Source organism: Myripristis murdjan, chromosome 13, assembly GCF_902150065.1.
Source record: "Myripristis murdjan chromosome 13, fMyrMur1.1, whole genome shotgun sequence".
Classification (NCBI taxonomy): Eukaryota; Metazoa; Chordata; class Actinopteri; order Holocentriformes; family Holocentridae; genus Myripristis; species Myripristis murdjan.
Window position 1 is genome coordinate 6,343,041 of NC_043992.1, and position 144,179 is coordinate 6,487,219.

Sequence of the window (144,179 nt, forward strand, 5' to 3'; positions counted from 1 at the left end):
TTCTCTCAGAATATGACCTCCCGCCACTCCATAATTTGTTCCCCCTAGAATGGCCCTAATATGCCGTTTTATATTTTAGCTGTGTTTTATGTTGTTGCTATGGTTACACGTTGGGCAGAAGATGACTTCGCAATACATGGATTTAACACTGAGACCTGTGGTGTAAAGAGTGGAGCCTGACATCTGTGACTGTGTGTGTGTGTGTGTGTGTGTGTGTGTGTGTGTCGGTCACATCTTAAAGCTGCTCACTATTTCACGAGAAAACAGAAAAAAGTAACACTTTTTAAAAAAAAAAAATCTCCCTCTGCTTTAACATCCTGCCACCCCCTGATGATCCCCCAAATGATGGGAATCAACATTTTAAAGCAAATAAAAGCTGAACCTGACCTTTAAAATTTCTCATGGAGTCAACCAAGGACTTCAAGTGCCTCCAGTTCTTTGGAAAATCATTGTACCAAATTTAGAGTTTGTGACAACAGAGCAGCATTTTTCTGACAGGAGAAAGTGACTCTTCATCTGACGGGAGCATCGGTGGCTTCGGTGCAGCAGCTGGGCATCACACACCATTCTCTGCAAAAATCAGGATTAAAGATGAGATTTATAATCTAAACCAAGTGGTTCCTCTCAGGGAACACACACACACACACACATGCAGCAATGTAAACAGACACTCCGGGCTGAAACGCGCTCTCGTCCTTTTTTGGCCTGGCTGCTGCGTCTTGGCTCCAGCGACACGCACAGATGTGAAAACAGAAAATGACAAACGGCATAAACAAACAAGCAAGAGGGGAGACGGATTTTTTTTTTACTTGCCCTTTTCACTTTTTCCAAGAATTTTTTAATCCTCCTGTTATAGACACCAGGGTCAGTACGATGCATCAGAGGGGTTATATTCCAGGAAATAAATTCTAAATTTTCCAGATTAAAGGTGTAAATTTGCAAGAAAAAACTTGGATATTCTCTGAGATTAAAGTGGTAAATTTACAAGAACAGACCCTCAAATTCTTAAAATGTAGAGTCACAAATTTATGAGAACAAAAATTCTCAGTAGAAAATTTATGAAAAAAAATATGAGAAAATGACCACTTGTGACAATATAAAGTCACAAATTGAAAACGAGTTTGCTCTCCTCCCAGTGGCGGTTCTGCCTATGTTGCCGCCCTAGGCGAAATTACTGGCTTGCGCCCTTCCATGTTACTACTCCTACTGCGGCGCCAGTCGTCCGCGGCTCAACTGTTAGATCCGGCAGACCTGACCGGGTGGGCGCGGTACAGGCCGGTGCCGCGGCCGGCCCGCCTGATGCCGACCGGTGCCGCGGCCGACCCACCTGATGCATAAAAAGTAGCCTATTTTTCCGAAAAAGGGTCTTGCAAAAGAGGGGTTGTCTTAAAATCAGGGTAGTCTTTTATGCGGGTCATTATGGTAGTCTAGAACACAGTTTCTCAAATGGGGGTCCTCCGTGAATTTTATGGAGCTTAAATTTCTATAGACAGGTTTATGCACCAAATCCCAGGGGGCGCCATTACCCTACACAAATGCACTTCATTTCCGCCGGAAGTGGTTTTCGCAGCATATGCCGGTGTAAACAAACTTCCATGCTAACGCAGCTTCGTCTGGACATGTAGCTCGCTGCTCGTCAGGTTTCAATTTTAATAATTATGTCCTTACAATGGGAACACGGTTCAACCAGCTTGACTGGAGATGCCGTTACTCTCCCATACCCGAATTCAGTGCAGAACTGGGAGGATAACATGACGACGTGGCCCAGCATAACGTACAGCAAGATTTGCGCTTACTTCGTTTATAATCCCACTAATTTACTCATTGACACAGTCGGCGATTTTTTTTTGCCAGCATTCCTTGCAGCTTCAACTGTGTTGGTTTTTGCCTGGATGATGGATTTATATTCCTCGTATTTATTTTCAGATTATTGTCTGCTCCTCCGTTGTAAAGTATGTGGCTCGGGTGGATTTTTCCTTGTCTGCGATTGGTCGCATGCAGCAAACACCGGCCTTTTTATGTGAGCGCGCATAGATCTAGATTGGAAAAGCCTGCGTTCGCTTCGCTTTTCCTTTCGTCGACATGACAGTTAGCTAGCTAAAAACAAACCAGCACGCCAAAACGGAAACGGATTGCATCGATGGGAGGAGTTTAGGATGTAGAGCGGAAACGGCTCATAAAATTGCGTATAATAAAGAGTATGCCTCAGAAGATTCAGAACCACGGACAGCACCTGCCTCAGCAGAGTCAGCAGCACGGACAGTACCAGCCTCAGCAGATTCAGCGCCACGGACAGTACCTGCTGAGGCGGATATTTCACCATGAACAGTACCTGCTGAGGTGGAGTCAGCACCACGGACAGTACCTGTAAGATTTTCTATGGAGATGTGCAGCTATAACTTTGTTCTTGTTATTAATGTGTTAATGTTATCAATTATTAATTAGCCTATTAATCATTATTAATTTGTTAATTCTTTATGAATTGCCTAGGCCATTGATTTAATCAATTTGTCTGTTTGTTTGCATCTGTACATGCATGGCCTTGAGTAGTTGTCATGGCACCTGTTAGATTAAAAACAACTTGGCAGAAGTGTAACTATCAGCCCATGAAAAATATTTTTTCCAGCGGATACTCTAGTTACAACATGATTGAGCTAGCAAAGCAGTTTTGTGTTGCATTTGTATGAGCGCTCTGTGTTGAGGAAAGCCACCCTGATCACAGAGGAACCCTCCCATCCGCTCCATCACTCATTCACCCTCCTCCCATCAGGCAGAAGATACATAGGTCCACGGGCCAGGAAAACGATCTACAAAAAATCATTCATTCCATCTGCAGTCACAGCCTTCAACAGCTCAAAAGCTTAACTTGGAGCCGGTCCTTTCCCTTCTCCCTTCTTTTAAGAAATAGTGTGCTTGTGTGTTTGTGTGTGTCTTTTATTTATGAGTACTGTAGTTGTTGTTTCTGTCGTCTTTGATGCCTACTGTGTGTGTGTGTGTGTGTGTGTGTGTGTGTGTGTATACATGTAAGACTTTTTGAGCCTTGTCAAAGAAAAATTTCTGGCACCTTCTGGGTCAGACAATAAAATTCTATCTATCTATCTATCTATCTATCTATCTATCTATCTATCTATCTATCTATCTATGTGTGGTATTTATTCAGTTTTGGGAAATCATGATGTCTAGAAAACATGATAAGCCCAATTTGGCTGGCTGACAAGGACTAGTTACCGTCAGATCTTAAGTAAACTAGGCAAAAAAAGATCTGCACTGCTTTTTCAGTCTATAATTTCCCCCCTTTATTTATACCCAATAGTGTTGTATCTTATACCGTGGTAAAGCCTGATTCGTCCTCTTTCCAATGAGATACAACTTGCATTTCTGGAATGAGTGACACCGGTAATTGTATGGGAAGGACCAATTTTTTTTTTTTTTTTTTTTGACAAAATCCCCTGCAATATTTTTTTTAGTTGATCATTTCTCCCATTTAACACAACGACGAAGACGACACATGTTTAGCCATGTTGGTCATACCAATCGATTGACATTGAAAAGGGGACTAATCAGGCTTTCTAACGGTATAAAAGACAACACCAATTGGTATTGATAAATGGGAGAAATGATCGACTGAAAAAATATTGCAGGGGATTTTGTAAAAAAAAATTGGTCGCTTCTCACACAATTACCGGTGTCACTCATTCCAGCAATGCAGGATCCTTACAAGTTGTATCTCATTGGAAAGAGAACGAATCAGGCTTTACAACGGTATAAGATACAACACTATTGGGTATAAATAAAGGGGAGAAATTATAGACTGAAAAAGTGGTGCAGAACTTTTTTTTGCCTAGTATATATCCACTGAAACGGAGAGAATACTAGCAAAAAACCTTTATATTTTGAGAGCGAAATGCCAACAGTCTAAATACATTTTGATTATACATTTTATTTTGTTGGTAATAGTTGTATAATCGCATTATTAATAATGCTTAAATATATGTTTAAAAATAGCATCCATGCAAGTTTCCTTAAAAATCATTATTTAGCCTAATAAATATTCATTAAAATATAAATGGAAGTTCATAATCGGAATTCTATATTCAGTATTCAATTTCATCATCCTGAAAAACCTTGAGACCGCTCGTGCGCCCCCAAGTAGATTGCGCCCTGGGCGGTTGCCCACATTGCCCATAGCAAAAACCGTCCCTGTCTCCTCCTGTGGGATCCAGTCAGAAGGAAATCCTGCTGGTTTGAGTCCAGAATCACAATCTCCTCCTCAGCATCTGGACTCTGAAGAGACGTTGCTGTGACTTGGGCTGATTCAGAAGAAAACAATCTGGTGATTCTGGGCTCAAATCAGCAGGATCTCCTTGTTCCTGAATCCCATGTCAAAGTAGAATTTGCTGAGGTGACCAGCTGCAGGCCTGAGACACGGCCAGCAGCAGCAGAGGCAGCACATGTGGAAAAGAAAAATGCAAGAAAAAGGTTTTCCCTCAGAAAGTTTTTTTTTTCTTGTAAATTTACAGCTTTAACAAGTGAAATTCTGAGTTACTTTCTCTGAATAATTTTAGGCTTTCAGTATTTCAGCATTACCTCATGTAGGTTTTGTTCTTCCATGCATTATGATGTTTTTGTGCTACTGTGGCTGCTGCACTGACATAATTTACCCTTCAGAGGCTCAACAATGTTCTCTCTCTCTCTCTGACACCAGTTACTTTGTTGAAGATGTTCAGTCGTCTTAATGTAAAATATCACATCTTCTCCTTTGCATTACACAGCAAAGCCAGTTAGCTAAACGTTACTGTCACTAAACATTGTAACGCTGTGGTGGTTTCAGTATTTTTCGTGATGCTGGGCTGTTCTCCTTCGTGTCTGCTCAGGACGTTGGACCATACAGTGATAAGCATCATGCTCCATGACTAAAATTAGAGCAGATTTTATAATTTTACTCTTTCAAACGAGTCACTTCCCACTTTCTCTGCAGAGACTTTCCTCTCACTCCAATCTAGATGAGCAACAGAGCACAACGGTGGAATGACACCTGGGCAGCGCCGTGTTTACAGCAGCTGCCATCACCCAGGGGTGCTGGCTGAGCCGGCCTGGCGTGTATCAGCGTCACCCAGGACAGAACAGAACAGGACAGAGCAGAGCAGGACAGGACAGGACAGGACAGGACAGGACAGGACAGGACAGGACAGGACAGGACAGAACAGAACAGAACAGGACAGGACAGAGCAGAGCAGGACAGGACAGGACAGGACGAAAGGGCAGGACAGAGCAGGACAGGACAGGACAGGACTGCTGGTCAGAGAGGTTCAGGTTCTCCGCTGATGTGGATAAATGAGGTTGAACCTGAAGTTGAACTGGTACATTTGAATGCGCAGGTGGGTGGGGCCTCTTCCAGTGTTGTTGCTTATGTGAGTCAGAAATGACAGACCAGATTTAAAAAAAACAAAACAAACAAACAAAAAAAAAAAAACTAAACTCAGATGATGATGAAATGAACACACATTCACATTGTAGCCTGTGATATTTCTGTAATATCCCTCTACCAGTATCAGAATCTGAAATACTTTATTGATCGCAGAGGGGAAATTGGGTGGTAGCTCAAGTGCGTCTGGGGTGAGAGGGAATGTGTTTAATCAGAATTTAAGAAAGTCGGCAGCTTCTGGATTTTATATGGAGGAAAAAAGCACCTGCACATTCTCAAAACATATTTTAGACCGCCCCACCCCCCCTCCACCCCTCCTTTAGGGGAGCTCCTGTCTTATTAAGGGCAGCTGAGCTCCTCCTGCTCCCCTGTAGCGCCCCCTGTAGGTAGACAGTTTGTGTTTTTCTTCATGAAGCAGCTGCTTTATAGCCGAGCTGCACTTCACTTTGATTTGATCCATCAGCTGACAGTTCAGCTGCTGGCCAGAGTCACACAGGAGAGGCTTTCTGCTGGAAAAGTGACGGTCTGGCTGGTGTCGGGGTGTCAGGAGGACGGCAGGTGAGTGGGCGGGGCTTCAGTCTGTCCTGGGTCACCTGTCTGTTTACACATCTGATGCCATGTGGACAAAAGCATCCCAGGCCTCTGAATGTGTCCTGAACGATCAGATCTGAAGACACTTTGAGGACAGGGCCTGGTAGTGATGCTCTGCTGAAGCATGTAATCTGAGTATTCAAACACAGGCTTCTTGTTATTTCTAGTAATTTCTTCATTTCAGGTCCAAGAAGAGAAGCTGAGCAGTAAACTGAAACCTGTTTGGCAGTTCAGGGACACGCTTCTTCTGTGTTTGTGTGGATGTGTGTTTATGCCTGGGTGAAATGTGTACATCTACAGGCAGATGCATGTACAGTAGCACTCCACTTCCTGTTCTTCTGCCTGCCCTACTCAAACTCTCACCAGAGCCTCGTGCACGTTATAAAAATCTGCATTTATTGCTGATTTGTACAAATTCACAACATGCAGTGTTACAAAAGTATTTTCCTGTGTTTGGAAAATACAAAATAAATGTATTTGACATTTCCCGGCATCAGTATTTTGTATTTTATTTTGATACTGTCGTTTGTATTTTGTATTTTGCAACAAGATGGGCTTTTATGCATCTTCCTTCCACACTGCAGAGAGGCTGCAATGGACTCTTCACTCTTCTCTTGGTGTTTACTGAGTAACAAAGGACAGAATTTAAAAAGAGGGAAAAAAAAACCTGACGGTGCTTTTCAAATGTGATTCTTGGGCCTGAGGTTCACCCCGATCACACCAGCAAACTCTCAGCACAAGAGTCAGTCTTTACGTTACACACCTAATGGTTAAATGTATTGATAAAACGTGGTAATAAAACGCATTACAAAATCGGAGTCTTACCACATGTTGGACGGACTTTAATTAACACAAGGTGCTTTCACACCCCCAGAATCACACCTGTGACCTTCGCCTCGCAGGGCAGATGTGAGACCCACTAAGTCGGTGAGGTTTTTATTTCCCAGAATTTAATTTAACAAAAGCAAAGTTTGAAAAGACAGCGGTCTTTACATGACAATGGATTACTGAATTCTTTTTTTTGTGTTATAATTCCACTTAAAACACCCACCAGTAATTTTGAATATTTTGACCATTTACTACAGCTTTACATTTCAACAAACTGTTTTTGCAAATCATGCAGGATTATTAAAGATTTCAACACTTTTAATTAAAATGCCTTGATTTTCAGATAGAGTGAATAAATGGAAACCAGCTGGATAAAAGGTAAGAAAAATGGTATCAGAGTTCTAAAATACGACTGCTTGATTTAAAAAAAAAGATTAGCAGAAACATTTTGTAGATATTATGCTAAACCTGCAGCATCACTGGCAGAGGCCTTTAAATTCTTGGTTGTTGTGGAAGCCAGGCAACCTGTCTGGACGGGAGAAGAGCTCCTTGGAGATCCTCAGGGCTGCTGCCTCCTCTCCGGCTCAGGGTTCTGTGCTCGCTTCTGCCCCCTGCTGACCTGCAGAGACATGGCAGCAACCAGCTTTACATGACTGTAACACACCTCTCTTCTAGATAAAAAAAATATATATATATTTGTTGACTATCTGCCTCATTTAAAGCTACAATCCTAGACTGATATCACAGTGTGTCCCGCTGACATCACTCCACCCCGGCTTGGTGCTTTTTTCATAAAGGTTGTTTTACATTAATGTATAATAAGATGTTAGTTAGACTTCATGTTCGGAAGTTAAATAGTTCATAATTCTCTCTCTAATATCTATTTTACTGTGCTGTGAAGACATGAACAAATTTCTCCTTCATTTATCATTGTCCTTCCATTGATCCTTCCTGCATTCATTCAAGTTTCTCACCAAAAACTTAATTAATTTATGATTCTGCCTCTGGTCGAGGCAGATGACCGGGTTCTGCTCGGGTTCTGGTGCCCTGTGTTGCGTTGGGGGAGATTTTTGGTTCATGGGATTGGCCAAAATCTGTTGGCTCTCCGTAAAGTGTCTTGAGATAACTTCTGTTATGATATGATGCAAAACAAATTGAACTGAACTGAATTGGATTGGATCGGATTAGATCGGAACGGATCGGATTGAATGGATCCCAAAAGTTCCTGTCAAGGACTGGAAATACGGTGTGGAACAGCAGTGAACTGGCTCTAATCAACCCTCAGCAGTCAGCCAATATTTTTAGCAGTAACTCCTGACCACTGCAAAAAAAAAAATGGTTTGATATTTTGTACTTAAAAAACTGACTAAACTAAAACAAAAAAAAACATATAAAGACTGTCTTTAGTTTTAGTCTTGCCAGTTTGGTCAAATGTATCAGCTTATTAGCAATTTACTATTTAGACTGGGACGTTTACATGACTGTGAATAAACTGCTTTCATAAAGTGTTGCGGTTTTATTCTAATACCTATTCTGAGTTTCTTGAATGTAGACCCTAGACCCCGACAAACGTCCACATCTTATAATAATAATAAAAAAAAAAAAAAAAAAAAATGTAAAACTTATACTGAAACTAATAAAAACCAAACTAAAAGTAAACATTTTTAAACAACAGAAACTAAACTGAAATGAGCAAACCCACTCTGGAAAACAAACTGAACTGAAAACAAAAAATAAAAATGATATAAAAAATAAAAACTAATGAAAAATCAAAACTATAGACTAATAACTCCGGTGTGTCATTGATTGTGTTATCTGAGCAGATCCAGGTTGAACTGAGGGCAACTGGACTTGTGTGTAGATGCTTGAAGATGTTTCATCTCCCATCCAAGAGACTTCCTCAGCTCTGACTGACTGGCGGGGATTTGAACCTCTGCAGGGACGTTATCCAGACCATCAGCACCATGGCCAGGTTGGTGCTCCTGGCTGTTGTTGGGATCACAAGAGGGGTCAACAACCACAGTCTTTAGTTTTACTGATGTGTAGCCTCAGGATGTTATGGAAAATAAGACGGGACAGCCAGAAAACTGCACCGCTTATCTAGACAACCATCAGGTCAAGACTCCGCAGTTTACCTGCACCTGAAGGAAAAGGTACAGTCTTTCAAGGACAATGACATTCATATCTTGGATAGAGAGGAAAAACAGTTGAAAAGAGGAGTGAAGGAAGTGATCTATGTTAAGACAGAAAAAACATCTCCCAACAGAGGAGGAGGTCTCAGACATCATCGATCTCCAGCCTACAACACTGTCCAGTCATTCCTTCACAGGAGGTTCAACCATTCGCCCTTGGCCTCTTGTGACACCAACAACTGTCGTTCACTCCCGGACCCTGGATGATGATGAAATACCTGGGACTCCCCACCAGTCTGTCAGAACTGAAGAAATCTCTTGGATGAGAGGTGAAACATCTTCAAGGATCTACACAAACGTCCAGTGGCCTGACCTGGATGACTGAGAACCTTCACACATACCTGAGCAGGTGATCTCCAGGTTGTAACGAGTCTCCAAATGTGGTGAGTAGACACACTCCCTCAGTGTAGATCCAGACAAAAAACAGGAAGAGCTGAGATACCACTTATATTCATGCAAGGGATCTATTCTCCTTTCTGCTGAGACAGCAGAGCCACAGCCCAGCTGTCTGCACACTGCAGTGGTTGACTTCAGGTTCAAGTCGAAACCTAATTCATCCACTGGTCTCCAGACTCCCAGGTGTTTCATCTCCAGTCTACCATTACAGCGGCTGTCTCCTCCCACCAACCTAATATCATCAGGCTCTGAACAGAGACAAGACAATAATTAGTAAAAGCCTTAAAGTTCCTTTGATGTGAACATGAATGAAGTCAGATGGGAGCTGCAGCTCCTCTTCTACCTGAGCAGGTGAGTCCAACAGCTTTGCCAGGTGAGCAGGTGTTTCTAGCTGAGCCTGAGCTTCCACAGTCCAGGAGAGAGGACTCATTGCCTTCACACTGGAACTCTTTGGTCCACATTGGAGCCTCCGCTTCTCCATAGAGCGCCCCCTGGAGGACTGAAGGAGGCCCACAGCCAAGCTCCCTACAGACCACCTCTGCATCCTGCTGGTCAAAGTCAGCTTCACACACTGAGGACCATGACTGGTCAGACTTCACCTCCACTCTGCCTGAGCACAGACTATTCCCATTCACCAGCCTCACAGACTCTGGAGAGAGAGAGAATACCATGTTAGAGAGAGATTGGCGCCCTTAACCATAGTTACAGTGTCAAAAGGCTTCACAGACCCACAGTTTATAGAAATAACCCCCTCACACACACACATTACTCTCATTTGCAGGTGGTCACTAACATCAGATCTAATTCAGCTAATTTTATCTGGTTGTAACATCAGCTGGCATGCACCACACATTCTGTGACATTACTGTATGTCTGTGGTTTTGGTCTCTGGAAGGATTTTGGTCATTTGTGGAACATTTTTGCCGTCATGAGTGAGAAGATCCTGAAGGTGTGAAGCTGCTATTGAGCCTGTAGCTTTTAGCATGGAGCTACTGCAGGCATCTATTAGCTTAGGAACTATTTATTTCGATGGTGATAGATTTGCTGAGATTCTCAGCAAATCACACCCCTCTGCCTTCTCATTTTTTTTTTACACAAGGTGGGTTTCCATCCACCTCTCTTTATTTGCATTTTCAGTTTGCGTATTAAAAACCCAAATGGAAACACTGAAAATACAAAAAAATCTCCAAATGTCACGAAAAAGGTTTCTACGCTTGGGGGAGGTGGAAAAGTGGATGTATGGATAAAAGGAAAATGTGAATAAGTTGCTATGGAAACAGATTTAGCAAATAGACAGTGACTTCTGCTCCACTGGACAAAGGAAAAACAGATGACAACAACAGCCGGTCGGTTTGGACCAAAGAAAAGACTTTAACTTTTCTTGAACTAATTAAAGAAAACAATATTAATGCTGTACTGGACAGCAAACAGCAAAGTTTTGATTTTTGACTGACGTGCTGGTAATACACCGTCACGCTGCGCCCTCTTCTTCTGCAGTGGTATAATGTCACCCGGCTGGAGAATTAGCGCCATCTATTGCTCACCTCGATGAACCAACTCCATATATTCGCATAACAGAAATGGGTGGAAATGTGCATAAATTTGCATTTTGTTTAGCTGATTTTCTGAAAATTTGGTTAAAATTTGCGATATATGTGGATGGAAAACCAACTACAGACAGTTTTTTGATACCACTGTTTTTTTTTTTCTGTTTCATTTTTTTTCTTCAATGCCAATATCTTGGTTTCCTAGATCTGATTCCCTGTTTGTTTTCCTCTGTTTGTTTCAGCTCTCTGAAGCTCAAAGTGTCCTCTCAGGGTTTGACCGGGACAGAAGAGCCTTGGCCTTCCTCACCACAGGCTTCTTCATGATTCCAGTTAGTTGTATCTGCTTTACACCAGTAACCTCACTGGTTGGTTTCACCAAGTTGCCCAGTCTGCTGTTATTCTGCCAGACCAGGTTCAATATAAAATGTCACAACAGATTCAGTGTAACTGGGGAGAAAGTAAATCAGAATTTCAATGTAAACCCAAAAAACGCCAAAGCAAAGTTTGTGGACCACAACAGCTTTCAGATATTTTTAGTTGAAACCAGTTCAGTTTGATTGTGTTTTATTACAGCAGGTTTGTAAATGAGTTGGAACCTCCTGAAGTCTCTTCCCATGTCCTGAGATCTGACAACATTCAGCTGCAGGAAGAGTCCATCACACCCTGACACAAAGTCATCAACAACATGGCTGTCTGTTTCCCCGCTGGAAACATTTCCACTGGATTTTACTGGGAGCTGACCAGTACAACACAGTCTCTACTACAGCCAGGGGTGTAAACTAACTTTTTAGCTCACTGGCCAAGGGGACCGGTAGATGAAAAAATCTACCGGCCAAGCAATTTTTTACCGGCCAAAATAACAAATTGCCTTTTGTTGTCCCATATGCATCTGTTTTAGTACTTTTAATTGAGACAAAAGTATTATACTGAAATACATGTTTAGAGAAGAGGCCAAAGTAAGATTTACAATACATTTTAATATTTTGTTGTTGTGAACAATTATTTTCATTTACATTAACTCTGTAAATATTACTAACTAAGGCAGTCATATTTCCTCTCAGGCATCCCTTAATATGCCTAGGTAACCTAAAACATGGCATCTCTAGTCGTCAGGTCCATTCATGAGGTCAGGCCGCCTGCCTCTGACAGAGTCCTGGTGCCACAGCATCATAGCTTAGCCTAGGCTAACCCTGGGCTAACCTCACAACATGTGACGCGACGTCGGGGGAGCTATTTAAGTGTGACACACAACAAACAGATCACTAGCCCTGCGTTCCAATACTCATACTACCATACTATTTAGTAGGAGAAAAATAGATTTAGTATGTCCCAATACATAGTATGTCAGATGCAGTATGCCAAGAGTACCAGGATGTTCTACTACATCCGGTCAGATTTCGCAGTATGGATTTCAGCATGCTGCTCTGGCCATTCTGGCCCACAATCCTTTGCGCAGCGGACGTTACGTCGCACTGACTGAGTTGCGTGTACAGGCCACGCCCACATACGGACGACAACAAAACACACATATCGCCCTAACCCTAACCCTAACCAATATTTTAGGTGCATTTGGCGAGTGGCGACCGCTAGTTTACATCACTGACTACAGCAGTTAGACTGCTCACTAAAGGACACATCAGTAGAAGACTGTGTGTGTGTGTGTGTGTGTGTGTGTGTGTGTGTGTGTGACGCCACTGATGATATTACCTGAGCAGGTGATGTCAAAGGTGTCAGTGGAGTGAGATGGTTTTTCTAAACACTCCTTCAGTGAGGATCCAGACTGATAACAGAAATATCCGATCTCCCACACAGATCTTAATAAGGAACCCCTTCTCCTCTCTGCTGACACAGCAGAGCCACAGTCCAGCTCTCTGCACATGGCAGCTGCTGTCTTCAGATTCAACTCAGACTGCATCGCCACTGGTCTCCACTCTCCCAGGTGTTTCATCTCTAGTGTGCCATTACAGCGGCTGCCTCCTCCCACCAGCCTGACAGGCTCTGAACAAAGACAAGACAGTAGTTAGTAAAGCATTAAAGTTCCTTTCTTTGATGTGAACATGAATGAAGTCAGATGGGAGCTGCAGCTCCTCTTCTACCTGAGCAGGTGAGTCCAACAGCTTTGCCAGATGAGCAGGTGTTTCTAGCTGAGCCTGAGCTTCCACAGTCCTGGAGAGAGGACTCATTGCCTTCACACTGAAACTCTTTGGTCCACATTGGAGCCTCCACTTCTCCATAGAGCGCCCCTTGGAGGACTGAAGGAGCCCCACAGCCAAGCTCCCTACAGACCACCTCTGCATCCTGCTGGTCAAATTCAGCTTCACACACTGAGGACCACGACTGGTCAGACTTCACCTCCACTCTGCCTGAGCACAGACTATTCCCATTCACCAGCCTCACAGACTCTGGAGAGAGATTGGCATCCTTAATCATAGTTACAGTGTCAAAAGGCTTCACAGACCCACAGTTTACAGAAATACCACCTGATACACACACGTTACTCTGATTTGCAGTGGGACACTAACGTCAGCTCTAGCTCAGCTAAGTTTATCTGGTTATAAGATCAGCTAGGCTTTCTGTTCCCTCCTGGGGGCCATGGTCTGCCTCTCCTCCGCTTATCGTCCCCAGTCTTTTTTTCAGTGTTTTTGGTTGCCAGCCCTGTCATGGGATTACTCCATGCCTTCTAATAAGTAGGTTGCACCCAGATCCTCAGCTCACAGCAAAGGAACACACAATTCTGTGTTAATCCCATCTTGCTGGCAGATATTGCTACCGCTTGTGTTGTGCAAGGCTAACATCATCGTTGCACTACTTCCCCAGAGTTTGGTTTGGTATCATGGCTAGTCTTTAAGGCTAGCATTAGCATTGGCATTAGCTTGCTAAGCTAACAGCCACAAACAGTTATATCATTTCAGCTTGCTGTGCTATGCATGTTATTAGTAATCACAACCCACTGGAAGAAACATCATACAGAATCACACAGTTTAAGTCCACAGTCATTTACTGAAGTATTTCTGAGGTTACCAAGATAAATATATTTCTGTACCAGGATACATGCAGTGATATGTTAATGTGCACAGAAATGTTTTTATTTGGAAATTTGATATATTTTGGTTGATTGGTTTCAATTAACTATGGTTTGTCTTGTAGGAGGGGCTTCAAATATAAAGCCAGGGGGTAGAACCTCCTCTCGGCAGTGCAGCATGGGCTTGGAAGTGGTGGTTGTTGGGGTCACCAGAGGTCAAAGGTGAATGTCAGAGATAGATGGTGTCTGAGATCTCCTCGTCTGTTGAGAGATGGTTTCATCACCTTCGCTCATGAAGTCAGGAGACTCCACAAACACTGAGCATGCTCGTCACAGCAGTGAGGAGCACGAACGATCCAGTGGTTTCAACCACCTGGAGAATGTCCCCGCAGGTTAAACAGCTGGGACTCCCTACCTGTCTGTCAGAGCTGGAGAAGCTTCTTTGATGAGAAGGGAAACGACTTAAAGAATCTACAACGAATCCAGTTGATCTCGATTCCACCCTACATGGGTTAGGGTTAGGGTTACTAACTAATTATATGAGAAAAATCTGAACACCAGAGTTTGCAATTCTCAGCCCAAACCCTGTCAGACTCAACCCGATCACATCGGTTCAGGCTCAGTTTATTCTATTATTCCTGCAGAGTTGAGAGGGCTGGGTTCTCTGCTGCAATGGATAAATAAGTTGAAGTTGAAGTTGAATGTACAGTTTGGGTAGGGAGGGGCTCTTCCACAGTTGTGGGTCTGGTGATGTGTGTCAGAAAATAGAGCATGTGGGGAAAAAAAGACTTCCACCAAGGAAGCACCTGTGCCTCCAGATGCACCTCAGGAATTGAGGAATCCTCAAAGATGGTGATTAAGATCAATTTGGGTCACAGGCAGGAGGACAGAGGAGAGAGGGGGTGAGGAACAGCCTCTCGGCTGTTTTCAGTCAGCTGTGCGTGTAGAAAATAAACCAACTAGCCAACAAGGCAGGGGTAGGGATGCATTCACAAAGGAAAAGCCAGGATTTCTGGTTGGACGGAGAAACACACCTGCTTTTAAACAATATGAAAGACTCAGGTGTCAACAGGTTTTCGGATCTGTGCAAATATTGCAACGCTGACATTTTCAATAACGTGGTTGAAGGAATGAAGGAGGGAGGCTATGTTCACACCATCAAGCAAATCGTTTGCTTGATGGTTTGCATGGCTGCATGTAAACGGGGACATTAGTGGACTATTCTCCTTCATTAGCCATGTAGACAGCTTGGAAGGAATATTGTGTTTTTCACAATAAGGGTAAAAGCCAGAATATTTTGCACATGTATACATAGTCATTGACGATATTACCTGAGCAGGTGATCTCCAGTCTGGCATAAGCAGCCGCAGTCCTGATCTCTATACATTCCCTCAGTCTAGATCCAGACTGAAGACAGGAGAGTCTGACCTCCGACACAGGTATATATAACATTTCTGATGCTTGTTTTGCTGAAACAACACCACCACAGTTCAGATCTCTGCACACTGCAGCTGCTTCCTGCATGCTCTGCTCTAAGCCCGTAAACAACACTGGTTCCCACTCTCCCAGGTGTTTCACCTCCAGTCTACCAGAACAGCGGCTGGCTTCTCCCACCAACCTGACAACATCAGGTTCTGATCAGAGACAAGACAGTAATTAGTAAAAGCATTAAAGTTCCTTTGATGTGAACATGAATGAAGTCAGATGGGAGCTGCAGCTCCTCTTCTACCTGAGCAGGTGAGTCCAACAGCTTTGCCAGGTGAGCAGGTGTTTCTAGCTGAGCCTGAGCTTCCACAGTCCAGGAGAGAGGACTCATTGCCTTCACACTGGTACTCTTTGGTCCACATTGGAGCCTCCGCTTCTCCATAGAGTGCCCCCTGGAGGACTGAAGGAGGCCCACAGCCAAGCTCCCTACAGACCACCTCTGCATCCTGCTGGTCAAAGTCAGCTTCACACACTGAGGACCACGACTGGTCAGACTTCACCTCCACTCTGCCTGAGCACAGACTATTCCCATTCACCAGCCTCACAGACTCTGGAGAGAGAGAGAATACCATGTTAGGACACCAAGACCTTGAGGAACACCACAGAAAAATTCATGCTTTGATTTGGTCTGAAAAACTTTCATTTTTCAGCAGTTGGGTGGCATGCATTTTGTCCTGGAAATGTGTCAGAAACAACTGGCTCTTATTGTCAGTCTAGCTGGAGAAGCAGATCTCCTCTGAACGGCCTTGCTCTTTAGTTTGTGTCTGTAAAGTTTGATGAGGCTGTGATTCTCCTAGAGGTCACTAGAGGTCATTTTATACTACGACATCCAATTTGACAAAATGCTCTGCCTGCACTGAAATGACTGCTATGGGGGCGAACATCATCACACATGAATCAGATGTGGCTCATTGAGTCTCAGCTTTCCAGTCAAAGCCAATTGATGCAACTCCAAGACTGTTTAGGCCCCAGTCTGCACAAACACACATGTGGACTGCATGCAAACAACTTCATGTAGTAACCCCCCCACTTTTTTTTCTTTTTTCTTTTCTTTTTTTTTTTTTTTACTGTCTGCTCCCTCTTACCGGCTGATTTCTGATATAAAGTAAGTTGGAAAACTTTGCTCATACCAGACGCGGTGCAGAGTCACAGTCTTCACATACACACATCACTTACACACATACATTAGCTCAATAACACACAAAATATATTAATATTTTGATTTTATTTTATTTTGGCTGACAGTCTGACACTTACTGTAGTTCATAAAAATAAATATAGTAGTAGTATAAATATTACAAATTAAGCTATATATCTATATATCTATATAAATATAAATCTATCTATCTATCTATCTATAGATAGATATAGATATATTGATATATATACACTCTCTCTCGAGTACTTCATAATTGCCTACTGCATGTGTTGTATTCAATGATGCACTTAAGAATATTCATGTTCTGTGTTTATAAAAAGCTTGTTCTGTAAATAGTTTGTTTACTATTGTGATCAAAAACATTGATCTGAAGCTTCTGAGGCTGTTCTGTAAATAGTTTTCCAATAAACAAGAAATTTAGCAACTTCTGATCAACCCGTATCAATTTCAGGCTTAAAATAACCTACCGGTTAAATCCCACCATTTCTGGTCAAACTCAGCCAATTTCCGGGTTAAGCCCCATCCCACTTCCGGTTTCGGCCCCGCCCACTCCGAGTACGGATACGGATACAGATAATGTAGATGGTTAAACAGATACAGATACAGATACTACCTATCTATCTATCTAAATTATGAGGCAATGTCCATATCCATGTTTTTAAGTTTCCCCTCTATTTTTCGAGCACACCCTCCCAGTTTTTCCTGACCATTAACTCACAACCAACAAAGACTCACAGATAGTTAACACCATTTCTTTTCTGTGATAAATTCCCTGTCAAGCTTTAAAAAAAAAAAAAAAAAAACACCACTCCTATTTCCAACCGCTAATGCTTCACAATGCTTTTCCAAGTGACCTTTTGTGGTGGCAACTAGGGATGGGCGGGGTTAACCGGGTACCCGACTATCCGAGGGGAGAATTTGCTACTCGGTTACAAATTACTACTCGGTTATCCGCGGCATACAAAAGTGCCCAGTCCAGCTTAGGATCAAACTACATTTATACAACACGTAGATCCGACCGAGCAATCTGATTGGTCAATCAGACGTTTAGAATGTGCTCAAATGAGCAATTGAGTACGGCTAGCCGTGCTTAAATGAAAAAAAAAAAAACTCATCACTGAATATATTACTCCTCCCGCAATATTAGCTATTTCCTGAGTCTGTGTGGTTTCCATGGCAACGCAAAACGTTTCACTGAAACCCGCATCAAAAGCCGCTGTCAGCTTTGTTCGCCTGCATAATGGACCGTTTGGTTGTCAATTTTGATTTGTTTGGCGACCTAAGTTTGGATAAACGGCTGAACGAGGAAGACAAGACAGAAGAGAAAAAGGAGAGATACGCGAGAGTGACGAGTGAAGAGCTGGATCAGCTGGAGAGGTCAGGAAATGAAGCCGGTACGGCCCGGTCAACGTCTTGGGCCGTCAAATGTCTACAAGACAACCTGACAAACACCTGGCAAACAGCTGATTTCACACCTGTAAGGAAAGAAGAGCTAAACAAGATCCTCCGTGAATTTTATGGAGCTTTAATTTCTAGGCTATAATAGAGAATGAAATGCGGAGTCAGCACCACGGACAGTAGGCTACCTGTAAGATTTTCCACGGAGATGTGCGGATAACGTTTTTCTTGTTATTAATGTGTTAATGTTATCAGTTATTAATCAGCCTATTAATCGTTATTAATTTGTTTAGTCTTTATGAGTTGCCAAGACCATTGATTTAATTAATTTGTCAATTTGTTTGCATCTGTACATTGAAATGAACATTTAATAAATCGACACATCTGAGAAAACTGTCGTCTTTATTTCAGAGGTAAATTTATAATAGCCTGAAAAGGTAATTAGCAAAAGCCCCCGAAAGGTGGGGTTGAAATTATATAACTCTGTTCAGCCTTAATGTGACTGCTTACTGTTACTTTTGCTGCTTAGCCACATTAATCAGAGCTGACGTTAAATTGGAGTAACGCAGCCCCAGCTGAAATAAAACATCGGCCGGTGAGTTTATGAAAAGACAGATGTTTGTTGTGGTGCTGACACTGGAAAGCAGTAGCCTGTATTTAAATATAACTGTTCATATAAGTTGGTTGTAGATAAAGATCAGCTGTGTCGCTGTCACGGCACCTGTTAGATTAAAAATGACTGAGAAGTCGGCAGAAGTAGGCTATAACTATCGGTCCATGAAAAAAAAAATTCCAGCGGATATTCTATAGTGACAACATGATTGAGCTAGCAAATAAATAATTTAGTCTAACATCTAGATAGATATACATTTTCAATTTTCAGAGAGAGGGTACCTACTTAGCTATGCGCATCCACACCGAAGACTGCTTATTCCGTCAGCTTCGTGAACACTGGTTGAGACCGATTTATTTAATAAATGGATTCAACCACACACACCAGGGAGCATTTATACATGTTTAGCCTATTTTATTTAGCCTACTGGTACATGGATAAAACATGAAAGCAGTCTACCACCAAGATAACGATGACTGTGAAAAAAGTTTTCTCCTCGATTAAACAGGGGTATATTGATGCGCTGTATATGAACGATTTTATGTGTCCCCATTTAACCTAATTACTCGGGTACTCGAGTAGGCCCAGGCTAGGTTACTCGGTTATAAAATTAATCTAAATGCGCATCCCTAGTGGCAACGTCTGCAATGAAAGAAAGCTCAGAAGAGACAAGGTGTCTTGCTGCAATTTGTTTGTTCATGAATTGGCCGTATACCCATCAGAGCTGTTGGAGGCAGTGAATGACATTCCATTTCAGAAGTTTTTTTTATATTCATCTGCAGCTTTTGATAAATGATTACGTGTTGTTTCAGTTTGGTAACCGCTGCTTACACAATGTTTGTCTAACTTGTACTTTGTACCTCTTCAGTGACATTTCAGAGTACTCCCTAAAGTTTTCCCCTGTATTTGTATTTTACACCTTTGCAGAAATCACACCGAATTCGTTCTACTTAATTTTTTTTTGACAAGTACAGGTAAATCATCTGCATAAGCTTTCAAATAAGTTTTGCCTCACAGTTTGGTCAAAGCAATCCCTCGATACAATTCCTAATTTGGTTAAATTGTTTGTTGTATTAACACTGCTTCAATAGAGATTACATATAACATTTCTGAGAAAGAGCAGCGCTGTGAAATGCCTCTATTTACTTTGCAAAGGGCACTCAGATCTCTGTTAATCTTCAGGACACTCAATGTTCTGGTTACAAAACCATGATCATGGCAATAAAACCTTTGCCTGAAGCCAAACAAACAAACAAACAAACAAAAAAAAAAACTCCAGAGTCTTCCAGCAGTAGAGGTCTTCAATCCAATCAAATACCCTTTCTTGGTCCAATGAAATGAGACCAATATCTGTCTTGATAATCTGTCAATATCAGTCAGTACCATTACTGTCTTGATAATGAGCTTCAAATAGCAGAAAAAAACTGCAGCACTGACTTCAGAGCTGCTGTTTGTTGCTCAGCCACTTTCAACTGCCTCAAGACAGCAACGCAGCAACACTGCAGCTGAGCACAGCTCATTTTAAGAGCAACACGCCCATGGAGCTTAGATGGACTCTGCTGTTTCCACAAGGGGGCGCTGGACGGCGAAATGACAACTGAGCCGCTTGGAAACAAGAAAAGACACTTCTGTCTCACTTGTTTCAGTCTGTTGGCCAGATGTTTGGACAGGAGCTTGTAATCAAAGCACAGGAGCGAAACAGGATGCCAGTTCTTAATATCATGTAGATCATCCTTCTATGGTAGTAATGTTATAAAAATGGATGGGCTGAAAGTTGCGTTTGAGAAACAGCTAAACTCCAGGGTGGACTATTTGCGTGACTTGATGGACAAGGTAGTCATAGAAAAAGAGACTGCCTGAAAGCTGAACTCGCCAAAAAACTAAGGAAATCCAAGACAACTTGGATCTGGAGATCAGCCACCTAGTGGCAAGAATTGAACAAATGGACGCTAAGATCGATCGGGTGAACGCTAAAGTGAACACACGTTTTGACGCGGAAGTATCTGTGGTTATCTCCTGTATACATTACGAGGACGGGGAAAACGTTGCAGGTTTGGTGAACGACCTGTTTGCTGAGAGATTACAATGGGAGAGTTCCCGCAGTGTTAGCAGCAGAAAGACTGAGAGAAAGAGAAGGATGGCCCGGTGTGATCAAGCAGGAAGTTGGAATTTGGCTCTGTACAGGCCAAGGTGAATACATTAGAACAAAGGTTGAAAAATTATGTGAAGTATCGTAAAGTTTATATCCAATCTGCCAAGTCTCACACTAAAAGGCTGCTCAAGTTGAATTTCAGGACTTTGTCTCTGGGTGTCAGTTTTACATCACAGGGAACAGAAGAATCTGAAGATGCCCAACAGGTGATAACATTAACTGAGACGGGGAACAGAGATGGATGGAAAGTCCTGAACAATTTACTCCTGTTCACTGGAACAGAAATGGATGGAGAAATACAAACTATGGACTCTGGTTCTTGATATTACTGAGCTTCAATGCGGACTTCACTCCCCACAAAGAAACACATTTAACTAGACTAAATACATGAATATATTTGGTTTGGCTGTAAAAGAAAAACTCACATCAAGGCCCCTGATGGGTCGGGGGGAGTGGGTATCTTGGTAAAAAAATTAATTTTCAGATCATACAAGGTCAATTTAATTCAAACTCTGTTTGACTGATTTAAATTGCTCTGCGCTGTAATATGGAGTGGTGTTTGAATCGTCAAACTATGCTTCTTGAATGTTTTTTGATTGCAATTTTTGAATTTTGCTTTTTAGAAAATTGCTTTTTAGAAAACTGTAAATACAAGCAATAGATATACTTTCCATACTTGCTCTCCTTTTTCCATAACTGTCACGACCTGAACATAATCAAAATCACTTTCCATACTTTCATGCTTTTCCAGACACCATTGGAGGGAACCCTGTATGAATGTCCAGTGGGCCAGATCCTCCTGGGTCTGACACCAGTGCCAACTGTATGTACATGCGGATGCTTCAATCACTGAACGCCGCTCTGCTAAAGGAATAATGGTCAGCATGAATTCTTCCCAAAATATGGAGATTCTATGAAAATCATGCCCCCCCCTCCCATTTTTTCCACAGTTATTCCATGTCACTGTCACTAAGCCATTTTTGTTGTCAATGCCAATATCTATCTATCTATCTATCTATCTATCTATCTATCTATCTATCTATCTATCTATCTATCTTTCTATCTATCTCCTTAAATGCTGTTTTTTTTTTTTTTTTTTTTGCCTGTTACACCTGTTTTTTTCAGGTGACAGGGCCTTTACACCAGTAACCTCACTGGTTGATGACATTCAATATAAAATGTTCAAAGAAGACTCAGTGTAACTCACTTGTGTTTTATTACAGCAGGTTTGTAAATGAGTTGGAACCTCCTGAAGTCTCTTCCCATGTCCTGAGATCAGACAACATTCAGCTGCAGGAAGAGTTCATCACACCCTGACACAAAGTCATCAACAACATGGCTGACGCCATTGATGATATTACCTGAGCAGGTGATGTCTAGGCTGTTACGAGTATCTTGAAGTTGAAGCTTCAAACATTCCCTCAGAGCGGATCCAGACTGCAAACAAGAAGCTATGATCATCCATGCAGGTCTATATGAGGACTCCTGTCTTCTTACTGCAGAGACAGCAGAGCCACAGTCCAGCTCTCTGCACACTGCACCTGCTGTCTTCAGGTTCCACTGAACGTGTGAGACATCCACTGGTTTCCAATCTCCTAGGTGTTTCACCTCCAGTGTACCATTACAGCGGCTGGCTCCTCCCACCAACCTGATATCATGAGGCTCTGTTCAGAGACAAGACAGTAATTAGTAAAAGCATTAAAGTTCCTTTGATGTGAACATGAATGAAGTCAGATGGGAGCTGCAGCTCCTCTTCTACCTGAGCAGGTGAGTCCAACAGCTTTGCCAGGTGAGCAGGTGTTTCTAGCTGAGCCTGAGCTTCCACAGTCCAGGAGAGAGGACTCACTGCCTTTACACTGGAACTCTTTGGTCCACATTGGAGCCTCCACTTCTCCATAGAGCGCCCCCTGGAGGACTGAAGGAGCCCCACAGCCAAGCTCCCTACAGACCACCTCTGCATCCTGCTGGTCAAAGTCAGCTTCACACACTGAGGACCACGACTGGTCAGACTTCACCTCCACTCTGCCTGAGCACAGACTATTCCCATTCACCAGCCTCACAGACTCTGGAGAGAGAGAGAGAGAGGGGGGGACTCACAGTTTATAGAAAACAAAATGACCCCGCTCCCCTTGCCTGAACCCTCACCGCAAGAAAGAAAATCCCATAAAATCCCAGGAGACAAATGGGCACAAGATGGAAGAAGTTAACTGTTCACCTCTTCTGGGATACAATGTGCTGATGTTACTCTGATTTTCAGTTGGACACTAAGGTCAGGTCAAGTTCAGCTAAACTCATCTTGTTATAATATCAGCTGGCATATACAACAGATTCAGAGACATTGTTGTATGTCTGTAAATGATGTCATTACCGGAGCAGTTGATCTGCACACTGGTCCGAGAGGGCTTAGACAACGAGCTTGAACACTCCCTCATATTTGATAGAGACTGCATACAGATGGGATCAGATGTGATCTGATACACAAGTTGGTCAGAGGGATCCTTTCTCTCTTCTGTTGAAACAACAGAGCCACAGTCCAGCAGTCTGCATACTGCAGCTGCTGTCTTCAGGCTCCATTCACTGTTCCACTCATCTGCTGGTAGCCAGTGACCATTTTGTTTCACCTCCAGTCCCCCAGTACAGCGGCTGGCTCCTCCCGCCAACCTGACATCATCAGACTCTGAACAGACGCAAGACAGTAATTAGTACAAAAATAAATATTTTTCTAATTTGGAAAAGACTACTATTTCTCCTTTTTAATTATCTCAGTCAGTTTGTTTTCTGTGTTTACCTGCTGAACTATGTTCTCCTTCAGTGTGGAGTCCTGAGGAGAACAAGCAGAAAGTAAAGCAGTGGTAATCGCCCCCACAGATATGGGTTACTATAGTGGTTCTCAAATGTTTTTCAGTAATGTAACCCCTTTGAAATATGTTTTTCAGCCAATTACCCCCAACACACACACATATATAGAATATTTAAATTTCCCACTGGCCCCATTGGGAGGTCTTGTGCCTGTGTCTCCTTCAAGCTCAGGTCCTGGAAGCCTGAGGGTTCTGTGCAGTATCTCAGCTGTTCTGAGGACTGTGCTCTTCTGGACAGAGATCTCAGATGTTGTTCCTGGAATCCTTAAAAGGTCTGACTCCTTCTGTGTCAAACCATTGCTAAAGTGTTTACATGAACTTAAAGCGTGGATGTCATTCAATTTTCTGAATTTTAATGAAGAAAAGACAGAAGTCATGGTCTTTGGAGGCACTTCTTTGACCCCCTTAGTTGATCTGGGTTCTCTGGCACAGTATCTCAAGCCAATTGTAAAAAATCTGGGGTAAAAGTGGACACAGAGCTTAATTTTGACAGCCAGATTAAAGCAGTGGTGAGGTCAAGCTTTTTCCAGTTAAGGCAGCTGGCAAAAATTAAACCTGTCCTTCAGAGACAGCAATTTGAAACTGTAATCCATGCCTTTGTGACCACTCGGCTGGATTATTGTAATTCGCTTTACATGGGGGTTAGTGGATCCTCCATTGCCCGTCTTCAACTAGTACAAAATGCTGCTGCATGTCTTTTAACCGGCACAAGCAAGTATGAGCACATTTCACCTATTTTAGCTTCACTCCACTGGCAGCCCGTCCATTTTAGGATTCATTTTAAAATTCTTTTATTTGCTTTTAAAGCCTTGAATGGCCTTGCCCCACCCTACCTTTCAGAGCTGCTGCTCCCCTACACTCCCAGCCGCTCTCTCAGGTCAGCTGACCAGCTGCTCCTGACCGTGCCTAAAGTTAGGTTAAAGCTCTGAGGGGAACGAGCTTTTGCTGTAGCGGCTCCAAAGCTTTGGAATGGATTGCCGCTGCATATTAGGCAGGCATCCTCACTATCTCATTTTAAAACCCTTCTTAAAACCCACTTCTTTTCTTTAGCTTTTGATACCATGTAGGATTTTTGATTTTATGATTTTTGATTTTATGTGTGGATGTTTTTTCTTTTTATGCTGTGCGGGCAGTGCATTTTACATTATTTTATTCTATTTAAATTATAATTTATTTTATTATGTATTATTTTATTTTATTTTATTATTTTATTTTATTTTATCTTATTTTATTTGATCTTATCTTATTTTATCGTGTTATCCTATTGTGTATTTTACTTTTTATTCTGCTTCTATTGTGTTATCTTGTGTTTTATCTTGTTGTGCAGCACTTTGGAAAACCTTGTGTTTGTTAAAATTGTGCTATATAAATAAAGTGGATTGGATTGGATTGGATTGATTACGGTAATCTGCTGTTTATGCATGCCTCTGCTAAATGTTTGCATGGGTTGTGTAGGAGCATGGATGTGTTTCTCACTTTCTCACCTTGGGTAATGTATGTGAGAGGGTGTGTCTTGTGAAGGTGTGTCTTGTGAGTGTGTGGCTGGGTGTATCACTGGAGCTGATTGATTGCCTGAGTAATATCACCTGCACTTCCACCAGTCTGTGAATCAAGTTTGGTACAGAGAGAGGGTGAGGCAGGGTGCCAATATTTTCTGTTGACCGCTGAAGCGTTAAAGTAAAAAAAAAAAAAAAAAAAAAAAAAAAAAAAACGTTTACCATCCAGGTCTACAAGTCCATCTGCAAATGTATGTATGTTTCACTGAAAGGGTTAAAATAAACACCCTCAAACTGCAGTAATAGCTTCATGCTTCCTCTTTCGGCATGTCAGACAGATCCCAGCTATCTCCTCTCAGTGACGGTGGTGAGTCAACCTCAGAGTGCTGTGACATGCCAGAGTTCAGTGGCCCTATCTGGCAAAACACAGACTCATGCATTGGTTAATATTTATCTGTAAGACTGTTTTTGGTCTGATCCCAACTCACACCTATCAGTAAATCTCAATTATAGCCAGTATTTATGGTTTGCGCCACACTGACTCTACCATTGACTGTTATTAAGGTCTGACTGAACTCACTGAACTTGCAAAAAAGCTTTCAAATTCTCTGCCCCTGCTCCCTGGAACCAACTGCAAGCTGATCTGCAGCTCCATCAGCTGATCTCACTTATAAGGCTTTAAAAAAAATATAGTAAAGGCTGTGGACACAGAACCCACTGGAGTTTCCATTTGTCCCACATTGTCACCACACTAGTGGTTAATGGCTAATCAAGCTGCACTGGATCACTGTATGTATTTCTACCTGTGGCCAACTGGGGGGCAGTATGAAGCTCTCTCTCTCTCTCTGTGTGTGTGTGTGTGAGATGTCACTGATGTTATCACCTGAACAGGTGATAGCCAGGTTGTCACTAGAGTACTTTGGCGACGTGTCCACACACTCCCTGAAAGTAGATGCAGTCTGGAGACAGGAAGGTCTGATCTCCCACACAAGGTCAAAGGAAACGTCTTTCCACTGTGTTGCAACAACAGAGCCGCAGCCCAGCTCTCTGCACACCTCAGCTGATGAGGGCAGCTTCCATTCATAGTTTAGGGCATCCACTGGTTTCCATTGTCCTTGTTGTTTTAGTTCCAGTCTCCCAGCACAGCGGTTGGCTCCTCCCACCAACCTGAGGTCACCAGGCTCTGAAAAGACACAAGACTTAGTCACAAGACACAAGAATTAGTACAAAAAGAAATATTTTTCCTCATTTGTAGAAGACTAGTGTTTCTTCTTTTTAATCCTCTGTCAATTTCCTTTCTCTCTTTACCTGCTGAAATGTGTTTTTTTTCAGCCTGGATTCCTGAGGAGAGCAAGCAGAAAATAAGGCAGTGTTATAACCACTTTGAGGGCACTTTGGCAACTCATCTATCTCAATAACCATGCAGTTTCACTAAACTTACTGAGCAATAATATGACTAGTTTACTCTAGGTCACATTAACAATTTGATTAGTAATTAAAATAGAGATTAGATGAATGTGTGCAGAAGAGAACATGCTGCTTAACACAACATTAATACAGTGGTTAACAGGTAATCAGACTGCACTGGATCACAGCATGTTTTTCTACCAGTGGCCAACTGGGAGTCAAGTTTCATTATTTAGCTGACCAAATTTGTACTTCATAAATGTACTAAAAAAATGTACCCAAAAAGCTATTCAGTTACAGTAACATGAATGAATATAAATAGTTTCACCCTTGATTTATATTTCTTTCTCATACTCAATTATATTACTTATACTTACCACCTACTCAGTTGAACTTACTAATTTACTTACTTTCTTAACCTTTCTTGCCTTTTCAGAATTATTTATTTCAGGCTAGCCCCATTAGGGAGGGATGGGTATCGAGAACCAGTTCCACGTTAGAAACATTTCTAAATTTAGAACGTTGACATTGTTAATAAATATGACTTTCGGTTCTGCTTATTGTTCCTGTAACAAATTTGGCTCTATACATTTTGCTGTAGAAGCCAGCAGTCCACTGCACCCACAAAATGTGATCCAGTGTCAAACACACGGTCTTTCCCATGAGCAACCAGAGCTCAAATCCAAGTCCAAGCAAAACCAGAGATTACATATACTATATACAATACAATATTGAGGTATATATACCTCAATATTGCCTCTTGTCTCTTTTATGTGATCACTCGTCTCTTAATGTTGTTTGTTCATTTGTATAGCTTGATGTTTGTATATGGCGCTGTGAAGGCCACCTGCAATTTCATTGTATTACATAATAGCAATAAAGGCTTCTACATCTATACCTTAACCAACCTTACACAATTTTAGAAACCCCAGCTGGGCTCCATGGATGAGCGTGTCTGGTGTGTAAAGGTTGGAAACACTCTGTGATTTCGTGGCGACACTACTGATGAAATGGTCCATACTCAAACTTAATATATAAAATAGGAGCAACCCAAAACCAAAGAACTAAAACAAGCGAGTAATCGCTAAAACTACCTCGGGTAGACCAGAAGATAAAAATAAACGCAGAAGATATTTAAAAACCACCACTGCTTGACTTTCTGTTCAATCCGTCAATTTATGCTTTGTATTAGCCGCCGTTTTGCTCTGAACTAGACCTAAACCAATGCAAACTCTAATCTTTCCCATTTCAAAATAAGATTACAATAATATATTAGGCCCTAACCACAACCTGGCAATAACCTTAACCAAGTCATACCCATACCTAAACCAGACCTAGACCAATTTACGCCCTAACTGTTACTCTTTAGGAATAACATTTAAACAACACATTCTCACCATAACCTGACCCTTTCCTCAACCAAAAGCCGACTTTAAAAATTAAAATTAAAATTACAGGTCTATACGATTTTAGAAACATAATTGGAGTCCCATGCTGTTGTGCTGTACAGAGGACAAAAGGTGGGGTTATGTGTGTCCATAAGACTGTCTTCTTCTTATCCGTTGTCTTCATAATAAATTACTAAAGCCAACAGTCATCAATGTTTGCGATAGCATTGGGGCTGCAGGGGAGGAGTTGGGGCTATGGAGGGTTTTATACGATCCACACAAAACCCTCACTACATGCCCTACCTTCCTAACTAGTAACTACCGGCAACATGTAAACAAATAAATTAGGTAAAATATTCATTTAAGGTAGATTTTAAATAGTAGGCTGTGGTTGAGTATAGTCTTGAAACAAAATAAATTTTGTAGATTTGTGAATATGAAAAATAGGTAACACAATTCTCCAGTCAGTGTTGTAGTTCCAAAACCACCATCCAACAAACCACAAGGGGACAAATAAGAACCCGCAAGGGGTGACAAGCCACTGGACCCTTAAAGGTACAAATATCTGCTTTTTTTGTAGGAGAGTGTGGGTGGGGAACACTCTCATTTTTCTTTTAGCTGGGACTTTAGAGAGCTTGGAATGGTCCCAACCACTGTGAGACTGACACATGCTCATTCTTCAGGAGACATGACTGAGATGAACAAATCCCTCTCTGGTCTTGACCAATGCTCACGTTTGTCTAGGAGATGTAAATGCAACAAAAACAAGATCTCATCTTGATTTTTACGTTGCTATGAGCATGCACTGATATTGTCTGAGTTTTGTTAAAAATAACCATGATATAGTATAGCTCTTTATGTTTATGCAAGTAGAATTTGGATGACATGATGATAGCCATCTAACTGTAGTGAGCTGATTTGTCCATGTAATTTATTTCAGAGAGGACCCCAGCACTGAACTCATTTTGCTTCAGTTAGAGTTTTAGATAAGCAAAACCTGAATCGACAACAATCCACAGGACACCCAGCCCTTCCTTGTTGTTATTGGTGTTGGTATGAGATGAGAGTGGTACCTGAGCTGCAGAGCAGCAGCAGCAGCATCAACATGTGATCCATATCCACTCTGTTTGTCGTCTGAACTCGGTGTCTCTCTGTCTTCTTTATGTTGGACACTCAGCTCTCCTCTGCTGCTCAGACCTGCTGCTTCCTGTCCATCTAGTTCCTCATCAGCTGGGGAGTCATGCTAACATGTTATTATTATCCCAACTGTATAGACTAAGAAATTAAAATCATACAATAATATTAATAACAATGATAAATAACATCTTTTACCTCACTGCCTCTGTCTGTTGCAGGCAAATGACAAAGTTGTACAAGAGAAGAACAATTCCATGCAGCTCTGCTCTCCAGGCTGCTGCCTCCTCACCTGCTCCCCTCAAAGGTTTAAATCATCAGCTAAGTGCTCTGCTCTCCTCTCCCCCTGCTTTCTGCCTCCTGGTGGCCTGAAGAGACATTGCAGCAACCATCTCTTACTGGATCCAACTTGTACTGAGGCTAAAGAGCTGCAATCTAAGTCCTCCATTAAACCCCTCAGTTAAATAAAGATGTGTGCAGGATATAGCAGTGGCATATAGAGGAGTGAAAAGAACATTTATGAAATATATATATGTGTGTGTGTGTGTATGTACACACACACATATATATATATATAGATAGATAGATAGATATAGATATCTATATATCTATATATCTATAGATATAGATATATAGATAGATATACATATATACATACATACATACACAAGGTTAAACTTGACTAATAATAAACTCCATTTTTCCATAACTTGAAACGATTGTTTCTATTTTTAAAAAACAGTCAGCAGGTATAAATACAGGTAAGTTTTGAAATAGATATAAAAATTTTGGTAAAGATACCATCTTTATGGCATTTACTCTACCTATCATGGACAGTGGCAGGGTCCTCCAGTATTCTATGTTGCCTTTTAATTTGTCAATGGTTTCATCTAGATTCAGTCTGAGCAGCAATTTGGGATTTCTTGATATAAGGGGCTCTGTTTTTGCAGACTGGGCAAGGCGGGGGCGCAGCGCACATGCGCTTTGCCAACTGGCAAGTAGTAAAGTAAAGTCTCTCGGCTGTAGGTTATGCAACCTGAGCGTCTAGGTTAAGCAAAACAGTTAAAGACATTCATTCTAGAACAGGGGTGTCCAATCATGTGCCATGGAGGGCCAAGAGGCTGCAGGTTTTCATTCCAACCAAGACTTCCACCAGGTGACTTCACTAATCACCTCACCTTGTATCAGGAAGGAGGAACTAATCAGAGATTTAAAAAATGGCTGACAACATTGCAAGGGTGTTTTTAATTAAGTCAACGATAAGAGAGTACAAAAGCCTGTGTGGGAGTGATTCTGGCTGGTTCTATAGCTTCACCATGGCTTGTCCTTTTTTGCCGGAGGTCGAAGATGAAGAGGCACTGATCTTGCGTAGGGCACTGAGAAGGGAAAGGGTGTTTAGGGACAGGTATGACCCCTTTGCTTTCGATGATGATTGGTTATAAGAGCGATACAGATTTTCGGGGGACGGTCTACACTACATTTGTAGTCTGCTTGGCCCCTGAATTTCACACCGCAAGGAGCCATGCCTTAACAGTGCCACAAATTGTGTGTACCGTTATGAGATTCTGTGCAAGTGGTATGTTCCTGTACACAGTTGGCGATGCAGAGAATCTCAGCAAAGCCACTGTGTGCAGGACAATCCGCAAAGTATACCTTGCCCTCAAGACTCTTGCGCCGGTATTGCGCAGGTATTCATCAAGTTCCCAGGACACAAGGAACTAAAATATAAAAAGGAGGACTTCTACGAATTTGGCGGTAACATGAATTTAAGTCAAGATAGAATAATAGGCCTACTTATGTGTAACTTTTGAGCAGTAAATTAAACTATTTGATTTATTTTTGCAGGATTCCCAAATGTAATTGGTGCTCTTGCCTGTTGCCACATGAAAATCAAAAAGCCCTCAGGTGACCATGAGGGGGACTTTGTGAATCGGAAGTGGTACCACAGCATCAATGTTCAAGTAAGAATGACTCATCGTTAATATAAAATATATGCCTTAATTGCGTAGGCTACATTAAGGGTGCGTTCGGATATAGGCCTATAGTACTGAGCGCATTGGCCAATAAGCCATTCAGTGAGTGCTCACTGTGCACCCCGTCCCTAATTAACATATCTTAATTTACCGTTTCAGATGATCTATGATGCTGATTTGATACTCACTAAAGTTGTGGCACTGTGGCCAGGTTCGGCACATGACGCCAGGATATTTAGATCCTGCTCGCTGGCCCAGAGGCTCGAACTAGGTAGTCACACCGATTTGTTCATCTAGATAGTTTCCAACAATTTACCCTGCTATGTATTAATGCAGCCCTATCTATTGCATTTTTGTTCTCAGGTGAATTCCCTGGCCTGCTCCTTGGGGACAAGGGGTATCCATGTGAACCCTATCTCCTGACCCCGTTCCCAGAGCCCTAGACCCCTGTTGAAAAGCACTACAACTATGCCCATGCCCGCACCAGGGCAAGAATCGAAATGGCGTTTGGGGTCCTGAAGGCCCGATTTCAGTGCCTACACCACCTCAGGGTCAAACCGGACAGAGCATGCGACAGTGATGCATAACATCACATGCATCAGGAAGGAAAGGGCTCCCACAGTGGAAGTGATGCAGGAGTGGGATGACATCCCACACCGATACCCAGACAACCCTCAGGGGACTGTAGTCAGGGACACAATTTTTTTGCATAATGTTCTTTTTTTTTTCCTTATTTTTTTTATAAGGTTTTTAAAATTAATAACTAAATAAAACCAATGAAAAATGTACAACTAATTGGTCCCAGACTATTTTTGTGGAAGAATAACTATATCGAGCCTACTGTACATTAATGAAAGAGATGACATGCATTTCCAAAAAAATGTATTCAGTCAGCTGTTGAGAGAGGGGAAAATATGATTACTACAGTGTGTTTTTATCATGCTTACAGTTTGCATTGAAATGATGACCATACTTGTTTTTCCAGCACTTGAATTTCCAAGTCCATCTTCCTCATTCTCTTCTCTTCCCTTTGGATGTCCAATTCCAGCATCCTTTTCTCTCTTGTGATCTGCAGTTCTGCCAACTCTTTTTTTTTTATCTTTAACTTTAGCTCTTTGTCTGCTAACTCTATTTGTTTTCAGAGATGTGTGGCACAAAGTGTTCTCACAGTCTCTGAAGTCTGTTAAACACATATAAATTAGCACAGCAGCAGGAATTGTGCAGTGGGGACAAATGACCTTCAGTTAATACTCATTGCTAGCCTGGGTCCCAGCAGGCTGACTGTGGTCAGCTTGTTCCTGTTGGGAAATTAGATTTTCTATGACAACCACATCACTGATGTCTTAGTCAAGATGGTCTAAAAAAGTAGGCCTATTTATTGTACAGGTGATTGACAGGTGATACCTCCATCACCGACACAGTCTCCTTGTCTCCATCTGCCTCAACATCACCTTCGAGGCCCTCCACCTGCACCTCTAATAGAACAGTGGAATTTTTAGTGTATTGACCTATAGTGGTGACAGTGGCGGCAGAGTCTGTAGATGTCTCCCCCTGGATCCCATCCACAACAGGCCTGCCTTTATTTAAGGCCAGGGCCAAGTCTTCTGCAGGTGTGCAGTCCTGTGTCGGAGGGCCACCGCCCGTGCCACACACATATGTTTTCTTCTTAATTGCTAAAACCAGTAAGCACATGAAAATGTGAGCAGGCACAATGTGATTCATCCACCTTCATTTGTACATTGTATTCAATGTAATGAAGCTCTTACCATTCTGCAAGATGTTTTAGTATTTTATCTTGCAATGCTGCCAGGTGCGAATGGTGCCTGTGCTGCTGGCACTTTATGGACATGAATAAGAAATGAATTATTTAACAAATGAAACTAGAACGCATTACAGCAATGTTTCTCAAAGCAGATTCCAGGGACTCTGTGGGTTCCTTTAGGGGGGTCTAAACTGATCCTTACAAGTCTTTAACTCTGACAGTGTACAAATGGAACCAAATGGACCCATTTTGTACATTGTCCGAGTTAAGGGGAGACCTTGAAATGCAAATATTTGAGAAACACTGCATTACAGCCATGTAGGTTGTAGGGGGAGGCAATGTGCCTTCCTCTCAGTCTCTCATAATTATAGAAGAACACATTTAATTTGGATTGCCATGCAATCGTGACATTGCACGGCACTGCAGATAGATAGAGTGATTGATAGAGCGCATATAATAGGCCTATAGCATTGGAGATTAGTAGGTTGACAACTGCTTAGCTTATATATTTATGGACTAAATAATAATAATATAAATAATATATATATATTTTTGGACGACTTACGCATTAAGTTTGTCGGCAACACTTTGCCACGCTTTCTCCCTTGCTTTATTTATAACGCTTGCATTTCCTTTACAATTTATAACCTCCTTTACTTCCTCATATGCTTGCATTAACCTCTGAGTCTCGTCCAGACTGAATGACGCAGTGTTCTGCATCGCTTCCATGATTGGTCACGTTCAAGGAATCTACGATCGACCGGCATGGTCTTTTGAAGGGAGGCGTGATCGCACACCAGCCTGGCTTTCACAATCCGGACTTGCTAAAGTCGCTCCTTCTCAGCCTGACTTGGCTTTAGTGGAACGGAATAAGCCAGGCTGTGGGGGGCAGGCTTTAGCAAACCTAGATTTGGCTTATATCATGGCTTATTTAATCCACCCTTCGTGAAATAGACCCCTGGGGCCTGTTGCACAAAAATAGGATTAAGATATCCGGGATAAGTGATTGAGCTGAGCTCAACAAATCCAAAACACGAGCGACCAGGCTTAATTGGATGCACAAAGACCAAGCCAGGATAAGTAGACAGTGGGTCTGTCTCAATCGAAGGGCTAGATGACTACTAGGTCGCAGCCTACGGTGCCCATGTATGAGGCGTCCAACGTAGGTGCTGATATCAAGTTTACCGGATGACGTAGGAATCCTGCGGAGGATTCCTACGTCATTATTATCGAGGCCTCCCGAAGTGCATTCGAGTGATGCAGCGTAAAATGCCAAAGCAGGTTTCAGAGGTGTGTCAGTGAACACCTGTGCGTGAAACAAAACGATAAGCAGCTTCAACGTTCTCAAGATGGACAACACTGATTCTGTAGTTTTATGTATTTTATTTTATTTTGTCTTCGTGAAGATGCAGAAAATTAAGATAATTGTTACACCTCACAAATTGCAACAGACTATCCCAATTAAAGTAATTGTACACACGGCTACATTGTAATGTACCTGATGCGCTGATGGTTGCTATGGAAACATCATGCAAAATGCCTATCTAACTCATCTAACTAAACTTGCATTTACAGGCGTTGTTCGGATACAGTTAACAGCTAAACCAAATCTATGGTGGGGCTTTTTACCACGGATCTTTTGTAGCACAGAGGAGATACGTTGCTCAAACACTCGGTATGTAGTATTATGAGTTGTATAACATAATAAATTATCTTGAAGGAGTAGATGTTTACTAGTAAGCTTGACTCCAATAATTTAACAATATGTTAAATTATTATTTGTTTTAAAAATGTAAATTACTTATCAAACAGACCTAACAATTCAGCTACCAATGAATGAGCAGTAGTATGCCTGTGATAACACAGATTGAAAAATAAGCCGAAGTGATACTTCTTCTATGAATAGACAAGCTAAGCCAGTGTGCTGCTGTTAGCCAGTGAAAATAGAGCGGAGTGGCAACTCTTCGATTTGTTACACAATCTATGTCAGTGCGCTGCTGTAGCTGGAGAATTTCTCTGAGAGTTTGCTCGTGCGGTGCCGTGCCGACACTGCCGGTGCAGTTGTTATTATGTCAAATTCCGCGTTAAAAATAGATTCTGTTTTATTTGGCTTATTCCGCGATTCCGTGATCGATAAGTCGTGATCAATGAGGTTGTGATGATGAGATTTTGTATTGGCAGGTGAATTCTCTGTTGTGTTGTTGGGGGACAGGGGGTATGCCTGCCAGCCTTTTCTCCTGACACCACAGACCCCCAGGGAGCACAGCAGGCCTACAATCATGCCCATGCCAGGATATGGGCCAGGATTGAAATGACCTTTGACCTCCTGAAGGCATGCTTTCACTGTCTTCAGGACTTAAGGGTCAGTCCTTTGAGGGCATGTGACATCACTGTGGCCTGTGCTGTCCTCCACAATGTGACCTGCCTGATGAAGGAGAGGGCCTCTTATGTCATTTGTGCTGTATACTGTGTGTATACAAACTTGCTACTGCATCCATTCATGTGTCTGTTCATTTGTTGTGTATGGATTTGTCCTGCATTTATTTCAGTGTGCAGACATGCAGGGTGTATTATACACAGACCTTTGAATGTGTTTTCAGTTTTGAAAGGAGCTGATGGTTTACCTGCTTTGATTTATCCTTATTCAATAAAGGAACAGCATGTTACTCTTTGATGTGTATTTATATTTATATGGGATGTGTATTTTATAGTCTATGGGAAACTAAATCATCTAATGATTGCAACATCATCTAAAATCATCATTTATCTACAATGATTGAAATTAATGATCACACATGTTTAAATAATGACAGTGGGTCTAGTTTCGACACCTTCCTAAAATAATCGCCTAAGTTATTTTTTGTCAAAAAATATTATTATTATTATTATTATTATTGCCTAAATCATCTCCTCTTGATGCTGGCCACCTCTGGTAAAATTGCCAGCATCCTCACTTGAACAGATCATGCCATTCTACCCCTGAAGTATAACTGCCTAAATCAAGTGTGTCAAAACTGTGACTTAGGTAGTTTTATTTTGCCTAAGTCAAAAGGCAGTTTTACGTTATTTAGGCTATTTTAGGCTATTTTAAGAGTTTCAAGATGGCAGCGGTATCAAGAAGAAAAAATTTTCCCCGCCAATTTGAATGATCCAGGGCTCATCCTTAATTGGTAAGTGATGAGGTTTAGTATAACATTGACATATAACATATTACAATTGCCTAAGTCAGCAAAGGCATGTTCAGAAATTTGCCTAAGTCATTTATTTCTGCCATGTTACATAATTGACTGACATTGTTTTTAGTATGTCAGCAGTCATCTTTGTTTACGACCTTTTTAAGTGAAATTATCAATAAATTTCATACAGTTAATTTTTGGTGAATTTTTTTTGTGTGTGTGTGTGTCTCCTGAAAAACCTGAAAAAATGACTTAGGCTATTATTTTAGGAAGGTGTCGATGTGATAACAATGTGTAGTGGGCAGTGGAATAACTATTAGTTTCCTTTTGTGGTGACTGCTGACTGAGATAAGGGATGAGATTAAATAGCTCCTGGAACTTAGCCTGGTCTGGAGCAGGCTAGCTCCACAGAATAAATCTCCATGGTAACTTACACTATATTACCAAAAGTATTCGCTCACCTGCCTTTACTCATACTATGAACTGAAGTGCCATCCCATTCCTAACCCATAGAGTTCAATATGATGTCGGTCCACCTTTTGCAGCTATTACAGCTTCAACTCTTCTGGGAAGACTGTCCACAAGGTTGAGGAGAGTGTTTATAGGAATTTTTGACCATTCTTCCAAAAGCGCATTGGTGAGGTCACACACTGATGTTGGTCGAGAAGGCCTGGCTCTCAGTCTCCGCTCTAATTCATCCCAAAGGTGTTCTATCGGGTTCAGGTCAGGACTCTGTGCAGGCCAGTCAAGTTCATCCACACCAGACTCTGTCATCCATGTCTTTATGGACCTTGCTTTGTGCACTGGTGCACAGTCATGTTGGAAGAGGAAGGGGCCCACTCCAAACTGTTCCCACAAGGTTGGGAGCATGGAATTGTCCAAAATGTTTTGGTATCCTGAAGCATTCAAAGTTCCTTTCACTGGAACTAAGGGGCCAAGCCCAGCTCCTGAAAAACAACCCCACACCATAATTCCTCCTCCACCAAATTTCACAGTCGGCACAATGCAGTCTGAAATGTACCGTTCTCCTGGCAACCTCCAAACCCAGACTCGTCCATCAGATTGCCAGATGGAAAAGCGTGATTCATCACTCCAGAGAACGCGTCTCCACTGCTCTAGAGGCCAGTGGTGGCGTGCTTTACACCATTGCATCCGACGCTTTGCATTGCACTTGGTGATGTGTGGCTTGGCTGCAGCTGCTCGGCCATGGAAACCCATTCCATGAAGCTCTCTGCGTACTGTACTTGGGCTAATCTGAAGGTCACATGAAGTTTGTAGCTCTGTAGCAATTGACTGTGCAGAAAGTCGGCGACCTCTTTGCACTATGCGCTTCAGCATCCGCTGACCCCTCTCCGTCACTTTACGTGGCCTACCACTTCATGGCTGAGTTGCTGTTGTTCCCAAACGCTTCCATTTTGTTATAATAGAGCTGACAGTTGACTGTGGAATATTTAGGAGCGAGGAAATTTCACGACTGGATTTGTTGCACAGGTGGCATCCTATGACAGTTCCACGCTGGAATTCACTGAGCTCCTGAGAGCGGCCCATTCTTTCACAAATGTCTTGTTTCACAGTCTGCATGCCTGAGTGCTTGATTTTATACACCTGTGGCCAGGCCAAGTGATTAGGACACCTGATTCTGATCATTTGAATGGGTGAGCGAATACTTTTGGTAATATAGTGTATGTCATAACATATCCCACTATCCACTATCCCACTTTTGTGCAACAGGCCCCAGGCCCGTATCATTTTCTGTTATAGACTGACCCCGGCCCCCCATCACAGAAAGGAAAGTTGATGTGGCTCCCACTGAAAAAAGTTTGGGGTACCCCTGCTTAAGGGGAATGATAAATCATTGCAATCCAGTTCACAAAAGTGTGTCCAAATCCAAACCTCCTCAGAGTTTCTAATAAGTTTTAATATTTTATTTTGATACTGTTGTTTGTATTTTGTATTTTGCAACAAGATGCACTTTGATGCATCTTCCTTCCACACTGCAGAGAGGTTGCAACATAATGGACTCTTCACTCTTCTCTTGGTGTTTACTGAGTAACAAAGGACAAAATTTAAAAAAGAGACAAAAATCCTGACGGTGCTTTTTAAATGTGTTTCTTAGGGCCGACGTTTACCCCGATCACACCAGCAAACTCTCAGCACAAAGTCAGCCTTTATGTCACGCATTTACTGGTTAAATGTATTGATAAAACGTGGTAATAAAACACATTACAAAATCGGAGTCTTACCACATGTTGGACGGAGCTTAATTAACATGAGGTGCTTTCACACTCCCAGAATCACACCTGTGACCTTCGCCTTGCAGGGCAGATTTGAGACCCACTGAGCTGGTGAAGTTTTTATTTCCCAAAAATTTTATTTAATTTAACAATGGATTACTGTTTTTTTTTTTTTTTTATATATAATTCCACTTAAAACACCACACCAGTAATTTTGAATATTTTGACCATTTACTACAGCTTTACATTTCAACAAACTGTTTTTGCAAATCATACAGGATTATTAAAGATTTCAACACTTTTAATTAAAATGCTTTGATTTTCAGATTGTGTGAATAAATGGAAACCAGAAAAATGGTATCAGAGTTCTACAATACGACTGCTTGATTTAAAAAAAAAAAAAGATTAGCAGAAACATTTTGTAGATATTATGCTAAACCTGCAGCATCACTGGCAGAGGCCTTTAAATTCTTGGTTGTTGTGGAAGCCAGGCGGCCTGTCTGGACGGGAGAAGAGCTCCTTGGAGATCCTGAGGGCTGCTGCCTCCTCTCCAGCTCAGGGTTCTGTGCTCGCTTCTGCCCCCTGCTGACCTGCAGAGACATGGCAGCAACCAGCTTTACATGACTGTAACACACCTCTCTTCTAGAGTATATATATATATATATATATATATATAAGGTAATCCACACACTGCTTTCTGACACGGGGCAGGAGATCACGGAACCATGCCAGATACGTGAACGAGCTGTAGACTTCTACAAGGAGCTCTACAAGAGCGAGCTCAAGGAGGAGCAGGAGCTCATTGAGGAGTTCTGCAATGGACTACCTCAGGTCTCAGCAGAGACCAACGCACAGCTCGCAGCCCCGCTTCAGATGCAGGAGCTTCAGGCTGCACTGCAGGGCATGCAAGGCCAACGGGGCACTGGCATCGACGGGCTCACCACAGAGTTCTACAGAGCCTTTTAGGACATCGTAGGACAAGATGTCCTAGATGTTTTTAATGAGTGTCTGGCCTCTGGTTCCATGCCAGTGTCCTGCAGGAGAGCAGTGCTCACCCTGCTGCCAAAAAAGGGGAACCTGCAGGACATCAAGAACTGGTGCCCCGTGTCATTGCTCTGTGTGGATTACAAGATTCTGTCCAAGGTCTTAGCCTCCAGGCTAGGGAGAGCTATGGAGGAGGTCATCCACCGGGATCAGACATACTGTGTGCCTGGCAGGTCAATGGTGGATAATATCCACCTAATTCGGGATGTTTTGGATGTCTCTGGTTCATTGGGGTTAGATACTGGTCTGATTTCCCTGGACCAGGAAAAACCTTTTGACCGCGTTGAATACAACTTCGTCTGGAAAGTAATGGAGAAGTTTGGGTTCAGCACTGGCTTTATAGCTAAGATCAAGGTGTTGTACAGTGAAGTTGAGAGTGTGTTGAAGTGCACTCTCCCTGGAACCTCTCCTCAACAAGATACCCTCCAGTTTACAAGGTTTGTTTTTACCTGGCTTTAGTGGAAACATGGTTTTATCAGCTTATGCAGATGATGTCATTGTTTTTATTAAGAATCAGAGTGATGCAGACCTTTTAACTAACATTGTGAGTGATTTTAGTGCAGCATCAGCAGCAAGGGTAAACTGGCAAAAGAGTGAAGTCCTTGCTGTTGGTGAATGGCATGGTGGTCTCCCACTTTTCTCTCAAAACCTTAAATGGATGAAAGACGGTCTCAAGTACCTTGGTATATACTTCGGAAAGAAAAATGTGGTGGAGAAAAACTGGGAAACTGTCACAAAAAAAATAGAAGGAAGACTCTTCAAATGGAAATGGCTGCTCCCTCAAATGTCCATGAGGGGCAGAGTCCTGGTTTTAAACAACTTGGTAGCATCCCAGCTGTGGCACTGGTTAACCTGTGTAGACCCTCCCTCAAATTTACTAGCGAATATTCAAAGAAAAATTGTTGATTTTTTTTGGGACGGTCTACACTGGGTGCCACAGGGGGTGCTGTTTTTAACCAGAGAGGAGGGGCGACAGGGCCTCATCCACCTGGCCAGCCAGACTGTGACTTTTAGACTCCAGTTCATACAGAAATATCTGATAGGTCCAGCAGATCTGATGTGGAGAGATGTGGCCAGCTGCATCTTTAGGCATGCCAACAACTTGAGGTTGGCGAAAGCTTTCAAGCAACATTTTTTATGAATTATCTTATTTTTACCTGAATGATTTGTGCACAGAAGCACTTTATTTAAAATCAATGTCTTGAAATGAGAAAGATGTAAATAAAGTCTTTTGTAAAAATAAAAAAAATCTCTCTCTCTCTCTCTCTCTCTCTCTCTCTCTCTCTCTCTCTCTCTCTCAGCCCCTCTGGTTGAAGCAGATGACCAGGTTCTGCTCGATGTTGTTGGCCTGTTAAACGGGTTTTTCCTTGGCACTGGTACCCGGTGCTGCTCTAGGGGGGGATTTTTGGTTCATGGGATTGGCCAAAATCTGTTGGCTCTCAGTAAAGTGCCTTGAGATAACTTCTGTTATGATATGATGCAAAACAAACTGAATTGAATTGAACTGGATTGGATTGGATTGGATTGGATCAGATCGGATTGAATGGATCCCAAAAGTTCCTGTCAAGGACTGGAAATACGGTGTGGAACAGCAGTGAACTGGCTCTCATCAACCCTCAGCAGCCAGCCAGTATTTTTAGCAGTACCTCTTGACCAGTGCAAAAAAATGGTTTGATATTTTGTACTTAAAAAACTGACTAAACTAAAACAAAAATATGTAAAGACTGTCTTTAGTTTTAGTCTTTGTCATTTTGGTCAAATGTATCAGCTTATTAGCAATTTATTATTTAGACTGGGGCATTTACATGACTGTGAATAAACTGCTTTCATAAAGTGTTGCATACCTATTCTGAATTTCTTGAATGTAGACCCTAGACCCTGACAAACATCCACATCTTATGATAAAAAAACCCCTAAAACTTATACTGAAACTAATAAAAACTAAACTAAAAGTAAAGATATTTAAACAATAGAAACTAAACTGAAATGAGCAAACCCACTCTGGAAAACAAACTGAACTGAAAACAAAAAAAAAAATAAAAATGACATGAAAAATAAAAACTAATGAAAAATCCAAACTATAGGCTAATAACTCCAGTGTGTCACTGATTGTGTTATCTGAGCAGATCCAGGTTGAACTGAGGGCAAATGGACTTGTGTGTAGATGCTTGAAGATGTTTCATCTCCCATCCAAGAGACTTCCTCAGCTCTGACTGACTAGCGGGGATTGGAACCTCTGCAGGGACGTTATCCAGACCATCAGTCCCATGGCCAGGTTGGTGCTCCTGGCTGTTGCTGGGATCACAAGAGGGGTCAACAACCGCAGTCTTTAGTTTCACTGATGTGTAGCCTCAGGATGGTATGGAGAATAATACAGGACAGCCAGAAAACTGCACCGCTTATCTAGACAACCATCAGGTCAAGACTCCGCAGTTTACCTGCACCTGAAGGAAAAGGTACAGTCTTTCAAGGACAATGACATTCATATCTTGGATAGAGAGGAAAAACAGTTGAAAAGAGGAGTGAAGGAAGTGATCTATGTTAAGAGAGAAAAACCATCTCCCAACAGAGGAGGAGGTCTCAGACATCATCGATCTCCAGCCTACAACACTGTCCTGTCATTCCTTCACAAGAGGTTCAACCATTCGCTCTTGGCCTCTTGTGACACCAACAACTGTCGTTCACCCCCGGACCCTGGATAATGATGAAATACCTGGGACTCCCCACCAGTCTGTCAGAACTGAAGAAATCTCTTGGATGAGAGGTGAAACATCTTCAAGGATCTACACAAACGTCCAGTGGCCTGACCTGGATGACTGAGAACCTTCACAGATACCTGAGCAGATGATCTCCAGGTTGTAAAGAGTCTTCAAATGCGGTGAGTAGACACACTCCCTCAGTGTAAATCCAGACAGAAAACAGGAAGAGCTGAGATACCACTTATATTCATGCAAGGGATCCTGTCTCCTTTCTGCTGAGACAGCAGAGCCACAGCCCAGCTGTCTGCACACTGCAGTGGCTGACTTCAGGTTCAAGTCAAAATCTAATTCATCCACTGGTCTCCAGACTCCAAGGTGTTTCATCTCCAGTCTACCAGCACAGCGGCTGGCTCCTCCCACCAACCTGACATCATCAGGCTCTGAACAGAGACAAGACAGTATTTAGTAAAAGCAAGTTCCTTTGATGTGAACATGAATGAAGTCAGATGGGAGCTGCAGCTCCTCTTCTACCTGAGCAGGTGAGTCCAACAGCTTTGCCAGGTGAGCAGGTGTTTCTAGCTGAGCCTGAGCTTCCACAGTCCAGGAGAGAGGACTCATTGCCTTCACACTGGAACTCTCTGGTCCACATTGGAGCCTCCGCTTCTCCATAGAGCGCCCCCTGGAGGACTGAAGGAGGCCCACAGCCAAGCTCCCTACAGAGCACCTCTGCATCCTGCTGGTCAAAGTCAGCTTCACACACTGAGGACCACGACTGGTCAGACTTCACCTCCACTCTGCCTGAGCACAGACTATTCCCATTCACCAGCCTCACAGACTCTGGAGAGAGATTGTCACCCTTATCCACAGTTACAGTGTCAAAAGGCAGAAAGTTTATTGCTGTATGTCTGTGGTTTTGGTCTCTGGAAGGATTTTGATCATTTGTGGAACATTTCTGCCATCATGAGTGAGAGAATCCTGAAGTTGTGAAGCTGCTATTGAGCCTGTAGCTTTTAGCATGGAGCTACTGCAGGCATCTATTAGCTTAGCAACTATTTATTTGGATGGTGATAGATTTTCTGAGATTCTTTTTATTTGTATTTTCAATTTGCACATTAAAAACCTGAATGGAAACACTGAAAATATCACAAAAAAGTTTCTATGCTTGGGGGAGGTGGAATAGTTGGTGTATGGATAAAAGGAAAATGTGAATAAGTTGCTATGGAAACAGATTTAGCGAATAAACGGTGACGTTCATCATCACGTGATTTCTGTTCCACTGGACAGAGGAAAAACAGATGACAACAACAGCCGGTCTGTTTGGACCAAAGAAAAGACTTTAACTTTTCTTGAACTAATTAAAGGAAACAATATTAATGCTGTACTGGACAGCAAACAGCAAAGTTTTGATTTTTGACGGACATGCCTGTAATACGTCGTCACGCTGTGCCCTCTTCTTCTGCAGTGATATAATGTCAAACGGCTGGAGAATTAGCGCCACCTATTGCTCACCTCGATGAACCAACTCCAAATATTCACATAACAGAAGTGGATGGAAACGTGCATCAATTTGCATTTTGTTTAGCTGATTTTCTGAAAATTTGGTTAAAATTTGCAGTATATTTGGATGGAAACCCAACTACAGACAGTTTTGTGATGCCACTGTTTTTTTTTTCTGTTTCATTTTTTTTCTTCAATGCCAATATCTTGGTTTCCTAGATCTGAATCTGTTTTTTTCCCTCTTGAGTTTCAGCTCTCTGAAGCTCAAAGTGTCCTCTCAGGGTTTGACCGGGACAGAAGAGCCTTGGCCTTCCTCACCACAGGCTTCTTCATGATTCCAGTTAGTTGTATCTGCTTTACACCAGTAACCTCACTGGTTGGTTTCACCAAGCTGCCCAGTCTGCTGTTATTCTGCCAGACCAGGTTCAATATAAAATGTCACAACAGATTCAGTGTAACTGGGGAGAAAGTAAATCAGAATTTCAATGTAAACCTAAAAACGCCAAAGCAAAGTTTGTGGACCACAACAGCTTTCAGATATTTTCAGTTGTCTACCAGTTCAGTTTGCTTGTGTTTTATTACAGCAGGTTTGTAAATGAGTTGGAACCTCCTGAAGTCTCTTACCATGTCCTGAGATCAGACAACATTCAGCTGCAGGAAGAATCCATCACACCCTGACACAAAGTCATCAACAACATGGCTGTCTGTTTCCCCGCTGGAAACATTTCCACTGGATTTTACTGGGAGCTGACCAGTACAATACAGTCTCTACTATAGCAGTTAGACTGCTTACTAAAGGACACATCAGTAGAAGACTGTGTGTGTGTGTGTGTGTGTGTGTGTGTGTGTGTGTGTGACGCCACTGATGATATTACCTGAGCAGGTGATGTCTAAGCTGTCAGTGTAGAGAGACAGCGTCTCAAAACATTCCTTCAGTGAGGATCCAGACTGATAACATAAATATCTGATCTCCCACACAGATCTGTATAAGGAACCCCTTCTCCTCTCTGCTGACACAGCAGAGCCACAGTCCAGCTCTCTGCACATGGCAGCTGCTGTCTTCAGATTCAACTCAGACTGCACACCCACTGGTCTCCACTCTCCCAGGCGTTTCATCTCTAGTGTGCCATTACAGCGGCTGGCTCCTCCCACCAACCTGACAGGCTCTGTTCAGAGATAAGACAGTAATTAGTAAAAGCATTAAAGTTCCTTTAATGTGAACATGAATGAAGTCAGATGGGAGCTGCAGCTCCTCTTCTACCTGAGCAGGTGAGTCCAACAGCTTTGCCAGGTGAGCAGGTGTTTCTAGCTGAGCCTGAGCTTCCACAGTCCAGGAGAGAGGACTCACTGCCTTCACACTGAAACTCTTTGGTCCCCATTGGAGCCTCCCCTTCTCCATAGAGCGCCCCCTGGAGGACTGAAGGAGGCCCACAGCCAAGCTCCCTACAGACCACCTGTGCATCCTGCTGGTCAAAGTCAGCTTCACACACTGAGGACCACGACTGGTCAGACTTCACCTCCGCTCTGCCTGAGCACACACTATTCCCATTCACCAGCCTAACAGACTCTGGAGAGAGAGAGAGAGAGAGAGAGAGAGAGAGAGAGAGAGAGAGAGAGAGATTGGCATCCTTAACCACAGTTCAGGCTGTTTTCATTCAATATTCGTACAAATTCCTACGAAAAGTACTGCACTATAATTCATATATAACCCACGTAATTGCAGGCTGGTCTTTCTGTGAAAACAAAATAAATGGCAGACATTCCTTTTATTCTCAGTGAAAAATGCAATATTTTAAGATAGCTTATGCATTCAAATGCATTTTGATAACATTTTTAGCGGGTTTTTAGCGGGTGGAAAAACCATGGAAACACGTCAAAATAGCACTAAAGATTTATATATATATTTTTCATTTTTCATAACACATCTTTATTCATGATATAAACATAGGCTACATGTTAAGGTTATACTTTTGGTGTTGAAAAACTACCGTATGTATGTTTTCTAAACCTAATTTCACAACTTATACCGTAACCCGGAAGAAGGGTACCAGAACTACAATCTGCGCGGAGTTGCAACACACAGAGGTGTCATGCGCCATAGGTTTTGTAGTTCTAACATGTTAAGTCTATTATATGATGTTGTGATCACTAATTTTTCAATCGTCATTACAGTTTTTGGGTGTGGGAAGAACGCCTGTTTGGTCAGATTTTTTTTTTTTTTCTTAAGATAGTGAAATAATGTTTTTTCCATGTTTCCATGACACTAGTCAGTGGCGCCCCCTATTGGTTTGCCATGGGGTATGATAGTAGAGGTCAAGAGCTTTCCAAAAATGTTGACCCCATGTCTGTGCCATTTTTTGTTGCTGCACTGTAAGCCTTTAAAAGTGTCTCAGGTGGCCATATTAAGTTAATGGGAAAATATGAAATATGAAACACTGACTAATTTATGGGGAAAATAAGCTTTGAAATGCCCCAAATTGAAAAGTATGACTGTATAAGACTAACATCAATATTCTAAATAAATTTGGCCATTAAATACCCCTTAAAGACGTTTGACTGATTTTATCAAGCTTGGCCCTAAAAGAGGTCTGCAGATGTACATCTGAGACAGCCTTGGCTTGGAGCACGATGAAAATCAAACTTTGTCATAGAACAACAATGAAGACATTGTTTGAAAGGTCTTGACCTATGGAGTAACATATCTCAGTGTGAGACCAGTGGGCAGTTCCTGCTCCTCAGGAATGCCCTTTGAACCTTGCACCTGAGACACTTTTAAAGGCTTACAGTGCAGCAACAAAAAATGGCACAGACATGGGGTCAACATTTTTGGAAAGCTCTTGACCTCTACTATCATGCCCGAAATGAATGAGTTCGCCGGTGTGGTAAAGAAACTCCGCCGAGAAGGACGTGACAAATCTTCCCACCACCAAGCCATAACCGAGGCAGACTGCCAGAAGATTAAGTACTTTCAGGCACGAAGTTCAGACACACCTTGGGGGCTTGTCTAAAGTCTGGTTTTGTCCCATAGCTTCATATGGGACGCAGGGCGAACGAGGGCAACAGCAAATTAAAGCCCAACTCCTTTAGCATTAACCAAGACGAAAATGGCCTAAAATATGTCACCCTGAATGCACAAAAAATCTCAAAGATGCTGCCGCAAAAAAACATAGAAAGCCTGCGGGGATTCATATATGAGCAGCCTGCGTGCAGCAGCATGGTGGAGGGGCGCAAGGGAGTAATTTCGCCTAGGGCGCCAAAATAGGTAAGGCCGGCACTGCTCTCGATCGTTTCTGCAGATTGTGCTCTTGTGTTCACTGATTCGTTGCTTTAATTTTCTAGTGGTTTTGCCGATATATGCCAGTACACATGGGCACGTGTGGCTCGAGGCTGTGACCGCCTGTGAGGACTTTGGGGCAGGGGAGGGGCTCGCGGCAGCACCCGCTGCTCGCTGAGAACATGTTAGTCTCCAAAATACCAGAAAAGTCTCCAATAACACCAGGAAAAGTCACTCGATTTGTCGCTAGTTGCTTTTGACAAAAAAAAAAAAAGTCGCCATGGGGAGTTGGAAAGTCGCCAGATTTATTGAGAAAGTCGCCAAGTTGGCAACACTGGCTGAGTTGCCGGAGCTCTGCCTACTGGGCGCTGTTTGGCCTGCGGCGCTGCCTGTCAAGTGCGTGTGACACGCTCGTGCACTGTAGTATCGATACTTTGGCAAATGAATATCGTATCCGGATACAGCCTTTTAGTAGCGATAATTTTTGGAGTATCAATACTTTTGACAACCCTAGTCAGCTCTAGCTCAGCTAAGTTTATCTGGTTATAAGATCAGCTGGAAGGCTTTCTGTTCCCTCCAGGGGGCGATGGTCTGCCTCTCCTCCACTTATCATCCCAGTCTAACGGCCAGACACAGCGGCTGAATCACGAGCTGGAAACCACGCTACGCTGGCTCATCTCCCAGAATCCCACCACCTGGAGTAAGAACTTCATTTGGGTTGAGTATGCTCACAACTTGCTGTGTACCTCTGCATCTGGTCTGTTTTTTTGTTTTTTTTTCTTTTTCCAGTGTTTTTGGTTGCCAGCCCTGTCATGGGATTACTCCATGCCTTCTAATAAGTAGGTTGCACCCAGATCCTCGGCTCACAGCAAAGGAACACACAATTCTGTGTTAATCCCATCTTGCTGGCAGATAGGATCAGTGGCGGCGCCAGAGATTTTTTCTTGCTGGTGCTGTAGTGGGGCTGAATCATACAGTGATGGGGCTGATGGATGTACCTTTAGTTGCGCAAAAGCCAGACGCGCGGGATTCAAAAGTAAGTTTCAGATATGTTTTTACCAATGCCGCTATTGATTCACAAAACAACAGGGTTTTTCATGTTTAATTTACAAGTGAATTGCGTCAGCAACATGAGAGACAACCCGGGCTACACAAGAGCATAAACATTAACTTAACAGAACTTCCAAGCCGGAGTGCACATCAGTCACACACCAATCCAGCAATCAGTATTAAATGCGTGCTTTTCAACTTAAAAACAATGCCTACTACTATTCATATTACACTGACAGACAACAACGCCAACAGACAGCCTACATTAAAGTCAAATAAGGAAAACAGCAGATGTGAGGCTTCGTAGGAGTTGTAGGACAAATCGTATGCAATAAACAAAACTATAATTAAAACAAAAACCAAGAATCACCCTTTGGAACTCCATAAGCAAAACCAGCAGGCTTAACAGCAGTAACCGAGTGACATGTTCTGTCTCTAACCATCTCCTCCGCCGCGTTTCAGCACCACTGACAACGCAACACCTACAACAGGTTATACACACACACACTTCAATCAAAAGCGCTGTCCATGGTATCAAGTTTTCATTAACCGCAGCCTACACATTTTACCAGGGATGGTTTTTGCTATGGGCAATGTGGGCAACCGCCCAGGGCGCAATCTAGGCTACTTGGGGGCGCAAGAGCGCCCTCAAAAAAAAAAAAAAAAGAAATAAAGAAAGAAAAAAAGAAAAGTGGGTACTCAAAAAAAAAAAAAAAATCATCAGTTTTCTAGACTTGCCTACCATATTGACCCACATAAAGACGACCCTGATTTTAAGACGACCCCTCTTTTTCAAGACCCTTTTTTAAAAAAAAAAAAAAATAGGCTACTTTTTACATGGACAAAATCTTGTTTGAAAAAAAAAAAAAAGCCACCGGCCTGCATCGGCCGTGGCACCGGTCGGCATAAGGCGGGCTGGCTGCAGCACCGGTCGGTACCGTCAGGTCTGCTGGATCTGACAGGTGAGGAGACTCCACAAACACTGAGGATGCTCGTCACAACAGTGAGGAGCACGAAAGATCCAGTGGTTTCAACCACCTGGAGAATGTCCCCGCAGGTTAAACAGCTGGGACTCCCCACCCGTCTGTCAGAGCTGGAGAAGCTTCTTTGATGAGAAGGGAAACGACTTAAAGAATCTACAGAGAATCCAGTTGATCTCGATTCCACCCTACATGGGTTAGGGTTAGGGTTACTAACTAATTATATGAGAAAAATGTAAATGTCTGAACACCAGAGTTTGCAATTCTCAACCCAAACCCTGTCAGACTCAACCCGATCAGATTGGTTCAGGCTCAGTTTATTCCATTATTCCTGCAGAGTTGAGAGGGCTGGGTTCTCTGCTGCAATGGATAAATGAGTTGAAGTTGAAGTTGAATGTACTGTTTGGGCAGGCAGGGGCTCTTCCACAGTTGTGGGTCTGGTGATGTGTCAGAAAATAGAGCACGTGGGGAAAAAAAGACTTCCACCAAGTATGCACCTGTGCCTCCAGATGCACCTCAGGAATTGAGGAATCCTCAAAGATGGCGATTAAGATCAATTTTGGGTCACAGGCAGGAGGACAGAGGAGAGAGGGGGTGAGGAACAGCCTCTCGGCTGTTTTCAGTCAGCTGTGCGTGTAGAAAATAAACCAACTAGCCAACAAGGCAGGGGTAGAGATGCATTCACAAAGGAAAAGCCAGGATTTCTGGTCGGACAGAGAAACACACCTGCTTTTAAACAATATGAAAGACTCAGGTGTCAACAGGTTTTCGGATCTGTGCAAATATCGTAACGCTGACATTTTCAATAACGTGGTTGAAGGAATGAAGGAGGGAGGCTATGTTCACACCATCAAGCAAATCGAAGTTTGCATGGCTGCATGTAAACGGGGACATTAGTGGACTATTCTCCTTCATTAGCCATGTAGACAGCTTGGAAGGAATATTGTGTTTTTCACAATAAGGGTAAAAGCCAGAATATTTTGCACATGTATACATAGTCATTGACGATATTACCTGAGCAGGTGATCTCCAGTCTGGCATAAGCAGCCGCAGACCTGATCTCTATACATTCCCTCAGTCTAGATCCAGACTGAAGACAGGAGTATGTGATATCTGACACAGGCATATGTAACATTTCTGATGTTTTTTTTGTTGAAACAACACCACCACAGTCCAGATCTCTACACACTGCAGCTGCTTCCTGCATGCTCTCCTCTAAAACTCCAAACACCACTGGTCTCCACTCTCCCAGGTGTTTCACCTCCAGTGTACCATTACAGCGGCTGGCTCCTCCCACCAACCTGACAGGCTCTGTTCAGAGACAAGACAGTAATTAGTAAAAGCATTAAAGTTCCTTTGATGTGAACATGAATGAAGTCAGATGGGAGCTGCAGCTCTTCTTCTACCTGAGCAGGTGAGTCCAACAGCTTTGCCAGGTGAGCAGGTGTTTCTAGCTGAGCCTGAGCTTCCACAGTCCAGGAGAGAGGACTCACTGCCTTCACACTGGAACTCTTTGGTCCACATTGGAACCTCTGCTTCTCCATAGAGCGCCCCCTGGAGGACTGAAGGAGGCCCACAGCCAAGCTCCCTACAGAGCACCTCTGCATCCTGCTGGTCAAAGTCAGCTTCACACACTGAGGACCACGACTGGTCAGACTTCACCTCCACTCTGCCTGAGCACACACTATTCTCATTCACCAGCCTCACAGACTCTGGAGAGAGAGAGAATACCATGTTAGGACACCAAGACCTTGAGGAACACCACAGAAAAATTCATGCTTTGATTTGGTTTCAAAAACTTTTGATGTTTTGATTTCTGTAAGAACTGCATTTTGTCCTGGAAATGTGTCAGAAACTGGCCCTTATTATCAGTTGACCTGGAAAACCAGACATCCTTTTGTTAGCTCCTGATTCCTTTGTTGAAAGCTCAAGAACAGACCGGAGTCAGTCTTCAATTTTCTGATGCAATATTTATTATGGTCACATATAAAGCAAGGCAGCGCTGGTCTCAGTGTGACAGAGCTCTTGCAGGATCTCAGTCAGAATGAGCCCGAATATCAGGAAATGATACACATTTATGTTCTTGGGCTGGGCCTGCCCCGTACATAGGTTGGACTTAAACAAAACCGAGAATAATTGGCCAGTTACCCGGACATGGACAGGCCAACCACTGTCCATGCCTTGTTGCTGGAATGTGTGATGCTAGTGTGTGGATGTTGACTGGGCTTGTGTCTAATGCAATAGACCTAACAAACAAGATAGAGAAAATATGTCTGGCTCCAGCTTTATCTGCCCTCTGCTAGCAGTCAAGCTGTTCTGAATAATACAAGAAACATTGAACTCTAACATACATTGGATACTACAAGAGACATGAACTATAAGGCCAATTATAACAAAGTGACTGAGCCGAGCTCAACGAATCCAAAACACGAGGCTTAATTGGTTGCACAAAGACCAAGTCAGGATCAGCAGACACGGATTCATCAAGCCAGCTGAAACCTATCCAGGATAAGTGTGCGCACGGGGCTTCCTCAGATAGACCCCGCCATCGATCACAGATTCACCGATCCACCATGGCAACCAGAGCGGCGTACTTTTCCGCGTCGGAGGCAGAAATCCTCATGGAGGCTTACGAGGAGCTGAAGGATCAAATCAAAAAGAAGGGCAACACAGCCACTGTTATAAACAACGAGACAAAGCGTGGCAAAGTATTGCAGACCGCCTGAATGCGTAAGTAGTGCACAAATACACACTCACTGCTCCGCTGAAACCATCACAATTACAATCCAAATAGTTAATTAACATCTCCGAAAACATAGCTGTACTCTGATTATTAATCACTTGAAATTGTAAGTGAAATTGACTGCAGATGTGAGTGAAATTGTGTAAATGTAACTCCATCAGACTGTATAACAATTTGATAAATAGATGAGCTCACTGACTTAATAGAATTTCCCTTTGGGATAAATAAAGTTCCTCTTATCTTATCCTTACATTTGCTCCTCATGCTCCATGCTCTGCTGTTTCATTAGCCTATATATATATGCAAGTGTGCTTGTGTGTGTGTGTGTGTGTGTGTGTATGCTGATTGTTCATATGTGTATATACATGTACACACATACATAGATACATACATACATAAATACATACATACACACACACACACACACACACACACATATATATATATATACATATGTAAAAATATTTTATTACTTGTGATGTGCGTTGATTGGTTTAATAGTCTTCATCTTATAATTTCAGATGGTCTGCAATGCTGACTGTCTGATCAGCAATGTTGTGGCAAAGTGGCCCGGCTCAGTCCATGACTCCTGAGTCTTTCAGACCTCCGGAATCTATCAGCGCCTATCACAAGGTGAGCCGCACAACCTCTATCAATAACCACTTTTTACATCATGGCTGTGTCAAGAATGTCACTCTATGTATGTAGGGAGCACAGCAGGCCTACAATCATGCCCATGCCAGATATGGGCCAGGATTGAAATGACCTTTGGCCTCCTGAAGGCATGCTTTCACTGTCTTCAGGACTTAAGGGTCAGCCCTTTGAGGGCACGTGACATCACTGTGGCCTGTGCTGTCCTCCACAGTGTGGCCTGCCTGAGGAAGGAGAGGACCCCCAGAGTGCCATCACACATAGACTGGGACAATCATGCATCTTCCCTGATGACGACAGTGGTCGGCTGCTCAGGGACCAACATGTGTTAAATTATTTTAGTTAACATGCATGCTTTAAATTTAAGTTAAATATGTCCTGCAGTGGCAGAGACACATGCTGTGAATTTCAGTTAAATATGGCCTACATTGGCAGAGGATTTTTTTTTCTTTTTTTTAATTCAATTTAAATTGATTTGGCCTCTTATGTCATTTGTGCTGTATACTGTGTGTATACAAACTTGCTACTGCATCCATTCATGTGTCTGTTCATTTGTTGTGTATGGATTTGTCCTGCATTTATTTCAGTGTGCAGACATGCAGGGTGTATTACATACAGACCTTTGAATGTGTTTTTATTCTTGTGTTGTATAATATGCTTTGATTCCGTGCTTTCTATCTTGTAGAGTCACTGTGTGACTTCAGTTTTGAAAGGAGCTGATGGTTTACCTGCTTTGATTTATCCTTATTCAATAAAGGAATAGCATGTTACTCTTTGATGTGTATTTATATTTATATGGGATGTGTATTTTATAGTCTATGGGAAACTAAATCATCTAATGATTGCAACATCATCTAACATCATCATTTATCTACAATGATTGAAATTAATGATCACAAATGTTTAAATAATGACAGGGAGTCTAGTTTTGACACCTTCCTAAAATAATTGCCTAAGTCATTTTTTGTTAAAAATGAGTTTTTTGCCTAAATCGTCTCCTCTTGATGCTGGCCACCTCTGGTAAAAATGCCAGCTTCCTCAGTTGAACAGATCATGCCAGTGTGTCAAAACTGTGACTTAGGTAGTTGTATTTTGCCTAAGTCAAAAGAAAATGTGACTTAGGCAATTTTATGTTATTTAGGCTATTTTAAGCGTTTCAGGATGGCAGTGGTATCAAGAAAAAAGAAAATTTCAATGATCCAGGGCTCATCCTCAATTGGTAAGTGATGAGGTTTAGTATAACATTGGCATATAACATATTAGAATTGCCTAAATCAACAAAGGCATGTTCAGAAATTTGCCTAAGTCATTTATTTCTGTTATGTTACATAATTGACTGACATTGTTTTTAGTATGTCTGTATTCATTTTTTTATAACCTTTTTGAGTGAAATTATCAATAAATATCATTCAGTTAAGTTTTGGGGGAATTTTTTGTGTCTCCTGAAAAACCTGAAAAAATGACTATCCTGGAATTTAGCCTGGTCTGGAGCAGGCTAGCTCCACAGAATAAATCTCCATGGTAACTAATGTCATAACATATCCCACAATCCACTATCCCACTTTTGTGCAAGGGGATAAAGGATAAATTAATCCAGGATAACAAAGATATCCCAGCTTAATCCCTTATCCTAGTTTTGTGCAATGCCCCTCTGCTTTGTGAAATGGACCCCTGCTACAATGTTTTCAAAAACAGTTTAAAATCAACTGTTGAACATTAATTCTAAACTCTAAAAATAACAGCTCTCAATGAGCCAAACCTATAGGTCTAAATTGTTTAAGAGACTTATTGCACCATTTGTGGGAACCTTGTTCAGTGCAATATGATCTTTTCTCTCTCCTGTGGGCGCCGTTCTTGCATTAGCTCATTGTTGTGTTGTGTGTGTTGTGTTGTGTTGTGTTGTTGTGAATGCGCGAGCTGATGACGTCGGGCCGGGCGTCGCATATAAATTAACATTACAATTATATTAATTATAATTATATTATATTATTATATTTCATTTTTTGCAGAAATTGTGAAATCAAGCGAGACCTGCATATTTCGCAAAATATGCAAAATATGCGGGAATTATGCGCCCTTTTGGAAAATAATTGACCCCCACATAATCAGCGACATTTTGGTGATTTATGCGGGAATCGCATAAATCGCATAATCGCGTTTTTCTGGAGGGTCTAACTACGGGTCATTTTATACAGCAACGTCCAGTTTGACAAAATGCTCTGCCTGCAGTGAAATGGCTACTATGGGGGCCAACATCATCACACAGGAATCAAATGTGGCTCATTGAATCCACAAGAGTCTCAGCTTTCCAGTCAAAGCCAACTGATGCAACTCCAAGACTGTTTAGGCCCCAGTCTGCACAAACACACCATTTTACAACAGGCCACAAGAACACATTTGGACTGCATGCAAACAACTTCATGTAGTACCCCTCCAGCCCCTTTAGGAACGCCTGCAGTTTCTGTATACATTCGGCAGGTGGCTCCATGCCAGCGAACCTGTGCCACACTGCAGAGGCCACTAAAGTAATAACTATTAGTGCTAGTGCCGCGCGGGGCTCAACTTATCGATCACGGAATTGCGGACGGAATCGCGGAATTAGCCAAATAAAACGGAATCTATTTTTAACTCGGAATTTGACATAATAACAACTGAACACCGCACCGCACAAGACAAAAGGCAAAGAAACTTTCCAGCTACAGCAGCGCACTGACATAGATTGTGTAACAAAGTGAAGAAGTGCCACTCTGCTCTAGTTTCACTGGCTAACAGCAGCACACTGGCTTAGCTTGTCTATTCAGAGAAGAGGTATCACTTCGGCTTATTTTTCATATTCAATCTGTGTTATCACAGGCATACTACTGCTCATTCATTGGTAGTTGAATTGTTCGGTCTGTTTGATAAGTAATTTACATTTTTGAAACAAATAATAATTTAACATATTGTTAAATTATTGGAGTCAAGCTTACTGGTAAACATCTACTCCTTCAAGATAATTTATTATGTTCTACAACTCATAATACTACATACCGAGTGTTTGAGCAACATATCTCCTCTGTGCTACAAAAGATCTGACGTAACCCCCCAAAGTCCTCTAGCCCAAAATTTTGCACTTTGGACTAGAGGAACCAAAGTTCAGTGTTTATGTTTGCAGCTAATTTTAAATATTAAACCAAATGTTCTGTGACACTTTTTGCACAAGAGAACGGTTTCAATATTCACTTTATTTTTGTGAGAATTTTTGTACTTCTAAATCCGTACCTCTCTTGTTCTTTTGCACAATAAATGCTCAAGAAATTACATTATATCTTTGCTTTTTTTGTTGTTATTGTTTTTAAAACAATTTAGCCTTGCAAAGGGTCTAAAAAACCCATTTAGAAACACTTCCATGATAAGTTTTACACCGCAACATTTATACCACGATATATACCGTTACCGTGAGGGATGCAATTTATACCGTGATATGAATTTTTGGTCATATCGCCCAGCACTAATTAGTGCCGTGCCTCAAAAAGACATCTAAGGCAATGTCCATATCCATGTTTTTAAGTTTCCCCTGTATTTTTCGAGCACACCCTCCCAGTTCTTAACTCATAACCAACAAAGACTCACAGATAGTTAACACCATTTCTTTTCTGTGATAAATTCTCTGTCAAGCTTTAAAAAAACAAACAAACAAAAAAAAAAACAAACAAAAAAAAAACACCACTCCTATTCCAACTGCAAATGCTTCACAATGCTTTTCCAAGTGACCTTTTGTGGTGGCAACGTCTGCAATGAAAGAAAGCTCACAAGAGACAAGGTGTCTTGCTGCAATTTGTTTGTTCATGAATTGGTCGTATACCATCAGAGCTGTTGGAGGCAGTGAATGACATTCCATTTCAGAAGTTTTTTTTTATATTCTTCTGCAGCTTTTGATTTCTTTGCGTGTTGTTTCAGTTTGGTAACCGCTGCTTACACAATGTTTGTCTAACTTGTACCTTGTACCTCTTCAGTGACATTTCAGAATACTCCATAATGTATTCCCCTGTTTTTGTATTTTACACCTTTGCAGAAATCACACCGAATTCGTTAAATCCATTATTTAGTTTTTCAACATCTGCTTAATTTTTTTTTGACAAGTACAGGTAAATCATCTGCATAAGCTTTCAAGTAAGTTTTGCCTCATAGTTTGGTCAAAGCAATCCCTCAATACAATTCCTAATTTGGTTAAATTGTTTGTTGTATTAACACTGGATCAATAGACATTGCATATAACATTTCTGAGAAAGAGCAGCGCTGTGAAATGCCTCTATTTACTTTGCAAAGGGCACTCAGATCTCTGTTAATCTTCAGTACACTCAATGTTCTGGTTACAAAACCATGATCATGGCAATAAAACCTTTGCCTGAAGCCAAAAAAACAAACAAACAAACAAACAAAAAACCTCTAGAGTGTTCCAGCAGTAGAGGTCTTCAATCCAATCAAATACCCTTTCTTGGTCCAATGAAATGAGACCAATATTTGTTTTGATAATCTGTCAATATCTGCCAATACCATTACTGTCTTGATAATGAGCTTCAAATAGCAGAGAAAACTGCAGCACTGACTTCAGAGCTGCTTTTTTTTCTCAGTCATTTTCAACTGCCTCAAGACAGCAACGCAGCAACACTGCAGCTGAGCACAGCTCATTTTAAGAGCAACACGCCCATGGAGCTTAGATGGACTCTGCTGTTTCCACAAGGGGGCGCTGGACGGTGAAATGACAACTGAGCCGCTTGGAAACAAGAAAAGACACTTCTGTCTCACTTGTTTCAGTCTGTTGGCCAGATGTTTGGACAGGAGCTTGTAATCAAAGCACAGGAGCGAAACAGGATGCCAGTTCTTAATATCATGTAGATCATCCTTCTATGGTAGTAAAGTTATAAAAATGGATGGAATGAAAGTGGCGTTTGAGAAACAGCTAAACTCCAGGGTGGACTATTTGCGTGACTTGATGGACAAGGTAGTCATAGAAAACAGAGACTGCCTGAAAGCTGAACTCGCCAAAAAACTAAGGAAATCCAAGACAACTTGGATCTGGAGATCAGCCACCTAGTGGCAAGAATTGAACAAATGGACGCTAAGATTGATCGGGTGAACGCTAAAGTGAACACACGTTTTGACGTGGAAGTATCTGTGGTTATCTCCTGTATACATTATGAGGACGGGGAAAACGTTGCAGGTTTGGTGAACGACCTGCTTGCTGAGGGATTACAACGGGAGAGTTCCCGCAGTGTTAGCAGCAGAAAGGCTGAGAGAAAGGGAAGGATGGCCCGGTGTGATCAAGCAGGAAGTTGGAATTTGGCTCTGTACAGGCCAAGGTGAATATGTTAGAACAAAGGTTGAAAAATTATGAGAAGTATCGTAAAGTTTATATCCAATCTGCCAAATCTCACTCCAAAAGGCTGATCGAGTTGAATTTCAGGACTTTGTCTCTGGGTGTCAGTTTTACATCACAGGGAACAGGAGAATCTGAAGACGCCCAACAGGTGATAACATTAACTGAGACAGGGAACAGAGACGGACGGAAAGTCCTGAACAATTTACTCCTGTTCACTGGAACAGAAATGGATGGACAAATACGAACTCTTGATATTACTGAGCTTCAATGCGGACCTCACTCCCCACAACGAAACACATTTAAAATACATGGATATATTTGGTTTGGCTGTAAAAGAAAAACTCACATCAAGGCCCCTGATGGGTCGGGGGGAGTGGGTATCTTGATTAAAAATTTAATTTTTTTTTAGGGTTAGGGTTTTTTTTTTTTTTTTTTTTTTTTAGTTTTTTTGCCTGTTTTTATTTATTTATTTATTTTACACCTTTACACCAGTAACCTCACTGGTTGGTGGCATTCAATATAAAGTATCCAAACAGACTACAGACTCAGTGTAACTCACTTGTGTTTTATTACAGCAGGTTTGTAAATGAGTTGGAACCTCCCGAAGTCTCTTCCCATGTCCTGAGATCTGACAACATTCAGCTGCAGGAAGAGTTCATCACACCCTGACACAAAGGGCTCTATTTTCGCAGACTGGGTGAGGCGGGGGCGCAGCGCAGCTGCGCTTGGCCAACTGGGTGTGGCCAAGTGGATTTTGCAATTTTGGCACATGGAAGGAGAGAAGGTGTGGAGTGGGTTTGACACAGCTGATTCACTTTAAACCAATCAAATGAGCCCCTGGCCTCGCCTTTAAAATGCGCTGCATGAAGGCGTAATGAACGTTTACACAATTGACAAGGGGGTCTAGTGCTGCAGACAGAGCGGACCCGGCGTAGTGCAACTTTGGCTGACAGGCGCGCAGTGTGCACACGTCACCAAAACCTCATGGGTAGGTTTCCGGAATGTCAGGCACATTAACAATGCAATAATTACAGACAAAAAACACTGTACCACATCAGGGCCATGCAGAGATATCTGGAGGGGCAGGTGCTCAAAGTTTAAAGGGGGCACATGGAACACAAATTTGAAACACCATACAGAAACGTACCTTACAATATAACTGGTTGAACTGTAGCAACATTTGCTACAATTATTCCTAGTGCTGATAATGAAGTAAAAAATAATTGAATGATGTATTTAAATATTTTTGTGATTTTATTCAGTTTGACTATCCACTTTGCACAAGACAGCAAGGTTCTAAAAGTTACATATTTTGTATGCATATTATATCTAATTTGTGTTTAAATGTTATAAACAAACAAGTACTGATATGTTTAAATGAGAGGTTGAGAAAATCACAATTCAAATTCTTCTAATTGTTGGAACAAAATTTTGACACAGTTTGAAAGTCCAAAGCCTTACCTTTCTCATGATGTCTTATATTTTCCGCTTGGACTTACTGTCATTGAGATAAAAGCATTTGTTTGACCACTGCTTTTAAGTGACTCTTTACCAAGCACCACTGTCACTCATGCTGTGTGCTTTGTAGAACCTCATTTCTGATTCAGGCCAGAAAAGCCCCAGTGGCACAGTGGATAGTGTCTCTGCCTGCCATGCAGAAGACCAGGGTTCAACTCCCCACCTGGGCAAGAGTGACAACACTACACAACCCACAAACAGCATACGGCTGCTGGTTTAGCGCATATCCAGGCAATTGCAATGGTGGCAAGCACATTCAAAGTTTCTCCAGAAACTTTACAAAGTCTTATTGTTGTTGCATTTATACTGTAATAGTCCAAAATTATGTGAATATGCATATTGCATAGTTTTAGTGAAATAACAGTCTATGCCTCATTGCCTCAAGAAACATAGGAAAAACACTGCTTGAGAGTAAAATAATATATGACATCTCTCTAATGCACTTTGCCCATGATAAGAGAAACATACAGAAACAAAAAGAAGCCTGACATACTTTTCCCCCACATCACACTGTGTGTGATTAACTCACTCACTCACTCGTCCGACTCTGCACACAGACGACACAGAGGATGCTCATTGCTCACTTGACTTCGTCAGTCGCCTTGCAAGAATACACCACGCACAAACGAATACCGCTGCAAAACCAACTCACCGGACCAGCTGTTTACTCCCTTGGGTCTCCCTGGATCATGTGACCGACCAAGGTAGATCTAAATTATTATTATTTTGTTTTATTTATTATTATTTTGGGCCACAGAAACAGACTTTCTCACACACACACACACACACACACACACACACACACACACACACACACACACACACACTTACAAAAAAAATAAATAAATAAAAATAAAAAAACATAACTTTGAAAAAAAGGGCACTTTAGGCATCAAGGGGCAAAGGGGCAGGTGCTCCAGCACCCTCTTTTGACTGGGAGCTGATCAGTACAACACAGTCTCTTCTATTGCAGTTAGACTGCTTATTAAAGGATACAACAGTAGAGGACTGTGTGTGTGTGTGTGTGTGTGTGTGTGTGTGTGTGTGTGTGTGTGACGCCATTGATGATATTACCTGAGCAGGTGATGTCTAGGCTGTTACGAGTATCTTGAAGCTGAAGCTCCAAACATTCCCTCAGAGCGGATCCAGACTGCAAACAAGAAGCTATGATCATCCCCGCAGGCCTATATGAGGACTCCTGTCTTCTTACTGCTGAGACAGCAGAGCCACAGTCCAGCTCTCTGCACACTGCAGCTGCTGTCTTCAGGTTCCACTGACCATATGAAACATCCACTGGTCTCCACTCTCCCAGGTGTTTCACCTCCAGTGTACCATTACAGCGGCCGGCTCCTCCCACCAACCTGACAGGCTCTGATCAGAGACAAGACAGTATTTAGTAAAAGCATTAAAGTTCCTTTGATGTGAACATGAATGAAGTCAGATGGGAGCTGCAGCTCCTCTTCTACCTGAGCAGGTGAGTCCAACAGCTTTGCCAGGTGAGCAGGTGTTTCTAGCTGAGCCTGAGCTTCCACAGTCCAGGAGAGAGGACTCATTGCCTTCACACTGAAACTCTTTGGTCCACGTTGGAGCCTCTGCTTCTCCATAGAGCGCCCCCTGGAGGACTGAAGGAGGCCCACAGCCAAGCTCCCTACAGACCACCTCTGCATCCTGCTGGTCAAAGTCAGCTTCACACACTGAGGACCACGACTGGTCAGACTTCACCTCCACTCTGCCTGAGCACACACTATTCCCATTCACCAGCCTCACAGACTCTGGAGAGAGAGAGAGAGAGAGAGAGAGAGAGAGAGAGAGAGAGAGAGAGAGAGAGAGAGGCTCACAGTTTATAGAAAACGAAATGACTCACCCCCACCCCCCCACCCCCCTGCCACCCTAACCCTAACCCTAACCCTTACCTGAACCCTCACCGCAAGAAAGAAAATCACTTAAAGGGCACAAGATGGAAGAAGTTAAGTTCACCTCTTCTGGGATACAATGTGCTGATGTTACTCTGATTTTCAGTTGGACACTAAGGTCAGGTCTAGTTCAGCTAAATTCATCTGGTTATAATATCAGCTGGCATATACAACAGATTCAGAGACACTGTTGTATGTCTGTAAATGATGTCATTACCGGAGCAGTTGATCTGCACACTGGTCCGAGAGGGCTTAGACAACGAGCTTGAACACTCCCTCATATTTGATAGAGACTGAATACAGATGGGATCAGATGTGATCTGATACACAAGTTGGTGAGAGGGATCCTTTCTCTCTTCTGTTGAAACAACAGAGCCACAGTCCAGCAGTCTGCACACTGCAGCTGCTGTCTTCAGGCTCCATTCACTGTTCCTATCATCTGCTGGTAGCCAGTGACCATTTTGTTTCACCTCCAGTCCCCCAGTACAGCGGCTGGCTCCTCTCGCCAACCTGACATCATCAGACTCTGAACAGAGGCAAGACAGTCATTAGTACAAAATTAAATATTTTTCTAATTTGGAAAAGACTACTATTTCTCCTTTTTAATTATCTCAGTCAGTTTGTTTTCTGTTTTTACCTGCTGAACTATGTTCTGCTTCAGTGTGGAGTCCTGAGGAGAACAAGCAGAAAGTAAAGCAGTGGTAATCGCCCCCACAGATATGGGTTACTACGGTGGTTCTCAAATTTTTTTCAGTAATGTAACCCCTTTGAAATATTTTTTCAGCCAGTTTCGTCCGAATAGTGTAACAGACACACACACATATATAGAATATTTAAATTCCCCACGTCTTGTGTCTGTGTCTCCTTCAAGCTCAGGTCCTGGAAGCCTGAGGGTTCTGTGCAGTATCTCAGCTGTTCCAAGGACTGTGCTCTTCTGGACAGAGATCTCAAATGTTGTTCTTGGAATCTGCTGGAGCTGCTCTCCCAGTTTGGGGGTTGCAGCCCCGAGAGCACTAATTACTTCCGGCACCACTGTAGCCTTCACTCTCCAAATCTTTTATAGCTCTGTCCCATGGGATCTTGGCTCTGTCATTCTCAGCCACCTTTATAGGTGTTATCCATTTTAACCCTGGGACTTCCAGCCCCAGTTTGGCACAGATGTTCCCCTACACTATGCCAAATACAGGTTTTAAATGATGATTTCATTTATTAAGGGAAAAAGGCTATCAAAACCTACCTGGCCCTATGTGAAAAAGTAATTGCCGCCCCTTGTTAAATCATGACTTAACTGTAATTGACCACATTTTTTTGGAAAGCTGAGTTCAATTTCACAAGCCACACCCAGGCTTGATTACTGCCAGACCTGTTGGATCAAGAAATCACTTAAATAGAACCGGTCTGACAAATTGAAGTAGGATAAAAGATCTCAAATAGCAACACATAATGCTGCAATCTAAAGAAATTCAAGAACAGATGAGAAAAAAAGTAATTGACATCTATCATTCTGGAAAGGGTTACAAAGCCACTTCTAAGGCTTTTTGACTCCAGTGAACCACAGTGAGAGCCATTATCCACACATGGAGAAAACTTGGAACAGTGGTGAACCTTCCCATGAGTGGCTGGCCTACCAAAAATACTCCAAGAATGCATAAACGGCTCATCCAAGAGGTCACAAAAGAAGCCAGAACAACATCTAAAGAACTGCAGGCCTCACTTGCCTCAGTGAAGGTCAGTGTCCATGATTCAACAATAAGAACGAGTCTATGGATATTCTCATTTATCCAGGTCATCGTTCTCTTTGGGCAAAAATGAATCATAGGCAACTGGACTTGTATTAGTCTTAGGAAGACGTTTCGCCTCTTATCCAAGGGGCTTCATCAGTTCATGCGCATCGGTCTTTCTAGTCCGCACTAGTCTGACAAAGGACAGTGGGGTAAGGTCCAGGTATTTAACCTCTGTGGGAGTGTCCACCCTAATGCCTGTGGGTGTGTTCATGCAGGCACTGGTTTCACTTGACCATTGTGATGGTCTAGTGTTGACGACAGTCGTTAGGTGCTGGTTTCACAGTCGTCAGAGTCAGGTGAAACCCTGGTGAACGACGATCGTTGAGAGTCGTCTGAGGTTAATTTGTTGAACCTCCTGGGTACCGATGAAAGGGCAACATTATAGATTGGAGATAGGTGGTGCCGCAGACCCCCTCCCCTGTTGAGGGTTGGTTTTTCCACTTTCACATATATGGCCTCTTTTACTCCTCTCTCAAACCATCTATCCTCCCTGTCCAAAATCTTAACATTGCTGTCTTCAAAGGAGTGTGCCTTTTCCTTTAGATGTGAATAGACAGCTGAGACTGGATTTAGCTGAATTAAAACATTTCTGTAAAGAAGAGTGGGCCAAAATTCCTCCACAGCGATGTGAAAGACTCATTGCCAGTTATTGCAAATGATTGATTGCAGTTGTTGCCGCCAAGGGTGACACAACCAGTTATTAGGGTTAGGGGGGCAATTGCTTTTTCACATAGGGCCAGGTAGGTTTGGATACCTTTTTTCCCTTAATAAATGAAATCATCATTTAAAAAATGTATTTTGTATTTACTGTGGTTATCTTTGTCTAATATTAAAATTTGTTTGATGATCTGAAACATTTAAGTGTGACAAATGTGCAAAAAAAAAAAAAAAGAAATCAGGAAGGGGGCAAATACTTATTTACAGCACTGTATATGTCATAGTTACAGTAGAGAGGCAGGGAGGGCAGGGGAGAGAGAGGATGACATGCAGCAAATGGCCTGGGCCCGGATTCAAACCCAGGACGCTGCAATCAGGACTCAGCCTTAAGTGGTGGCCACTCTAGCCCATATAAAGAGGTCCAGCCCAGCCCCATCAGTGAAACAACAACCTGATACTGAGGAGATTTGGTTGTTTCTGTTTCTGCTTCTTCTTCCTCAACCACTGATCCACTTTCTGGATTTTGTTTGTCTTGTCTTCCCTGTCAGGGGGTAGGATTAAATAAGTTTTTACTTCTTCCTACGCCTTTTCGAGCATGTTAATGATGATAGATGCATCTTGTTTTATTTCATTTTTCTTAATTTTACTTTATTTTTGGACCTTTGTTTTCTTATTTACCTTTATTTAGTGTGATGTGGTGTTACAGGAGCGACTCTGCATAAGGAGGTTGGTGGAGGATGTGTCAATCAACACAACTTTTTTTGCTGAGTTCAAATCCAAGTAAGGCGATCGATGATCACGACAGCATAAATAAAGCATAAATGCCAAAAAATAATCAAAAAAAAAAAAAAAAAAAAACTGGGGACCCCACATTATCTAACATTACATAGACCTATTTCATCTGTTTTTACAAAGGTTGTTGAAGGGTTGATAATCAGTTGAAGGAGTTCCAAATTGCGAATGATATTTTCACCTCATAATAGTTCGTTTTCAGGAAATAACTTAGTACCATCATGGCATGACTAAACCACGTCAGCTTGAATCAAGATCGGCTGGACTATTTGTAGATTCTTGAAGATGTTTCACTTCTCCTCCAAGAACCTTCTTAAGTTCAGAACTGAAGCGTCCTCAAGAATCTACAAATAGTCCAGTTGATCTCGATTCGACCACTCTTATTTTGTATTTATGTCAACAATCTAGGCCCAGACATTCCAAATGCATGTTTTCATTTCTATGCAGACAATACAGTCATTTACCATTGTGTAACAAACAAAGTCTCTTGAGTTTCTGCAGTCTGAGTGTTATTTTCAAATGCTAGGAAGACATTAGGCTCTCTCCCTAACGTCAAAATTCTTGCAAGAAAGTCCACCTGAAATAGTGTACCAATGCAAGTATCAAGGCATTTTAACTGATGAACATTTATCTTTCAGCTCTCACTCTGATAACCTTGTCAAGCAGTTAAAACTTAACCTAGGTTTTTATTTTAGGAATAGATCATGTTTTAGGAAAAAGCTGTTTGAGGCTACATTCCTCACATACTTGATTATGGTGACCTGTTGTATATGCATGCCTCTGCTAAATGTTTGCATGGGTTGGTCGGGGTGCAATGGTGAGTCAACCTCAGAGTGCTGTGACATGCCAGCGAGTTCAGTGGCCCTTTTTGGCCACACACAGACTCATGCATTGATTAATATTCATCTGTAAGTCTATTTTTGGTCTGATCCCAACTCACACCTATCAGTAAATCTCAATTATAGCCAGTATTTATGGTTTGCGCCACACTGACTTTACCATTGACTGTTCTTAAGGTCTGACTGAACTCACTGAACTTGCAAAAAATCTATCAAATTTTCTGCCCCTGCTGCCTGGAACCAACTGCAAGCTGATCTGCAGCTCCATCAGCTGATCTCACTTATAAGGCTTTTAAAAAATATATAGTAAAGGCTGTGGACACAGAACCCACTGGAGTTTCCATGTGTCCCACATTGTCACCACACTAGTGGTTAATGGCTAATCAAGCCGCACTGGATCACTGTATGTATTTCTACCTGTGGCCAACTGGGGGGCAGTATGAGGCTGCTGTATGTGTGTGTGTGTGTGTGTGTGTGTGTGTGTGTGTGTGTATGATGTCACTGATTTTATCACCTGAACAGGTGATAGCCAGGTTGTCACTAGAGAACTTTGGCGACGTGTCCACACACTCCCTGAAAGTAGATGCAGTCTGGAGACAGGAAGGTCTGATCTCCCACACAAGGTCAAAAGAAACGTCTTTCCACTGTGTTGCAACAACAGAGCCGCAGCCCAGCTCTCTGCACACCTCAGCTGATGAGGGCAGGTTCCATTCATAGTTTAGGGCATCCACTGGTTTCCATTGTCTTCGTCGTTTCAGTTCCAGTCTCCCAGCACAGCGGTTGGCTCCTCCCACCAACCTGAGGTCATCAGGCTCTGAAAAGACACAAGTCTTAGTCACAAGACAAAAGAATTAGTACAAAAAGAAATATTTTTCCTCATTTGGAGAAGACTACTGTTTCTTCTTTTTAATCCTCTATGTCCATTTTTTTCTCTTTACCTGCTGAAATGTGTTTTTTTTCAGCCTGGAGTCCTGAGGAGAGCAAGCAGAAAATAAGGCAGTGTTATAACCACTGTGAGGGCACTTTGGCAACTCATCTATCTCAATAACCATGCAGTTTCACTAAACTTACTGAGCAATAATATGACTATTTTATTCTAGATCACATTAATAATTTGATTAGTAATTAAAAAAGAGATTAGATGAACATGTGCAGAAAAGAACATGCTGCTGAACACAACATTAACACAGTGGTTAACAGGTAATCAGTAACATAAATGAATGTGAATAGTTTCACCCCGATCTATATTTCTTTCATATACTCAATTATATTACTTATAATTATCACTTACTCAGTTTAACTTAATTATTAACTTACTTTATTAACCTTTCTTGCCTTTTCAGAATTATTTATTTCAGGCTAGCCCCATCAGGGAGGGATGGGTATTAAGATCTCATCTTGATTTTTACGTTGCTATGAGCATGCACTGATATTGTCTGAGTTTTGTTAAAAATAACCATGATATAGTATAGCTCTTTATGTTTATGCAAGTTGAATTTGGATGACATGATGATAGTCATCTAACTGTAGTGAGCTGATTTGTCCATGTAATTTATTTCAGAGAGGACCCCAGCACTGAACTCATTTTGCTTCAGTTAGAGTTTTAGATAAGCAAAACCTGAATCGACAACAATCCACAGGACACCCAGCCCTTCCTAGTTGTTACTGGTGTTGGTATGAGATGAGAGTGGTACCTGAGCTGCAGAGCAGCAGCAGCAGCATCAACATGTGATCCATATCCAGTCTGTTTGTCGTCTGAACTCGGTGTCTCTCTGTCTTCTTTATGTTGGACACTCAGCTCTCCTCTGCTGCTCAGACCTGCTGCTTCCTGTCCATCTAGTTCCTCATCAGCTGGGGAGTCACGCTAACATGTTATTGTTATACCAACTGAACAGACTAAGAAATTAAAATTATACAATAATATTAATAACAATGATAAACAACATCATTTACCTCACTGCCTCTGACTGTTGCAGGCAAATGACAAGGTTGTACAAGAGAAGAACAATTCCATGCAACTCTGCTCTCCAGGCTGCTGCCTCCTCACCTGCTCCCCTCAAAGGTTTAAATCATTAGCTAAGTGCTCTGCTCTCCTCTCCCCCTGCTTTCTGCCCCCTGGTGGCCCGAACAGACATGGCAGCAACCATCTCTTACTGGATCCAACTTGTACTGAGGCTAAAGAGCTGCAATCTAAGTCCTCCATTAAACCCCTCAGTTAAATAAAGATGTATGCAGGAACTGGAGATAAGTCGCCTCACCACTGTGTTATTATAGCATTGGCATATAGAGGAGCGAAAAAGACATTTCTGAAATATATATATTGTTCATTATCACTTAAAAACATTAAAGTATAAGTTTAATGATGAGAGTTACAGTTAAGTTACAGAGCATGACATCATTCTGTCTGGAGACGAGGAAAGATCAAGAGATGGAATTACAGAAAACACTGGATTTTCTATTCCATTCTATTCTATTCTATTCTATTCTATTCTACTCCTCACTTTGCTTGTTATGTCACACCTGTCTACACGCAGCACCTCAATAAAAGCAATTTAAAAAACAAAGTAAAAGACATAGAAAACTTAATAAAGCCAATGGGAATAACAAAGCAGCACATTATTAAAAAAGCCCGTCTACATGAGTGGAACAAGTTTTTTATTTTTTTTATTATTATTATTATTTTTAGATGTGGTACAGTGTTAGCAGGTTACTTTATTGTTGTTAAAATAATACTGTTCTGTTACTTAACAGTTTTCCATCTTTAAATGTGTTTCCCCATCATGACACTTTGTTTTTGACCCCTTATTAGCCTGTAATGTAAATTTCAGTCTAATATTACCCACTTATAGCCATTGTTAATAATGGTAATTACATGGTATTACTTAATTATTACTTCTTATCAAACTCTTACTGTACTGATTTGAGATTCCAGAAAACAGATGAACACCTTGTGATTTTTTTTTTTTTATTAAAAAAAAAAAAAAAAAGCTTTAGACTGGATTATGGACCAACAGCTGAGGTTTCTTTCTTTCACTCATTTTATGTCTTTCACAGACACGAAACCACAAACACATACATGACACATAACAGTCAAACAGTGAACAACACCCCATAGGCCTTTAAGTTAAAAAAAAAAAAAAAAGACAAGAAAATTAAAATAAAACAAAGACAAACGAGAAGACAAACAGTGAAGTAAAGAGTAAAACACCGGGGCAGAGGGAATTCCAGGTCAGCCTTAATACTGGAGTAAGGCCAATAACAATTATTGTAAGTATTATTTACACTCATATTTGGAAATGTTTTTTTTTGTTTGTTTGTTTTTTTTTTAAAAACTGCAGTTGGTGTGAGGAGAAGTCAGATGGTGGCGCTGTAACCGCTGAACACATTTCTCCATGTGTCCCCACACTGCTGAAGGTGGAGGAAGATAATTAACTTCTCCTCAGACCACTCGAGCTTGTTTTTCATGTGTGTGTCATGTGTATTTTGGGAAAAGGGTATAGTATAGTGTAGTATAGTATAGTGTTTTTTTTTTTTTTTTTTTTTAATTTTTAGTGTTTGATCCTTAATACAGAGCGATTTAACAACCAGCAGGGGTGAACAGATGAAATGTTGGGGATGTGCGGTCAGGAGGAGGCTCAGCTGACATCACACTCACTGAGAGAGCAGCAAGAAATCAATCAGAGCTAGAATAATAATCCAGATTAGTTCCTCTGATAGATATTGCCATGACAACCACAGGTATTGATCAGCAGGATGAGTCTAAATGGCAAACTGAACTGAAATGATTCCAAAAGGCCAAGTGTGAGAGCAAACTGGGATCTGAGACTCAGATGGGAAAAACACATGTTGTCATCTCCTGCATGAAGCACTGACAGCTGGTCTTGTTTAATTTTGCACAGAAACTAATTTTGTGTCACTTTTTGTTTTCCTGTGGCCTTACTACTAAATCCAGCTTTCCTCCCTCGCTGCAGCCCAGCGTTTAAGTGCAATAGTACTTTCAGAGTCAAAATAAATAAATGGTAAAAACAGCAGGAAAAGTCTTCAGTTCAAGATGTTTTCACAGGTTTTCTGTGTGTGTGTGTGTGTGTGTGTGTGTAAACCTGCTTAAACAATAAAGAAGACTATATATACATTAAATAACATTACATCATAAATATTCAGCTTCTTTCACAAATTGTGATGTTTTTTGTCATCAGGATCCACTGCTGCTCGTCTCAGACGGAAACAGGACTGACCTGTAACACACACACACACACACACACACGGAATGACAGGTAAGTTTGATTCCTTCAGCTTACATTTATTTCCAAACCTCTGATCTTGGTCTCTTCTAGGGATCAAACAATTATCAGAGCTGATATTCCTAATTTTTTTTAATCGTTTTGGTCATTTTGATTTACGTAATGTCTTTAATTTTGTTTAACAGAAAGACAAAAACACCGCGCTGCACCCTGTGGCTTGTACTCAGCCTCCATTTCAGTTTTACTGGTTTGAAACACTTGGCCCGAGTGAGGTGGAGCTGTTACTCTCACATGGAGTAGCAGACACAAACTGTATGGGTAAGAATCTGAACTGTCACTCTAACTAACAGATCTCTCTCTCTTAAACACAGACACACACACACACACACACACACTGGTCCCCCTCTTACCTTGTTGCTGCGGAGGCCCGGTCCCAGGACGAGGCCCAGCAGTGTGTTGAGGATGTTGGCGGTGCAGAGCAGCGTCTGCAGGGCGCTGGCACCTCCCAGGACGCTGAACAGAGTCACGTTCCACTGGACCACACCTGCCGGCTGCAGGCACACGGACGACCACAGCGAGCGCTCGAACAGGTACACCTGGCCCCTGAAACACACCCACACACCAAACATCAGCACCTCCCCGTCCTGAGCCAGCGAGGGCTCTGTTCATGTCCGTCCATTTAACTCTTCATATCTGAGTAACTGACATGACATCACTCTCTTTTATTTTCCTTTGTTTCATAAGATATATATTTTGTCTCTTTCTATTTTCTCATATTATTTGACATGCCTTTTTTTCTGCACATTCACAATATGCTGTTACTCATTTATAAATGTCAGATAATAAAATATTCATTGAGTGGTTGTTATGTAATTTGTGAAATCTGTGATGAAGAATTTATAGGAAAAAAGACCAAATTCCCTGAACACTTTTTACCAGCTGTGGAAAATCATCTCTACCAGTGACTGATATTGATTATTTTAGGGATGATACCAATACTCATTATTAGTAATAAAGGACAAAATCTGTCAAAATTTACAGTATTAGAAACACAAAGTGTGGATTTAATTAACAAATCTTTAATTGACAGTATTATATTAATAATAAAAAACGAAACTCATGAAAATTATCAGAAAATTAGCTAGCAAAAATAGACAAAAAAAATTTTGTGGATAAAAATCACAAGGAAATTAAATATTTAAAGGTCAGATTAAGCCCTAAGAGGACGGGATTAGTTTGACGGGGGAGGCCATGTAATAATTACCAGATTATCTTGTCCCGTCCAAATTCATCATTTCATCAATTTTTATGTCCTGTGCGCTCCCATGTCAGAACTTAATCACTTAAAGTCTCTAAATGAACCTGCTGATGGTTTTTAATGCTGCTTGAGCCGCACAAGGGGGGGCCTGTCTGCCCCCGGTTCTTACCCGTCCCCGGTGGTTTTGAACGGGACGCCCCAGGCTGGGCCGGAGCTGGTGTTGTGCAGGCAGAGTGGGCCGTTCACCAGGCCGGTGCCGCTGACCAGACTGCAGAAGCCAGCAGCCAGCACACACACACAGGAATACACCAGCTGACTCAGCATCTGGATACACACACACACACAGACACACACACACACACACACACACACACACACACATACAGTCCCAGGTTAACGGCTGTTCATCAGAGGCAGCTGACAAGGCATTTGAAACTCTTACATAACATAGAAACATATATAATAATACAAATCACTTGGTTAGATATTTATGATGGTGAAAATGTGAATTACCGTAATACATAATCATTCATCTCTATGATAAGTACTGTTTGCTCTCTGTAGAGGAATAAGATGCAGGAACGTAAATCACTCAAAAACATGACGGCGTATCAGGGCCACTGCAGCCGGGGGAGAGTGCTGGTAATATTCCCACAGAAAAACTCAGAATTTCCAAAATTAAAAATTGGTAAATTTATGAGAAAAAAACTCACAAATTTATGAAAAAAAATTAAAAATTCTGATATGATAAAGTCATAAATTTACCAAAAAAAAAACCCCTGAAAACGAGTTGTTCTCCTGTGTTTTCCTCCCGACAGTGTCTCTTTTTTCACACTTTATACACTAAATAAGGAATCAGAGAAATACTTGATTAATCAACAATGACAGTGTTTTGATCTATCTATCTATCTATCTATCTATCTATCTATCTGTGTATCTGCTCTTGCAGACTGACCTTAGTCCTGAAAGTCCAGCAGCCTCTTGTTTTGCTGCTGCCCACAAACGCTCTGGCTCCCAGCAGGACCTGCAACACACACACGCACACACACACACACGCGCACACACACACACACACACACACACACACACACACACCAGTGAGCAAGGCACCAGCACTGCGGGGTTACAGGTTAAACTCCATTTTTCCACGATTTAAAGCTCCTGGGTCGATATCTGCTTCTACTTTGTTGCGTCTGCTTTTTGTCGTTTCCCAAATTTCACAATAAAAGCTGCACCATGAAAAACTGCAGCGAGGACCGTTTAGACTCAACTGGCCAAAAAATGGGGAATAAGTGTGGACAATGAGAACCGTGTAGACTCAACGATCACATGATGTGTTTACTCCACATGTGCCAGTTGAGTCTACAGGGTCCTTACTTCAGTTGAGTGTAATGTCCCTTTAAAAGCATGTAGTGTGCAGCGTGTTCTCTCCTCCTTTTCTAACTGCATGGAAAAGATCCCAGCTAACACAGTTACTGTTTGGAAAAAGGAGCTCAGTCACTTTTACTGCCAGGACATTTGAGATGAGACACTTTGGACTTTGACTGCAGGAGATTTTTACTGCACTACTTCTACTTCTACTGCAGTCAGATACCAGCAGAGGAACAGTACTTCTACTTCTACTGGAGTCAAATACCAGCAGAGGAACAGTACTTCTACTTCTACTGGAGTCAAATACCAGCAGAGGAACACTACTTCTACTTCTACTGCAGTCAGATACCAGCACAGGAACAGTACTTCTACTTCTACTGCAGTCAGATACCAGCAGAGGAACAGTACTTCTACTTCTACTGGAGTCAAATACCAGCAGAGGAACAGTACTTCTACTTCTACTGCAGTCACATACCAGCAGAGGAACAGTACTTCTACTTCTACTGCAGTCAAATACCAGCAGAGGAACAGTACTTCTACTTCTACTGCAGTCAAATACCAGCAGAGGAGCAGTACTTCTACTTCTACTGCAGTCAAATACCAGCAGAGGAACAGTACTCGTACTTGTACTGCAGGTTGTAGTGGTTAGATTCCCAGCAGAGAGACGCTCAGTCTGACTTGAACTTCAGAAAATCATAAAACTCAGCGCATGACAAAACACCAAAATACAGACGGCTTGAGGAACATGAGTCACACACACACACACACACACACACACCCACAAACCCACCCACCCACCCACACACACACACACACACGCACACACACAGTCAGCCCTCACCAGTAAGCCAGAGCCCCACAGCCCCGTGGCCCAGGTGGCCTCGCGGGTCACGTGACCTTCCAACAGGAAGTGGACCTGCAGACCAGGAAGTAGCAGCAGGACATTGGCAAGCATGCAGACGACGGCCAGAGGAACGAGCATGAGGCCGACACAGCGCAGGCAGCCCGACACACACATCTGCCGGTGAGAGTCTCATCAGCTTCCGCAGTCACATGACCCCCACCCGGCCCCAATAACAATAACAATAACAATAACAATAAGGTTTAATGAGGTTATTAATGAGCCTATTAAAAAAACAGAAGCTTGTTGAAATAGTTTAATAGGCAGATTATTAACAATTAAAAAGGTCTTGATGAGGTTTAATTAAGTATAATAATGTTAATAAGGAAGTTTTTAATGAGGTAATTATAAACAAGAGCTTTGATTTATTTTGAGGCGCTGAAAAATAAATGCATGTAACAAAATAAAAAATAAAATAAAACATGAACATTATCAGATTGATCTGCATGCCGTTATTTGATCCAATAATATAAAATGACAAAAACTGACACTTGTGCCGGTGCAGCTATAAAAGATCAGAAACAAACAACAAACAAACAAACACAGAGCTGCTGCTTGACCTCTGGACATATATATATATATATATATATATATATATATATATATATATATATATATATATATATATATATATGATTTTGTTAACAAAATTTTAAAAAATTAAAAAAAAAATCTACCCCCCCAAAAAAAATGAAATAAATGTTTTAAAAGAACCAAATATGCTTCTGCATAGGAAAAAGGAGTTACAATACAAAATTAAAATATATATATATATTATTCAATTTTGTAATTTGGAAGAGAAATAAAGAGAGATTAATTCTGGTGAAAAAAAAGATTTAAGATTTAAGCTCATAGTTAGTGCTGCTGTTGGACTGAACTACATTTTACTGAGAGCTGTTTCCAATATTCTGTTCCCACTCATGTATATAAATAGGGAGGACAAAAAATCAGAAACACCTCTCAGTATAATGTAGTGCAGTACAAGACCTCTGCAAACTACAACCTCAGTAATAAACACAGAATTAAACTGAGACATTCTCCACAATGTCAACACAAACTGAACATTATAAACTTTGTTAAAAGGTAGAATTGATGGCAGAGCTGCTGTCAGGTGGACACTGAGTGTGTGTCGCAGTGTGTGTTACTGACCTCGCTGGGCGGTGCTGATGTCACACAAGTCCAGAGTCGGAGGCAGAGTGATGGCAGACGAGAACCCTGGTGTGTGTTTATATCCAGTCCTGACACACAGACCTTATGGCACCGCCCACCGCCTTATATGGAAGAAACAAACACACCAAGGCAAACAAACCCGTGGAAAGATTTAGACACACCGCTGCATCACCTCACACTGGACATTAATAAGCATACACACACCGACACTGAAATGCCTCCACTGCCACGGCTGCTGCTGCTGAAGGGATTTAGGAGAAATCTGTTCTATAGGAGAACCTCACAGTGTTCCCCTGAACAGAAATCCATGAGTCACATTTCCACAAAAACACAAGATGAAACCAAAAACTAAGATTTCCATCCATTCTTAGAAGTAAGAGTTCCACTTAAACAACAAATTATAAGGAACTTCCTTCAGAAAAACTGCTTCAAAACTGGTCAGGTCAGTGCCTGTTGGTGGTTCCTGTGAGGGGGCCAGGGCCAGAGAGCAGAGGAGGGGATGTTTCAAAATGGAAGGAAGGTCTGAGGCGGGGAGGGAAGATTAGTTTGTTACCAGTGAAGGTAAAATGCTGACGTCTTAGTTTGAAGATTTAATTCAAAACTGAACTGAACTGAAAAGACGGCAAAAGGAGAGCAAAACCTGCAGCTACAGCATCAGGATGCACGTTCCCCCTCAACAGAGATTTCACTGAGTTTTTCTTTTTGCAGTGCAGAGCTGTTTTTCTGCTCCAGTTTTGCTTTTTCAGGGGGGATTTCTTTTACCCCCATGGGCGTTTGAGTTTCATCTGGACATTTATGGGGACATTTACCTGGCAGCTCACCTGGTAGAGCGCGTACCTGTCATCAAGGCTGAGTCGTGAGCGCAGCATCCCGGGTTCAAATCCACCCTCAGGCCCTCTGCTGCAGCTCGTCCTTTCCCTGCCCCGCCTCTCCTGTCTCTCTCTGCAGTGGACAGTTAATTAATCTGCTTATTGGCAGCAAATCTAAGTCAAAAAGGGCGGAGTGTTACAGTATTTTCACAGGCAAAACAATGTTCAGAGTATGATCACCAACATATTATTTGTTGAATTTGGTCTCTTTTCCCTGTTTCTTTAACAGAGCATGTGTTTCATAATCACAATACACTCAGCAGCAGCCCTGCCAATAATCTCAATAAACTTTGGTGTATTCTTACCTTATCATATCTCACTCATGCAGAGGCTGCGTGATGCGCTGGTTGCAGTTACATCTGTGAGTCCAGCTCTCGTTATAAAAATTGACATTTTGATTAATATCGGATGGGTTGCAGGTGGGTGAGAAAAAATCTTTCTGAGTTTATTAAATCCTTCAGAGACGCTTCCTGCGTCTCCCCATTGACAGAGTGTGTGTTTACCCACGATGCACAGCGGTGTTCATTGATTATTTAAATCTCCACACACGTCGGTTTGAGTTTATAGATCTTAATTCTACATTAACATACGATACTTAAACAGATGTAATGATGATTTCACAGCGAGACGGCAGCACTGGTCTGGATCGGTGCAGTGATGTTGGGCCTGTGTGTGTGAGGCTGATTTGTAATTCATACTGTACATTTCTCTAATGCACTGTTTTGCTCGTATAATGATGTAAGACTTGTTGATTTTGTGGTTAGTTGTGTCAATATTACAAGCAACCAGCAGTGGGAAGTCAAAGGTCAGAGGTCAGCTGGAGGAAAGGTTGTCTGAAACAACCATTCCTTTGCTGAAATGACCATGGATGGTAAAAAGCAGAGGAGGTCGTGTTTATTAAATGCAGGTCTGTGCGTGAACATGAGACAGGGAGCCCGGCTGCTGCTGCACTTCTGCTCGTCTCACTTCATCTTTTGTCTCTATTTTCAGTCGTTCTAAAAGTGTGCGTGTTATTTTAACCTCGGTGGGCGGTGTGAATCACCATGTTTCATCACAGATTTCATCTCTGCCTCCAGCCGCTGGACACAGAAGTTATCAGCCTGCAAAACACAATACATTTATTTTATTTTAATTTATTTTCACGTACGTTAACTATGTTTAATGTTAAATGCGTTCCCAAAGAAAGAAATCTGTTGCTTATCTGCTGATCATTCTGCTCTCATGAGACAAATTTCAGCTTCTCTTTTTCTGACTCATTCTGTCACCATTTGGGTCTGATTTTTTGCTCCTAAAGGCCTTTAAATAAAATAAAAAATGAAAATAAAATGATCTTAAGAGACGTCTCTAATGCCGCCGACAGACTGAGATTTCAGCATTATTACGAGTTTGTTGCAAGCCACTCTGTGATCTAATAAACTTTGCTATGACATCAAGTTTGATGTATGTTGACTGTACGAAGATCACACGGCTCAATCTTATTGGCTACCACACTAATCAACATAGAAGGGAACGTCATCAGCATACGTGATCCAGCTGCACCGCTGCAGTGGTAAACAATGAAGCTTAGCAAGAATAAAGTTCTTGCAATAGTGGCATTAATGTACTAACATTAATTATTAATATGAAGTAGTATTAATGTGTTTGGACAAAAATCCAAAGAAGAAGAGGAGGAGGAGGATGTGCACCCACTCATTTTCTTCTTTGCTGGAATCCCAAACATTTTGCTCATTTTACCTCCATAAATAGGTTTAGCGCTGGTGTAGTCTTGATTGGTGAGTCATTTCATACTGCATTCCTATTGGTTGGTTGGCCGATGTAGGTTGTAGCAGCGGTCGCATAGTGACCCATGACCAAAGATATCATCATGTTCCTTGCAGGTTGGTCATGTTTCGTTTTGGACTGCCCAAAATCACACAGTACATACCCTTGAACCTGAAGGACACCCCGACCCAACACAAATAAAGCTGAATAATATCTTAGCAGCAGGATAAACAGAGAAGATGTCATCATTGTTTCCCCCTGACTTCAGTCCTGTCTTGGTTACAGTAAAGAGAGCACGGTGCAGCTCATTCAGGGCGTGGCCGAGTCCATTTCTGCTGTTTGAACGCTGGAAAAAAGGCTGAGCTGCTCCAGGCTCCTGGTTCTAAAGGCTTGTACTGAGTCTCTTCATTAATCCTGGCTGTGTTTTGGGCGTAATATGCAGTGAACCAATCAGAGCGCCGTCTCCCATCCTCTTTAAAAGCCAGGTGTGTCACACCTTGGTGGGTTGCTGCTATAATGGAGGATTTTCCAGGTAAGGGTTAGACCGCAGCACTGACTTCAGAGCTGCTGTTTGCTGCTCAGTCACTTTCAACTGCCTCTGCTTTAAAAACATAACTTAGTATAAAATGTGCTAATTTGATTTATTATATATTTTTTATAACTTTTATTTAATTGTCATAAATGTTACGTAAAGGCCTTTGAAGTGCCCTGTGTGTGACGGATAAGCCTGCCTTGCCGAGCTGCTGGTGTGTGACCGGAGGAGTTGATGTGAAGCGCCTGACAAAGCAAAGTGTCTCCTCGCTGTGAAGAAAAGCTTGTATGTGAACTCGCTCAGAGGGTTTAGTCATTAGCTCGTCCGGTTGCTCATGATACTTTTTACCCTGCTAAACTAATTTCCTCTCAGTACAGCTGCTGCCACACGTTTCACTGAGGACTCATTTAGCTGAAGTGCATCGTGGGTTGGTGACACGGCCGCTGCGTCATCACTAACATCTCTGCATGTGACTCGGTCGGCTGTCAGGGCTGATGTCACCAGCGTGCTGAAATGGAACTGCTCCCTGCAGAGTCACTCAGGTCGAGTGTTGGCGCGCTGCAGGAAGAAGTCATAAACTAGACCCCTCTTCTCAGTAGAGCATATCCCTCCGCCAGCACCATGCAGCTGCCATGGCATCTGCCAGTTCCACATGTTGGATGTTAATCACACCCACCGCTACACCCCCCTGTGGCCAATCAGCAGGAAAAGTTAATTATACAACAGATGTTTGTTCAAGCAATCTGATTGGTCGAGAGGGTACGCTACAACAACACAGGAGCCTCGGTGTCACGCCATTGGTCTGAAAATACACACCCTGGAGATGTTGTTTGGTGACCGCGGGTTTGATGCTGAGACTGACACTGAACAGATGTGACATTGTAAAATTGTGACGTTGCATGTTGTTCTGTAAACAGGCGACCCCTCAGATTGGTTCAAGTTTTAATTTGGGGAACTACTTTTCCGGTAATCGCACCTTTATTTCACCGTTTTATTTGAGAGAAATAAAATATTGTTGTTACAAAATTGTAGCTGTGGTATAAAACCAGTATAACCAGTATAGCACTGTGTGTTTGTGTAACTAACATCACAGCTGTAGATCAGGCTCTTTACTTTGTTCTTTGCACCTGGTTGCATGTAAAACGTGTCAGCAGGCGCCTCCTGTCCAGCAGCATCGCCCCGTCTGTCCTCCAGATGAGTTGCATGTCGCTGGATCCTGAACTACAGCAGCTTTCGAAAACAAAACCATGAAAACAGAACGATGTGGGACTTTTAGAGTGACATGAGACTTCCAGACAGCATTACTCAGTACAAATGGACACACCGTCTGATCTGAGGCTCAAAACCAAACCAGGACTGATGGGATGACATGGGAGGGAGTTTCCCGAGCTGGACACAAACACACCGCGAGGCCTGGGTTCAACTTGGCGAGCCGGGGGTCAGGTGTCAGCATCCAGCCGCTCAGAGTCACATGACCGGGAGGAAACCACGGTGACCCATCATGGCTGACGAAACTTCCTCTGAGCAGATTACCAACAGACTGACCCCGCCGGGTTCCTGTTTCCACAGTTTCCCACGCTGCCCTCAACGCCTCACACCAAGCCTCCCAGTAACTGACTGCTCACCGTTAGCCAATATTATTTTGATTATTAAAGTTAAAAAACAGTGACGTGTCTCTGCTGAATACGTCCAACTGAGTATTATTATAACTTGGTATTATAATTATTATTAAAGTGGTCATCATGTTCTCTGTAAGAAGACAGTTGAGTTTATTTATGATGCAAATTCTTTTAGTGGTTTTATTCGAATCACAATCTTCTCCTCAGCATCTGGACTTTGAAGAGACGTTGCTGTGACTTGGGCCGATTCAGAAGAAAACACACCAATTTTCAGATTTTCCTCTCAAAACTTTGCGTCTTTAATCTCAGAAATTCTGAGTTTTTTCTCACAAATTTGTGACTTTATAATCTCAGAATTTTCAAGTTTTTCTTTCATAAGTTTGTGAGTCTTTTTTTGTATATTTACCACTTTAATCTCAAAGAGTATCTGTTTTCTTTCCTCTAAAATGTATGAATTTAATCTCAGGAATATTACCCCCTCCTCCCGCGCTCATTACTATTATTTTCCCCTGCAGTGTAGGCGGGAAGCTTCCAACTAAAACAAAAGTGGAACAGCAGCTTTGTGGTTTTTATTATTATTTTTTTTTTTAAACTGAATTCAGTTTTAAGAAATCTTAACAGCGAGGCGTTTACGTCACGTCAGAGATTTCAGTGCTGTGCTGCTGCGGCCAGTTTCCTCATGACTCAGCGCCTCATGCTGTGACCAAGCCTCACCTGACACACACACACACACACACACACACACACACACACAATTTTTTGGTCCTCCACTGAATATCCTTGTTGCAACAGTCAATGTAACTTCCACCAACGTAACAAACCATTAATGTATTAATAATTTGCTCTGTATAACTTAAAAATCCAGTTGATGTAATAAATTTCCTGCAAATGTAAAAAGGTACCTAACATTCATGTAATGTTTTTTTTTCCTGCTAACTTAAAAGTGATTACATAAAATGGGAGTTCAACAGTTGCATTAACATCTGTGAATGGATTAAGTTATCTATTGTATTTTGACTGTTATTATTTTTAATAGCAATTCTGTGATCGGGTCACAGCTGTGTGTTGAAATTTGACTATTACATTATCAGTTTAGTTAGTATATTTTATTATTTGTTTATCATTATGTCTTTGCAGAGAATTTATTATGTTACCTGCATTATTACGTTATACAGTGCAAATTATTACGTTAATGGCTTATTATGTTGGTGGGAGTTATTAGACAGCTACTACAATCTTCCAGAAACGTCTGTCCTTAAGCCCCAGGCTGAGCAGCTCTCCTCCTGGCACGTAGCACACTGGTTTCTTTCAAAAACACAGGAGAAAAGGCAACAAGCAACTTAACGAGAGGCGACCCCAAAATCTGCAGGTAATTAATAAGATGACACAAGAAAATGACCCGGAAATTAGTCTCCTGATTCGATACGATCATGATAATTTGGTGCTGATTCGGCATCTATTGAGAGTATTGCACTTCGATATTACGATTTATTGTGATGTTTGTTTTTTGAATTCTCTTCTAGTTTGTGTCTGTAAAGTTTGATGAGGCTGTGATTCTCCTAGAGGTCACTAGAGGTCATTTTATACAGCGACGTCCAGTTTGACAAAATGCTCTGCCTGCAGTGAAATGGCTGCTATGGAGGCGAACATCATCACACATGAATCAAATGTGGCTCATTGAATCCACAAGAGTCTCAGCTTTCTAGTCAAAGCCAACTGATGCAGCTCCAAGGCTGTCTGCACAAACACACCATTTTACAACAGGCCACAAGAACACATGTGGACTGTCCATCAGCCTGTCACTGGAGCAGGTCGATCTCTCTGACCAGTCGGGGGCGCCGTCACCGGTTTTGCGTGTTCTCTGTGTAGAACACCTCCAAGGTTTTATTTTCACCCGTTGAAAAGAAGCAAACAGATTTTTAAACAGGAACACTTGCTCTTGCCTCAAGGATCAGCTGATCAGGTTTTGATGGATTCAGGATTTCCACCTGGAGATGACTGTTTGGTCTCCATAGTAACCGTTAGTGCTGCACTCCTGTGCACGTAGGGCTGGCCAGTGTGATGATATTGTGATTTAGGTTCTAGCTTTGGCCTGGGATTTAGCCTGGCATCTGATGTGGAAAACTTCTGTCCAGATTGACTGCAGAAAACGTCTTAGACTTGGTACGAAAAAACACCAATAAAATAAGTCTTGGAGGCTTCAAGAATGAAGACTAAGAACCAGGCAGAGTCTTAAGCAGGCAGGTTTATTTGCATTCGAGATCTCCAATGGAAACAAACAGTGAGTCGATCCCTGAGGAAGACGACTGACGTTCTTAGTTTGTGCACTTGTTTTTATGTCCTCCCAACTGTCGTGTCAGCGATTCTGTTCATACAAAGAGATCATACATGATCACAAGAGTAGCAGTGCCAGTGTAAGGCCTGCTGGTGAGATAACAGTTTTTAATTGGGCCAGGTTTACCTCGGGTTTGTAGATCTTGGACTCTGGCCGATGATTAGTGGTCTTTTTTCTAAATGAGAAAAAGCTGACTGGATACATTCAAACTAGGTCAGACTTTGATCTGCATTTAGGCATGGCAGGTGGAGGTTTGCTCACTACAGAATGTCACTTGATCCGCGTGAGCCTTGATGTCAACCCAGTGAAAAAGCATCACCTAATTGCTTATGTTCCTGCTACAAAGTATTGCTTAAGCCTTAATGTTTCTAGACTAATGCTGATTCATGTTCTTCAATATGAGCTCTCTCCTCTTTATTACCCTCTACAGTGTTGATTTTTTTCAGGCTCAGAATTACCTCTACACATCTCGATTTCTTATAAAAGCAGATTGCCTTCCCTATGACATCATTACAAAATGTTAGATGTATTTGGTCAAAAATATCATTATATTTGATTTTGTCCATATTGCCCAGCCCTGTGTGCAGGTGAGACCATCTGACTTCCACATCATATGTTTATGTTAATCCTGTTGTTGCTGTTTGATGGGAAAATCAAACCCAAAGGACAAAATGAGACACAAAATGTCCCCGACTGCAGCTGCTGAGACGCTTCCTGTGTCTTTTGAGTTACCTGAGTCACGTCCCGCCTCCCAACACTATTTGATTTAACTCTGTTATGATTCATTCCAGTGTAGCTGTTTTTTTCCCTTTAAGAGATATTCAATGACAAACCTCAGATTTTTTTTCTTCCAAACTTGTTTACATTTTTTATTTCTTTCGGACAAAAATAAATCACAACCAATTTATTCTTCCACAACAATCTCATCATGTCAATTTTGCCTTTATCCCCCCCAGAAAAACAAAAACAAAAAACCCCCAAAGCACTCCAGCACAAAACTGAGAGTGAGGAGCCAAACTAAACTCCAGGGCGGGCGGTGAGGGCTGGAAACAACCTGAACACTGGGAGAGGCTTCCTCCGACAGACACCAGCCACCGCCTGGACTCCTCTTCTCCTCTAAAGTGAACATGGCCGCTGAGTGTCACGACTTTAAACTGTAGTACAAATTGATTCTGTTGCTCTGCTGACTAAAAGCCCAGCGTTTTCTCTCAGGTTCATGTCCACAGAATGAAGAGGACAACAAGGCACCAGTGGGAGACAGAGCGCAGGCAGCCAGCCGCTCGCCCAGAGAGCTGCGGGGGTTTCCCCTGAAATGTCAAGGCCTCTGAAGCAGCAGTTACATGCTAAAACCACGGGAACCGTCACTCATAGAGTTATTTAAAAGCAGCACTTAGAGAAAATCAGTTTGATGCTGTTTAAAAAAAAAAAAAAAAAAACAGCTGTTAGTGATGTATTTGTACTTTCTACAGCCGCCATTTTGCATCGACGTTTCAACAATCATACAGGGAGCAATCCATCGTAGAAGAGACACAGAGAGGAGAGGCACATAGACCAGAATGCATCGCTGCATCAAGACGGATTAGCATGAAGGTCTTTGATGAAAAGCTAATAACACCCTGGTTGCTAGGAAGTGTTTGGCCTCTGCTGCTGTGGAAATATTAAATAAAACCTTTCAAGTGTTTTCTTATTCTTCCTTAAGTTAAAACAATGAACCTGTGGCCTCTGCTCTCTGCTGAAGCTGCAACACCGCCCCCTCTCCTCTGAAAACGAGGCTAATCAGAGGGCAGCGCTGTGAAGAGACGAGAGGCCCCCTGGTGGACATTCAGCTGCACTGCAACCCAAATGTTATGTTTTGTTCACTGTTACAGAGTTGGTGCTTTCCTGTGAAAATAATAAACAATGAAAGAATGCAGAGTTGAAGAAAGCCGTTTATGGGAAAAAAAAAAAAAAAAACTGAACAGTATTTATTCTGTATTTTTTTCTGTATTTTTCAGTATTTTTAACTGTTTTGTGTGTTTCTGCTTTCTGGTGGAAATGTGAAGAAAACGAAGCGAGATTTGGAACGAGCGGCGGCAGAACATGTGACGCATGTCGGGTCACAGCAGCAGGCGCCAAAACACAGCCGCTACTCTACGACCACAGTTATAACTCGGAGATGGAAGAGAGACAGCAGGAGGCAGAAAGAAAGAGAGAGAGAGAGAGGCTCAGCTGCCCAGGCCGGGGAACATCTCGGTGAGCGTGGTCTGCTTCCCACCTCTGTGCAGCGGGGTGGACGGCAGACTGGAAGCCTTCTCAGTCTTTTTGTTGGCCGAGGATGACGAGGAAGAAGAAGAAGAAGAGGAAGAAGAAGTGCGAGTCTTTGGAGTTTTTTTGTTGGTGGCAGAAGAAGTAGTAGAGCAGGGTGACTTGTCAGGTTTGCGTGGCGTCTCCTGCTTCGGTCTGCCGCTGCTCCCGCCCTCCGCCTCGGCTCGGTGTTTCTGCCGGAGCAGGTACTGGTCGGCGGATCCTTTGCGCCTGTCGGTGGCTCTCTGCACCTCCTCTCGGTCCAGCTCCTTCTGCAGCAGCAGCGCCAGCCGCCGGTCCTCCTCCTCCTGCCGCCAGCGGCTCAGCAGCTCTGCCTCCCGCTCGTTGATCTCCTGCAGCGCCTCGCCCGGTGCCTCCTGCAGGCAGGAGGAGGAGGTGGAGGGCAGAGAGGAGCAGCTGCGCTTGGTGGCCGTCAACGCCTCCTCCTCGGTCGTCTCCAGCTCAGAGCTTTTCCTCTTGGCGGACGACGGCCCTGCGTCCCCGTTGAGGAAACTTCTGGAGGGTCTGTGACCGGCTGGAAGGTCAAAGGTCGGAGACTCGGATCTGAAGCCGTCCGTCTCGATGCCGTAGAAATCCAGGCTAGGCATCGGACGGTCGACCGCGGGTGACTGCAGCTCCTCCTGGGAGTGCAGGATGTTCTCCTGCAGTAAAGAAACAGAAGACACTAAATGAAAAATCGCTCTGCAGCAGTATGAGAAGTAGGGCTGAACGATACGATAAAGAGAATCAGATGATGCAGCTGTAACCAGGGATGGACCGATCCACCTTTTCAGTTCTCATTGGGATACACAGGCTTTGGGTATCGACCAACACTGAGTACCAATCCAACACCAGGGCTTGTTTTCTTGATTATTCTTATAATAATTATCCTATTATTATTGTTAAGTATAGTCTGATTAAGATTTTAGTAGGGATGAATTTCTTGTTGGATTATGAATTATGACTTTTTTATTTTAACTACAGAAAGTGAAGATGCTGTGATTGTTGCTGCAGCCTGAATCAAACAAATGATTGGCTTCTACTGTCTCACATGTAGCAAAAATCTGCAGCTCCTGTGATCTGGATCCTGCACAGGGTCACATTTGAATGATTTGAAAAATGTTTCTATTCACTGTTGATTGTTCAAATGTCATTTTGTTGATTCCACACTAAGAGAATTTAAGAAAAGTAAAGTGAAAAGCAGTTTCACAATATGACGTCTCAACAGAGAGAGAGTTTAAACTGACCTTGTTGGCCATGAAGCTGGACGGTGGACTGCAGTCTGAAGTGTTCAGTTTGGGTGGGAGAGGACACAGGAACCTGGACACGCGCACGCACGCACACACACACGCACACACAGATCAAAACAAAGTTCATTAAGACTTTTTAAGGCCATTCTGAATGCAGGCTCAGACTTGTCCACACTGGAAAAGCAGGACCAAGTATTCATGATCAGTCCCAGAATTACTAGTAAACTGAGCATGAACTGTATTATAATGTGTACTGTGTGTACTCGGCTACGTTCTTGTGAGCTCTCACTGAGAGGAGACGCTCACCCTCACACACACACAAACACACACGCAAATGCGTGCTGTGTGTTCTCTGATTGGCTGCACAGTTAAATGCAGTTTAACTTACATTAGCTCCATAATCCAATCAGTTTGTCGTACCACTAAAACAGACACTGAGACCTAAAATTCAGATTGTTCGATTTCAGACTTTTCAAAAGGACCCGAGGAAACCCTGCTTGGGAATAGTCAGGGTGCTGTGACCTCTGACCTCTGAACACCTCACTGCTGGGTCTCTGGTAAACAGGGTGTCTGCAGGAGTCAGTGCCGAATTTGATACTTTGGTCAAATTTGCTGTTTTGGAACATAGGTCCTATTGTATCACGATCATAGATGAACAAATAAAGTGTTGTTGTGCTTCAACAACAGTAGTCAGTAGAGGTCTAAATCCAAAATCCAATAGGGATGTTCAAAAAATGTGAAAAGGTGGCTTATCCCAAGTTTTAAGTTCAAGGAGGACAAAATAGTCCCATTTCACCTGTTCAAACATCACATTAGAAACACATCAGAGCTCTGATGACAGCTCTGTACTGAAACACGTCATTTTTTCCTAAGGAGATATGAGTCAAATAAACAGGTGAAATGTGTGTATTGTGTCCTCCTTGAATGGATCAATAAAATTTGATAAAATGCTTGCTGGAATAAGGGCTTCATTAAATCTAAGTCAGGACTAATTCATGACTTTTAAGGCATGATATTTATACAGTATTGAATTTAAGACATTTTCACATCCTGATAATCGGGACTAAACGAGTTCCAGGTGTTTTCAGTCTGAGTGCTGCTGCCCTCCAGAGGCAAACAGCTGTAACTACTTCTGTGTGTTTTAAAGATCACAGAGCAGGTAAACATGAACCTCGTTAAATGATTCACAGTCTGCTCAAGTCTCCATTACAGTTTCACTACTTCATATAGCTCCTGCTCTTTGGCTTTACTGGGCAGACTGACTATAAAATATGTGAATGGTATTCTGCCATTGAATTAACCTACTTCTCTATCTGTCCTGCACCGCTCTTCTGTTTCTTCTTGGCTGAGGCGACGTCAGCAGGATGAACATTTTCCTGAGAGATGGGACTGGAGTTCTGCAGGAGGAAGAGGAGGAAATCAGAAAGTTGTGTAATAAACTTTTAATTGACAGAACTCAGAAAATGCTTTAAGGGAAGAGAGAAAAGACAAAAAAAATAAGAGTAGTCAGCAAACGGTAAAATAAATCAAAGTATATAAGGAAACATAAAAAATGAAAAAACAAAACAAAACAAAACAAAACAAAACAAAAAACCCATCAGAAACACAAAAAACATTAAATCCAGGCAAAATGAATTAGATTAAGGCAAACCTTTACACTTTTTAAAAGCAACTATAGACTAAAAATATTGTGAGTATTGCCTGCACACACACACACACACACACACACACACACACACACACGCTCAGACCCACCAGCTGCTGGCTGAGCATGCGGGCCAGCCTCTCGTCGTCCTCCAGCTGTTTCTCCTGCTGCCTCCTCCTCTCCTCCAGCAGCCGCTCTTCCTCCTCGGCCAGCAGCCTCTGGATGTACTCCTCACTCGCTCTGCGCTCCGCCTCCTCCAGCGCCCGCTTCTCCTCCGCCAGCTGCCAGGACAAACACACACTGCCTTAGAGGCCACTCACACTGGCAAGTTTGATCCGCGCCCAAGCACGATTGCCCCTAAAATCCGGATTCTTTGACCAGTGTGATCGTTCCGTATGGTGCTTGAATACAGCACACTTCCCCCGCTCTGGCACGGTTGGAGGGGGTGTGCTTCAGCGCGGTACGGGCGCATACACGAGCACATGCACGGTCACGCACGCAGTGCGCGGATGTAAATCATGCAACTTTCCTCCTGCCTCTGCAAAATTGTTTAATGTGCGCAGCTTGATTACCGGCAAATGGCCGCGTTGCGCAATCAATAATCAACCATGCTGTCTGTGTTGCTGTCCGTTGTGCTGCTGCAACCGTGTATAAACAAAAGTCGGTTTATAATGAAAGTACAGCAGTCTGTGTGCGGAGATCCGGCAGACCTGGTGCTGGCCGGCACTGCGTCGGCACCGGCCGGCACTGGCCGCGGCACTGGCCGCGGCACCGCGCGGTGTGCGGCCACCCGGTCACCCGGTCTGCCGGATCTGACAGGTGCCACTCCGGCTGTCAGTTGGACCTTTCTGAAGAAGGAGGAAGTTACCTCCGAAACTATCAAGGTAAATAAACATCCCATGTCTGATTAAAAGGACCAAAAACGTTTTTTAGTTAAAAGGAAGACATGATGAATGTATTTGAACTACATTGAGTTATGATGACGTCGGGCCATGCCTGTTGTCATATTTCAACGTGATGACGTGCACACCGGGGGCAATCGTGCTTGGGCGCGTTTGGGCTTTAGGTAATGTGAGTGCTGGCCAGCCGGGGACTGGGGAGGGGGGGATTTTGGCTTTAGCACGATACGGGCTCAAACTTGCCAATGTGAGAGGGCCCTTATAGAGACCCAACGCCGGAACGCTACTGCGCACATTTAAATCTACATGAATCTGTTGAAAAGAGCACCAACTAAAGATAACGGCTAATTCAGTCAATTACTCGTTTATCACAGTGGTTCTCAAATGGGAGAACAGCAGTACATGAGATTTTATTTAAAAATGTTAATTTAAAAAATAAGTCATGCATAATACCTAAAATAATTACCCTGTGCCATAATAAGTTCAATAAAAAATGTAAATGTAAAATGTGGGAAAGTTGTAGTAAACGGAACCAATATTCAAAAATCACCAGGATGGAGCTTTAAAGCGGTGATACGATCCAAAGCGTGAGATTTATGATCCGCTGCACCCCACTGGTGTTTCAAATGTTCTAGTCACAAAATGATTCATGTGACTGAGACTGTTCATGCTGCTGGTTTTATTTGAGATTATTATTCTCTACACTGAGGTGCAGCTGTTTCCTTGTCAGCGAGTCCATCACCAACCCACAGAGTTTACCCTCTGAACGCTGACTGGTTTTGAATGTTTTCTAGAGATTTAACTCCTATCAATCATCTGTCCCACATGATGTGACTGCAGAATAATTTTCTGTCTTTTGTCTCAGCCTCTGTGACAAATCACATGTTGGCATCTGAAAGGAATTGTGACTCTTCAACTAACAGATTAAATTTATAATAAAATCGATGTGTAGCATGTCTCCTGTCAGCTCTGATACACAGACTGAAGTGATTCCCAAAGTTATAGAGTAAAATGTGAAGTGTGTCAGCTCACTTTGCTGATCTGGTCTTCATATTCTCGTCTCAGCTCTCCGGGCTGGCTCACCCTGGGCATAGACACTGACCCTGCAAACACACACACACACACACACACACACACACACACACACACACACACACACACACACACACACACAAAATAGCATGTCAGCACCTAACAGCTACACAATCTGATCATGCCTATCTGCAGTTAATCAATAATGAGCGGCAGGATGGGCGGGAAACAGAACAGAGAGCAGAAATATTTACATTATGATCGTGATTACCAGATCAGAAGAAGCTGTGATGTTGTTACTCCAAATTTCAATTTGCAGTCTTCATACAAAAACAGACACATAAGTCTTCAATAAAGAGTCAGCACCCTCAAAACAATTTGCACAATAGTTCACTCTATGATAGACAAATGGGTGGGGGGGTCAGACACAGTCCTGACTTACTGTGCTGCTGAAAATCAGATGACTGAAATAAAGTTTTGTTGCTGTTTTTGTCATTAATCTGTCAGGCTCTGCTGTGCAGCTGTCAGTGCAGTCAGCCATTTTTCAAAGGAACAGTTCACTTAAAGTCACCTGTAGGGTGGACTAGTTTACTGACCATGGCGGAAGCTTTCTGTCAGTGATCAGGCTTGATATCGTGATATGAAACGAGATATCATCTGGAATTTCAGATATTGTGAAATTGTGATATGGCATGTTGCCTTTTCCTGTTTTTAAAAGCTGCATTACAGTAAAGAAATGCAATTTTCTGCACTTATTAGACAGTTCTAGCTGTTTCATTATTTGTCTGTACCTGTTTGGTCATCACATCTACATTACTGATGATTATTTAGCAAAAATCTTGCATGTAAATATCATATAAAACAGTCATTTCTACAATATCTATGTTTAGGTATTTGGTCAAAGATATTTGATACTGACATTTGATTCTGCCTGTATGGCCGAGCCCTGGTCAGTACTGTGTGTGTGTGTGTGTGTGTGTGTGTGTGTGTGTGTGTGTCTGTACCTTCCCGGTCGTCGTCATCGCCCCCATCCTGCCCGCTCAGCCGGCGCTGGCACTGCAGAGGGAACGCCGCCTGGATCTGATGCCACAGCCGTTCATTCACCAGCGTCTTGTTCCTGCCGTTCAGCCTCGCCCAGGTCGACACGCGCTTCCTGCACAGAGGGCAGCACAGCGTCGCCTTGTCCACTGACTCCAGGAAGCACGCCTGCAGCACAAACATACACACACACACACACACACACACACACACACACACACACATAGAGACTATTAGTGTGGAACAGATCACAGAGGAGAACAAAAGACAGACTCCAGAGGCTCTGACATACTTTTTTTTCCTCTCTTACACAAAACATATGATCCGTGGTTTGATATCCTAATTTTTCTGGCAATATGTTTCGACTTGTTTTTTTTTTTCTAGTTTTTATTGAGCAAGAATTTAGTGCAAAAGGAAATAAAGGCAGGTTCCACAGCTAGACTGGTTGTATTTGATGACTGAGGCAAAGCCCGGGCTAATAACTGAAGTTTTAAGGTATTTTAATATACATGCATGAAGATAAAAACACTTTTTTTCCAAATGTTGATGTGTCGAGGACATTGAGTTATCTTCAATATTATTTTTTAAATGTATTTTCTGGTATCATAGTTTTTATTCAAAACTCTGACTGGTGATGTGTTCACGGTCTGTGGGACAAACGGACCTTGCAGAAGGTGTGTTGGCAGGGCAGCGTCACTGGCTCCAGGAAGATCTCCAGACACACGGGGCAGAGGCAGTCTTCCCGGGCCAGCGGCCCTCCCCTTCTCCCCTTCCTCACCCCCTCAGACACTGAGGCCACTTCGACCTCCACGTCCGACACTGGGGGCATCTTGCTCCTTCTTCTACTCCTCCTCCCCTCGCTGGTCCGTCACAACACTACAGGGAAGGCCGAGGACTCAGCAGGTCATTCTGGAGGAGACAGAGACAGTTGTTTTTTTAATCAACCTGTTTTAAATATAACCTAACTGGAGAGACATCAACAGGTGTGCAAACAGTGAAGGGGTAAATTTCTGTTTTCTAAATCCTCCTCTAGTTTGTGTCTGTAAAGTTTGATGAGGCTGTGATTCTCCTAGAGGTCACTAGAGGTCATTATATACAGTGACGTTTGACAAAATGCTCTGCCTACAGTGAACTGGCTGCTATGAGGGTGAACATCATCACACATGAATCAAATGTGGCTCATTGAATCCACAAGAGTCTCAGCTTTCCAGTCAAAGCCAACTGATGCAGCTCCAAGACTGTTTAGGCCCCAGTCTGCACAAACACCATTTTACAACAGGCCACAAGAACACGTGGACTACAGGGTTTGTGGCCCAGCAGAAGGTGGGCATATCTGCAAAGGGGAGAGCCGTGGCTGCCCAGAGAACCCATTTTCATTCAGACATCTGGAGGTCAGAGGTCAAGGGACCCCGCTGGAAATGACCATACCAGTTTCCCCCTCTTCGAAATTTAGTCTAACTTTGGAGCGACGTTTATTCACCTTGTCGAGAACCTAGCATGACATGCTTGATACCAACAATGAAACTTTACACACAAACTAGAGGATGATTCAAAAATTTAAATCTCAATAAATCATAATATGGAATTACTGGAATACTTTTAGAATCACAATACATATCAAATCGGCACCCAAGTGTTGGGAGAGTATCGAATCAGGAGATAAACATCGTCCCAGCTCTAAACTCTTATGATATGGCGTTACTCCACTGACTCTGATTACCATTTATTATCATAATTATCATTATTATTATAATGAGTAGTAGTAGAAGTAGTATAATTAAAGTACTGGTGTCAGTATCCGGCTGCCAGCCCTGGTATTACTTGGTATCTGAGCCATTAGTAAAATCAGCGGTATTTAACACCAGAGAAGAGGCAGACAAGGTTTCAGGCTCTGTGATCTGAGACTGATGTTCAGCTTTATTTGCTCAAACAGCGAGACAGACACTGCTATTTAACCTGTGCTGTTAACTCTGTTGTTAGTCCAGTAATTTTAGGCCAAAATTGGGGTCAACCTAGGACAAATTGCAAGAGAAGCAAACTCAACTGATTTTGTATCCTCAGTTTGTCCTGAGTGAGGGAAAAAAAGTCCCAGGAAATCCCATTGGTGGAAAGTTTTGAAAATCACCTATTTATGACCACATATTACCAAAAAACACTGTTTTTAACACACAGGGGAAAGGGGTTCAAAATTTTACTTTCAGATATCACTATAAAAATTCACAAGTTGATTGCACACACAAAGACAAGAAAAAAAGTCAATTACAAGTTCTTTGAATTATTCTGTTTACACATGCATATCACACATTATCTGATTGGATATGCGCTAATAAGGAATATGAGGAATAAATGCCAGAAGAGACATTTAAACAGTGAATTAAAAGATTACTATATATACAGTAACCTTTTAATTCACTGTTATGTAGTAACCTTTTAATTCAAGGTTACTATATATATAGTAACCTTTTAATTCACTGTTTAAATGTCTCTTCTAGCATTTATTCCTTATATTCCTATTAGTGCTATTAGTGACTTTTTTTCTTGTCTTTGTGTGTGTAATCACCTTGTGAATTTTTATAGTGATATCTGAAAGTAAAATTTTGAACCCCTTTCCCTGTGTGTTAAAAACAGTGTTTTTGGTAATTTGTGGTCATAAATAGGTGATTTTCAAAACTTTCCACCAATGGGATTTCTTGGGACTTTTTTTGCCTCACTCAGGACAAACTGAGGATACAAAATCAGTTGAGTTTGCTTCTCTTGCAATTTGTCCTAGGTTTTTTCATAAAATGACTGGACTATGTTTAGGGAGCCAAGTTAACACTGTATGTCTTGATGGTGTGTAATATGTCGAGTTAAGCTACGGGTTCTCCTTGTCACTGTGTTATCCAGCATCACCAGCCCTGCCTTCCTCCAGTCCAGCTCGGTGTTTAGCATGAAGCTAAGTGGACTGCGGTAGCTGAAAGTTAGTTAGCCGGCGGAGGCTAATTTACATGTCAAGTTCAACCACGCGTGTAACTTTTGGTCAAATTGAGACGGCAGTAACGTTAACTGCCAGCTTTACTCAGCCCCACATCCATGAATGTTAACAGAGACGGATACATTTTAAATACCGAGGTGGCACGACGTCCGTTCCTGTGAAGGGTTCGGGCCTCTTGTTAGCAGCCGAACCAAAACAAACTGCCAGCGAGCGAGCGAGCTAGCTAACGTTAGCTAGCTTCCGGGCTTCAGCCTGGCGCTAAAGTCAAACCCAAACAGCAGAGCCGAAGCTGTTTCCGGGCCCGTGGGGGTTCGAACCGAGCCGGATGACACACTCCTGAACCCGGAGAAATAACCTGTAGACTCGCTTACCCGGAGCTGGCTCTGTGTAGCGGCATGTTGACAGAGAAAGCAGCAGCAGGAGTGAAACAGCTCGGCCTGGCGTCAAACCCCGGGAAGCTGCTGCCCGTTGCTCCGTACCCGCGTCAAAGCGGTGGTACCACGCATGCGCCGGATGTTCTCTTACTGCCTTCCCGTGCGCTCGTAAATATCAAATCTCAGCGTTGAGCGAACATGTACGATCCAAAAGTGAAAAAAACAAAACAAAACAAAAACAAAACAAAAACTATCGTGAATAACAACAATAAACTGGATAACAGTGTATGGACAACATGTGACAAAAATAACTTTAGCTCAACGCCACATATTACATATATATTACATATGTCACATACAGTGTTAACTTTGTTCCACAAGCAAAATAAATAAATCACAAAATGACTGCAAGCAGGAGAATACAAAAGTTGCGAAGTCCCATATCGACCTCCTTATCTCCAGGATTTTCTTCACTTGTTCCTTACATGGAAGTGAAGCACTGTCTGTCACTATGGAGATGGTGCCTTCACGTGCATCCTACACATCCTGAGCATCATGTCCCGCTTTGTATCTCAGTCAAGTGAGCTCTCCCAGCAGGGGGAGTGGGGTGAAGAGGAAAAACGGCTGGGAGACGGAGATGTTTCTATCCACCCTGAGTTTCTAACAGCCAGACAGTCAACCTTCAAACCATCCATTAATAATTTCAGTTGTTCAGTCTATAAACAGCTTTACGTTTGTTATTGTTTACTTATTTGCAGTTCAATGTCGCCTTTACGTGCTATGGGAAATATCAGCTTAACTTATCAGAACTCACATAAACAGTCCAAACGGCCTGAGGAAACATTTTGAGTTCAAGTAATTCATTAACACGTGAATCACTTGTCATTTTTTGCATATTTTCTGCTCTTCATTGCTGCAGCAGCATCATCACGCAGCAGCTCTGTAACGTTTGAGCTCTTATTGCAAAGCCAAAATGATTTAATATGTAAGGAATAGAAATAATCACATGCGGGTGATGCCAAAATATCTGGCTGTTGAATACTACATTTTTTTTTATTCGCATGTAAACATATTGCATTTCTTTTATGTTTCACAATAAAAGCCCCTGGTTGGCAAACCACTGGTTTTCCAATGGAAAGCTTTGAATATGAAACCTTTGCATGTAGTGGGCATGGATAAGTGTGTGATGTTGGTGGTATGTGCTAATACTTAGTATGAACACACGCACAACATGCAGTATAAATATGTATAGCTTTTTTTTTTTTTTCATTTTTCATTTAGTAGCCCAATGAAGTTACCCCAGGCCTACTCGACAAGAGAAAATAAAACTTTAATACACAGACTATATTTAACACTCAAGAAAACATGACTATTATTGATTACAAAACTGCATGACACACTCACACCAACTCATGTCTGTGGTAAGTTTATGACCTCAATTTGTAGCTCATACAGTGATGAAATAATATACAGTTATGTCCCAAACGTATTTATTTCTGTTACGATACAGGATGAGATTTTAATCAGGATGAATTCACTTTGCATGACAAAAATTGCATTTTTAGTTGTGGTTTGCTGACCAATCCTTTCCACAGGCTCGTCTCCATCACAGCCAGGCTGAAATGACATGTTCCTCTTTAAAGACCCCTTGAAATTGACTCTGACTTTCTTGACTGAAACAGGAAGGACGCGGCAAAGGACGTGCTGCAGGGAAGGATCATTCACAAGTGCAAACCCACAGGATCTCAGTTTGGGAGAGAAACATACTTTTATTTTGAAGAGAAAGGTGGATGAGAGAGGAGGTTTACAGGTTTGTTAAGGTTTAATTGGTTGAAAGTTTAACTGATACCCACTGGGGCAGGATGACGTCACTGTTTACAACGCTCTGTTTGACAGGAGGTAGAGGTCATGTGAGGTCATTTAATGTGAGCTCTAGATTATAGATTTTGAGTATGGTTGCCTGGATACAGAAGGTGGTTCATTCTTCCCACTGGCAGGATTTACCCTCCTGGTTTCATGATAATCCCAACAGCGCCCCCTGGTTGTGGCTGCGGTGATGTTTGCATGTGCACAATTGATGTGGACAATCTAAGACACATTGAGGTAAATATTGGAGTTCCTGATCATTTGGCTTCACAATGTTTGGATTCTGTTGTTTGCAGTAATTCATGGTCATTTTCTTTTTTAAATCAAGCTCTGCAGAGAGAGAGGAAGCCAGACAATGGCCACCAACTCCTCTGAGACAGAAACACACAATGCAGTTCAGTGTTTTGTCCAGTGGTGGCAGCACTGAGCTAAACAGAGCAGAATGTGTGTTGGTCAGTGGGGCTAAATGCTCACAACTGATCAGTCCATTTGATTCCAGATATTGATCAGTAACTGCACTGTTCCTGTCAATATTTCTGATGTAGACAGGATTATAAACTGAAATTATAATCCATGGCTGTAAAATGATGTGAGTTTCATCAGATTTCCACTCGCATTGAGGTTCTGTGCTGCTGACTGGCTGCAGAACCACAGGGGAACGAATCATTTGCTTCCTAAATGGATCCACATTTCCTTCATCTGAGCTCAGAGAAATGTGGATCTTCTGAACCAGCGGCTGCTCATTTTCACCCACACTCAGGAAAAACATGATTATCATGCACAGAGCTTATTTCGTGGTAAAGTCCCATTGACCGCTGCTCATTTGACGGTTTAGCTCAGTTTCAGCCTCTACGGCGCCCCCTGGAGGTGAAGAAGCAGATTCTTAGCTCCATATAAGACTACCTCTGTTTGCAGCTGTTTGCTGCTCTAACCCAAGTCTCTGTTCACTCCAGCTGTTTTGGAGAAAGCTGAAACGAAGCTGCACCAGCCAACTTCACCATTGAGTCAACTAACATGACATGAAAAAACGAAAAGTGTATTTCTTGGGTGAATAACTCATTCAATGGAAAAGAAACATTCTATTGTTGATGGGCTGGCTAAAATCAGGCTCACTGATGCTGCCTGAATTTCCACCATTCCCTTTTAAACTTGAAAAATGTCATACTTGTTACTATAAAATAAATGTTTGACCTACTAAACTCTACATTCAAATGTGCTGTTCTTCCTCAGACCTCTACAGCCAACGTCACACAAACAATATTAAATGTTGAATGTACACAGACAAACAGAGCAGAGTTCTCAGTGTTTAGTTTGTGTTGGTGCTCAGCAGCTGAGCTCCGGTTCTCCTGCTGTTCCCGCATGTCAGTGAAAGAACTGTCACCACATCCCTGCATCACATCACCAAGCCCATCCCTGGTCAGCTGATCGTTCCCCGCCACCAAAGTGACTTTAAAATGAGGACTAGGACTCTTCCACATCCAGTGCTACTTCCTCCTCTGTACCAGCGTGATAGATCCTCCAAGTTTTGATCTGACAAAAATGTTTTGAAGGATGCACAGCAACATGTTTTGAGGATTAACTATTAACGCTGAGGGGAGCTGTTGCTGCGTAGTGTTACAGAAAGTACTTCCACCTGTTGGCAAGCAAGAGGCCAGAGTGGATAATGAGTCCCAAGAGTTGTGCGTCCATTAAATAATTTTTTCCAGTTCAAAATGCCGGTCCAGATCCACTTCATTCTTTCTGGACAGGAACAGTCCTGGTGCAGAGAGGAGCTGGTGGGCCAAACTTGGAGGATCCCACTATAAACCAAACTATCACTTTAATATCAGAAAAGAAAGCGATGAAAACCAAACAACATATAAAGGGAGCACATTACAGGTGTGTATCAGCGACAGTCTTCAACAAAGGCCATGGGTTCAACAAGAAAATCAATACTGAGGCAGCAGAAAAAACACCACAGCAACTCTTCAAAATGACAAAGTAACACATTCAAGTCAGTGATTGTCGGCAGATCACTCTGTCCACGGGAAAATGCTCGACTGTTTCCTGCGTTTTGTGGCGTTACCAAATGAGTTCTGGTACTTGTCGGCACAGTTGTGTTTCTTGAGCTGCCTGGAGTCGGAGAAGCCCTGTCCGCAGCGCTCGCAGGAGTACAGCTTCACCCCCGTGTGGATCTGCATGTGCGACTTCAGCTGGTTGGACTGGCGGAACTTCCTGCTGCACACGGTGCACTCGTACGGTTTCTCCCCGGTGTGCACCAGCAGGTGCCGGTGGTAGTTCTGCGGTGTCCGGAACTCCTTCCCGCACTGCTCACACTTGTGCGGCTTCTCCCCGGTGTGGAGGAGCTCGTGCTGCTTCAGCTGGCACAGAAGCAGGAAGGCCTTCTCGCAGACGCCGCAGACATATGGCCGCTCGCCGCTGTGCCGCCGCATGTGGTACAGGTATAGGTGCTTCAGGTGGAACGACTTCCCGCACACGTCGCAGGTGAACTCCTTGTTTTCGGCGTGGCTCTTCTCGTGCGTCTTCAGAGAGTAAGCGCTGCAGAAGCTCTTCAGGCAGATCTTGCAGCTGAAGGGCTTCGCCTGCGTTGCGTTTCGCACCGCTCTCCTCGTGACCTTGGCTCCGCCCCGGCTGCTCTCGTGCACCAGCTGCTGGTGCTTCTGCAGCTGGCAGTTGTAGAAGAACGTCTTCCCGCACAGGTCGCACATAAAGGGCTTCTCGACGCCGTGGACGAGCATGTGGGTCTTCAGCGCCCAGGTTCCCGAAAACCGCTCCTCGCACTTCTCACATCTGAGGTAAGATCAGATAAGATGAAAGTTTAAAGGTGCATGTCTTAGGATTTTTCTGCTGTATACCACTACATAATCATGATATCTGTGGAGACTAAAAGGTGATTATTTGTCCAGACGCTGTGATTTTTAGTTTTACATTCTAGTCAGCTATGGAAGAAAAACTCCTCACAGAAGACACCACTAATCTTGGGGTTACAAAAAGATACCCAACAAACATTTCATTGTACTTGGCTGAGAATTACAATGACAAAAGGCAGAATTTCTTTTAATTATAGCAAAATAGCTGCTCTAGAAGTTATTATAAGAGAGAACTTGAAATATAGGCAGTGTGAAACCAATGTGAAATTACAAAAAATAAATATATAACCAAGAGGAATACATAGATATGACAAAAAAGCACATAACTGAATACCTGAAGGGTTTCTCTCCGTTGTGGAGGCGCATGTGCCTCTGGAGGTTGTACTTGAGCCCAAAACTCAGTCCACACGTCTGACAGACGAACGGTTTCTCCCCAGAGTGGACGATCCGGTGCTGCAGCAGCCCCATTTTACACTTGAAGGCCTTTTCGCATTCACTGCATTTGAACGGCCGGTCGTCCGAGTGCGACCTCTTGTGGACGCGCAGGTTGCTGGCCGTTGTGAATCTCTTGCCGCAGGTCGGGCACGGGAAGGGCTTGGCGCCGGTGTGGACCGTCTGGTGTTCGTGCAGGCTCTTCCTCCTGGTGAAGCCTTTGCCGCAGGCGTCGCAGATGAATGGCTTCACTTTGGCATGCGCCAACTCGTGGTACCTCAGCGAGCCTGGTGTCGTGAATGTCTTCTCACATGAGTGGCACTTCAGAGGGTTTTTTTTGCGCTCGTGAAACACAAGATGAACTCTGAGCTGCCTGGGCAGCTTGAACTTCCTGTCACACTGGTCGCAGTCCAACAGCCGCTCCGGATCGTTCTCCTGGGCTTCTTTGGCCTTGTGAGCCAGCATGTGAGTCTGCAGCGTCTTCTCCTTGTAGAAGCCTTTGTCGCAGCGGTCGCAGGGGAAAGGCTTGCTGTGGCAGACCATGTGTTTCTTCAGCTGGTGTTTCTGGTGGAAGCCCTTGTTGCAGAGCTCGCAGAAGACTCGCTTCTGCTTGTACAGCTCCCTTCTCCTCTTTCGCTCCTGCTCCTTCCTGTCTTCTTCACTGAGGGCTGAGGTCAAAGTCACGTGATCAGACACACAAGTAGGGACCAGAGTTCAGAGGTGACATATATCAAGTTCTTTTATAACCTTCAATAACCTAAAGACGAGACAAATTTAAGAAAAACCCGACATGCAGTGTGTTAGTGAGGTGCTGAACAGTTTCAGTTGTCCTTGTCACAGATTCTCTAAGTCTCTGGAACTGAAAAGATAATAAAGACATGTGCCTCAATCCCTCCCCAATATCTCTCTCCATGTACAGGATCTTTATGAATAACGGAGCTCCGTCCCTCCAGCAGAGTTCCTGTGAAGCTGTTCGGCACCAAACTAATACACTGCACGTTGGCTTTTACTTTAACATGTCACCCGTCTGTAGTCCAAACTGATATTTAGATCTGCTTGCTCTCAGATGTCAACAACATTCTCTCTGTACTCATGAAACCTGACATTTCAGGCAGTTTCGTGGTTATTCAGGCAGCCAAATTCAAACAGCATTAATCATACTGGCCAAATGAAACAAAAATGTGGAAACAAACTGTCTGATTAAGTTCTAACTTGCCAGCTAGTTGCACTATTTTAACATCAAACTTTGGAGTTGGAGTCCAAAGCGGCTGGAGGCCATGGACAGACGGTACCGGCTGGCCGTAAGTTTCTATACAGGTTTGAAATGAAATCTCAAAAATCTCTGAAATCAAACCTCACCTTGACCGGGTGACGTCTCCACGGGAATCTCTTCAGTGTTTCTGATCTCGATCTTTTCTTCCTGAAAAAAGAGGTTGAGGGAAACTGCATTTGTACAGTCAGGGGAAATAACATCAGCGATTCTTTACTGTGGATTTTTAATCAGCCATCAACATTATTTAACACATTAGTCTTAATGAAATGTTTTACTCTGTGTGTAGCATTCTGTTAATCCATTTTGAAAAATGACGTAAAAAATAAGGTCTCTCTATACAATTAGCTCTGCATGATTAATTGAGCAATCGTTAATCTATGACCTCACATCAATAATGAATGATCAATGAATGTCACATCAATAAAACTCAAATTGCTCTAACAAGTCCCAGTTGAACTCCAATCACCTGTAATCACCAGAACTCTGAGCGGCTCCCAGGTGATTGTTGAGTTAATTGACACCAAGTACAAATTTTCAGCACAAGAAGGCATGCATGAGATTTCTGTATATCCTGTAGTCCTAAATATCACTCTTGGAAAATTTGTTTTCCTCTTTTGTTGAAAGCTGAAAGAAAAATCACTGACCAAATTAGCCAGATTAGCTTTTGGGTCGTGCCATCATGATTATACACGGACAAATATATCAGTGATGACGTACAACCAATGATGATTGATTTAAGCAACAACCGTTTACTCTCAACAGACAAAACATGAAATAATCCCATAATTTATTAATCTCATAATTTTACATCTCACACCTTAAAAAAGAAAATCCACGGAGTATTTATTTTAGGAGTGGGGAAAAAATCAATTTGCTTAGGTTTCACAATTCTTTTTTAACAGATATATTTTTTTTACTGAATCGATTTAGCAAAATGTCACGTTAGGTTGTCAGCAAGGGAAATAAATATCACTTCGGCTAAATTTGTAATTTGTAAAGTTGTAAAATGGTGTGTTTGTGCAGACTGGGGCCTAAACAGTCTTGGAGTTGCATCAATTGGCTTTGACTGGAAAGCTGAGACTCTTGTGGATTCAATGAGCCACATTTGATTCATGTGTGATGATGTTCGCCCCCATAGCAGCCATTTCACTGACATCACTGTATAAAATGACCTCTAGTGACCTCTAGGAGAATCACAGCCTCATAAAATCCACATTGTCCCAGCCCTCATTTCTTTTGCTGGTGTTCCAGTGCTGTCACTAAAACATGTCACACACACACACACCGTTACCTCTGTCTGGGCCGTGACCTCACTGGCAACGGCGGCTGCTTCACCTTCAACCACAGGAAGTGACATCACACGCTGGAGCACCTGGCTGATATCCACCAGGGGTATGTAGGGGTTGGGGGCGGTTTGGCCTGTAGCCGACACAGCAGCTTCATCACAAGCCGTCAGCGGGGAGGCGGGGTTATCGGAGTGCCCCGCCTCTTCCAGCATCACCTGGGAAACCGCAGCAGTTTGGTTTGTGCCCGGAGGCGAGGAGGCGGCGCCGCCACCCTGCACCGGCTGGCTGATGATCACCAGAGGAACCTGGGGGCTGCTGGAGGCTCTGCCCGAGGACTTGGTGGAGTTGAGGATGGCCATCGCCAAGGCGGCGGGGTCAGCTGCTGATTGGTTGATGTCGAGCGACAGGGAGGGTCCATCTGTGATTACGAGGACAGCACAAAACAGAAAGAGACCAAAAATGACAATGATGACAATAACGGGCCTTTTCGACTGCAATAACTTACGGGGTCAAAGTGTTTCAGCTATTTCCCTGTAGGGCTGCAAGACGTGGACAAAATTTTATACCTCAGTATTTCTGACAAATATCTGGATAGCAAAACAATATGCGATACGACTACGGGTTCACGCTTATTTTGAAAATGCAGTTACTATTTAGTATTTAGTTTAGTTAGTATTTTATTGATCAGAACAGACTGATCAGCGTCTCAGGCAAGCCCCTAAGATTAAATATGATATCGGCCTTATCGTTACCTTTTGAGATATTAATGTCTAGTATGTTCATGCCTAGATAACGATATGACAACGCTATATTGTTCAGCCTTTCAACAACCCACATCACCTCACTGCACACATACATTAAAGGCCTACTAATTTCTTGATTTGTAATCTGCAGGGTGAGATGACGAAACTTTTTCGTTGTGCTGAGGGGAAAATATATAAATAAAATGTTTTCACAAGATTGATGAGTTCATTTTAGTAAAGCAACAGCCATAACATACTTGGCTGTTCAAAGCACTGTGAAGTGTTCATCTTCATATCGATCACAAATCGGACTTGCCGCTCTTCACGTTGATCATATCCATGGCAACCTGTGAGGTCTGATGCCTTGGTATCTTTGCAACAGGCTCTCTGCTGAAGCTGAAACTCACCTGAGCGTTTGATCTTGTAGACGGTCTGCGGCCGGCTCTTGTCATCCAGAGCGCTCCTCTTGACCTTTGACCTGAGCTCGGCCTCCAGCCGGCCCACTTGGCCCCTCAGAGCCTCGTTCTCCTTCAGCACGGCGACGTACAGCTCGGTGAACACCCTGCAGATCTTACGAACGGCCTCTCGGGCCATGACATCCATGACGCTGCTGAACTGAGCCTGGAAGGCATCGGAAACACAAACATCAACACGGATTACATAACAACAACAATAATAATATGATAATATGTAGCCCCGCTCATGTCCTGAAGGAGCATGTGCAGTTGAAACAAATTTTTCATTTTTGCGGCATGCCTTGATATTTTTGGTTAAAACTTATTGATCACAAATCAGAGTACACGTCTAACCTCTGTTATTTTTTTTTTTTTGGTCTTGTGATCTGTCCTTGGATCCAAAGAGCACCTGGCTATGATCTCTGCATTCGTCTGGTGGCTTTGTAATTGATTACCAGATGATTTGTAAACCTTTAAGAAATTGTTGCTAAGACCTCAACAACGTCAACATCAATAGACAGACCAGATATTTGTAAAGCTTTGTTAATGGTGTCTGTAAACTTTATTAAACAATTATAAGAACCTTTTCTTTCAGGTATCTTCAGGTGAGAGATCAAAGTTTTCCTCTGAAGATGACAGTTTGTCGCTCTCCAAAATTTAGCCAAACTTTGAGGCAATACATAACCCCCTAACCAAGAGCCTATATGAATTTATTACAATTTCAGTGATGAACAACTGATAAAAGGCGGTCATTAAGTGAACGGACTGTGTTGAAGTGTGTGTTAAAGTGTGTGTTTGACGGCGCCACGCAGCGAATCAGGAAGTGACGGCGGGATTTCTCTCCCGGCTCCCTGCGTCTCTCTGTGCTCATCAAGTTCAACTCTCTCAGGTGTCGCTTCGGTTTCGGTGGTTTTTTGGATCCGGTGAGCTCACCTGCCACGCCGGGCGGTCCGTGGCCTGCTGGCCCGGAGGCTCCGGCAGCAGGGCGGCGGCAGCCTCCACGGCCAGCCGCAGGATGAGCGCCGCCTGAGAGGAGAAAGTCCTGCTCGCTGCCGCTTCGTCGCTGCGGCCCCGCGGCTCCATGTTGAGCGCAGCTAGCTAAACCCAGCTCCGCTCAGCACGACGGCTGCGGCTGTTTGGTTCAACTCGGACCCAAACACGACGAATTAACACTTTTTAAAATAGAGAGACTGTGAGCAAAACAAACACAAGTGGATTTTTTCCCAGGGGTTTTTGAGTCTGTTTCCAAGATGTCACTGATGTTGATGTTCACTTCCGGTTAGCGAATCGCGAACCGGAAGTTCATCTTCTTCTTCTTTGCGACAGACGAGGGACGGATTAGCGCCTTGCTGCCTCCCACTGGTTACTGTGCTTTAGGATTTTTTTTAAAACCTTCTGTTACCTTGAAATTTACGAACATTTTTAATCAGCTGGGGTCAGTTAGGCTCCATTAATTTAAACCTCTAGAGGACACTGAAGAAAAAAAAAAAATACGTGGAGCATGGGGGGTGCGGTGGGGGGGTAATATTCTGAGAAAAAAAACACAGAATTTCCGAGATTAAACTCACAAATTTGCGAGAAAAAAAGTCGGAAATTCTGACTTTATAAAGTGGCAAATTTGCGAGAAAAAAGTCAGAAATTCTGAGATTATAAACTCACAAATTTGCGAGAAAAAAAACTCGGAAATTCTGACTTTATAAAGTCGCAAATTTGCGAGAAAAAAGTTGGAAATTCTGACTTTATAAAGTCGCAAATTTGCGAGAAAAAAGTCAGAAATTCTGAGATTATAAAGTCGCAAATTTGCGAGAAAAAAGTCGGAAATTCTGACTTTATAAAGTCACAAATTTGCGAGAAAAAAGTCAGAAATTCTGACTTTATAAACTCACAAATTTGCGAGAAAAAAGTCGGAAATTCTGACTTTATAAAGTCGCAAATTTGCGAGAAAAAAAGTCGGAAATTCTGACTTTATAAAGTCGCAAATTTGCGAGAAAAAAACTCGGAAAATATATTTACTTTTATGCTTCACTTTGCAAGGTTGGATCACACACTGAATAGCCTACACTGCTGCTTGCCGTATATCATGCCTACGGAAGCGTAGAGCTGCCAGACCAAGAAAATAAAAACCGAGAGGCTCAGTATCACGTAATTACGTAAAAAGTTTATTGTTATAACAATATATTTTCACGTTATAACGTGAAATTATCACGTTATTTCATTATATGATTTTTTTCACGTTATAACGTGAAAATATCACGTTATTTCATGATATGCTTTCACGTTATAACATGAAAGCATCACGTTATTTCGTGATACGACTTTTTCACGTTATAACGTGATAGGTATCACGTTATTTCAAGATAGGAAATTTTCACGTTATAACGTGAAAGTATCACATTATTTCGTGAAACGTGTTTTTGTTTACTGTCTGCTGGCCATCTGTAAATCATGGCTGCTTTACATGATGCCATTAGATCATATTTCATGCTTGGCTTGAGACATGGGGAGATTTTACAGTTATTGGGCTCCGTGGATGACATTCATATAAGCATGCGTACCCTGAGAAGAATTTTGAAAACAATGGGATTATACCGGAGGAAAAACGAGTCGGACCCTCTTGAGGTAGCGTCATTCCTCATTGATCAGCTGGAGGGACACGGCCGGCTGCATGGATACAAGCTCCATCACCTCAACTGCATCCAAGCTGGATATGTTGTCACCCAAAGTACAGTGAGGCATTTGTTAAAGTTTCTCGACCCCCGCGGTGTTGAACAGAGACGGAGAAATCGCCTAACACGGCGCATGTATGAATGTCATCCACGGAGCCCAATAACTGTAAAATCTCCCCATGTCTCAAGCCAAGCATGAAATATGATCTAATGGCATCATGTAAAGCAGCCATGATTTACAGATGGCCAGCAGACAGTAAACAAAAACACGTTTCACGAAATAATGTGATACTTTCACGTTATAAGGTGAAAATTTCCTATCTTGAAATAACGTGATACCTATCACGTTATAACGTGAAAAAGTCGTATCACGAAATAACGTGATGCTTTCATGTTATAACGTGAAAGCATATCATGAAATAACGTGATATTTTCACGTTATAACGTGAAAAAAATCATATAATGAAATAACGTGATAATTTCACGTTATAACGTGAAAATATATTGTTATAACAATAAACTTTTTACGTAATTACGTGATACTGAGCCTCTCGGTTTTTATTTTCTTGGTCTGGCAGCTCTACGCTTCCGTACATACCTGCAGTTGATGACCTTATCAAGTTATACTTTGCAATCGGCTTTAGTAACAAGGAAATCCTGTTGATTTTAGCCCAGAATCACAACATTATCATCAGCATCCGGACTTTAAAGAGACATTGCCGTGACTTGGGTCTATTCAGAAGAAAACAACACACTGATTTGGACGAGGTGATCGCTTTTGTGTATCAGGAACTACAACGCAATGGACAGATGCAAGGATATCGCTGGTTACATCTGCGTGCAATTCAGATGGGGTTTGTTGTACAGCAGGACACAATACGACAGATCATCAAATTAATTGACCCTCAAGGTGTGGAGCTTCGCAGAGCGCAGCGTCTTAGGCGCCGGCAGTACAACAGTAAAGGGCCTAATGCTCTATGGCACATGGATTCCTATGACAAATTGAAGCCCTATGGTATAGGGATTAATGGATGTATCGATGGCTTCAGTCGTTTTGTTTAATGGATGGAAGCTTACACAACAAACAGCGACCCCAAGGTTGTAGCTGACTATTATATTCAGTGCGTTACGCGCTTGGGTGGGTGTCCAGAGAGGATTCGTGCGGATAATGGTACTGAAAACGGACATGTCGCCACCATGCAAGTGTTTCTGAGAAGAAACCACACCGATGCTTTTGCCAAAGACAACAGTTTTATTTATGGACGCAGTACGGGCAATCAACGCATTGAATCCTGGTGGGGAATACTAAGAAAACAAAGCGTTCAGTTCTGGATGAACTTGTTCAAATCCCTCCAAGAAAATGGCCATTTCTGTGGAGACTTTCTGGATAAAAGCCTAATCCAGTTCTGCTTTCTCGACCTCGTTCAGGTAACACATAATATGATAACTAATATGGCAATATTAATATGAACGTTCATTTAGCACAAAATAGGAAGTAAAAACACACTGCAATTTTCCCCTGTACCATAACTCTCTCGCTCTCACTCATTCACTCACTCATATACGCACACACGCTCACACACACACACACACACACACACACACACACACACACACACACACACACACACACACACACACACACACACACACAAACAAACAAACGCACAACCCTGATCTCTTCTTTGATAACAGTACCTTAATCCCAGATAGGTCCAGGCCAAATATTAATCAAATCAGTCTTACCCTATGGGCAAAGTCAAGTGCAAAATTAAAGCACCATATGCCCTGATCTTTAAGTGAGTGGTGATAATGCAGTACCCATTACAGGCTACACACTACCTCAAGTGTAATGTCTGTGCATATTTTTGCAGAAAGAAGTGGATGAAGTGGTGCGAACATGGAATACCCACAAGATCAGACCTAGGCCAGGCCAAGATGTGCATGGAGGTCGTCCAGTCCTCATGTTCACAGTCCCACAGGTGTATGGTGCTGAGGACAAGCTCAAAACAGTGGACCTTGAGGAGGTGGCTGTGTGCAAGGATGAGTGTACACCCAAGAGTCAGTTTCCTTGTGATGAGACTGTTTTTGAGCTCTGTGTACTATTAATGCAGGAGAATGGATGGGCTGTCCCTACAGATGCATTTGATGCTGCAGAACTGTACTCCTCACTTAGAACAGTGATACTACAAAATATCTAAAGATGGGTTTTACTTGACCCCATTTATCAGCTACTCTGTTGCATTCCTCTTATTACATGGTATTACTGGTGGCTTAATGTGTATTCATTTGTACAGGCATATCAATGCAGCCTTGGCTGCTCACCAGTGCCTTTTCACTAAACTGTGCTGAGTCATGATAAATACGCAGAGACAAAAAAGTAACACTGGTACTGAAATCAGTGGAATGTTGGAACATTCTGAATGTATAGCAGAGGCATTATAGCAGATGTGAAAGCAAATCATCTCTCTTGTAGTCCATTATCAGCAGTCGGGCACCGCCAATTTGATCGCACAGTGCTTGATTGACAGGCTAACAAGTAATCTAAAAGAGCAGCATCCAGCCAACTGAGACCTTCCCGCCAATGTTTTCAGTCTCTACTTCAAAGAGCATTCAGAGACAAGGGAGAGGCCTTTCTCAATGCTCTGCTGTAAGGGCCTGCAGTTGGACCAGTCCCCCAAGAGCCTGAATGTCACTTACTCCAAGATCTTGGAAAGTGCTTTTGTGGTTAGATAGATACTTTAGAGGCATTTGTTGAATTCAATCTGTTCTTTGAATTTTGTGGGTTATATACATTTATATAATAGGCAAAGTCATGGAACCACTGGTCATGTAATTTTTGGAAGTGTACTGCAAGCCGGAATCTTTTAGAAAAAAACACGTACAAACCATAAGAGAAGAGCATTTTTGGATATAGAAATATTCAGATTTAGTTAAGTAATGGAGAATAATGGGTTCATAGTAGGGCCAGGTGGAATCCCTAAATAGGGACCCTTAAAGCAGCAGCGACCAAGATGCAGGGATTAACCTCTCTTCCTCTTCAGGACTCACTGAATTGTTTGAGCCATGTATGGATAGCAGAATGGGGAAGGAGGATTTTTTTTTAATGTGTTTTGGTTGGACTTCTCCTTCAATGTTTAAAGTTGCACTTGTTTGACTAGAAAGTTGAATTTTCATACTAAATATATATCTGATACATTATTTTTCAAAAATAAAGGAAAATGTTTATACCAGTCGTCCCTACCTTATTTCTCACTGAAACTGGTCCTGGACTTGGACTAATGCTAAAGGCACACGAGTGTTAAAATGTGTTTTCAACTGTATGTCCTTTACCTGGATGAAATAGGTATAAATTTGTTGCTGAGGAGCAAGGATGACAGCCAGGGGTGTTGTTTCAGCAAAAGCCAAGTTGTGGCAATGTGACATGACATCACAGAAATACTCATATAAATTGATTTGCAAGCAATCAATTTATGTTATTAATTAGTTTCATTTTATACAGATAATAATCATACTTACTGATTTAAATAAATAAAAAAAAATGAGCATTTTCCATCTTTGCTGAGCGACAGTTTTGCAAAAAAGGAATTAAAGGAAGGCTCTTACTTTTATAGACGCCTGTCCCAAATCTCGGCCGGTTGGACTCAGTGACAGACTGGGAAAAATTCTTCTATAACACACGACAATCGAAATTTATGGAGTAACAAACAAGTTCACTCACTGACACTCGCTGATTCTCCCTGCCTGAATTATGGTATATATTATGGTCCATCAGAGGTCTGTTATCGTCGTATAGACAAATTAGCCTAAATAAGTGCAGATTGTGTGTATGAACCTGATTCCAAGTTATGGCGGCTGCCCTACCTTGACATACCTAATTGATGCCTATAATGACAGCACAATGTACAGCTAAGCAAAACTGCACCTCCATGTTTTATACCCATTTACTGGGGGAAAGTGCTGTAAATTCTATTACAGGATCAATGTGCAAGACTCAAGCCAGGGCAGCTATGTCTGATATTTTTCCCCAAAGAAACTGCATTGTAATACTTTTAAAAATGTATTTTGTCAAACTAAAATTACTTTGATTAAGTAGTTCAGCTCTATCTACAGAAAAGTATCACAATCATAGTCTGGGATCTCAGTCACATGGGGTTATCAACTGCACTGACAGAGTTAAGTGTGGGTATGTTTGTGACTAGGACAGGCAAAAACTCACTTAGGCATAGCCATGGGTGTGTTTTAAGGAGGGGACAGAATACAGTTGTTGAGGTGGAATCAGGAAAATGCGAAGTTTATAGGGAAAAATATAGTTTGTAATTTCATGACCCAAAGTAGTTAGTTCCCCACCCCTCCTCACCCACACCCAACTACTGCAAATAGCTACATTTATTGAACTACACATAGTTAACTACTCCCCAACAATGACTATTATATCCATGATTTGTTTTCAGATTTAAAGGAACTTTATTAACATGTACATATACATTTACATTTTGATAACCAAAAATAAAACAGATGCCATGTCTAATATTTAAAAGGAAAACACTTTGTCTCCTAGAAAAGAGTACAATATCAAAAGCCATAATAACATTATATCCACAAACAAACCAAACTATTTGGATGGAATGAAAAAATGTTTGTTTTTGTGCGTGTGTGTTTTGGGTGAACTGGTCCCTTAAACAATGTGTAAAACAACTGAGATAATAAAAGTATATAAAACATTGAAACACCATTTGGCAGAGAAAAACAATCCTAGAGAACCTACATGTTTCAAATGAAATTATTTAGAAATAACAGCTCTGTCAATTATTTTCACCGTGAAAACTTTTTTTTTGTAGAAGAGTTAGCCTTTACTTGCTACCCTTTGGTTTGTCTATAAGAAAAATATATGCTGTGCGTTTATGCACCAACACCAGGACAATAAAATAAAATTTTTAAAAAAGTTCAAATTAAATGTAAACAAATAAAATTATCTTTACAGAAAACAATCAAATGTGGCAATGCCATGGATGCCTTCTTTCACAAACACCTGTCTACTCACACAGACCCCCACATCCCCACCTCCACCACACACATTACATATATGGCCTATTTTTGGTCCAGGATATCTTAATCCTAGATGGAACCTGTGTTAAACTACTACCTCTGGGCAAAGTCAGTTGCATGTGAGAGTACAAAACACAGTGGAGCACAGGCTACACAATGTCCATAACCCAGATGTTGCTGTCAAACACTGCATTGAATTCAGACCGGAAATCTGGAAAGTTGTCATAGCTGTCAGCTAGCTCTAGAACCTTTCCACATGTGTGCCCAATGGGCCTTCTTGTGAATTTGGACATGTTTGAAAACGTTATCTCAATTCTGTTACACGTGATCAAATCACTTCCTGTTGTGAACCGTAGAAACTTGCCAAGTTTCTCTTCATCCAGCTCCCTGAGGTACCTTTTAAGGTGGTTCTCTACCTCTCTTTGCTTTGGTGTCATCATCACAGGGAACTGAAAGAGTCCCTGTACTTTCTTAATTGTTGGTTTGAGGCTGGCATACATCTCAACTAGTTCAGCATGGTTAAGGATGATATTTGACTGTATCACCTCCCTCCAGCAATCTATCACATACATTGGCTTTTGCACAAGCTCTTTGTGTGCGATCTCCATCAGGATCTCTCTGAGCGTCTCAGCTCTGACTCTCCTTCGACATTCATAGTTGTCAAGGACCTCCAGTAGCTCATCAGTATCAACAGAGGAAAAATCATCAAGAGCCTTTTGGAGGATGACATGATCTTGCCAACTCACAAACTGCATGAATGTTTCAAGAAGGTCACTGCACACTGCTCCATACAAGATCTCCTCCACAAGAGGGAGAGCCAGCTTGATTGGTAGGTACTGACATGTTTGATAACCTTTAATAAGAATTCTGCCAATGGCCTTCCAAGTGTCACTGTTGAAGTCATGCCTGATGAAAGGGACTTTCACTGTTGTTCCTACTGTGCAACGATCATAAAATTCTTGCCAGAAAGAAGTATACACATCTCTCACAACACCTGAGCCAGTGCCCTTTTCCTCTGTGTTATCAGGAAGAAGTCGTTTTATAATCAAGGGTTGTGTCAGCACTGCTGGATCCAAGAACCCATCGATCATTTCATTCAGGCAGTTGCCATGGTGTATGGTAACTATCTTGGGAGGTCTCGACATGGAGAGTGGCTGTTGTGGAGGCACATCACTGGATGCACATGAAGTGGTGGGTGGCTGTTGTGGACGCACATCACTGGACACATGTGAGGTGGTGAGTGGCTGTTGTTGGAGTAGGGCCTCAACATCATATGGCTCTGTGTCATTTTCATCACTTACATGTTCACTGCTACCTGGACCAAATGTAACTTCATCGTCAGATACATCAGATGTGAGGTCTATTTTTTGATTATTGTGCAGTGTTGTACCTGCTACAGTATAGCAGTGATCGGTGATGAAGTGAGCACCTGTGATCCCATGGGACTGGACGACTGATGATGATGGGCTGTGCAGTGAGCTACTTTCCATGCCAGTGTTTAGGGATTCATCATTTTGCTCATCTAGCAAGAAAATATCCACTTCCTGAATATCACTGGTACTTTCTTGGCCAATCTCATCCTCATACTCCTGCATTATATCAACAGCATCCTGCAGCAGATTACCTTGATCATCATCTTCATCGTCATCATTCATCTCTTCTCCATCATAATCATCTTCTGCTTCTGTATCATCTGTGGCGCTATCATTTTGTTGCTCCTCCTTGGGCCAAGTACAAATATAGAAGCGTAACCTGGTCATGCAGAGAGCATCATAGATAAAACCAATGGTTACATCTTCACGGACTGGGTTATGTTTATAATCCCACACTTCAAAGGTGAATTGTGTTTCATGGCCTTTGGGTGACATTCCTTTTGGGAAGAAAAAATTCTTTCCTTTTTCTAGGATAGTATCCATGCCACATTCTACCCCAACAGCTACTGTCCTTGTGCCCCCTCCTTGTTTTGCTCTTATTTGCTTTATTTGTCCATTCTCATTGTGCAGCCACCCTATTTCAATTTTGCGATTACTTGCTCTCCCTCTCTTCTTTGCAAGAGTTGGAGATTCGATGTTTGGTACTTGACCTTTATTTGCTTCAGCTTCCTTTCTCATCTGTAGCTTTGCCCGGAGCTTTTCGAAAAGGCCCATCTTTTGTCTCTGAAGTGGTGTTTGATTTTTGCAGAAGTTCATGAGTGCCAGTCGATCCCCATATGAGGGAATGTATTTGGCCAGATCCCTGTCTTCCATAAGAGGGATGACATCTTTGTCAATCTGTTGAATGAGAGCAACAGTTTAATACACTTTTTGTCTTCCTTTACAAATTAACATATATAACTCACTGAATCACAGTTTTTACAGAATAGATACTATTAAACTTAGCATGGTTAGACAGCCTTGTAAATGGAAACAAAGTTATATTTGCCTCCCTTTTTTTTCTGATCCAATGATCAGCATATGAGCCAATCCATGATTCAAAACCGTGATTCAATCCTAACCATGAGTTCTGTGAATGGTTGCCCCTCTAATATTTTGGATAGGTTTTCTGATGGCTGATATTATCATTGTTAATGGGGTAAATGGGAAATAGGGCCCACCAGAATTATATAATTTCAAGTCTGTATAATCCTGTACCCGAGTGTTTGAGCATATATGTTTTGTCTGTTTTTTTGTGCATTTTTTGTAATGCTAATATATCATTAATATTTTTTGGCAGGCCGGGTGTGTGTGTGTGTGTGTGTGTGTGTGTGTGTGTGTGTGAAGGAGGGGGTGGGTGGCGGGGGCATCAGTGCCAAGTCTTGTGTAGCTTACACGACACATTACAGGAATTGCGAAGGACTTCATTAATCTGCCTTTAAAAGGTCTCTGCTAGATTGCACTATAATCATTGTCCTGCATACTGAGTAGTGCCCTATAGTGCCTACAGTGATGAGTGAATCCTGTTAAACCAAACATATATCTTTCACATACTAGTACCTTTTCCTCTTCCAGATGGCTGATCACTTCTTCAGGGACTCTGCGTTCATGTAGGAAATCTGAGACTGTGATGACTCTACCCAAAGGTAGTGCTGTGAAGAAGATATAAAACAATGATGAATACCATATTTCCTATGACAAAAGTTCCTCCTTCCTTCCCCACACCTCACTTCTATGGCTATCATTTTACAGAAAATAATAGAATGAACTGAGCAGGGAGGGCTACTCCTGTATATAAAATATTCAAGCTTCTTAGTTAATCTGTACTTTGCCCATTATGATAGCCTACCAGCTACCCTTAATGCCAGTAGAGTAGTTTAGTGATGATTCCCTCCCAGGCTCATACACACCCATCCCGGAATGATACTCCATAAGGGCAACCCCCCTCCCCCCACCCCACCCGATCCCGATTTTAGGTGTCACCCATCAGCATGTACCTGAATGGTGTAAAATATGGTCATTTAACTAACCACAATCAATTTTATATTTGTATATTGATTTAAATTTTAAAGATTAATAAAGTGTAAGTTCACTCATTATTCCAGATATAGCTTCTTGTAAACTACTTTAAGCAATAATATGATTTCGCATCTTGAGCTTAACACTGCCATCTATCAATCTGATTGTAAAAGATGCATGGTGATCATACCGTTTCAACATGGCACATTTTCTAACTCGTTTTATTCTGAAAGCCCTAAACATCAAGATCATCCACAGGCATCTCTCGGTTTGTAATTAGGCCTATAATTTATTGTGTGCTGATAAGCGGCGGGACACAATAATTAGGACAAATTGAAGGTATAAAAATAGACTGACTGCCAAAGGAATATTATAGAAGGGTGGTGGTGCGTAATGACGTGCCATAGCCGTTTGTGGCACAGGTTGGGCATATGACATGCTTTGCGCCAGCGGTGTTGAGAGTTATAATAAACATAACACACTGATACATCGTGAGGAATATAATGAGGGTTGTTTGGTGCAGTATTTCAGCAAACCGGGTGAAATAGTGGCCTGTAGCCGACCTGGTTCACCCGCAGCAGTGTTATCAGCCAAACCAATGTCTCCCTGCTTATATGGCATAGCTCCGATAATGTCGACTTTTGTAATTACTGATGCTGGACGCTTGTCTAGAGGAGTGGGCTCTGCTGTCCCCGGCTCCACACACTGGTGCCGACACTGAGACGATGCCCAGTAATAAGGCTCTACTTGTTGGCATCTATAGGCGACGCATTTTTAAGTGGGTGTTTGAAAAACAAAATCACTGAAGTGAAAGGTCTGTCACAAAACTATACAAAACTTTATGCCAACAACACGCTGTGGTTATAGTTTAAAGTAATCTGCAATGCTGGACTGCTCGCTGTTTCAGTTTGTTAGTTCGTGGATGAACTGAACTCAGACGCTGGACTCAAGTTAACTTTTTGCTTTCAACTCACAACCCTCAGCTATTGACTAACAGCGCCTTGTAACTGGTATCCCCCTTGGCTATGTCGGAAGGGGACGGTGATTTCATTACCCCATCCCTTATCGAATGGTGAACACCAGCACATCTTCTTCGTGATAATTCTACCACAAAAACTAGCTGGTTCGCGAAAAGCGTAGCGGTACATGCCTATGTACTAAGTAACAACCGGGCCCGGGAGGCATGATAACGCAGCTGCTTGCTAAATTTGCTATGCATTATGTACCGCTATGAATTATGAATTGACGCCTGTACGCATGCTAAGCATGAGAGAATTTTACAGGAGCGTTAACTTTACCTAAAGTGTTCTGCTAAACAAAGCAAATCAAAACAAAACAAAACAAAACAAAACAACTGTTAGCGTTAGCTAACGTGTTAGATGTTGTTATGCTGTTAGCTACTTGACTCCTTTCTGATGTGCTTTGTCTGATGTGCAAACAGGCTAACATTATCTAACGTTAGCTATAGGTAAACTATATCACTTGCCTCCTGAAGCAGCCATGTTCCAGACTGTTGCACCTCCTGTCTATCGTATGCGTGTGGCATTCCCTGCAGCGTCTCTGTTGAGATGAGGTATATGCAACCTTGCAAAGTGAAGCGACGAAGTTCCTGTTCCCTGACACACACACACACACACACACACACACACACACACACACACACACACACACACACACACACACACACACACACACACACACACACACACACACACACACACACACACACACACACACACACCTGTTTTTTTTCTGGCAAATTTGCGAGTTTATAAAGTCAGAATTTCCGACTTTTTTTTCTCGCAAATTTGCGACTTTATAAAGTCAGAATTTCCGAGTTTTTTCTCGCAAATTTGCGACTTTATAAAGTCAGAATTTCCGACTTTTTTTCTCGCAAATTTGTGAGTTTATAGTCAGAATTTCTGACTTTTTTTCTCGCAAATTTGCGACTTTATAAAGTCAGAATTTCCGACTTTTTTTTTCTCGCAAATTTGCGACTTTATAAAGTCAGAATTTCTGACTTTTTTCTCGCAAATTTGCGACTTTATAAAGTCAGAATTTCCGAGTTTTTTTTCTCGCAAATTTGTGACTTTATAAAGTCAGAATTTCCGAGTTTTTTCTCGCAAATTTGTGAGTTTATAAAGTCAGAATTTCCGACTTTTTTCTCGCAAATTTGCGACTTTATAAAGTCAGAATTTCTGACTTTTTTCTCGCAAATTTGCGACTTTATAAAGTCAGAATTTCCGACTTTTTTTCTCGCAAATTTGAGACTTTATAAAGTCAGAATTTTCGAGTTTTTTCTCAGAATATTACCCCCCCCACCGCACCCCCCATGCTCCGCGTATTTTTTTTTTCTTCAGTGTCCCCAGTACGCCGTCGTACCTTACACATCAATGGTCTTGTGCTTATATTACTATCTCTATTATTGTTATTACAGCTGTGTTATATTACTACAGGTGTGTTATGTTATTACGGGTGTTACTACAGGTGTGTTATGTTACAGGTGTGTTGTGTCAGGTGAGGGCTCTAAAGCAGAGGGAAGTTTTTTGCAGATTATAAATGTCATGTTCTAGTCCCTCAGTGTCCAAAACAATGAAATACTTATGGGGTGCCGAATGTAAAAATTCGGTCACCATTTTATAGACAACATATTTCGAACATTTAGCTGACTTTCCTCACATTTAGCTCATTTTTCTTTCATTTTTCTTTCATTTGAGACAAAAATTCATGTAAAACAGCATGTTCTCTAATTGTTAAAAAAATGTGTACGCATGAAAAATAAATCTAAATCTAAATGCTAAATCTAAATCTAAATGTTAAATGTAAATCTAAATGTTAAATCTAAATGTAAATGTTAAATGTAAATCTAAATGTTAAATCTAAATGTAAATGTTAAATCTAAATCTAAATGTTAAATGTAAATCTAAATGTTAAATCTAAATGTAAATGTTAAATGTAAATCTAAATGTTAAATCTAAATGTAAATGTTAAATCTAAATCTAAATGTTAAATGTAAATCTAAATGTTAAATCTAAATGTAAATGTTAAATCGGTCGCCAAGTGTAAAGCTAAATATTTAGAAATTATGCAAATTGGGCAGGTCAGCGCCCGTCGTCCACGCCCCTGGCAGTAGCCTCAGATCATGTGGCCCCGCCCACACCACCGACTGCGGCTCAGTGGGTGAGGCGAGGTGAAGAGGCAGAGACATGGCCGGTTCGCTCCCGACAGAGGAGCTCGAGAGGGCCGTTGTGGCCGGTGTGCGGGCTGCACTTCAGGGGATGATTCCACGGGTGCACTCCACACCACAAACGGTAAGTGAAGCAGTTGAATTTTAACTTATTAACTAATTCTGGACGGAGTTCCTGTTAGCTTAGTTAGCTGTTCCTGTTAACGTAGCTCCTCCTGCCCTAAGCAAACTCGTTTAATGCGCAGCGCGATTACCTGCGAATGGCGGAGTCACACAATCAATAATCAACCATGTTGTCTGTGTTGCTGTCCATTGTGCTGCTGCAACTGCGTATAAACAAAAGTTGATTTATGATGAAAGGTATATATGGCAGTCTGTGTGCGCAGCGCACCTGTCAGATCCGGCAGACCTGACCGGGTGGGCGTGGTGCCGACCGGCCGGTATCAGGTGGGCCGGCCAGTGTGCGCCGCCACCCGGTTGAATGTAGCAGCCAGCGGACATGCCGCTCCAGCTGGAGGGTTAGGAGGGTGTGCGATTTTGTGAATGAGAAACGTTACGAGGGCTGTGATGCAGCAAAAAAACGCTTGAAGTTGCCACAGAGCTATACCCCGCACTGAGTTTAAAGCTAGCATGGGCTGATGTTGCAGAATGTCCATATAAAAAGTATTTTTCCAAAAAAGGGTCTTGAAAAAGAGAGATATGAAACATGGTCACTGTTGCTACTGGTAACCACTGAGTTGTGGTTAACTGGGGTTACGTTTTTCAAACATAGCTATAGCTAATCTTTACTGTGGATCACATAACCTTTGCTAGCATCCAAGTCACACTGACAAACGGTGACGTTAGCTTGTCGGCCGGCTAACTAAGTTAACAGGAACTCCGTCCAGAATTAGTTAATAAGTTAAAATTCAACTGCTTCACTTACCGTTTGTGGTGTGGAGTGCACCCGTGGAATCATCCCCTGAAGTGCAGCCCGCACACCGGCCACAACGGCCCTCTCGAGCTCCTCTGTCGGGAGCGAACCGGCCATGTCTCTGCCTCTTCACCTCGCCTCACCCACTGAGCCGCAGTCGGTGGTGTGGGCGGGGCCACATGATCTGAGGCTACTGCCAGGGGCGTGGACGACGGGCGCTGACCTGCCCAATTTGCATAATTTCTAAATATTTAGCTTTACACTTGGCGACCGATTTAACATTTACATTTAGATTTAACATTTAGATTTACATTTAACATTTAGATTTAGATTTAACATTTACATTTAGATTTAACATTTAGATTTACATTTAACATTTACATTTAGATTTAACATTTAGATTTACATTTAACATTTAGATTTAGATTTAACATTTACATTTAGATTTAACATTTAGATTTACATTTAACATTTACATTTAGATTTAGCATTTAGATTTACATTTATTTTTCATGCGTACACATTTTTTTAACAATTAGAGAACATGCTGTTTTACATGAATTTTTGTCTCAAATGAAAGAAAAATGAAAGAAAAATGAGCTAAATGTGAGGAAAGTCAGCTAAATGTTCGAAATATGTTGTCTATAAAATGGTGACCGAATTTTTACATTCGGCACCCCATAAATACTTACTTAACTGAACAAAAACACCATATCATACTTAAAAACTGACTGAGCAAGATGGGACCTTTACTGCCACATGTCACTGAAGGCTCTTTGCCTCCATGAAAATCTCTTTTTATTTCAATAAATGTCAGAAACACAGATTTGTGCGTCTCGTTAAAGCGTCAGCAGCGATGTGTTTTGTGGCTGAGGCGCTGCAGCGGCTGGGCGGACGACACATCACAGTTGCTGGAGTGTTTTTCCTCCTTGAACTGAGAGAGCCAGGAGCAATACAAGGAGGTCAGTGAGAAAACAGAAGTTGTAATGTCATGTGGCCTGAACGTTGAGATGTATTGAAAGTGATGTGGCAGTGTAAAGCAGTGCTGGATCGACTGTTAGACGGTAAGAGCCGACAGTGGACTAACACCCTCTGTTCCCTGTTTAAAATTGGCAGGCACTCCATCTTTCACCTCCTACACACACACACACACACATACACACACACACACACACACACACACACACACTAAGACCAGGATATTTAACGCAGGATTTCTGGGTGGTGAAGTCCTTCAAACTTTTGGAAAATCCAGTTACATTCAGCAGCCACTTGGGGCCGCCAAAGTGCTAAGTTGCCTCATGAAGCTTTAAAGGACCAGACCAGTGACACTACATGTTCAGTATAACATCTGCACTTAGCATTTCTGTTCATTTACTCCCAAAGCCAGCAGTGGGATTTTAGAGCTGCCACATCATTTCTCCTCCTTTTCCTCCAGCCGCTGGTTTCCATTCATTCCACTACGATATGAACATGAACTTTCAGAGCCTTCACACTTTCTTCACTCCAGTTTTCCATCAGCAGAATAAAGTCCTCCACATGAGTTTTCCTAAAAGCAGCAGCACTGTTGTGTTTTCAGGACTTTTTCACACTGAAACGCTCCCTCCTCCTCCTCCTCCGCCAGGGAAAATAGTCCCTAAGCGGGGAAACGTTTTGCTTTCCGTATCCAATTATTTCGACCAAAAATTCACATTTTGATTCTCATTTTGATGTGAAATTTTAAGTGGTGCTAAATGTTTTTTTTTGGCATGTAAAATGTGCAGGAGTTGTAGTAAATGGGCCACACATTCAAAATCACAGGGACTGTGCTTTAAAGCTGCACAATGAAAACCTGCTGAGGGTCGATGGAAGTGAGGCTCCTTTAGACTCAACTGGCATGAAAAACATGGACCAAGCGTGCAATGTTCTGGTTGAATCTACATGGTTGTCACCGTTGGACACCTGCTTTCTCCACTTCTTTGTGAGTTGAGTCTAAAGGGTCCTCACTTCCATTGCCTGCTCCGAAGCTCTCTGCATGGTTCACTTTGAAACATGGAAGGAAAGAAGAGCACAACACACCAGTAATACACACAAGGACATTTGTTTACTGTAATTGTCATGATGCAGCTACAGGCAGAAGGTCCAGCTTTGACCTCCAGGTCAGTCTGGCTTCTCTACAACAGTTAGCAACACGCGGACTGTCCAAACGTTCATGTGAACATGGATGAAGACAGAAACCAGGAGGAAAACAGATGGCTGAAGGTCTTAGACAAATCAGACTGTGTGAAACGACATGTTGTGTGAGACTGTGATCACCCAGGAGGCTTTTTTTTTTTTTTTTTAAACCGGCCTGAGCTTTTTTCTGTTATTAGAAAAAGGAGTGTATCTATGTTCCCCTGGTCCTGTGTTCCCTCAGTTTGATGTTCCTCAAACATAAAAAGAATCATTTCCACTGCCTACTGCTGGTTTAGGAACATAAACGTATTATCTAATAGTAATAGCCTACGTGCTCAGTAAATAATATGTGAACTGGTGTTACAAACAGCTTCCAGAGGTGATCTCTTATTCAAACACATCGCAGCGATCACGAATAAAACTTGATTCTTTTTATGTTGAGGGAACATGGGGCTGTTTTCACTTTGAAGAGAGAAGATTTTTGCATTTTGAAAGAAAAATTACACTGAGGGAACCTTTCTCTGTTTATGAAAATTAATAAAATACATTGATTTTTGTGTTATTTCAGTCAGAAAATGATTACACTGAGGACACACAGAAAGTAGCTTCTTAGATTTAACTTGAGCTATATCCTCATATAAACTGCTGTGTCTCGACTGCTAACTTTCCTGATCCACTTTCTGTGTCCATTGAATTTTCAACGTTTTCTCCTTTTTCCTTACTTCAGATTGGCTAACGGACGCTAACTAGACAGTCTGCAAGTTATTGTCAAACTTTGTGTTGCATATAACGCTAAACCTCTTGCTCACTCTTGATCACCCGTTAATCTGTGTTACCGGTGAAACTCACAGCTCACTTCCTGTACACCCCGTTGGTCCGCTCCTGTGGTCCCAACACATTTAATCAAAATCAAAATATTCCACTGGAGAAGGCACAATCGATCCATCACCAAAAAGCCATATCTGCAATTGATTTCAAGCTGTACTGTGTCCCATGTTATAACTCATTACAACAAAGTGTTAGCCCTATGATCATATATAACATTTAAATACAGACAATCAGCATATTAGAGATTCAGATAATCGACCTCGTCTAGTACCTTAGATTGAGATTTATCTTTTTTTTTTTTTAATATATATTTATATATATTTATCATGTGCAACAATCAAACTACAATCTTCCAGTTTCAGTCGTGAAGCTGTGTGACGTCCTGTGGTCGGAGTCGGTTTGGCTTCTTGGCCTGGAATTACAAACTTAAACTGTGAAGGCCTGCACAATCTCAGCCTGGATTATGGCACCGGGATTATGGGACGGGACTACAGACCCCGTGCACTGCAAAACACCTCTGGTTAAAAATCCAAACACTACAAATCTCTGGAAAACTTGGTGGTCATGTTGGGTGTATACCAAGAAAGGAACGTTTCACGGCGAGCCGCCACGGGCTGGCAGTTTGCCGTCCAGACGGTAAAATCCTCCTCAAATGGCCAGAACGTGAACTTCAACACTGTCTGGTGGCACCGACACCCAAAAGCTCCTTTGTTGCCATACAAGTAGATTTTGTTCAGTTTACTTTGTTAGTTCAGTTGATCGGTGTGTGTGTGTGTGTGTGTGTGTGTGTGTGATACACTCTGTCCACAGCTCAGGATCCATTTCACACACAGAGGATCGACAGCGATTTCCATTCATCCGTCTGACTGAAAAGTGCCGTCTGGCTGCGAGTCAGGAGTGAGGTTCTGAAATCCTGAGGGAGATATCAGGCTGAACTCGGGTTCGCCCGGCCATGTCTGCACGGGCCGGTCCTGTGAGCCAATCAAATCTGATCTTAGTAGAAATCTACATCAAGGTTAATATCTGTAAACCAACAGCACTAAACACTGAAAATGTTCCCAACATGCTGTCTGCATATCTGAGAGATGTATGATAGAATACTTGAAGGAAAAATCCCCCTAAAACACTTAAACACTGCTAAAAAAAAAAAAAAAAAAAGTGTTTTACATTACATACACACACTCTGACTCCAGCCAGCAGTTTGGTGTCTGTTTATTCTGGTCAATCTGGCCAATTAGATATCAGAAAAAGTTTTGAGCGTTCATATGGTGCACAGGTATATTCCAGTTTCCCTTGCCTTAAATATTAAGAAATCCTTCTGACACGTCTTCCCTGGAATTTCTCTGTAAAATATTACTTTATTTCAATTTTACTTGAGATATTAGTCTTTGCTCTCAAAGTTGCTGAAAGGCAAAACAAATAAAACCTGAATGCACAAAGCAGTGGGAAAGGAGCTGAGGGGGATTTTTCCTTGAACAGTATTTTGCATCACAACACACTGAAAAAAAAAAAAAAAGAAAAAGAAATAGCCGCAGGTGAAGTCTCTGCAGACAGAGAGGCTGCTTTCTGTACCAGGTGGATATTTTACATGTGTTCATTGAATTTCTGCAACAAACCAAACTGACTGAACATCTAGCAAATGAACAGCAAAAATGTTGTTGTTCACTGGTCATAAATTTAGGATGTGAGCTTTGTTCATGGTGTCTGTTCGAGTTTGCTCACATTTGACATTCATGTTGAAAGTGTATGGACATGAAATGGGTAAGATTGTGTGTGTTTGTCTGTGAGGTGTCTATCAAAATAAAATTAAAATCTGTTCACACTGTATACAGTCAAGAGAATCACGAGCATCGAGCCTTCTTAAGGTGCTGCTCATCTCAGAGTGATGTGACATGCAGTGATCACTCCCACAATGTCAGAGGAGCCTTTATTTTCAGTCCATTTTTATCCTTAATCACTGGTGCCATATTTCCATGATTCCTGGCTCCCCTGGCAGCTCTGTTTTTTTCAGTTTCCTCTTCCAAAGAATATCCGATGAAAGGCCAAACAATCTGCAAACAAGCACTGCACGTCAAACGTACAATCCATGAAGGCACTGAGCTGGTGAACGCCTGCTGAATCAGACACGCTCGCCCCAGAAACGTCAAAGTTTCATCTTGTTAGACATCAAGCCACTGGGCGGCACATCCGCGGCTTCCCGAGTGTTTGCTGAGCTCTGCTGGCAGAACACACAGAGGCGTCTGCTGGAGTTTCCCTTTCATTCTCTCTCTGGCTCCCTCTCTCCTGCTGAGATGCTCATGGACTTTCACAAGTCCTCATATAATGTTCACACTATTCCCCTTTTTTCAAACTGTGGATGCCCTTCTTTATGTTAACGGTTACGGAAAAAGATACTGCACCCGGCTTTTTTTTTTTTTATGTCATATAGACTGCTTTTCCAGAGCGGAGAAAAGTTCAACCACCACAACCTGGACCGACAAATCTGAATAATGAAGAGATGACTGATCAATCCCAGCGAGGAGGAGGGCGGGGTTCGACACTGACGACAGCTGACAACATGCCGAAAGAAAATTAAAGTGAAAGCAGCTGCAGCAAAGATGGTAGCAACTCTTACTGTGCTGAAAAATGATTAAGAGGAGATGTTTAACTTGTGGTGTTGAAAATGAAGGCGGTAGTGACAGTAAAGCTGGCAGGAGCTGTTACAGGGTTGAAAATGGAAATAGTCAAGTTGGTAGTTTTTGTTATGGAGTTGAAAGTAAAGATAGTAGCTTTAGTAAAGTTGATAAAAAGTTGTTGCAAAATTTAAAATGAAGAGTGAAGTTGGCAGTAGTTGTTGCGGTGCTACAAATGGAAATATTATCAGTAGTAAAGTTGGTAGTCGCTGTTACAGGGTTGAAAATGGAAATAGTCAAGTTGTTGTTATGGTGTTGAAAATGAAGAAGGCACCTTCAGTGAAGCTGGTACAATATGTTATGATGTTAAAAATTAAGTTTAGTAGCTTTAGTGAAGTTGGTAAAAAGTTGTTACAAAGTTGGAAATGAAAAAAAAGTAGTTTTAGTAAAGTTGGTAGCTGATATTATGGTGCTGAAAATGAAGAAAGCACTTTCAGTGCAATTTGTTAAGATGTTAAAAATGAATTTGAGTGGTTTTAGTGAAGTTGGCAGTAGTTGTTGCAGTGTTACAAATGGAAGTATTTTCAGTAGTAAAGGTGGTAGTAGTTGTCTTGTGGCAGGTACGGCGCTGGCCACTGGTAGTAGCTGTTATTGCAACTCGCCATCATTCATACTAACCCGCTGTTCTGGATTATCAGCACAAAATGTGGTCCATTATGATTAGAAATTATGATTCACAAAAATAAAACACACAAAAAAATGGAATAGCGTGAACATGGCTGCTTAGAGGCCGTCGTCCGGGTTTTCCTGGACGGTGGCTCTGGCTCTGGCTTTGCGCCGCGGTCGCAGGGTGCTGATGCAGGACGAGGCAGTGAGGGCGATGCGACTCAGCCCGATGTTAAGGCAGTGCACCTCGGATGTGACTGGCACCTCGGAGAAGAGCGCGCGGTCCCGGGACAGCCGGGCCGTCCCGCCGCCACCGCCATCGCTGCTCTCAATGTCCTTGACGATGTTGAGAATCTCCTGGCGCTCAGCCTGCCGAGTCGTGCCACGAATATTCAAAATGGCAGACACGTGCTTCTTCCTGGATACAGGAAAGAGGAGGGGAGGTAGATAGATAGATAGATAGATAGATAGATAGATAGATAGATAGAACCAATGAGTTTGTAGAGTTTAAGTTGTGCCCTTAAATTCTCAAAGGCCGAAATAATCTCATTACTTAAGTTAAACATCAGTGGGCGGAGCCAAGAACCACATCTTCTCCATCTGTGTGATGTTGGAACACAGTCCAGCGAAAAAACACAAAAGGTCAGGCTCATCTTAAGCCCAGCCAAGTTTCTAAATCATACTTAGCCATGCAGTTCTAAAGACTTTATAACACTTTTTAAAGGGAACAGCGTGCCGTGGATGTTTGCCAGTGTGCCATATTCTACACAGGGTGTTAATTTAAAAAGGACAAAGTTAAAATATATTTTGCTGTGATCGCCTGATACTGGTTTGCCTGCAGTGCTGCTACATCTGCTTTCTGTTGTCATGTATGTTTTTATTTCTCTCCATGTCGGTCTGGTTTGCCGGCTCGCTGAACTTCAGCCACAGAGCTTACCCCTGACTCCTTAATAATGTTATCAGAGCTTGTGTGTGTATGTGGTGGTGACCTTATGATGAACCTCTGACCAATCAGAGCAGCACAACAACACACAGCGGTGAGATCAATACAGTGAACTCCACTGTCGCTATCAGCAGAACAATAACAAGAGCACAGGGCTTAATATAGTACACATGCCATGGCCACACACACACACACACACACACACACACACACAGAGTTTCCCACAGGGGTTTTAAGGGAAGCTCGGGGCTCAGTGGGTTAAAGGTCGAACAGCCTGGCAGCCATGTCACGCTCAGAGAGGAAGGAAAGTGTTTATACTTTGTCTTCAGTCACACACACACACACACACACACACACACACAGAGAGAGAGAGAGAGAAAAACTTTCTTTTAAAGCATGCCAGCCAGTTAGACTTCCTTTAAAAACAAGGAAACAAGTTTGTCTGTTGTGATTTTCAGCCGCTCAGCCAGCCAGTCAGTCATTCAGTCAGTCAGCCAGTCATTCAGTCAGTCAGTCAGTCAGTCAGCCAGTCATTCAGTCAGTCATTCAGTCAGTCAGCCAGTCATTCAGTCAGTCAGTCAGTCAGTCAGCCAGTCATTCAGTCAGTCATTCAGTCAGTCAGCCAGTCATTCAGTCAGTCAGCCAGTCAGTCAGTCAGTCATTCAGTCAGTCATTCAGTCAGTCAGCCAGTCATTCAGTCAGTCAGTCAGTCAGTCAGCCAGTCATTCAGCCAGTCATTCAGTCAGTCAGTCAGTCAGTCAGTCAGTCATTCAGCCAGTCATTCAGTCAGTCAGTCAGTCAGTCAGTCAGTCAGTCAGTCAGTCATTCAGTCATTCAGTCAGTCAGCCAGTCATTCAGTCAGTCAGTCAGTCAGTCAGTCAGTCAGTCAGTCAGCCAGTCATTCAGTCAGTCAGCCAGTCATTCAGTCAGTCATTCAGTCAGTCAGTCAGTCAGTCAGTCAGTCAGTCAGTCATTCAGTCATTCAGTCAGTCAGCCAGTCATTCAGTCAGTCAGTCAGTCAGTCAGTCAGTCAGTCAGTCAGCCAGTCATTCAGTCAGTCAGTCAGTCAGTCAGCCAGTCATTCAGTCAGTCAGCCAGTCAGTCAGTCAGTCATTCAGTCAGTCATTCAGTCAGTCAGCCAGTCATTCAGTCAGTCAGTCAGTCAGTCAGCCAGTCATTCAGTCAGTCAGTCAGTCATTCAGCCAGTCATTCAGTCAGTCAGTCAGTCAGTCAGTCAGTCAGTCAGTCAGTCAGTCAGTCATTCAGTCATTCAGTCAGTCAGCCAGTCATTCAGTCAGTCAGTCAGTCAGTCAGTCAGTCAGTCAGCCAGTCATTCAGTCAGTCAGCCAGTCATTCAGTCAGTCATTCAGTCAGTCAGTCAGTCAGTCAGTCAGTCAGTCAGTCATTCAGTCATTCAGTCAGTCAGCCAGTCATTCAGTCAGTCATTCAGTCAGTCATTCAGTCAGTCAGCCAGTCATTCAGTCAGTCAGTCAGTCAGTCAGTCAGTCAGTCAGTGAGTCTGTCAGTCAGGTACCCCGTCTGACCAGCAACCAAAAAACCCCAAAGTATTAATTTCATATTTATTCATTTCTTCATTTATTTGACCTGAGTGCAGAAAGTGAGGATGTCAGCATCTCAGAGTTTAAATTAGTTTTTTTTGTTTTGTTTTGTTTTGTTTTACCTGACGTCGGGGAACTCTCGCACAAGCACGGCGACCTCCATCTGCACCGAGGGGACGTCCTCCAGCTGGATGATCTCTGAGATGTGGGACAGAGCGCCGTCCAGCCAGCTGCTGGGAGACTCCTGAGGGACAGAGGAGGAGGAGGATGAGGAGGAGGAGGAAGAGGAGGAGGAGGAGGAGGAGGAGGAGGAGGAGGATGCAGACATGACAACGACATTGACAGCACTTCAGGGCCACTGCAGGATAATATAGGTAATTTTTGTCTTGGATAATATTGCAAGAAAAAAAACTCCTAATCTTTGAGATTAAAGTTGTAAATTTATGAGAAAAAACACGGAAATTCTCTGAGATTAACATGGTAAATTTAGGGGAAAAGAAAACTTGAAAATGATGAGATTATAAAGTAAAAACAGTTAAAAGGGTTTGTTCCTGTGCTGCTCTTGCGGGAGATTTTTGGTTCATGGCATTGGACGGGCTCTCTGTAAAGCGCCGTGAGATAACTTTTTTCCTCTGAACTTTTCTTATTCTTATTCTTATTGTTTAATTTATTTATCTCACTGTTGATTCCTACACTTTTACTTTGTAGCAGTGCTAATTTGACCTTGTTTTTAATTGATACAGCCGTGTAAAATGAATGCACCGAGATGTCTAAATGGTTACAGAGCAGTGGCTCTGACTTCCCTGGTTATGAAATCATTTGAAAAGATAGTTAAAGAGGAGCTACTGACTGTGGTTCAGGCTGATCTGTCACATTTAGAGGACACTAAGACCTTGTAAAGCTACTTTTTATTGATTTCTCTTCAGCCTTTAATTGTATCCAGCCTCATGTCTTAGCACAAAGACTGAGGGACCACAATAATAATCTCAGGCTAATCTGTTGGCTTCTGGATCAGTAAAATAATGATGATTTGATCCTATATGAATCTCTCTCTCTCTCACACACACACACACACACACACACTGACCAGGTCCTTGAACAGGACTTTGATCTGTTTGCCTTCGTCCCTCAGCCGTCCCGCCATCCTCTTCCTCATCTTCAGCGAGGTGCAGATGATTCTGCCTCGCATCACCGAGCGAAGATACTCCATCAGCACGCGGCGGTGAACCTCGGCCACCAGCAGCTGGGACACACACACACACAGACAGGTGTCAGGGTCACTACGGAGTGCTGCGTGTGTGTGTGTGTGTGTGTGTGTGTGTGTGTGTGTGTGTGTGTGTACCTGGTAGGGTGGACTGTCCATCCTGCGATATTTCTTGAAATATTCTTTGATCAGAGCCTCAATCTGCTCATACGGCTCCGTGTTGCTCAGCCACTTCCTCTTCACCAGCTTTTCGAAGAACGGCTGAGAGAGAGAGAGAGAGAGAGAGAGAAAGAGAGAGAGAGTTTTTACCTCAAATCTAGTCAAATCAAAGACATTCCAGTCTCATCTTCAGTGTTCAAATCTTGTTTTTCTCCAAACAATCAATAATCTGTCAGTGGGATGAGATAATCCCACTTGTTTCCAGATTTTTTTTTTTATACTGTGTCAGTTTCTTGATCCTAGCGGCGGATCGGCCTGAGGCTGGACTTTCCCAGCAGCACATGAACGCACCACAGACCCGCTGAGTCCTGAGTGGCGGCGGGTCGTGTTGTTTACAGGCCGCCGTCCCACAACTGGAACTTTTATTGTTAGTGTGACGGGTCCGCCGAGGCCTGACGGGACCGCAGGCAGGAAGCCCCTCCGCTCTCTGCCTGCCACTTCCTCTTCCCCGCTAACAACAACACCAGCTTACACACACACACACACACACACAGAGCCCTCAAAAAAAAAACTGTAACAAACTGTGGGCTCATGAGCAAGGCAGCCTGGGGAGTGTGTTCGTGAATCAGAATATCTGACGTCGGCACAGATGGAAGGAGTTCTGACCGTGTCCACCCCGGGACCCCCGTGTTTCTATAGTGTCTGGGAGTGACACGGGCCGGGTTGAAGCTGTGGGGAACTCACCCGCTGCGAGTGAGGAGCTGCATGTGTGTGTGACTGCAGGGGGAAGTGTGTGTGTGAAATGTCCCGCTGGAGGTTGGAGCTGTCGGGTCCAGGACGCAGGTAGTCGTGAAAACTACCTCCGCCAAACTGTACAGTGTACCAGGATCTTGTGACTATTTCCAAGGCATGTTATAGTTTTTGAATTTCCCAGGTGCTTTCCATGACTGGAAAACTAGTTCATACATTTTCAGGATTTCCAGGTTTTCCAGGTTTTCCAGGACGCCTGGGAACTCGAGGAAAAGTCAACTGGTGGAAATGAATGGTATAATACTCGCCTTTAATTTAAGACATACTTATAATTATGTTATTTATGGTTGTCCCTTGCAATGAAATGAAGTCGTCAAGCTTTATTAAGTTTTTTATTTTTTTTTTAAATTTTAATTTTTTAATGTGAAACAGATACAGGAAGTGGTGATCTTGTATTAACAGAATAATGCAGCACCAAAGCTTCAACAGGCCAAATGGGAGCAGATCAGGGACAAAAAGGAGGCAAATATACTTTTCAATCAGAGGGAATTGCCTCCAATAAAGGCCTGGTACCCTCTGCAGTCGAGGTTAATAAAGAACCCCGGACATTATTTGAGGAAACACAGGAATACCAACGTGCTGGGAAACCACGTGAAAAGTTTCCCAGGATTAATAAAACTTAAAAATTAAACTGAACTGAATAAACTTTATTTATACAGAGAAAACACGGGTGAGGCCTGAGCACACAGAGCTGGAAGACTGGCAGCATGGAGAGACACACTGACACCTGAGGGTGTGTGTGTGTGTGTGTGTGTGTGTGTGTGTACCCTGATGTGCTGGTACAGCCGGTCGCTCAGCACTCGGACCCCCAGGTTGACGATGTGGTCCAGAGCTCTGCCGGCACGATGCAGAGAGTCCTCGCTGATGGCCGGGTCGCACTGAGCACAGCGCTGCACGAAGCCCCTGCACACACACACACGCACACACATACACACACACACACACACACACACACGTATTATTTCTCGATTATTTCTTGGAAAATTAAATATTTGACTATAATGTGTTACTGATTAAACCCTGAAGTGTCAGAGAGCGCTGAAAGACTGACATGAGCAAATAAAGGCCGTATGAAGAGCAGTGAAGGGAACAAAAGACCATGAAGTGTGTGTGTGTGTGTGTGTGTGTGTGTGTGTGTGTGTGTGTGTGTCTGTGTGTGTGTGTGTACCTGAACGGCGGGCAGCAGTTGACCAGAGCAATGGTTTTGGACACGTATCCGTCCTCGTTGTCTCCGAACATGCCGCTCTGCATGCCCTCATGAAACATCTCCACCTTACGCTGGAAACTGCACACACACACACACACACACACACACACACACACACAGAAGAACAAGAAGAAAATAATTCTACTCAAAATTGTACTCAAACTCACACACACATATACACAACAAAAAAATGTGTGTTTCAAAAGCAGGTATACATTTTTACATATTTTTAAATATGTAAAATATTATTATATTTTTAAATATGTAAAAATATGTAAATATGTGAATGTGTGTGTGTGTGTGTGTGTGTGTGTGTGTGTGTGTACCTGTACAGGAAGTCAGCCAGGCCGTTGAGGCTGCACTGAGCCACTCTGGAGCCCAAACTGCTGCTGATGGTTGCCGAGCGCTCCAGGTCCACCTGCAGCCTCTACACAGACACACACACACACACACACACACACACACACACACACACACTCAGTAAATAAAGAAGAACTGACCACTGGAGGGCAGCAGCTGGTTCTTACGGCAGCGGATGAGGAAGCTCGGTGTGTGTGTGTGTGTGTGTGTGTGTGTGTGTGTGTGTGTGTGTGAACATTAAGGAAGCACTTGATGTTGACTCTAGCTGTAGGAATGTTTCCTCTTCAGTGTACACACACACACACACACACACACACACACACACACACACACACACACACACACACACACACACACACACACCCACACACAGCAGCATGCTTGGAAAACAATGACTGTGGAAAACGCAGTGGAATGCACCTTTATGTAATGATTCAGGCTGATTGAAGCTTTTTTAGATGTGACAAACACAGTTTTATACAGTGCTGTGTGTGTGTGTGTGTGTGTGTGTGAGAGAGAGAGAGAGAGAGAGAGAGAGAGAGAGAGAGAGAGAGAGAGAGAGAGAGAGAGAGATAGTTTGTGTACACTTGTTTACAGGTGTGTCACTTTTTGAATTAAATTACGGAAAAAATGAACTTTTCCATGATATTATAATTTTGAGATGCACCTGTACATGTGTGTTTTACTTGTGTGTGTATATATATGTATATATGTGTGTATGTATGCACATGTGTGTGTGTGTGTGTGTGTGTGTGTGTGTGTGTGTGTGTGTGTGTGTGTGTGTGTACCTGGATGACAGTCTTGGCCAGTGTGATCTGATACTCCTCGATGTGCAGAGTCTCCATCCACCTCTTCTCCTCCTCGTCCAGAACCTGACTCAGCTCCGTCGTCACTTTGGCCTGCAAGGCGACAAATCAAATGCACCTCACACACACTGCTGCTGCTCTACCTGTCGTGGTGCATTCAGGTCACACTGGACAAAAACAGCCGGACTGAAGGCATGCAGCCTCATGATTGTAGTTGGATGCACCTTCTCAGTTTTTTGTGCTTCCACACTCATGAGCTCAGTGATGAAACATCTGACTTCATGTTTTACAGCAAACAGCACTAACACTACAAAATCTGTGTTTTCAGTGTCTTTGCAGAATCCTGTCAGCTGTATTGGTTGTTAGAGACTTTCCCTGAGTCAGATATACGTGTTAGTGTGAATGTAACTGCTCATTCTGATTTTCTCTGCTGATATCAGTGGATTTGCTGCAGTTTTTACTGCTGGTATTAATGCACTTCTGCATCTTGTGGTGCCAAATTCCCACCAACACAAACTGGCACCACCAGGCTGAGCTGAATACTGAGTTGGCAGCTCATATTTATAGTAAATCCGATGTGCCCTGAACGCAGCATCACCATGTCTCAACAGGAATGTTGCTTTAATTATTGGTTTCTGTTCATTGGTCACTAGTGAACAGCCCGCTGCTGTGTCACTTCCTGCAGACGAGCAGGAGCTCACAGCTCATTGGCTGATTCTTACCTGTTGACCCCGCCCTCGCCGTTTCATCTTCCAATTTCTTGCTAATTTATAATTTAATTTTTTTTTCAGAAAATTACCCCTTTCACCCGTTTTACTTTGTTTCACTGTATTTACCATCCATTTCAAACAGGAAGCAGGTTTCAGACTTGGGCTGCAGCTTGTTGTCTGCACGAGGTGCATTTGAACTTTCACTTTTTGCTACTTTTTTTTTTTAAAACATCACAAAAAGAAAAAAGGAAATAATGTGAATTAAAAGAATCAGTGACAACAGGTGATAACATAAAATTTTTTAAAAACGGCAGCTGGAGAGCTGGACTGTGTGCTGATGCCTCCAGAGGGACCCTGCAGTTATTTCCAGCGCCCGTATCTGAGCTCGGTTACATAACATCATCACAGACAGGAAGTCCCTGCCGCTGACCCTGAGGCGCTGCCATCTGATTGGCTCAGGCCTGGAACGGACAGGAAGCTCCCGCAAAAAACAGCTGAATATAGCTGCTAAATGTGTGTGTGTGTGTGTGTGTGTGTGTGTGTGTGTGTGAGAGAGAGAGAGAGAGAGAGAGAGAGAGAGAGAGAGAGTGTGTGTGTGTGTGTGTGAGACTCACCCTGACGGAGTTGAGGCAGTCCAGCTCCAGTCTGTCCACAGTCTCTGACGGCAGCAGAGGACCTAAGTGGGAGCGGTTGAATGGAGTCGTAATACACACCGTTCCCAACACGTCTCTGTGGAAACAATACACCATTAATACACTTATATCAATTAATGGAATGGATACAACTGATGTCTTCGCACTGTGTGTGTGTGTGTGTGTGACCTGTTGTATATGTTGTGCAGCCAGTCCAGCAGAGAGTAGATGTCGGTGATCTCCAGCTGGCTGTCGGTGATGGCCGCCAGACGACTGGCAACTGCCTGGTGGTAACTCTGCACGTAAACCTGGGGGTGGGGGGTCAAAGGTCAAGGTTAAGGGCAGAATCAGTAGGATCAAGGATCATGGATCATGGATCTACCACAGTGGCAGCTGCCACCATAACGACAGGCCTTGTAACCCCAGTTTGTGCAATCTAATAGAAAAAAATATTTAAATGTTGTCACTGGTCCTAAATTTACAGGACTGAAACTCGTCTGTCTGAGTGCAAGTGAACGTGGCATAAGACGACACAGCGGCAGGTCCTGTTCCTCTCATGTTTCAGAGTGATTTCAGCTGATCCAACCAGAACAAGATCAGTTTGACTTTTACACTCTGAACAGTTTGGAGGAATCAGAGCTGAGTCCAGCTGGAGGCTCAGCACTCAAACACTGCTGGGTGTTGACGTAAAAATGATGATTTCTTTGTATTTCTTTCTTGCTTTCTATCTGTCACCCTGAGTGCTTGAGGTGGATTTGACTCGGACCTGGAAGGGCTGGTACTCCTCTGGGTAAATGGGCACCACGTTTCTCTTGGCGGCGTTCAGGTCGTCCACCACCTGGGCACGCAGGCGGTCCAGGTAGCCGTCCAGCTCGCCCGGCTGCAGCTCGGCGCTCTGCGGCAGCGAGGCATCGGCCGCCTCCTGCACCGCCTCCCTCCATCGCTGCTTCAGCTGGCGAGGCCGCGGGCCGCCGGGCGCCGCGTTCACGCTGATCGCCCAATCACTGTCAGCCTGCTCCTCCTGCTGCAGCACCTAAGAGGGGGAGAGAGAGAGAGAGAGAGAGAGAGAGAGGGAGAGAGAGAGAGAGATGCAGGATGAGGGACTGTTACCATGGTTACTACAGCAGCTCTGACGCAGTATGAGGGACTGTTACCATGGTTACTACTGTAGCTCTGATGCAGGATGAGGGACTGTTACCATGGTTACTACTGTAGCTCTGATGCAGGATGAGGGACTGTTACCATGGTTACTATAGTAGCTCTGATGCAGGATGAGGGACTGTTACCATGGTTACTATTGTAGCTCTGATGCAGGATGAGGGACTGTTACCATGGTTACTACTGTAGCTCTGATGCAGGATGAGGGACTGTTACCATGGTTACTATAGTAGCTCTGATGCAGGATGAGGGACTGTTACCATGGTTACTACAGTAGCTCTGACGCAGGATGAGGGACTGTTACCATGGTAACTACAGTAGCTCTGATGCAGGATGAGGGACTGTTACCATGGTTACTACTGTAGCTCTGATGCAGGATGAGGGACTGTTACCATGGTTACTATAGTAGCTCTGATGCAGGATAATGAACTGTTACCATGGTTACTACTATAGTCTGATGCAGAATAAGTGACTGTTACCATGGTTACCTCTATAGTACTAATACAGCACAGATGTTGGATGGAAGACTGTAGTTCTAATGCTGGGTATGTGACTGTCACCATGGTTACCACTGCATCTTGAATGCAGGACGGAAGATGGGGGCCCGTTACCATGGTTACCTGCGGCTCTTCCTCACCTGCACCACCAGGCCGAGGTTGGGTCCCGCCGTGGGCGAGCGGAGCGACTCTCTCACCACGGCCCACAGCTCCTTCTGCAGAGCTTCGTACAGCAGCTCCACGTCCTTCGCCTTCCGCCGCCCGCTGTCTTTGTTGCCCGGGCTCATGGCGTCCTCCGGCGCCGCCTTGTCCGCCGAAGTCACGGCTGAGGTCGTGGTGGTGACCTCATTGCACTCCTGCTCAAGTTCCAGGATGTGAGTGTCGGCCAGGAAGAGATCACGCTTGGTGACGAGCTGCAGGATCTCCAGGACTGAGAGAGAGACAGAGAGAGAGAGAGAGAGAGTGTGAGAGAGAGAGAGACAGAGTGAGAGAGAGAGAGCGAGAGAGAGAGAGAGAGTCACATAAGTTCCTACTGATCACATCTGTTCACACACCAGCTCCCATAATCCTCTTCTCCTCTTCAGACATGAGTCTGAAACCTCTGGCCTACAAACTCTCTGCGTCACTGTGGATCAACAGTTTGTAGCTTTGCAGATGTAGCAACTGTCATCTTTACCTGCGTCACTTCCTGTAAACCCCTGGCCAGCTGAAGATGAGTAACCACGGTAACCTGTGCCGACCTCTACCGGTGCCTGAGCTAAACCGACAGCGAGTGTAAACATGATGAACGCCTTGAGTTTTTGGCATGTCATCGGTTCTGTAGGTCATCGGTTCTTCTAGAGACTGAGGCCGACAGAAAAGACGCCATCATCAATGTCATCGTTGTCATGGACACCAGCCTGCAGTGCACTGTGTCTGTGACCCACATGCCATCGGACATCGGAGGTTTCATCCTGTTTTAGACGTTTATTTTTCACCTTCAGTGTTTGTTACTGCAGTTGCACATTTGGTCATGTGTGCATACCTAGTGGAAAAAATGGGCTGAAAATGATATTAATTATAATAATAAGAAATACATCATGGAACTTTAAAGAGTTTGGACTTGTTTTTTTCAAAAGCAAAAGGCTGGTTGAAAAAGTGTGTGTGTGTGTGTGTGTGTGTGTGTGTGTGTTTTAAATAGTAACCAGAGTTGTCTTGCTCCAGGTTGCGTGACATCATATAGTTTTCATAATCAGCCTCCATAATGTAGGTAATGTAATGTATGCACTGTTTTTTTCTGCTGTGTGTTTTGTGTTTGGTGACAGTGAAACCACATCAGTTGTCATCAGTTCCCTGCGCAGGATTTTCATCAATCTGTTGACTTCACTGCTGTTTCAGTATCAAAGGGATTTTGTTCCTTCAGGACTGAAAAAAATCTCTTTTCAACTCTGGTAGATTCAGAAAAATCCTGTTTGAATAGCAAATGTTCTGCGCTGAAATCCCTTTTATTCATACTGATTAGCATTCATTCACACACACACACACACACACACACACACTTGGATCAGAGGAAGATGTTTGTCCCTGCTGACGGACACACATGGAGGAGGGTTCGTTTGATTTGAACTTCAAAGTCATCCTCAGGAGGCGGGGGGACGGAGCTGGAGGTTCTCATGGCGACAGTGATGGGGTGTCTCCTCTCCTCTGGGAGACGGAGACGCTCTGCAGGAGGCCTGAGCTTTAAATGTTAATAACCGTATCAATAAACCTCTAAACCACACACAGCCTTCTGTAATCGATTTGATTTGATTCATTCGTTTCTCATCCCTGTCGCCAAGTTCTGTATTTATTACATGTGTGCTGTTATTATGGGCGGATCTATTTATCATTATCGCCTTACAGTATTTTGAAATTAAACAACTAAAGGACACGGCGGAATCAAATTCATTTTGTTAACCAATCAGAGCAAAACATGGTACATGAAAATTTTATTAATTGTATTATGTCATTTATATTTACTTAATTTAAATATAATTAATTAAGCAACCAATTTATTATATTATATTATATTATATTATATTATATTATATTATATCATTAATTTTTCTGTTCAATCAGGGCAGTTGATGATTCACCTTTTATTTATTATATAAAGTGAAGAACAACCTCAGCAATCTCCTGCAGCACAGACCTGTGCTCTGTGGGTAAAGGACTACATTTCCCAGAAGTCAGTGTGGCTACAAAAAGACGCAGGTGAGAAGTCAGGGTTTAACCTGCGGTAACCTCTTGGTGCTGGACTTCACTGTAGCGATTTGCTGTTTCTCTGAAGTGCAGAGTGAGTCACTGTGTGGCAGATGGACGGATGGACGGACGGACGGAGAGTTTCTGCGAGTTTGAGGGGCTGAGCGAGACTTTAACTGAGCACCAGGGAGCAGAGTGGCGAGGCAGCACAATGGAAGAAGGACGTGACAGCGACACAGAGGAAGACTCTGAGCCGGGATGATTTGTGGCCGTCAGCAGGAACAGTGCCGGGAATCCAGGAAAGAGGAGCGAGGCGTGGCCACCACGGAAAAAACAATTAAGAGCAATAATCTGCAGTTTTATTGTTCGACTTATTTTCCCCCCCAGGGCTTTATTGTTCTGCTGCACCTGTAAAATGGCAAAACTCCTCTGCTGTGACGCCTGGAGGTGTTTCTTCCACTCCTTTTTTTTCCTGGTGTGGTTTTCATTTTTGGCCGGGTGGTTGGTGTCCAGCTTGGAATAACAGAATAGAATGACAACCTGAAACTACAAAACTGCACCAGAAACGCCACGCAGGAGAAGCTCTGCTTTTTAAGCTGCACGGACCTGCGGCCTGCACAGTGATGTGTGCATTTGAATATGAAACAGGGCGGAGCTGCTCCTGTAACCCTCCCTTGGTGGAAAACACCTAAAACCTCTGAGCCCAGATCCACCGCCACGTCAGCAGAGTGAGGTTTTCTCTTCCGACCTCTAGATCTGTGTTCTCCAGAAACCCTCAGCCTCATCTTCAGTGCTCAAATCGTGTTTTTCTTCAAACAAGGTCAGACATCTATCTGTACCTGGACGAGATACTGATTGGGCCAGGACGATTTGCTATTTTGGAAAAAAAATCATTATATTGGGACAAAATTATTGATAATTATTGATAGTTTTATTATATTTACATTACTGTCAAGTTGTCAAATGATCAACTGTGATCAACTTAAAGGCAAAAAGAGAGTGATTTTCCAAAAAAAAAAAAAAAAAAATCTTGTTCACCGCGAGAGTGAATGTGGGGTTGAGCTTTCATCTGCTGGTGAGCGCTGAGGAAGAGGAGGAGGATGAAGAGTGACGCCACACTGGACTGGGAGCTGTTCGACAGGGAGGCGCCAGTGGGACAACATTTTTCTATAGAATGATGACGCTGTTCATTCCATCATCATCCTAGGGAAAGAAAACTGGCTGCCAACAGTTGCTTACCCAGGGAGGAAGGGCCAACTTTGAATGCTGTGTTTCCAAACCACAGCTGACAAATCCTACTCATTCTGCCTATAATGCCAATTTTTTTGTTTCCTAGGATGGGGACGGCGTTCATTCCATCACCATCCTACTATATTAGTATCAGTATTAGAATTTTGTCTGTGTTGTTTGTTAAGAGAACACCGTAATGTGTGGTATTTTAAGTGATGGTTGCATGTGATGACTGAATGCTCTGTTTTTTATTGTTGGGGACTACGGATGGAAATTAGCTTTAAACTAACTCCGGCATATTTACATGTTTTTCTATATAGATTTATCTGTATATGTTATCTCATGTTCATTAATGTGCACAGTCCCGTCATAATAAAAAGAAAAATAAATAAATTAGATCACACTGCAGGCTTTCACCTGGCTTACATCAAAGGGCGTGGCAGAATAAGTCTCTCAGTCTGTTTTCCCACATTTTACTGGCACTTTAATGCAACATATTGACTCCTGACTGATTAACAAATGCATGACTCATATCAGCAGCTCCATAGAGATAATATGTCACCACACACACACACACACACACACACACACACACACAGTGGGACAGGAAGTGATGTCCATCCTGTACCAACTGATGCTACAGTGGAGGGCAAGAGAGGGAGAGAGAGAGAGGACGACCCTACACCAGCTCATCACACACACACTTACACACTCACACACTAACACTTACACAGTTACACACACTTTCACACACACACCGTTGTGAGCCCAGAGGAAGACCCATCTCTATAAACAGAACAATGCAGGAAGAAACATCAGGGTTTTAAAGTCCCTTCTCTCTCTGTCACACACACACACACACACACACACACACACACACAGTATTCCTCATAATTCACCCCTTATGGATTATCTGGAGAAGCATTGCTACAATTTTCCCGTCTGTAGTCGCTGTGAGATCCCCAAGTCTCTTCAGTATGGTCAATATAATATTTCTATATTTTTATGCATCAGCTTCAGTTCACAAACAAACATTCACAAACATCACAAGCAGCGAGGAGAAACAGATCTGACCTCAGACCAGAGAAGTCAAACAAACTTTTGAATCCGTGCGTTTGTTTAATCAGGATTAAAGTGCTGCAGCGTGCCTCTGTGCCGTGCCCGGTGTCACCAGCAGGGGGCTCCAGCCACACCGAGCTGCTGCAGCCGGATGCTGCTGAGGAGCCTCAGTCACCAACACTGTCACGTCTCTCACTTTGGGCTCCTGCTCATTCATGACTTTCCCTGGCTGGGATGGTCAGTTGAGCCCAGGTCGACCGGTCACATGACCTGCTGCTGGCCGTCCAATAGCACGGCGACACGCCTCCACTGTCAGCCAATCATCTTTATGCTGTTTTTTTAATTGTGTTTTTTCTCAGTGACTTCAGTTCTGTCTGCTGCTGTTCACACGTCCCTCCACCTCCCCGCCCCCACCTGGACCTCACAGATTCACCGGCTCACCACTTCACCACTTCACCAGCTCACCACTTCATGAGCCACCTTCAGCAGCCTTTTATTGTGCTGCTGCTCCAGGCTGCTTGGCACCTCTCCATCTTCACCATCTTGCTATCTCTGGGGTTCAACCTCAACCCCATTTCAACCCCCTTCAGTGTTTAACGTCTCTCAACACCTGATTAACATTTTTTTTTGCTCCATATTTCATGACTCTTCCTAATTCAGTGAGGACAAGTGGGTCAACATGAACATGATCATGTGATTTCATTGCCCTGGAGTCATGGAGGAAATACCAACATTTTACACACATCAGTTTTAGTTGTTTTGGACACTGAGGAGCGAGAACATGACATTTGTAATCTGCAAAAAGCGTCCCTCTGCTTTAGAGCCCTCTGTAATAATTATTACTTTGGCCCCAAAATCAGATTTTAACTCACATCAGTTGACATACACTATATTGCCAAAAGTATTCGCTCGGCTGCCTTCGCACACATGAACATGAGTGACATCCCATTCTTAAACCATAGGATTTAATATGATGTGGGCCCATCCTTTGCAGCTATAACAGCTTCAACTCTTCTAGGAAGGCTTTCCACAAGGTTTAGGAGTGTGTTTATAGGAATTTTTGACCATTCTTCCAGAAGTGCATTTGTGAGGTCAAACACTGATGTTGGACAAGAAGGCCTGGCTCGCAGTCTCCGCTCTAATTCATCCCAAAGGTGTTCTCTCGGGTTGAGGTCAGGACTCTGTGCAGGCCAGTCAAGTTCTTCCATACCAAACTCGCTTATCCATGTCTTTATGGACCTTGCTTTGTGCACTGGTGCGCAGTCATGTTGGAACAGGAAGGGGCCCGCTCCAAACTGTTCCCACAAAGTTGGGAGCATGAAATTGTCCAAAATGTCTTTGTATGCTGAAGCATTAAGAGTTCCTTTCACTGGAACTAAGGGGCCGAGCCCAACGTCCGAAAAACAACCCCACACCATAATCCCCCCTCCACCAAACTTTACACTTGGCACAATGCAGTCAGACAAGTACCGTTCTCTTGGCAACCACCAAACCCAGACTCATCCATCAGATTGCCAGACGTAAAAGCGTGACTCGTCACTGCAGAGAACACGTGTCCACTGCTCTAGAGGCCAGTGGCGGCGTGCTTTACACCGCTGCATCCGATGCTTTGCATTGTGCTTGGTGATGTAAGGCTTGGATGCAGCTGCTCGGCCATGGAAACCCATTCCATGAAGCTCTCTACGCACTGCTCTTGAGCTAATCTGAAGAACACATGAAGTTTAAAGGTCTCAAGCTATTGACTCTGCAGAAAGTTGGCGACCTCTGCACACTATGCGTCTCAGCATCCGCTGACCCCGCTCTGTGATTTTATGTGGCCTACCACTCCGTGGCTGAGTTGCTGTCGTTCCCAATCGCTTCTACATTGTTATAGTACCACTAACAGTTGATTGTGGAATATTTAGTAGCGAGGAAGTTTCACAACTGGACTTACTGCACAGGTGGCATCCTATTACATTACTATTACAGCACCATGCTGGAATTCACTGAGCTCCTGAGAGCGGCCCATTCTTTCACAAATGTTTGTAGAAGTAGTCTGCATGCCTAGGTGCTTGATTTTATACACCTGTGGCCATGGAAGTGATTGGAACACCTGAATTCAATGATTTGGATAGATGAGCGAATACTTTTGGCAATATAGTGTATACTCCAGAATAATCCAATCTGCAACAAAATATGTAACTGGAAAATATGTAAAAAAAAAAAAAAAATGTTGATGTTCTCAGCATTTTGGGATAGCGGGCAGGAGCGACACAGTTTGGGTGGGATCTGTGACCGTCGACTCTGTTATCCAACACGTTACTCCTGTCCTGGGCTCCTCACCTGCCCACAGTCTCCTCATCAGCCTCACACCTGTGCTGCCTGCAGGCGAGGTGAACCAGCAGTGAGATAAAACACAACGTCGGTTTGTCCAGACACACCTGAACGCACCGCCTCCATCCCGGGACGCACTGTCACTGTCTCTCGCCGCCGTTTGGGGACGCAAAAGTGCAAAAATGATAATTATAATGTGCAGGACACATTATATATTATATTACACACACACACACACACACACACACACACGCTTCCACCTTCCATGTTCAGATCATTAACTTCAGAATCCAGAGAGAGAAGGAGGTGGCTTTAATTTAACAAGACCACTGGGGAGAGTAAACACACACACACACACACACACACACACACACACAGCCAGGGTGTGTCCAGTGTAAGGTGATAGGGTTAGTACCTCAAGCATCTTTAAACAAGACGACATGGGAGCTTGTAAAACACACACACACACACACACACACACGTCCATTCACACACCTACTACCATAACACCTCACCTGCCCCCTCGCCTCCCACCACATACACACATACACACACACACACACACACACGCACACACACACGCCAGACACAGCTCTCATTGTTCGGCTTCAGCCTGCAGAGGAAATCTGTTCCAGCTGGACGTATAGACTTCACCCCCAAACACACACACACACACACACACACACACACCACTGCCATCAGCACAGCCACACCAATGATGCATTCAGGTCACACTGTGTTTTATCGTAAATCACACACACAAAAAAAAAGTCCCGGTCTGCCTCCTAGTGGCGGTGTCAGGTCAGACATGTGAGGTGTTTAATTCGGCTCCGATTTCTGACGCTCGCTGCAGATCTATTGATCAGTGAAACAGCTGGCGGGGATGTACCATCGATATCTGCCATTGACATCTGGACCAGAACAGACTCAATATTTCACTGCGAAATCTTTTCTTTTAAATATTTGCTGTAAAATCTGGATTTAATCTTTAAAATCTTCTGTAAAATCTGGATTTAATATTTAAAATCTTCTGTAAAATCTGGATTTAATATTTAAAATTTAAAATCAGGACTGGAGTGCTTTAATATTTTTTACATTACTGTAAAATCTGTTTTTTTTTTTTTCTGTTTTCTGCACAGAGCGCTGCAGATTTCAGTCGTCGCTGATATGAAACGTGAGCGCCGCCGCTGACAGCTACAGTCGTGTGTGTCTGCAGTTTAAAACTCTCCGACTGTTTTCATGAAACTGAAGCTGCTGGAATGAAGGAACCAAACTGCTGAGTCACAGTCTGCCGGTTCACACACACCTGGGGAGGAAGCTGTGTGTGTGTGTGTGTGTGTGTGAGAGAGAGAGAGAGAGAGAGAGAGAGAGGGAGAGAGAGAGTTTACTGTACATACAGTACACTGCGTTCTTGCATGTGTGAGTAGGAAAGAGAGAAAAAGACAGAAAGTGAGGAGGGTGGAGTGGGTATAGGCATCCTCGCATGTGTGTGTGTGTGTGTGTGTGTGTGTGTGTATGTGTGCGCGCACAGTGTGTACAGTAGTTCTCAAATTCTTCATTCTTCCCACAGAAAATCCAATTACTAAACACAAAGTTTTGGTTTCTGAAGGCTGATACTGAAGCTGCTGGTAGCCGACATTCAATATCTGACATATACTGGACAACTTTCTTGCCAAAAAAAAAAAAGAAAAAAAAGAAAAGAAAAGAAAAGAAAAAAGAGAAGAGAAAGATCCCAGCCTTCAGTGTTTCTGTGGAGTCGGACTCGGGGTGGAGGAGCCTGGGAATCAGCATTTGGACCAAATGTTTCTCAGACGTTTTGGTGTCACAGACTCACATGTCAGCCCGGGAAACACTAAGCTGACCTGAAACAAGCAGCACCGACCGACACAGAGGGCCACATTCCCCTGCTAAAAGCTGTCCCTGAACACACCTGTCCTGGGACCACAGCATCGAGCCAATAATCTGTGACGAAAATAGATTTCCATATCAGTTTGCAAATACATAATTACCAAACCTAATCAAACCAAATGCCTTTTTTCACTGCAGTGTTTTAAACTTTTGTTCCATGTGATGTGACCATCTCTCTGATCAGGTGTTCTGTGGCTGTGACACACCTGTGCAAAGTGTAGTGATGATGTGTGATCCCCTTCAGGAGTCATGAGTCTTTTGGTGAAAAGCCACGCCCACTGCCACACCTGCCTTCAGCCCACAGGTGCAGGAAGTTCGGCACTTCCTCCTCGGCCTGTGATCGACCTTTCAGCCACATTCAGTGGAAATCCAAGCCTCCATGTGGAATTAAGGACAGTGTGTGTGACAGCGGGACGGATGGACGCTCATCAGTTCACACTGTGAGCCGGTCATCAGGTGGACAAAAAAAAAAAAAAATCCTCATTTTTTTTTTTTTTTTTACCCACCTAAAAACCTCCTAAAGAGAAACTGCAGTGTTCTGGAAAAAAAATCCCCTTTCCCTGACGTCCCCAGACTGAGACCAGATGTTGGACACCATCTTCTCCTCTGTACGTCCAGTGGTTCACTTCCTATGGGTAGCATTTCCTGTTAGCTTAGCATAAAGACTTGAAGTCTATGGTAGTTGTTAGCCTGGCTCCATCTTATTTACACAGTCTTTACTGTAGACTTTGTTGAAACTGAAGTTTCAGTTCACTGTAAACATTTTAAACGTGTTAAGACTCAAAAGTTATTCTTGGAATTAACATAATTACATCATGGAAAGTATTTCCACTTGATTAAATGGCTTTCTTCCAGCACTTAGCAGTTCTATTGGGCCAACTTGATTTACTTCAATTGGATCAACATCATTTACTAGTTTCATTTTACCACTGTAAAATTAATTGGACCCACCCTGTAAGTGAAGTTGGACCAAGTTGGTAAATAAGTTGAATAATAAATAAATGAAGTTGACTCAATCTAAGAAACAATACCTGGACCAACCAAACTGCTTCATGCTTCAAGGTCAAGAGTTCAGTTCAGTTTCACTCTGACAGAGCCAGGCTAACGACTCCCATAGACTTCAAGTCTTTATGCTAAGCTAACAGGAAATGCTACCCATAGGAACTGAACCACTGGACATCCGGAGGAGAAGATGGTGTCCAACATCTGGTCTCAGTCTGGGGAGGCCAAAACGTTGGAATGTTCCTTTAAGGTAAGGAGGTTTGACAGAAAGAGATCAATCTCTTAAAATGAGAAAATAAATATGAATATAAAGGATTCTGGGAAGGGAATTGGGGGATGTTGCTCAAAACACTGGCATATTCCTTTAACGCATCAATGGTTTAATTCTGTGACTCAGAAAGACTTTGAGTCTTCAGACTGAACGCGTCACTGAGGAGACTGCAGCACTTTTATTGAAGGAACATGAAGGAATGCAGGACTTTTACTTTGAAACCGAGGATTTTTCCATGATGGTTTTGATCCTAGATGTAGAGGGTCTCAGGACGTTTCCCAGGCCTGCTCAGATCTCAGTGATCCGGATCCTCGCGGGACCCGAAAAACCCTCCACTCAGACCAGAAGAGAGAGAGGCTTTTGTCGTGGTGGCAGAACCTCGACGCAAATAACAGAAAACAGCTTTCTCCTCGCTGCTCGCAGTGTGTTCGAGGCCACAACAATATTTTCGTCTGGCCACAGAATATCAAATAAGCAGAGGACTGTCCAACTCCACGCACACACACACACACACACACACACACACACACACTGATCCCCCGCAGGCACAGCTGGATCAAACATGTTTCCTCTCTTTTCTCTCTCGCTCTTTGTCCTCATGTCAAAGATGTTGTGAGTTTGTCACAGTCGAGTCATTTCTTCACATTTTACTCTTCCTTCTCCTCTGTCTTTCTTTCCTTTTTCTTTCTTTCTTTCTTTTCTTTCTTTCTGTTTTCAAACTGTAGAAATGAAAAGAACTGAGCTGGAGACGAAGTGGCCGGCAGTGGGAAAGCTGTGCAGTAAAAAAAATGTCAGGCGGCGTTCCAGTCCGCTTTAGAGCCAAGTTTCAGTAAATGCAGCATCTATCTAGAACAGCGGTAGTCAAAGTGGGGGTCCGGGGGCCCCCAGGGGTCCTTGAGGGTCTTCCAGTGGGTCCTCGGCAAAATGAGGAACAACTGAATTTCACAGCGAGGCCAGGCGCCTTTCTCAAGAAGAGATCTGACCCAGCAGCACTGATCTGAAATCATTTTACTGATTATAAATTAGTTTTGTTATCTTTTTATTTTACTTTGTAAGTTTTTATGTTTGCTATTTTTCTGGTACTTTTACATGTAAACTTTTTTGAAATT

General features: G+C 42.7%; 7 protein-coding genes across 7 annotated transcripts in view; 1 reads left to right on the forward strand and 6 right to left on the reverse strand.

Annotated features, from left to right (window-relative positions):
- Window positions 1–6,941: 6,941 nt before the first annotated feature.
- Window positions 6,942–29,073, reverse strand: LOC115370366 (scavenger receptor cysteine-rich type 1 protein M160-like). Its single transcript, XM_030067358.1, has 12 exons — window positions 29,031–29,073; window positions 26,471–26,503; window positions 26,046–26,345; window positions 22,568–22,873; window positions 22,170–22,472; window positions 15,731–16,036; window positions 15,333–15,635; window positions 13,076–13,381; window positions 12,687–12,977; window positions 9,776–10,081; window positions 9,378–9,680; window positions 6,942–7,463 (listed from the first exon to the last, which is right to left on the reverse strand). Exons 1-12 carry the CDS (start codon window positions 29,071–29,073, stop codon window positions 7,429–7,431), a joined length of 2,835 nt encoding a protein of 944 aa, XP_029923218.1. The 3' UTR covers window positions 6,942–7,428.
- A 1,575-nt stretch (window positions 29,074–30,648) lies between these two features.
- Window positions 30,649–31,746, forward strand: LOC115370467 (putative nuclease HARBI1). The gene is made up of 5 exons (XM_030067493.1): window positions 30,649–30,738; window positions 30,780–30,846; window positions 30,937–31,052; window positions 31,224–31,335; window positions 31,428–31,746. Exons 1-5 carry the CDS (start codon window positions 30,649–30,651, stop codon window positions 31,505–31,507), a joined length of 465 nt encoding a protein of 154 aa, XP_029923353.1. The 3' UTR covers window positions 31,508–31,746.
- A 9,648-nt stretch (window positions 31,747–41,394) lies between these two features.
- LOC115370469 (scavenger receptor cysteine-rich type 1 protein M160-like) lies at window positions 41,395–66,888 on the reverse strand. The gene is made up of 12 exons (XM_030067495.1): window positions 66,734–66,888; window positions 65,978–66,010; window positions 65,554–65,853; window positions 60,521–60,826; window positions 60,129–60,425; window positions 50,187–50,492; window positions 49,795–50,091; window positions 44,738–45,043; window positions 44,352–44,642; window positions 42,511–42,816; window positions 42,089–42,419; window positions 41,395–41,575 (listed from the first exon to the last, which is right to left on the reverse strand). The coding sequence occupies exons 1-12, from the start codon at window positions 66,774–66,776 to the stop codon at window positions 41,395–41,397; spliced, it is 2,997 nt and encodes a 998-aa protein (XP_029923355.1). The 5' UTR covers window positions 66,777–66,888.
- A 2,329-nt stretch (window positions 66,889–69,217) lies between these two features.
- LOC115370470 (transmembrane 4 L6 family member 5) lies at window positions 69,218–74,849 on the reverse strand. Its single transcript, XM_030067496.1, has 6 exons — window positions 74,802–74,849; window positions 72,751–72,927; window positions 71,494–71,562; window positions 70,708–70,862; window positions 69,691–69,883; window positions 69,218–69,274 (listed from the first exon to the last, which is right to left on the reverse strand). The coding sequence occupies exons 1-6, from the start codon at window positions 74,847–74,849 to the stop codon at window positions 69,254–69,256; spliced, it is 663 nt and encodes a 220-aa protein (XP_029923356.1). The 3' UTR covers window positions 69,218–69,253.
- A 7,102-nt stretch (window positions 74,850–81,951) lies between these two features.
- Window positions 81,952–92,720, reverse strand: rnf168 (ring finger protein 168). Its single transcript, XM_030067370.1, has 8 exons — window positions 92,589–92,720; window positions 89,908–90,152; window positions 89,210–89,411; window positions 88,206–88,276; window positions 86,385–86,555; window positions 85,935–86,026; window positions 84,627–84,699; window positions 81,952–84,041 (listed from the first exon to the last, which is right to left on the reverse strand). Exons 2-8 carry the CDS (start codon window positions 90,070–90,072, stop codon window positions 83,301–83,303), a joined length of 1,515 nt encoding a protein of 504 aa, XP_029923230.1. The 5' UTR covers window positions 90,073–90,152; window positions 92,589–92,720; the 3' UTR covers window positions 81,952–83,300.
- A 1,180-nt stretch (window positions 92,721–93,900) lies between these two features.
- Window positions 93,901–102,835, reverse strand: LOC115370370 (gastrula zinc finger protein XlCGF58.1-like). The gene is made up of 6 exons (XM_030067362.1): window positions 102,450–102,835; window positions 101,469–101,682; window positions 100,324–100,736; window positions 99,119–99,179; window positions 97,662–98,427; window positions 93,901–97,247 (listed from the first exon to the last, which is right to left on the reverse strand). Exons 1-6 carry the CDS (start codon window positions 102,597–102,599, stop codon window positions 96,470–96,472), a joined length of 2,382 nt encoding a protein of 793 aa, XP_029923222.1. The 5' UTR covers window positions 102,600–102,835; the 3' UTR covers window positions 93,901–96,469.
- Window positions 102,836–121,035: 18,200 nt separating this feature from the next.
- exoc3l2b (exocyst complex component 3-like 2b) overlaps window positions 121,036–144,179 on the reverse strand; it is a 31,198-nt gene continuing 8,054 nt past the window's right edge. The window contains exons 3-14 of the mRNA XM_030067359.1: window positions 133,208–133,497; window positions 132,179–132,445; window positions 131,602–131,720; window positions 131,395–131,509; window positions 130,053–130,163; window positions 129,231–129,331; window positions 128,866–128,982; window positions 128,465–128,600; window positions 126,867–126,989; window positions 126,612–126,767; window positions 125,647–125,768; window positions 121,036–123,440 (exon numbers count right to left, since the gene is read on the reverse strand). Of these exons, the coding sequence (XP_029923219.1) occupies window positions 123,140–123,440; window positions 125,647–125,768; window positions 126,612–126,767; window positions 126,867–126,989; window positions 128,465–128,600; window positions 128,866–128,982; window positions 129,231–129,331; window positions 130,053–130,163; window positions 131,395–131,509; window positions 131,602–131,720; window positions 132,179–132,445; window positions 133,208–133,497 (1,958 nt within the window). The 3' untranslated portion in view covers window positions 121,036–123,139. The remainder of the gene's footprint in view (window positions 123,441–125,646; window positions 125,769–126,611; window positions 126,768–126,866; window positions 126,990–128,464; window positions 128,601–128,865; window positions 128,983–129,230; window positions 129,332–130,052; window positions 130,164–131,394; window positions 131,510–131,601; window positions 131,721–132,178; window positions 132,446–133,207; window positions 133,498–144,179) is intronic.

Bases quoted from the DNA above. Each gene is read 5' to 3' on its own strand.
- LOC115370366 (XM_030067358.1), bottom strand. From the start codon at position 29,073: ATGGATCACATGTTGATGCTGCTGCTGCTGCTCTGCAGCTCAG. The intron at 15,636-15,730 runs GTAGAAGAGGAG...GTCTCTGATCAG, and splicing joins TGTTGGACTCACCTGCTCAG to AACCTGATGTTGTCAGGTTG. The intron at 9,681-9,775 runs GTAGAAGAGGAG...GTCTCTGTTCAG, and splicing joins TGTTGGACTCACCTGCTCAG to AGCCTGATGATATTAGGTTG.
- LOC115370467 (XM_030067493.1), top strand. From the start codon at position 30,649: ATGAGATTCTGTGCAAGTGGTATGTTCCTGTACACAGTTGGCGATGCA. The intron at 30,847-30,936 runs GTAACATGAATT...TTATTTTTGCAG, and splicing joins GGACTTCTACGAATTTGGCG to GATTCCCAAATGTAATTGGT. The intron at 31,336-31,427 runs GTAGTCACACCG...TTTTGTTCTCAG, and splicing joins GGCCCAGAGGCTCGAACTAG to GTGAATTCCCTGGCCTGCTC.
- LOC115370469 (XM_030067495.1), bottom strand. From the start codon at position 66,776: ATGGATCACATGTTGATGCTGCTGCTGCTGCTCTGCAGCTCAG. The intron at 50,092-50,186 runs GTAGAAGAAGAG...GTCTCTGAACAG, and splicing joins TGTTGGACTCACCTGCTCAG to AGCCTGTCAGGTTGGTGGGA. The intron at 44,643-44,737 runs GTAGAAGAGGAG...ATCTCTGAACAG, and splicing joins TGTTGGACTCACCTGCTCAG to AGCCTGTCAGGTTGGTGGGA.
- LOC115370470 (XM_030067496.1), bottom strand. From the start codon at position 74,849: ATGCTGCGCTCACGACTCAGCCTTGATGACAGGTACGCGCTCTACCAG. The intron at 72,928-74,801 runs GTGAGCTGCCAG...TCTCACCGGCAG, and splicing joins ACAGGTACGCGCTCTACCAG to ATGTGTGTGTCGGGCTGCCT. The intron at 71,563-72,750 runs GTGAGGGCTGAC...TGTGTGTTGCAG, and splicing joins TGTGGGGCTCTGGCTTACTG to GTCCTGCTGGGAGCCAGAGC.
- rnf168 (XM_030067370.1), bottom strand. From the start codon at position 90,072: ATGCCCCCAGTGTCGGACGTGGAGGTCGAAGTGGCCTCAGTGTCTGAG. The intron at 86,556-88,205 runs GTGAGCTGACAC...TTGTCCTGGCAG, and splicing joins ATGAAGACCAGATCAGCAAA to CTGGCGGAGGAGAAGCGGGC. The intron at 86,027-86,384 runs GTGGGTCTGAGC...TTCCTCCTGCAG, and splicing joins GCATGCTCAGCCAGCAGCTG to AACTCCAGTCCCATCTCTCA.
- LOC115370370 (XM_030067362.1), bottom strand. From the start codon at position 102,599: ATGGAGCCGCGGGGCCGCAGCGACGAAGCGGCAGCGAGCAGGACTTTC. The intron at 100,737-101,468 runs GTGAGTTTCAGC...TCGTAATCACAG, and splicing joins CTACAAGATCAAACGCTCAG to ATGGACCCTCCCTGTCGCTC. The intron at 99,180-100,323 runs GTAACGGTGTGT...CTCTTTTTTCAG, and splicing joins AGGTCACGGCCCAGACAGAG to GAAGAAAAGATCGAGATCAG.